Source organism: Electrophorus electricus, chromosome 9 (assembly GCF_041902795.1).
Source record: "Electrophorus electricus isolate QZ-2024a chromosome 9, ASM4190279v1, whole genome shotgun sequence".
NCBI classification, from domain to species: Eukaryota; Metazoa; Chordata; class Actinopteri; order Gymnotiformes; family Gymnotidae; genus Electrophorus; species Electrophorus electricus.
Genome location: NC_137505.1, coordinates 9,525,968 through 9,670,146, shown reverse-complemented (window position 1 = coordinate 9,670,146; position 144,179 = coordinate 9,525,968). Strand labels below are relative to the sequence as shown.

Below are 144,179 nucleotides of genomic sequence, written 5' to 3'. Positions count from 1 at the left end.
AACAATTTGAATTGTGTATTTTATAGATCTTCGAGTAGTGATATATGTTGAACTGAACAGATGTTTAAGAGGATTTTGCCATCCTATTACTCAAGCTTCCTACAGTAAAACACTTGAAAGTCATACCATGGGTACATGAGAAAGTGGATTTCATGAATATTGTGGAGGGATCTGATAACAATTTGACTAGTTTGTTTTCTAGAGTTTCAAAAACTGATTATATAGTGGAACGAATACATGTTTATGAGGATTTTGCCATCCTTTTACTCCAAATTAAAGTAAAAACATTGGAACGTAATAGTATGGATACACAAGAAAGTGTATTTCAAGAATATATTGGAAGGATTTGATAACAATATGAATTGTGTATTTTATAGTGCTTCAACTATTGCATATATGGAACAGAATAGGCATGAACAGGATTTTGCCATCCTATTATTCCAAATTCCTACAGTAAAAATGAGTTATACCATGAGTACATGAGAAAGTGTTTTTCATGAATATAGTGGAGTGTTCTGATAACAATTTGGTTTGTTTATTTCATAGAGCTTCAAATATTGCATTGATGGAACCATATAGACATTTAGGAGGAATTTGCCATACTTGCCATACGTCCTTCGCCATATGCATTCTTGCATTTTTCTCTTTGCTGTATTCTGTTATAGTCATAAATTCTACATATATTTATTGAGAAAATCCTTTAAAGAGGCGCATGTCCATCATCACGTTTTATTTGTTTGGCTTTTTTTTTTTGGTTTTACTATTGGAAACAAAATTACTTTTTTTGCATTTGATGTTGATATCATTATGGCAGGCTTTAGTGGAGGTACTGGTGTCTATATTAGATGATTAAATACACAGCACCAGCAGTTCTGAATCTTTGTGTTAAATAATCTATGCTGATTGTCACGATCAGTCCCTTCCATGTTCCGTGTTTTCCATGTCTTGTGTTTTGTTCCGTTCCACGGTTTCATTTTGTCCTCACACTGATTGCGTACACCTGTCCCTCGTTTCTAGTTCATGTATTTAAACCCTGCTGTGTGCCTTGGTCGTGGCCGCCTGTACACGGGCATCTCGTCGTTCCCGGAAGAAGCAGGCTCACGTTTATTTTGATAACGACGAGATCCCAGGTAAGCGTCTACCCGTCTTGACCAACGCTGCAGGGGGGAGCGGCCTGCAGCGCAAGCCGTGAAACCACGGAAAGAGGGAGTCCAGGAGGGTGGCCAATCTTGACATTATTACACTCAGGAATTAAAAAAAATATATTGTAGCATCCCATGAAATGTGATCTTTCACACATAATGAGAGAGGTTGGCAAAGAACTAAAACTCAATTAAATATATCAACTTCCCCTTAAGCCTCTCATATACTCCACATTTAGGAGCAAGCCTACTCCTACACAATAAGCAGTGCGGTATATGAAAAGAGTAGGCGTATCAAATAAACAGAGCAACATGGTTAAGGTCCAGCCAGATATGTAAATGTTTGCCAGAACATCCAGTGTGTGTCTGCCGTTCGGTCAAAACTGGATCAGTCCAGAGGCCGCCCCGTCAGATCTCTTTTGAACAAAACAGTGGTCGAAATGCTGTTGAGAACAGTTTTACAGTTACAACAACAGAAAAAAGACTCAAATATATGCTGGATGGTTTATTCATTAAGGGAGAAAGCTGTCTCTCTTGTGGAGGATTTGCCACAGAGACCTGGGCATGTGGTATGGTCTCTGCACGGTGCCGTCATTACGCTCCAGACCCTCCACTAGAGGAGACAGAAACATCACAGTGGAAATAAAAACAATATAGTCCTGATGATTGGCATATGTGTAGTAGCTTGAGAGTGAAATGTGTGTGTGAGTGTGTGTGAAGGATTACTCCATATATCCCTTTATGTGCTCGACTGTTTCATTAACGGAAGCGAATCCAGGGAGAGAGAAGTCTGGAGGAACGTCCTGCCAGTCAAAGCTAGGCAGACATCTCCCTAGTTCTGGGTGGAGGGAGAGACAGAAAATAATATGACTAACAATTAAACCTGCTGACTTATCACTGCAGGTATAAGTACTTTCCTGGTGGTTTGGTTATGTTTTGGTACATAGCATAGTCAAACTGTTACAAAACAGAATGGACAAATTAACAGGTAGTTGTGTAATCCTGCTGTCTTTACCTGGTTTACTTGGCGTGTAGAAATATGGACAAAGCTCTTGATTGAGGATGTCTTGGACACTCTGTAGTGGAAATGCATGTGAAAATCTCATTAACATGCAGAATGCTATGTATGCACAAATGCTGTGTATGCGTGAGTGGCTAAGCCAATGCATGAATTACATGTACAAAGAGTTGCATATTGCAAAGACTTTTGATACGACAAATTCTGTTCTGTCAAGAGTGAGGTGAGGGTTTATTTCTCAGAGATGAAGCTGGTTACATTGCTTATTTGCAGTGTGAGGTTTTACCAATGTGGTTTGGGCGAGGTCAAGTCTAGGGTCACAATACTGCTGCTGAAAGAAGTCTTTAGGCAGGGCATTTGGGGCATACGCCTCTGGGGGCAACTTCCAGAACTCTGAAGGGCATTTTTTAACACAGACCTGCAAACCAACGCACAAACACACAGAGTGAAGGAGATCTTATTTGAGTAGCTAAACACAGTGTTGCTTTTTATATTTCTATCTACACTATTTACACATTGTTCATTGCATGATAGAGCAAAAGGCTCCCAAACCAAGCAGCAAAAGGAGACCCAAGCCCCCAGACTTACAAACTGGCATTCACATACTACATGCTAAACTGTTTTGTAATAAATGAGTCTCATGTGCATATTTCTAAAAGGCTACTGACATACGTGTTTGGTTTCTGTACAATGTCAACAGGACATTTGTGTGGAAATCTCACTTGAGTGGTTGGACACTGGAGACCCTCTAGAATGGCGTCCATTTCTGTCGTTGCTCTGGCACACTTCAGAAGGTCAAAGTAGAGGACGTTTGGTTTGTCACTGAAACACGAGAGGATGCAGGAAACAAATGCAGCTTGACACATGAATATTAGCCAATTAAATAAACAATTTTTATTCAATTTTTTGAGTATGTGTATCAGGATTCAGTGCTGGAGAGTCACACCACTACCCAGCTAAGTGTTCTTTCTTCGAGGGTGAATTGGACTGGGGTAACCAATAAACTCTGCAGTGTTGTGACACTCCTAGACCTGAGTTTGGACCCCTTGGTTTAGAGACAATCATTAAACACAAGTGATTTGATTGGTTCCACTTGTTGCTGTGCAGTGCCAATCATGAAAATCTTAAAGCTAAAGTCTAACCCATCTTGTCTTGTTGATGTTTCATGTTTCCACATGATTTGCACCTGCACAGCTCCATTGTAACCCTAGTCCGACTCACTAAAGTCCATTCGAAAGAATACTGACGGTGTTCCTTACATACTGGGTGTGCTGTTTTGGTATTCCTGTGAAGATATAAATACTTATCCAGTATGTGAGGGACTTACACATTGACTCCAGCTCCACAAAACATCCCAGTGGAGTTCTGGGGCAACACGACATGACGAGAGTCTCCAAGCAGCCACGCTGTGTTAGAACCTCCGTTAGAAGGATATCTCACAAGCCATACATGGGTAAAAGACCTTCCGCTTGAGCCCACAATAATAATGATTTTTTTTCCCCCATGAAAGTGTAGTTGGAAATGTTTCTTACCCAGGGAGCGAATAAGAATATAGGTGACAATGGCAGCCACAAAAATAATACAGCAGATAATGTCTGCACATCTCCTGAACAAAAACAAGAAATATTATTACACATTGCATGATTTAAATTATGTATTAAAGTTATTTAGCTAAGTGAAATAACTTTATAGTCTTAGTCTAGATCTATGGCCTTAGTATAGTTCTTGTATAGCGTTAATAACAGACATTCTGTGATCCATGATGTGTAGAGCTTTAAATGGTTTTTTAAAGTCAGCTGATGTGGAGGAGTAAATCGGAGAAGCACTGAGAGATTGCCGGACTCGCCTCTTGTTAACTGGTCGCCTGAAAATGGGCTCATACGGAGGAGGTTCCCCTGAGAAGACAGAAATGAAGAATATATATATTCTATAAATTCTAAGTATATACCATTACATTAGAATGAATTTAAACCTATGAAAAACATATATTCAGTCACGCGTGTCTGAACCTTTGACCGGTACGCTATATTTTGTCTAACACATTTTATATACAGTTGTCATGGAACGCTCCCCTTCACACTAGCCATGTGGTACGGCCCGCCGCGTGCAGTGGGAGTTCATAGTGTTGTTTGTAACCACGCCTGTGTAATTAACGCGCAACTGCACATGGTTTAGTCTTGTAACGTCTGTGTGTTTAAACCGCTGTGGGAGTGTGCATCTTAGTCGGTCAATGCCCATGTTCGTGTTCACATAGTTCGTTATCTGTATTCGTGTTTTATGTTCACTGTTTATGTTGCATATGAGCGCCGGTGTCTTTATCGTGTGTTAATACACGTCTGTCCGTCCTGCTCCTTGTCCAGCGACACTAGGGCCGTTACAACACTTTTCTTTTTTTTTTATGACACCTTCTGCACACATACGCTTTCGATCTGATACACAGTTACAGATCGTACACTATATAAATGTTTTTAATATAAGGTAGACCTACCAAGTACGTAAGAACATTTATTATTTTAACATGAAATGTACAAGCTAGTTTTGTACATTTTTTTTCTTTTTTAACCATTGTATTTGACGTATGGGTTCTCATAAAATCTTTGGCATATGGCTATATCTGGAAAAAACAACAACAACAAAACTCACCGCAATAATCTGGCATGCTGACTACAGTACACTCCCTTGCACTTTCAATAAGCGCCATCACACAGAGTCCGCAATGTGTAATGTTTCAGTAAAAAATAATCTTGCATTCGATAATCTATTCTTATGACGCATCATTCCAGGTTATTGACACATTGTGACGTTGGAAGTCACAGCACGTTCTCGTTCTTAGCTCATCAACAAAGGCAGCTTGGTCACGAGCACCTGCTTTCCATGCTGTGGGATGCTCGCGCTCAATTTTCCATGTCCTGTATCGAATATTTAGGCCTATACGATTAAACTGTCCGTGGTTACTGTGCTTTTAACGTACAAAAAAAGCTACACAAATAATAAAATAATCTTTACATAATAATGTAACCTTAGGCTTATCGCCAAGATGTAACCTGTGAGGCTAAGTGACAACGTCTCCCGTCCCCTACCTAAACTACGTCTACACTGACTATGAGAATAGTAGTATAGTATAGTAGTTCAGGAGTATAGTAGTGATATGTGATAACAATTTGATTTGTTTATTTTAAAGACTTTCTAAAGTTGCATGTATATAACCAAACAGGCAATTTACATGAGTTTGCCATCCCAATACTTTAAATTTTTACAGTAAATATATTCAACATTATATTATGGGTACAAGGAAAAGTGATATGTAGTGAACCAAATAGATATTTAACAGGCTTTTGCCATCCTATTACTCCAAATTCCTACAGTAAAAATGACTGAAAGTCATTCATGAGTACAAGAGAAACTGTATTTCAAGAATTTAATGAAGTGATTTGATAACAATTTGATTTGTGCATTTCACTCAGCTTCATGTAGTGATATATAGTGAACTGAATAGACATTTCACAGGATATTGCCATCCTATTACTCTAAATTCCTACTGTAAAAATGACTGAAAGTCATACCACAGGTACATAAGATAGTGTATATCAAGAATTTAGTGGAGTGATCTGATAACAATTTGATTTGATTTATTTATAGAGCTTCAATTATTACATATATGGAACTGAATAGACATTCGACAGAATTTTGCTACTCCATTATTCCAAATTCCTGCAGTAAAAATGACTGAAAGTCATATCATGGGTACAGGAGGAAGTTTATTTCAAGTACGTAGTGGAGTGATTTTATAACAATTTGAATTGTGTATTTTATAGATCTTCGAGTAGTGATATATGTTGAACTGAACAGATGTTTAAGAGGATTTTGCCATCCTATTACTCAAGCTTCCTACAGTAAAACACTTGAAAGTCATACCATGGGTACATGAGAAAGTGGATTTCATGAATATTGTGGAGGGATCTGATAACAATTTGACTAGTTTGTTTTCTAGAGTTTCAAAAACTGATTATATAGTGGAACGAATACATGTTTATGAGGATTTTGCCATCCTTTTACTCCAAATTAAAGTAAAAACATTGGAACGTAATAGTATGGATACACAAGAAAGTGTATTTCAAGAATATATTGGAAGGATTTGATAACAATATGAATTGTGTATTTTATAGTGCTTCAACTATTGCATATATGGAACAGAATAGGCATGAACAGGATTTTGCCATCCTATTATTCCAAATTCCTACAGTAAAAATGAGTTATACCATGAGTACATGAGAAAGTGTTTTTCATGAATATAGTGGAGTGTTCTGATAACAATTTGGTTTGTTTATTTCATAGAGCTTCAAATATTGCATTGATGGAACCAAATAGACATTTAGGAGGAATTTGCCATACTTGCCATACGTCCTTTGCCATATGCATTCTTGCATTTTTCTCTTTGCTGTTTTCTGTTATAGTCATAAATTCTACATATATTTATTGAGAAAATCCTTTAAAGAGGCGCATGTCCATCATCACGTTTTATTTGTTTGGCATTTTTTTTGGTGTTAGATTCACTATTGGAAACAAAATTACTTTTTTTGCATTTGATGTTGATATCATTATGGCAGGCTTTAGTGGAGGTACTGGTGTCTATATTAGATGATTAAATACACAGCACCAGCAGTTCTGAATCTTTGTGTTAAATAATCTATGCTGATTGTCACGATCAGTCCCTTCCATGTTCCGTGTTTTCCATGTCTTGTGTTTAGTTCCGTTCCACGGTTTCATTTTGTCCTCACACTGATTGCGTACACCTGTCCCTCGTTTCTAGGTCATGTATTTAAACCCTGCTGTGTGCCTTGGTCGTGGCTGCCTGTACACGGGCATCTCATCGTTCCCGGAAGAAGCAGGCTCACGTTTATTTTGATAATGACGAGATCCCAGGTAAGCGTCTACCCGTCTTGACCAACGCTGCAGGGGGGAGCGGCCTGCAGCGCAAGACGTGAAACCACGGAAACAGGGAGTCCAGGAGGGTGGCCAATCGTGACATTATTACACTCATGAATTAAAAAAATATATTGTAGCATCCCATGAAATGTGATCTTTCACACATAATGAGAGCAGTTGGCAAAGAACTAAAACTCAATTAAATATATCAACTTCCCCTTAAGCCTCTCATATACTCCACATTTAGGAACAAGCCTACTCCTACACAATAAGCAGTGCGGTATATGGAAAGAGAGGCGTATCAAATAAACAGAGCAACATGGTTAAGGTCCAGCCAGATATGTAAATGTTTGCCAGAACATCCAGTGTGTGTCTGCCGTTCGGTCAAAACTGGATCAGTCCAGAGGCTGCCCCGTCAGATGTCTTTTGAACAAAACAGTGGTCGAAATGCTGTTGAGAACAGTTTTACAGTTACAACAACAGAAAAAAGACTCAAATATATGCTGGATGGTTTATTCATTAAGGGAGAAAGCTGTCTCTCTTGTGGAGGATTTGCCACAGAGACCTGGGCATGTGGTATGGTCTCTGCACGGTGCCGTCGTTACGCTCCAGACCCTCCACTAGAGGAGACAGAAACATCACAGTGGAAATAAAAACAATATAGTCCTGATGATTGGCATATGTGTAGTAGCTTGAGAGTGAAATGTGTGTGTGAGTGTGTGTGAAGGATTACTCAATATATCCCTTTATGTGCTCGACTGTTTCATAAACGGAAGCGAATCCAGGGAGAGAGAAGTCTGGAGGAACGTCCTGCCAGTCAAAGCTAGGCAGACATCTCCCTAGTTCTGGGTGGAGGGAGAGACAGAAAATAATATGACTAACAATTAAACCTGCTGACTTATCACTGCAGGTGTAAGTACTTTCCTGGTGGTTTGGTTATGTTTTGGTACATAGCATAGTCAAACTGTTACAAAACAGAATGGACAAATAGACAGGTAGTTGTGTAATCCTGCTGTCTGTACCTGGTTTACTTGGGGTGTAGAAATATGGACAAAGCTCTTGATTGAGGATGTCTTGGACACTCTGTAGTGGAAATGCATGTGAAAATGTCATTAACATGCAGAATGCTATGTATGCACAAATGCTATGTATGCGTGAGTGGCTAAGCCAATGCATGAATTACATGTACAAAGAGTTGCATATTGCAAAGACTTTTGATACGACAAATTCTGTTCTGTCAAGAGTGAGGTGAGGGTTTATTTCTCAGAGATGAAGCTGGTTACATTGCTTATTTGCAGTGTGAGGTTTTACCAATGTGGTTTGGGCGAGGTCAAGTCTAGGGTCACAATACTGCTGCTGATAGAAGTCTTTAGGCAGGGCATTTGGGGCATACGCCTCTGGGGGCAACTTCCAGAACTCTGAAGGGCATTTTTTAACACAGACCTGCAAACCAACGCACAAACACACAGAGTGAAGGAGATCTTATTTGAGTAGCTAAACACAGTGTTGCTTTTTATATTTCTATCTACACTATTTACACATTGTTCATTGCATGATACAGCAAAAGGCTCCCAAACCAAGCAGCGAAAAGAGACCCAAGCCCCCAGAATTACAAACTGGCATTCACATACTACATGCTAAACTGTTTTGTAATAAATGAGTCTCATGTGCATATTTCTAAAAGGCTACTGACATACGTGTTTGGTTTCTGTACAATGTCAACAGGACATTTGTGTGGAAATCTCACTTGAGTGGTTGGACACTGGAGACCCTCTAGAGTGGCGTCCATTTCTGTCGTTGCTCTGGCACACTTCAGAAGGTCAAAGTAGAGGACGTTTGGTTTGTCACTGAAACACGAGAGGATGCAGGAAACAAATGCAGCTTGACACATGAATATTAACCAATTAAATAAACAATTTTTATTCAATTTTTTGAGTATGTGTATCAGGATTCAGTGCTGGAGAGTCACACCACTACCCAGCTAAGTGTTCTTTCTTCGAGGGTGAATTTGACTGGGGTAACCAATAAACTCTGCAGTGTTGTGACACTCCTAGACCTGAGTTTGGACCCCTTGGTTTAGAGACAATCATTAAACACAAGTGATTTGATTGGTTCCACTTGTTGCTGTGCAGTGCCAATCATGAAAATCTTAAAGCTAAAGTCTAACCCATCTTGTCTTGTTGATGTTTTATGTTTCCACATAATTTGCACCTGCACAGCTCCATTGTAACCCTAGTCCGACTCACTAAAGTCCATTCGAAAGAATACTGACGGTGTTCCTTACATACTGGGTGTGCTGTTTTGGTATTCCTGTGAAGATATAAATACTAATCCAGTATGTGAGGGACTTACACATTGACTCCAGCTCCACAAAACATCCCAGTGGAGTTCTGGGGCAACACGACATGACGAGAGTCTCCAAGCAGCCACGCTGTGTTAGAACCTCCGTTAGAAGGATATCTCACAAGCCATACATGGGTAAAAGACCTTCCGCTTGAGCCCACAATTATAATGATTTTTTTTCCCCATGAAAGTGTAGTTGGAAATGTTTCTTACCCAGGGAGCGAATAAGAATATAGGTGACAATGGCAGCCACAAAAATAATACAGCAGATAATGTCTGCACATCTCCTGAACAAAAACAAGAAATATTATTACACATTGCATGATTTAAATTATGTATTAAAGTTATTTAGCTAAGTGAAATGACTTTATAGTCTTAGTCTAGATCTATGGCTTTAGTATAGTTCTTGTATAGCGTTAATAACAGACATTCTGTGATCCATGATGTGTAGAGCTTTAAATGTTTTTTTAAAGTCAGCTGATGTGGAGGAGTAAATCGGAGGTATGGTCTCTGCACGGTGCCGTCGTTACGCTCCAGATCCTCCACTAGAGGAGACAGAAACATCATAGTGGAAATAAAACCAATATAGTCCTCATGATTGGCATATGTGTAGTAGCTTGAGAGTGAAATGTGAGCTAATAATGTTTTTTATAATTCTATTCTCCCTGAAGTAAAGGGACGAGACCATACAAGCTTTCGACTGTGTGTGCCCAATGTCATTATGAACTGCTGGAATGAAGAGAGAGAGAGAGAGAGAGAGAGAGAGAGTGTGTGTGTGTGTGTGTGTGTGTGTGTGTGTGTGTGTGTGTGTGTGTGTGTGTGTGTGTAGCTTACAGAAGCATAGGAAAAGGGTGTCCACACACATGCTGTACACTAAATAAGCCCTGCGCGATGAAATAAGCTCCCACAATCACCGTCTAAAAAAACAGCAGTAGTAGATATACATGCTGGGCCTTCAGTATTATGAGAGGAACTGCTGTCCAGAATAAATGTGTAAATCATGGTTATTTACAAACAAAGTGACTTTACAATCACTGTCAATAAGCATTTTGGAATCTAAAAAAGAAAGAACCATTTCTTCAGTGTACTGAATATGCTGATGTTTTGTTCTCACACAGAAGCAAGTGTCACCACTTGAGCTTTTCTGAGGTTACAATACGTACAATAACGGGCAACCAGTAATAATGCAGCAGCTGAAGCTGGAAATTGTCAGATGGCAGCCTGATTCTCCCAGAGAAGAAGAAGAAAGCCAGCAGACCTTACAGGGAATGTAGAAAAACCCTCAGAGTTACCTATTAAAGTGTGTTGCCATGTGCCATCATGGTCAGAATGTGATGAAGTGTAGTATGGGTAATATACACATGACTTCACTCTATATTTCTCACCTACAAATCCGACCACTAGCACCTTGCAGGAAAACAGCAGCGTGTCTGTAACACGGTCCAACACCACCACCCTGTGGACAGAGGGACATGGTCAAGGACAACGTGCTAAATATGAGCTAGAACAACCAGACACAAAAATGACTGATCAAAATAGCTAATGTCAACAAATATGTATACAAATTAAAGTCATATTCATATGAATATGTAATGATAAATTCCAACATTTAATATTTTTGCCTTAAAAAATGGAAATGGAAGTAATTTGTTCCACAACAGTAAGATTACATCATTTATATACACACAAACCCAGATTGTGTTTTAGACTAAAATGTAATTCATGATAAGTAGAATCTTTACATTGCAACTCTCTTCTTTACCTTTAAACACATTGAAACAGCGTTTCAAAGCATTGTAATCGCGCTAAACACTGTTTCAGGGCAAGAGATTGTGTTTTAGACTAAAATGTAATGCATTATAAATGGAATCTTTACATTGCTACTCTGTTCTTTACCTTTTAAACATTGAAACAGCATTTTAATCGCCCTAAACACTGTTTTACGGCAAGAGATTGTGTTTTAGACTAAAATGTAATGCATTATAAATGGAATCTTTACATTGCTACTCTGTTCTTTACCTTTTAAACATTGAAACAGCATTTTAATCGCCCTAAACACTGTTTTACGGCAAGAGATTGTGTTTTAGACTAAAATGTAAAGCATTATAAATGGTATCTTTACATTGCTACTCTGTTCTTTACCTTTTAAACATATTGAAACAGCATTGTAATCGCCCTAAACACTGTTTCAGGGCAAGAGATTGTGTTAAAGACTAAAATGTAATGCATTATAAATGGTATCTTTACATTGCTACTCTGTTCTTTACCTTTTAAACACATTGAAACAGCATTGTAATCGCCCAACAACACTGTTTCAGGGTAAGAGATTTTGTTTTAGACTAAAATGTAATGCATTATAAATGGTATCTTTACATTGCTACTTTGTTCTTTACCTTTTAAACACATTGAAACAGCATTGCAATCGCCCTAAACACTGTTTCAAGGCAAGAGTTTGTGTTTTAGACTAAAATGTAATGCATTATAAATGGAATCTTTACATTGCTACTCTGTTCTTTACCTTTTAAACATATTGAAACAGCATTGTAATCGCCCTAAACACTGTTTCAGGGCAAGAGATTGTGTCAAAGACTAAAATGTAATGCATTATAAATGGTATCTTTACATTGCTACTCTGTTCTTTACCTTTTAAATACATTGAAACATTTTTCATCAGCTTACACTAATGGTCTTTGTAATGATGAGCATTAATGATTAGAGGGGGTATCTCCCTCAATTATAGAGCGGATGAACTCTTGTTATGCAATTGATTAATTGACAGAGGTGCTGCAAGTTCAGGAGCCTCTCAGTTGGAAAGGTGTAGGAAATACTGCAGTCAGCAAGGTATCAGCAAGCACTTAGAGTGCCAGAGAGTCTAAGAATAGAAGCTGTTTTTTTCTTGGCCTTCTGTTTTTCAGTGTGGCAGCATCGCTGAAAGGTCAAGATGTTGTTTTAGCACACAGAACCACCTTTGAGTAACGCAAGACAAAGAACTTGTCTTTTCTGAGAAGCGTGTAAAGAGAAAGCAATCACTTGCTAAAGCCTGCCCAAAAAACAATGGCATCGATCAGGGCTCTGCTCTGCTTCAGACAGAAATATTCAAAATTAAAACTAAAACAGCAGTAGACATTTCTAAGATTAGAAACATGCTCTCCTCACATGATGCAGAAAAGCTAGTCCATGCATTTATTACTTCAAGATTGGACTATTGTAATGCCCTACTATTAGGCTGTACTACAAAGTGGTTAAACAAGCTCCAGCTAGTTCAAAATGCAGCAGGCAGAGTGCTCACTAGAACGACAAAATCTGAATCCATCACGGCTATCTAAGATACTTTACATTGGCTCCCAATAAAATTTCATATTGATTATAAAATACTTCTAATTACCTACAAAGCATTGAATGGTCTTGCTCCACAGTTCCTTAGAGAACTCTTAGTTCATTATAAACCACCATGTCTGCTTAGATCGAAAGGTGCAGGTTCTTTACTTGTACCAAGACACTTTACTTGTTTTTTCATTTTATAATGATATTTTTCTCTTTAAATTGTTATTATTGTGGTGACTGTTGTCAGCCAGAGGAGGATGGGCCCACCGTTTAGTTTTAGTTCCTCTCAAGGTTTCTTCCTCATGCTCTAGTGGGGTTTTTCTTGCCACTGTCAGCCTTGGCTTGCTCACTGGTGGCTTGGACTTGGACATTTGTAAAGGTGCTTTGTGACATCTGTTCTAAAAGCGCTATATAAATAACTTTTGATTTTGATTTTTGATTTGATCTCCTGAGGAAAAGCCAGAGTAGCTCCCACTCTGAGGCAGATGCTTCCTCTGTGAGCCATTTCCCACCACTGGATGAGCCCCAGAGAGAGCGAAGGATCCGCGGCCCACAGGCTGCTGTCAGAGAAGAGCGGCCCCACTTCAGGCAGGTGGCAAAGAGCTATAATTACAGAGCATACCTAAAAATACACAAATGGCATGCTTTGGAAAAATAAATATAAAAATTAGTGAGGGTCACCCTGACAGCGAATACATTTGTTTCTGTGTTTTTAAAAGTTTATTTTATTAATGAAACCTGTTTAGCATTACCGATATCATAACACCAGGTATGTACACCGTGTTCTAACGCTGTTTTAGGGAGAAGAAGAAGGGGAGCTTGACTCTGGTGCAGTCTCTGGCCCAGAACCACACCGACATCCTGCTTCCCAAGCTCCACGATGTGTGCCTGACTGTGGTCCAGAGGGGCCCTCTCAGGGACAAAGATTCTCTAATCAAATCATATAAACAATGGCCCAAAAAGGAGCTTCGCATTTGCTGTCCGAGCTGGAATTGCTCTGTTTTGTGACCAAAATGGTTCTAACTTGATGAAGAGTCAATTTGGAATGTTCTAGCGAGGAATATCTTGTCCTTAAACATGGTAGGTAGTACAAACTGATGCTTTTCCTTCTCTGACACACCAAGTAAATCTGCCACATATCGGATGAGTCCGATCGGCGTGTTTAAACAGGCACATCCCCATGGAGTGCCTGAACACCTGAGCCCCATGTCCACTGTCTCAGTTGAAGAATCTGAGCTCCATGGTGTCGCGTGCTTCCATGACAACACTGGCGCACATGTCCACCGACCTGTGGAGGGCCATGGACGCCAAGGCGGAGTTGGTTGCCTGCATGCTGCCGCACAAGGCGGGCGAAAGCAACCTCTTCATCAGGGAGGACAAGGACCTTGCGCTCGGTGCCATGGTGCAGAGCTGCTCGCCCACTCAGGTCATTCATGCTCTGCTGGCCGGGGAACTCAGGAAGGATCACCTCACCAACACCTCTATAAATTTGTTTTGAAAACGGTCATGCAGCCATTTGACCAAAATAAATTACACTGCCAAAAGAGACTTTTAGTAGAAGACAGAAACACATTTATAGTACAGCAGAGCCCTGCTACTACGAGGCAGTAATAGTGGAATCTAGACGCTATAATAGGTTCATAATAATTACACGCTATAATAGGTTTCCAATGTTGGGCAGTAGTTTAGCTGGGGCCTGGGAATATTGACATACCTATCGATATCTTGGTGCCCTTTTTTTTTTTGGCTCCTCCTACAGGTCCAGCAGTCTGTGATGTCATCCCACGATAGATCAGGAAGCAGCTCCCTTCGTCACCAGCTCCCTGACCAGCCCTACCATTGGCCCGTGGCCTACTCGCTCGGCCAGAGGAAAGCCTGTATCCTTACCTCCTTACCACGGAGAGACATGAGGGATTCGGACATTGAACATCAGCTCGATTATTGAACTTGATTATTGTAGTTTCTGGGCTTATTGTTTGTTTTAATGCCTTCATTTTTAAAAAAATAGTGTTTTTTACAAACAGACTAACAAACTGTATTAAATGTATCTCAAATGCAATGTGTGATTAATGTGTTTAACAAGTTGATTGTTGTATTTTGAATTCCATGGGAGGTATAACTATAAAAAATAGTTCTTTGGAACTTAGTGGCAGTATTTGTTCAAAACACATGTAACATCAAGCTCTTATGTAACCTTTATAGGATCTTCACCTCAGACTTTGAATTTTGGCTTAATTTAAAGGGATATTGTAGGCTAATTGGAGCTAATTCTATAACTATAGTAGTGAACTGTATTACTACAGAGAAATCTTTTTTGGGATTGTGTGTGTTTAAAATAGAAAACAAAAATTGAAACGGGTAATTTATGAGGTTTCAGATTTCCTGTTCTGCTGGACTGAGGGCATGTTGCTATATTGACAAAATCCAAGTAACTGCAAAATCTTTAATTGTACAATATATAAACACAGGCAGTGGTAGTTCAGCAGTTAAGGTACTTGACTTGTTCTCGGAAGGTTGCTGGTTCACTGCCACGTTGCCACTGTTGGGCCCCAGCGCAAAACCCTTAACCCTCAATTGCTCAAATCGTACTCAGTCATAATTGTCGCTTTGAATAAAAGTGTCAGCTAAATGACATAAATGTAATCAGCACAGTCAAAGATTGATTAAACACACTAAGTCCAATACTAAGAGACTGGTACAGTGGATGAGGCACAGAGCAGGAGACAGCACTATTTTTGCTTTCCATCAGCAAGTGCTACCTGGATGCAGTCTTGCTACTTGGGGATTTTGCAGGCTTTGACTCCTTGGGTGTGTGATGAGGATTTTGCTTCAGTTAAACTCCTCATGAACATGTCTGACAAACTTGCACGTATGTTCTACCAGGACCTCATTTAATACTTCTCTTTCAGTAACTTGGAGCCTGTGGTTTTTGTTTGCTATTTCTGACATAACTGGGCAACATTTTACATTGAATGTATATATGGAATCCACAGAATCTATACCATAATACTGTAAAGAAATAGTATACTTTATACATTGTAGCTAGTCCATGCTAGAAGCTCCCAAACAACTCCACATAAACTTCAGCTCAAATAAGCCTCTTCCTTTCCATGATGTCCAAAAGTATTGGCGTTCAAATCATTCTTATAATAAATGGGAAGCTGATTGACAGCACGCGGACCTTTAAACGGTTAAAAGGAGAACTAAATAAGACAAGTGAAGGGTCTACGTTTTCATCTAAACCTCCTCCATTTGTTGAAACACCTGCCAATCACGCCACTTGCCCAGGAAACATATGAAGTAAATAATAGTCACCCACCCCACTTTTTATGTAATTGAATTTTCTTTGACAAAATCTGAAGTTATCTTATACTGGAAGCATGTTTTAAAATGCCATTTAAAATGACAGGCACGATTGTTGTGGAAATTTACCAGAAAAGCACGAAATATTTAGCGTGGGATTCTGGAGAACGGATGCATGTAGACGGCTGAAATCGGTAAGCAGGTAGATGTATTAGTCCTAAGAAATGTTATGTTGATAAATGTAGTACTTAATATTCGATGCTATCAAGTGATTTATATGAGTCTGCCAGTTTGGGCCCGTAGGTGCAGCAGGCGGACAAGCAGACACTAGTTTTGATTATGTCTGGACAAAGAGTAAAATAAATGTGAGCTTTTATCTTGTCTACTGGCGAGGTTCAATACGTGCACTTGAAATTCCATTTTATGACGTTACACCTGTCCATGTCACCTTGTTGCCATGGAACAGAAGAGTCCGTAGAGTAGCGAATTGATATTTGGTGGAAATCTTCTCACTCCGGTCGATATAGCGTGCTAATAATTTCAATTCTTTAAATTAAGAACCACAGCACAACATGGATGATCATGAATTATATCCGTTCGGTTTTCTTGAGCCTTCTTTCCGTAAGGTTAAAGGTGGGAAAATAATCAACACTGAGGGTAAGTTATGAAGTTAACTAGCGGTTAGCGTTAGCGTTAGCTAGCTAGCGTTAGCTAAATCATAGATCGTGTTTTGTTGTTGTTGTTTTTTAATCTGCTGTTTTAGTTTTAATTTTGAATATAGCCCCTAACTAGATCTGCATAGCATTCCTTTGGTTAGTGGCCCTGTTTTCATCTTTCCCTAAAGGAATATTCTCTTCCCCTTCAGATTCCTCCAGTGGGATCGCCAAGAAAGTAAAATTCGAGAGCAATTACTACCTGCGGAGTCCTGGTCCTCGGATTCGGCCGGGGACGCCCTGGCCCTCGGATCCAGGGTTCAGTTCAACCGATGGCTTACCTGCCCTGGTCTTTTCCCCCTCTGGAGCCTCAGACAAGGCTGCGTCGTCGTCCAGCCAGCGGGGAGAAGACGCCCGTCAGAAGCGGTGCAGCCTGAAGAGGAAGAGAGAAGGGGAACACAGCAGCGACAGCGTACAGATCCTGGAGGATCTCTACACCCCTTCATTGTCCAAGCGCGTGGCCAGGAGCGGAACAACCACCTCTTCCACCCAGTCCATTGCGTACTCCGGTTGTACCGCAGATAGCAGCAAATCGATAAGTGATTGCGAATACCAGCTGGTGCAGAATGAAATCCTCTGCTCTGCCTCCAACAGCTACGAGGTTCTGCACTACCTTGGTTGTGGAAGTTTTGGCCAGGTGGCCAAATGCTCCTAGAAGGACACCAATGAAATGGTTGCCATCAAGATACTGAAAAACCATCCATTCTTTGCTCGACAGGGTCAGATCGAGGTGGGAAAGTTTTGCCTGCTTTTTTGGAGCTTTTGATATGGAATCAGCTGTAGCCCCGATTCTGTTTGTTGGTATCAGATGTGCTAACTCACACTGTGGAATCTGTATACAGCCAGGGTAGCACAAAAACACTTGTGTTTGGTATCAGCACACTAGTTCTAATTTTCAAAGCATCAGTAGGAACTAGTTCAGATAACACATCGACAGCTTGAAGCTTACTATAAAAAGAAGGCTTAGCTACAATTGCATAAGCCATACCTGTTTGGATGTGTATTAAAAAAAAAGTGCAGAAAAATTAAATCTGTCTTTCCTCATTTGCTCCTCCTCAGGTGAGCATCCTGAGACGGCTGAGCAGGGAGAACGCAGACGAGTTCAACTTCGTGCGTGCGTATGAGTGCTTCCAGCACAAGAAGCACATGTGCCTGGTGTTCGAGATGCTGGGGCAGAGCCTCTACGACTTCCTGAAGGACAGCATGTTCAGCCCGCTTCTGTTGAAGTGCGTCCGGCCCGTGCTGCAGCAGGTCGCCAAAGCGCTCATGAAGCTGAAGAGCCTGGGCCTGATCCACACCGACCTCAAGCCCGAAAACATCATGCTGGTGGACCCCGTCAGGCAGCCGTACAGGGTCAAAGTCATCGACTTCGGCTCGGCTAGCCACGTCTCCGAGGCCGTGTGCTCCAGCTACCTGCAGACCAGATACTACCGGTGAGAGACACGTGCTGAGGCGTGTTAGAAATAAGTGTGCACTTGTTGCACTCGAGTGTGCTTTAGAGTAGAGCTGCACATTTTGGCAGTTGCGATGACCCTGCTACACATTAAAATCGTGATAAGCATTACAGTTAACTGGAGCACGACTGATTCATATTTGATTTATAAGTGATTTAATTTTAGTGATTCATGTGAGTGCTGTTATTTAGCAAAATACCTGATGAACCCTCTTCAGTGTCTGAGATTAGTTAGGATGCTCCGAGTTGCAGGCTTTGGTAATATTAGTATTGGTCATGTCTATACAAAACTGCTGTTGCATTGTAGCTATACCATTAATTAACAGTGTTGTTTACTGAGTAACAGTGTTTAACTGCATTGATACTCTGTATTTACTTAATGGAAAACAGAACATCATTGTAGTGTCAGTGCATTTTTGCATATAGTTCCATGGTAGAATAGTGGGTGTGTAATGTAAAGTGGTGTGTAGGGGGGAAAAAAACCTGGACTCATCAACAAAATACTATTTAAATCTTTTACATTTTCATGAATGAATTCAGCACCCTTTGTGTTAAAGCAATTGCCGCCGAATCACCACAAACTAGGGAATCAGCCGAGACTGATTTCATGATGGCGATATCTGTGTTTTTGGTCTAGGTCACCTGAGATCATCCTGGGTCTCCCTTTCTGCGAGGCCGTGGATATGTGGTCGCTGGGCTGTGTCATCGCCGAGCTGTTTCTGGGCTCCCCCTGTATCCGGGAGCCTCTGAATATGATCAGGTAAGCACACGGGCCTTTGAGCTGTGCCTAGTCTTTTCACGCATCTTGGGCTTGGATTCACGGAGCTCTGTAGAATTTCGCTGATTTGGGGTCGGTTCTTTCACTTTCTTTTCACACTTTTCTCACTGTGTGATGAAGACGTAAATCTTGTTTGTGAAAAGAGTGGCGTAGTGTTGCTAATGGAAATGGCCGTTCTTCTAACTATGCAGTTTGTTAGGGAGTCCATAATGGCTAGCAAGGAAGAGAGTGAATGTATGGTTTGAGCTTTTAGCTACTGCTTTGGCTAGCTTATTTTTAGGAATAATATAAATAAGAGTTTCTATGGCCTGTTTTTCTTTTCTTTTTTTTTTTTTTCTCCATGCATTTTGAAAATGGAAGGATGAACACAAAATAAAGTCGTAATCCTCTTGCCGTGTGGTGTCTCTGCAGATCCGTTACATCTCCCAGACGCAGGGCCTACCAGCAGAGTACCTGCTGAGCGCAGGGACCAAGAGCAACTATTATTTCCACAGGAGCCCTGACTCCAGCTGCCCCCTGTGGAGACTCAAGGTTTGCCAGTCTTTAAATGCCAAATACCATGTGTTTGTTTCATAAGGGATGTAACTTAATGATGTCATGTAACTTTATGGTGGAGCTGAATGGTTGATTTTTTTCTTTCCTTTCTCCAGACGCCTTCAGAGCATGAGGCAGAGCATGGCATCAAGTCCAAAGAGACACGGAAGTACATTTTCACCTGTCTTGACGACATGATGCAGGTTATTTTGGCTTTTGTGCACATAACTGTACGCATTGCTTTACTGTTGTGATGTGAATTTGAAGAACGTGAGAAACAGCTTCCACGGCTCACGTTGTAGAGCAGGTTGAGCAAGGTGCTAGCTCAAAGGTCGAGCGTTCGTGCCGTTATAATGAGGAACGCACATGAATCGCTCTGGAGAACGGCATCTACGAAGGCAGAGCAATGCATAGTAACTTGCTGCAGAACTTGCTGCGTCTTAGGTGGATCGGTGCCCTCTGCTGGTGTTTAATATGACTCACCCCTGGGTCTCTCACGCAGGTCAATGCGACCAGTCTGGAAGGCGCAGACGTCTCGGCGGAGAAGGCAGACCGGCGGGAGTTCATCGACCTGCTGAACAAGATGCTCACGCTGGACGCTGACAAACGGATCACGCCGATGAAGGCCCTGAAGCACCCGTTTGTCACCATGAGCCACCTCCTCCAGTTCCCTCAAAGTGCCCAGTGAGTTGTTCCAGGCCTTCCAATCTACATGTCACAGTTTTTAAAAAATTAAGGAACACCATCTTAATTTACAAATCCAAATGGTAGTACTGTAACTTGCCCCCGCCCATGTCTCTCTCTCTCTCTCTCTCTCTCTCTCTCGCTGCAGTGTGAAATCTTGCTTCCACAAAATGGCGGTCTGCAATCGGCAGTCCACAGGGTGTGATGGCAGCAAGAGCCTGTTTGGCAGTGGGGGTGGGGCGGGGGCGGGGCCAGCACAGCTGCCAACCTCAATGACACCTTCAGCAGCTGGCTCGCCCAGCACAGCCAGGTGGGACAACCGGCACAGCAGGGCGGGTTCAAGAGGTCAAAAGATCGCCAAGCAGAGAGCCGGGCTAGGTACTCCCTGCTTCTTATTGCACTTTTAATGGTTGGCATTAGCGCTAAAACTCCACACTAATTCAGTGCAAGGGAACCCTAGAACAGGACTCGAGACCTACTGGTCTAGTGTGTGGGTCTGCATAGTGGGTACAACTGTTGTAACAAGTGCTGGATGGCTCTGTGCCATCACACTTTGGTGATAGGTTGTGTGTGTTCACTCGAGTGTGCAGTGTGTGTTGAGAGTGTTGACGTGCTCCTCTGACCCTGTGCCAGACCTGTGTCCTCCCCCGTGCATGGCATGGGCGACGCATCGGAGCCCATTATCATCTCTGACACGCCCAGCCCAGCTATGAGCGTCATCATCATCTCCAGCGACTCGGAGGACGAAGATGACACCAAAGTCCAGCCCACCAGGTGCCCTCGCCTCGTCTTTTTAAAGCCATTATGAAATCCTTCCTAACACTTTCCTTGCCGTCACTCATCTTGTTGTTTAACCCTTCCTTCCCTTCCTTGGCCCCAACTCCCAGCTGCGGCGGGCGAACGTCATGAGCTGCGTGACGGCGCAGCACTCCGACATGTCCACATACATCCCGCTCAGCCCCAAGTGTCTGCCCAAGTTCGTGTAGAGCGCCACCAACCTGCCCAAGTGTTTTTTTGTTTTTGTTTTTTTTTACTTTGAATAAAAAACTTTGAATTGAAGTCGCTGACTGTGCCATGCCTTTCTGTGGGAGGCCCCATTTTTAACATTTTTTTAACAATACCCATATTTTTATACATTTATATTTTGATGTTGATGGTTTTGGTTCTGTGTGAAGTTAAAATATTTTTTTATGCTGCACTTGGCCTCAATTAATGTATTTTAAACATATTGGATGTGAGTCCTTGACCAGCATGTCAATAAAGCTTCATCCAGTTGCTCTTGTCACAATGTGTTCAGTTCTTCTTAAAAGGGTAACATCGCAATTCTAAATTGTATTACAGTAAAGCAAAACATTAAAGGTTATTTGGTTGTACTATTCTATTGATCCTATAGTCAGTGGCTATCAATAAGAAATGATCAAGCACAGTTTTATTGGGTGTGTGTCTGGAAAGAGAACTACAGCTCCCGGCGAGATTTTTGGTTCAAGATTAATCATCATGCAAATTATTGTGATTAACGCTTTGTCTGTTTAATGAAACTATTATACTATAAACCTAATGTTTTAATAGGGCTGGCAACTTTCTAGATCTGATTACTACACGTGTGTGAAGTACAGGTGCTGTAGCTATACAAAATACAAATGTCCACAGTAGCCTAATTATAATATATGCATCCAAAATAAACACCAGAAGCCTGGACTAATGCTAATGTACATAAGTGCATTAAATCTAGGTAGGACTGCTCGATAGGTAGGATAACAAAACATTTGTCCCGCCATACAAAAGAAATGAGAGCGTGATAAGGACTCCAAGTCGCCACCAGATGGCGCCCGAAACCGCTTAAATGTATTCCAGTCGGAGACGCCTTTTACCTTAACATGCCAGGATACACACTCACTGGATGTTTAATCTTTCGAATGGGTCAGCTATGTTTTTATAGTCCGGAAAGATTTTTTATTATTATTAATCAGTTAAGTAATTCAAGCTGTTGCATTTTGCTGAGTTGAGGGAATATTGCATAACCCTGTACTAGCCAAATAATTAGATTTGATGTGCTATTTTGTGGATTAATACCATACCTGGCATGGTTTTAATGGCACATGGTCAATACTTGCTGTCAAAATACAGAGGTTCATAAGAACCTCCTTCCTTCATAAGGAGACTCCTGTTTTTGAAACTGTTTCGCGCTAACACCACTGTTTCTGCATACTAGCTCTTACTGCTTTTTGCAACATGTTTATTCTTCGCCATTAGCGATAGTTTTATCTGTGAGAAGTGTAGATGAATTGCTGTTCTGTGACGTGGGAGACAAGGCAGGATGCAAAGACGAGCCGTGGTTCACATGGGACAGATGTTTATTAACACACAAAACAAAATGAAACCAAACACGAAGAACATTAAGCACTAACATCGGAGGCTCGTCGCTTTCAGAGTCCTCTGACCCGGTCTATAAACCACAGGAAGGATCCTCATGGCGGGCCTCCTCCACCTCCACTGATGGATCCTCAGAGCGGTCGGATTCGGTGTCTGACCTGAGGCCGACGTCAACATACTCCTCACTCCTGCTGTAATCCTCCTGGTAGTCCGTGGGGGGATAGTAGGACCCTGCAGAGTCTGTCCCTGGATATTGGTAGTCGTAATCGTACGGGTCCCGGTAATCCAGTGAAGGTAGGCAGGACTCTGCAGCATCTGATCCTGGACCACCACCAGGGCCCCCCAAAATCCTCCAGAGATACTCTCCCCTGATGTGATGACAGGGAGTGTTCACACAAGTATGGAGGATTCTCCTGCATGGGTTGGGTAGAAGCAGCTACACTGCTTCTTCCCCTTTTTCTTCTTTCCCTTGGCTCGAGGCAACCTTCAACGGTCGGTGTTCCTGTGGACGTGAAGCCGGATGCAAAGATGAGCTGCGGTTCAGATGCCACAGACGTTTATTATCATACAGAACAAGACAAAACCAAACACGAAGAACATTAAGCATTAACACTACTTAGAACATAACAGGCAGTCTTAAAACACAACAAAGCAGCATACATGGGGTCAAACACTGACAAACAACAACAAAACAAGGGTTTAAATATGTGTGCTCACAATTAAAAGAACTATAGACAGATGCTGGTTCACTCCTAACATCTGCAAATTAAAATACAAGTTGGTTATTTCTCAAAAAGGACTGAAGCTCTTCCTCCGTCAGTGAAGCACCCTGGTAGTGTTCTCATATGTGGCGATGGAAGTGACGTCCATGTAAATAGGTGTTTAATCACTGCCATGTGCTACTTGGAAAATAAATTAATCTTTTAGTATGAACAATGTTGGGGATAAAGAAAGGGGACTTGTACATCTCCAATAGCGATTAGAAGACAATAACTGACACTAGGACACCTCATCTAAATATGTTGACTTGACAAGTATAGTATTATTCATGTTATACATCTATGGGTTAAAAATATAGAAAAAGTGTTTTAACAAGAACGTCAGAGGGGACAATTCCTATTTTGTGGAGAATAAAAAATGGCTCATTTTTATGTGTTAAAATTTTTTAAATTCTTTTGCAGAGAGGGAAGGGTGAAAGGACTGAGAAAGAAGGTTAGCACCTGCCAACCGGTGCTGGGAGTAGGCCTCACTCACCTGTCATGCACAAGAGACCTGCAGTCCCAGGGCACAGTAAAGGCTAATTTACTCCCTACATATATAAGCTTGTAAAACTTGTTTCTGTTAGAGTGCTCCTAGACTGAGGTACCTACATTCCTAAGTCTGAAAGGTGAGATTCTACCTGTGCACGTAGAAAATCAGGTAGGCTGTTTTTGTCCTGCTCTTCAGGATGGCTGGCTCAGTGCTTCTTGATACTTTTAAGTCACTGAATGACAACCAGCTCTGTCCTTCTCCCTCAGCTGTGTCACTGATATAGTGGCCTGTCGGAGTAGTCGGTGGTCCTTAGTCATTTAATAGTTTCTACTGCACGTGTATAAATAATGTCAGATTACTCACCATGGTCCATGCTGTCACCTAAATGAGAAACCACCGCCTGGAGTCTGTAGGTGCCAGTGGGTGCACATTCCTGCAACAAACAAATACATCTTTTTTTCATACGATTAACTGAAAACGCATCACGGATCGAACGCCATCTCTGTATTAACAGGCCTCTTTCATTCTCTCTCATTCTGTCTCTGTGTCTCTCTCAGCTTGCATCTCTCTTCTTTTTGGTCTCTCTCTCTCCTCACCGGTAGGCTTACTTGCTGTCCTCTAGCTCCCTGTCCTTCTCCTCTCTCATTTACTACTGATGGGTTAAAAAGAACTTAGTCATTATGGCAGATACTAATACACAGCCATATTATCACTCCACTGTAAGAAAATGGCACAGCTCTACCTGGCTGGGGACTGGAGTTTTCCCCAGTTTATCATTTTGCATTTCTTGCGGTTTGTCCTGGGTTCCCGCTGCTCCACTGAGGACAAACCACAAAGCCATTCAGTCGGCATTTTGTAGCTAAATGGGAATGGGTGGACAGAGAAGTATGTGGGCACGGGTTGATGGTACGAGCTCACCTCGACTGCTGCCTGAGAGAAGCCACCCCAGGAAGGGCAGAGAGATCCAGCTCGGACGGGACGTCCATCACGTCTGAGAGCTTTTGGCCCAGCATGTCAAACCGCTTAAGGTGGAGGACGAAAATACTGTTCCAAGAGGAAAAGTGACTTAAGGACTGGAAGTGTGTGTGAGTGGAGGAGGGTGTGTGTGTTGGACTGGTTTAAAACTCATTCTTTAAGGTCATCTACGTCAGACGAGACTCACCGTGGCAGTGTGAAAAACTCCACCTCTTCAGTTGCCTCGCAGCCTGCTTCACACTCACAAAAACGCTCCAGTAGTGTTGGCTGAAAAAAGAAAGAGGCCCTTTCATTGAGAGTGATAAAATCAAAATGGTAGCATGTCATAACTGTATTCTCTCCTTTACAACAGGGTAATGAAGCCTTATCCAAAGAGGGTGTGTGAGGTGACCGACCTTAAAGTAAGTGTGTAGGCTGTCAGTCGTAGCAGGGCTCAGATTTACAGAGAGGTGGTTGTAAACATCCACTCTGCAGCTCTGCTTTCCACAGCTTTCACAAAATGGAGAACAGAAATGTTACAACATTTGCACAGAAATAATCTCCTGCATCCCTTATACAGTGTGAGTTATCACATGCTAATATGCTCAGTTTTACAAGTAGATAACATCTTATCTAATGTGAAGCATCAGAGCAGAAAACATTTAGAATGCTCAGTCCATGTCTGTTGTTTTCCCAAACTCACACACTCTCTGAGATTTGAAAGCTATGTGATGAATACAAGCTGAACTTGTGAGCATTTTAAATGTTCATATTTAAGTTATGTATGTTATGAAACTTTCATGAATACTTTAAACAGAGATGTCCGGAGAAAGCGCCTACTCTCTGTGAGAAAATGTACTTTAAACAAACACGTTAAGACTGGTTAAGACCAGTCCATTAACACAAAGGAGATATGCAACAGTGATACCTAATTACCTGGTGCATGTGAGCACAGACTTGATATGAAACTCAAAGTTTGCCACAGGGCAGATGTAAGAGAAGAAAGAGGCCCTGAGTCTCTCTCCCTCCTCTTTCAGCTGCAGTAAGCAGAGCATCAGGAACTCATGAGCATCCTGTGGAGGACAGCACAGGAGAACATCAGAGGAGGATTTGCTCCTGGACTTCAACAGCAGCACGGTGAGAAAACAAAGGTGGCCGTGTGCAGTTCCTGCAGGGTACTGCGTGAGGTTCTGATGTGTTCTGAATGGCTGAGGGCCATTTAGCTGGACCTGTTCATAGTCCTCTTCGAATGCAGGGCAGCGGGCTGAAACACACTCAAGCAGGGCTCCCAGGAGCTGCACCTTCTGCTTTGTGCTGCAAGTGGTGAGCCGGGCCTGCTGCAGATCTGAAAAACATCTACACACAGCAACAGGGAGACCAAGTGGTTTATATCTCTGAGCATCACAGCACCTCCTTAAGCACTCATGATTAAACAGTTCATTTAGACCCATGTGAAGCCTCTGGTTCTGAACGGGTACCTGAGCATCTGGCAACTAGAAGGATCCGTCAAGCAGGATGACTGAGCTCTGATGGGTCTCCAGAAGCAGGAGATACTCAGTAGGCACTGCAGAGTGGCGTTCATATAGCAGCTGTTCCCAATGTTGGGAAACCTAACAGGTCATCCATGTTAAAAATAGATTTAGTGCACAAGCTCTGAAACATCCAGGCCACTACATGTCAGTATAATGGCTGTTTCATAATGTGAAGAAGAACTGCTAAATGACTTACTGCTCATTTAATTACAATATGTTTGTATTTGTATAGGAGAAAAAGACTGAGCTTCACCTGTGTAAACTGTAAAATCATCTACTCTTAATAGGCTGTGTAGTAAAACGCGGTGTGTATTCTCGTCTTTACCCGAGCTGCCGAATGTTGAGGTGTTCGACAGCGGAATGGATGGGGGTGTGGCCTTGGCCCTCACCCTGACCAATCTGACGCCTCCTTTTACTCCTGAGGACGTGCAGCAGCTGTCCCAATAAATTCTGCGGCTGAACACGAGTGTCTGCTTGCATCAGAACAGCCGGAAACCTGAGAGACAGAAAAGAAGGGAGAGATGAATACACAGTGGCCAGTTATGCACAAAATGTTCACATAACAACCCTTAGACAGATAAAGGTGTGAAGAATGAAAAATACAATGATGTTTTTTCTCGTTTTATGCCCCAAGGAAGTTACAATGGCAGTGCCATTGGGTAACCACCATGCCACACTTTTCTCTGCCACGAAGATTAATTTTGATAATGTACCCACCTCTCAATGCGCACGGAGTCCACATCTTTATCTGCAGCCTCTGTATAGAGAACAGAAACTTGGAGTAAATGTCCTTAACCAAAAACAGACTATGCATTTGAACAACATGATCAAATCTGCTGAGCTCTAACCAGGAACAATCACTGCTGTAGTCCTGAGCGACTCATATGAGGAGGAGGAGGAGGCTTGACCAGGAAGGCACGACTGGGTAGAAGAGGCATTGTGGGATATGTCCACAGGTGAAAAGGAAGAAGCAGTACTGAAGATCAGGGACCCCTCAGAGGAAGAGGGGCAAGAAGTGGAGGTGGTCACATTCGCGGCGTGACCATCTAATGCCACGCAGGAGTCAGACACTTTGGAGGATGAGATTATGTGTCTCCACCAACTTCTATTCGTTTTCTCCTTCTTCTTTTCTGTAGAAAAGCATTGTAGAAACGTATTGATTTGTATATGAAGTATTATCGCGACTTAGCGATATCTCGGTATTCTTACAAGAATCTCATTTTGATTTAAAAAACAAAACAAAACAAAACTTTTTAATCATCTGCATTTGCGCTAGTTTTTTTAACAGGAAAATGCTAATTAGTTACGCACTGTAACGGCCCGAGTGCCGCTGGTCAAGGAACAGGACGTACAGACTCGCTCCACGGAGACGTTTATTAACGATTATTAACATACGATACAGACACCGGCACTCACGTATAACACAAACTGTGACCGTGAACACGAACATGATCAACGACTGACAATAAGGCACACACTAACAAGGGTTTAAATACATACAAACATGACAAGAGTAAACCGATGCAGGTGTGTGCTGAACAACATAGGCAAGGTTACGCACGAGACAGTCAACGAAGAACTCCCAGTGCACGCGGCGGGCCATACCACGTGACCAGTGGAAGCGTTCCGTGACATGCACAATAAATCTTAATCCTTTTCAGATTATCGTATTTAAAATCGTTCCCAAAGTGTAGGAAAAAACATACATACCTTCATACACGAGCAAACACAGCCCATCCTGTTCGAATCTGTGATCTACTCGATTAGAGAATTAAGTAAAATATCAAATATGGTTTTTACAGGTCCTTTAACTGATATTCGCGATACAGCGCACCTCATTGTTTTGTTTTAAAACGGAGTTTTGACTCTTAGATGTTCTGAATATGTATTATTTTGTCATTACTGATGCAAGTTCTCAGTTCTCATACGTTGTCACCCTCTTGAAAATAAATATTATTTACGTGTGTGTGTGTATGCGTTTCAAACGTAAGATTCTTTAACTTCCGCAGTATAGTTTGGTAAATTCAGGTAGCGTAATGTTTTTCCTAAAATCCTCACTGTCTCGCCCTGTGGTAAGGAGAAATGTTCCAAATATGACAGGTTACGTTTTATCATAGATAACTGGCTACAAAGTTACATTTGCGCCCTAATTTCTCTAGACATACATCTATAAGCATTGTTACTTTAAAACGCAATTAGTCTTGCGCTCTGGCAAACGTGTGCACCTGTAAATAATTACAATTATTTTAATGTACAACTTATTTTATTGTATAACCACACTGTAAATAGAATCCATAAGAATGTATTCAAAGCCAGAGTTGTAACGTTCAGTTATTTTTACAGGTAGAGGATTACTGTGCTTCTACTATCTCTTAGCAACAAGTGATTTTTTTTTTCTTCAGTATGACATGTGGGATAGTTTAGGGAACCTGATTTTTTTGTTAGATAAATATGTGTGGGTTATGACCGTTAAAAAGACCTGAACAAAAAAAATGTTTGGATTTTTATTCGCTGTCACCTTTCATCACGGGCAACATAAAAAATCACACTACTGCAATATCGCTAACATGTTACTGGCATGCGAATAAGACACCTGAGCACAGAGAGAAACCCAGTGTTATGATTACAGTTGACATTGGAACTAGCTAGATAGCTCATATTAAGACACTTCTTTGGAGAACACGTGCTAAAGTGTTTTCCCCACAATCTATATGCATAATTTATTTGCCAACTGTGACCAGAGAGAGAACATAGCTAGCTACCTTACTCACAGCCTAGGACTTGAATGGATTTTGATGAGGACTGCATATGCCTGGGATCAATTCAAACACGTCATGACGATGATATAAAACCTGATGAAACAAGCTTGACAAGCAGCAGTTCCGTTTTTCCGTGAAAGTATCAAGCACAGATGAAGACGTTTCTATGGTTATCTCGGTTTTATAAATATTAGCCTATAGAGTTGGGCTTAGTACGTGAATAAAAGATGGAATTAAACATGCATAAATTACGGTGTCCTGGAAAACCCATCGTGCTGCAAATACACAAAGCATATTCATCAAAGTGGTAACACACTTTAGAAATGCGGTGCAAATTTAGAAAACGCATACAACTTCAGGAACAAATCCTGTCACAACACAACGGAAGTGCTGTTTCCGGAGGACACGGAAAGGGGTGGACTTCTATGAGATTAGCGTGAAGTCTATTGGAAGTAGTGACAACTGAGTAAAAAGGGTTGTTTTTTTTTCCAGTTACCACGGTGTTATCAAGGGTAGGTATGTGATACAGAATGGAAGACCGACCTATTCATGCTCTGCATTCTTGCATATTTATTTATACATAAGGCAGCCTTAAAAACATGGGATGGAAATCCCATTTAACACAATATGCACTGTTTTACAGTCAGAGTGAAATAAGTAACATTCTCCTTTTAATATATATTTTTTAAATGTTAAAATTCTTAACTATGTCAGTTAAGCTGCCAAAAATGCCCCTTTTGAAATTTGTATTTCTAATGTCACAAGAACACTTTATTTACCTATCTCTGCCTATTCAGCCTATAGAGGTTTAGCACACCCACTTAAATTGCCTTTCTCAGGCATTTCAGCTCTGAGTACCTTTTGAAAGCGTTAGGATTGCTCTGCCCTCCACTGCAGACTTTCTCACTTTAGCAAACAAATGTCCTCAATACATTTATCCCTCTCATTGAAATTCATATCTTTAGGTTCCACCTGTAGATATGAGTAGAAATATTGTTGAACAGTATTTAAATACATTTAATTGAAATATGACTTTAATTACATTTTGATACATTTGTAATTTATAATTTGTATTGGACTGGAAAGGAAACAAATACAATTTTTATCGCATAGCCGTTATCACATAGCTGCAGGCCTAATGATGTAAAAATGTGCCCCCAAACATCAAATGTTCAACAGAAATAACAGGACCTGACACACTAAGGTACCGTAGACCCATTCAAATTGTGCTATTGGAATAAAAATTCCAATGCGCTCAGTCATTTTAGCTAGTGTTGATTTTGATTCTCGCCACAATTATACTAATAATCAGTGTTACAACTCAGCATGCAAAGTCACCGAACAGTCGACTGTTAATTCTATAGTAAGGAGAATGTAAAACAAACAAACAAAAAACCCACCAACAGTATTTTTTTTTCCTGTAACTGACAAAGATTGCATATGCTAAATGTATGTGTCCTAAATATATTCTAAATACATTTACATTAGTGTTTTAATTAATTTCTCGAACATTTTGTTGAAATGCATTTGTAATTTATATTCAGAGACATTCAGTGTACTTAAGTACAAGCATTAAATTAGCATCACTGTTCACCATAGCGGTTTTTCCATTTTTTGTGGCTTTGTCCCCTGCCTCAGTTTGGCTTTAAATCATTTGTCTTGGTTCTACTTTACTTACTATGGCTGATTCAGTTCCCTCAGTAGTCAAGTAATTCTTCATTAAATACTTTCTTCTAGTATCTGTTTAAAAGTAACAGAAAATGTCTTATTAGCGTTGTATAGATACTTAGAAACACTTCTACGTAGATCTCTCTCTCTCAGACACACACACACACAGTTCATCCAAGTGGTGGCTGTGGTCAGAACTTACCCTTAAGAAGTCATCCTCTGAGGTCGTGTTCCTTCTCTTAACACCCTTCCGACAACAGCAAGTGAACAATAGCACAAGCTGCGTGAATATTCTGGTAGGGATCTTGTCTTTTCGTTTTTCTTTTTCCCATATTTTACCAAATGTGCTTTTCCTTTTGGTCCAATCTTCCTAGGATATTTTCTCTCAAATTACATGGAGGGACTGACATGTTCTAAACCTGCCTGTTATACCTTTACCCAGGGATGTTCTATAGGATTAAGATCTGGGGACTGTGAAGGCCAGGGAAGCATTGTAAATTTGCTGTCTTGATACTGGAACAAATCCGTGATTATACAACCCTTGCGGCAGGGTTTTCTTGTCTTGTTGAAAGTGTCCTTCTGCCATAGTTTAAGCAGCTGCATGAAGGGATGCACTTGGTCACAATACATAGGTAAGCCCTTCTGTTCAAACATCTACTGATTTCAGAGGACCCATGGTGTGCCTTCAGACCATGTTAGTTGGAGCAACAGCATTGTATCTGGCTGCAATTTGCTTGACCGTGCGCCACTTGATCATCAGAATGATTCTTGATGTCATCCTCTTCTGATCACTTTCAAAATATTGGTCCTGGCTAGTCTGTTCCATGCCTCGTTCGCAGTTGGCTTCGCTCAGACCGCTTGACTTTCCCATTCTAATGTTTACATGGTGTTTTTGCAATTAGTCAAAACTGACCTTTCATGACCTTCATTATAAACTTTTCTAAGCAGTCATGACCTCACCCTGTCATAATATGTACTATTAGATCTTCCCTGTGTCCAAAGTGATCTCATGGCAGGAATTTTCCAGCCAACCATTTCCAAGTCAAGCCAATTCAAGCAGAATGCCAATGAGAGCGTTTCTGATTAACTCCTGTCATTGTACTAAGTCGGTAAGAAAGGGTTAGCTACATAAAAATAAAAGTGAATGACTTAAAAGTTTGATCATTTTAACTGAATCTATATTTTATGGAATGGTGTAATTAACCTTCATTATAAACTTTCCTTAGGCGTCATGGCCTGTCCCTGCCAGAATATTTACTATCAAATCTTCCCTGTGTCCAAAGTGGTATCATGGCAGGAATTTTCCCAAGTGTTTACATTAAAGGAATCTGACTATACTGATTACTCTTCGCCAGCTAACAGCAAATAAAAGATGCTGGATTTTGGATTATGTGAGTATATAACACGTGACTGTGTTTGTGTCAGAGAAGGGAGAGGGAGAGGCTTTGTCTCCAGCCTCCCGCTGCTTGCTGCTGTTCAGCTTCTCACTCCTGAGATCCTTCTCGCTCTCCTTCTCCCATTGCGTCCCACTCCGCAATGCTGCTGCAACTTCAACCGCTGACAAAGTGCACCAGCTCAAAGCGTGGTCTAGAGCCAAATTTCAACACGGGCATCTTCCTCATTGGCTCATCTCCCTCAGAGGGGCAACACATGCACAGTTTCAGCTCCTATCGATACCCACGTAGAACCTTATAAAATCAAACTGACAATGACAAGGAAACCATATTTTCAACACCTCCAGCACAAGTAGTAGTTTTTAGCAATGCACTACTTTTAGTGGTTGTTGAGCATCTGGAAAGAATGCAAGTCACCAGGGTAACATCAAGAAGCCCTTTTAGACTTACTTCCATCAGATGAATTCGGCCTCTTTTTTGCTTCAGTATTTGGGACTAATTCGTAGGAGGGCATTTTGCCAACATGAATCCCCTCTGCCATGTCATGCACTCTCTGCATCAGTTGTGGGCCATACCTGCTAGACCAAACATTTACATTCTGAATACTTTGGCTGAAGTTGTTAAAATGTTAGTATAAAAATCAACACTTTTAGCTGTATCTTAATTTCAGGCTGATTTAACAAGTAGATAAGCTAACGTAGTGAGCGGTTTGTCTTGGCTTGTCCTAATGGCAGTCAGGGGCCAAAACACTTACTGTAACACTTTATACTTATAACGCACTTTCCTTAACTATTACAGATGCCGTTTAACAATGAGTTCTATTTTTAAAATCTGGAAACAGCAACTCAGCACAGAAGGCGTTAGACCCTACCTGCATGCTAAGAAGACATGGTTCACTCAGACCATCGATAGAGACAACAGCTGATCTAAGTCTCTTGCTTCGTAATTTTCAACATGCTTGTTTATGAATAACTTTCGAGCTAACCACTGCTTATCGCTTTCAAAGTTTTGTCAGAATTTATTGATATGAAAGACTCTTGTCATTCTGATAATTGTCTGCTAGGACCAACTGACAATGTTATTGCCCCGACATACGCCCGGTGAGAAAAGCATTGTGGGAATTTCAAATATGGCCTTTGCAATGCTCGGTTTGCCTGCTAGTGCCTGATCTTCGTGCAGAGAACCTCCAGCTTTGGTCACTTTCTATGCAGAATTCGATACGCTTCAAGATTGGTCTAATGGGCCAGTCATTGCTCATCCTCCGCCGCACATGTTCAGTCGACAGAGGGTGGATTTTCGTCCTGCTCTGTCTCTGTCCCATTGTCAAATGCGCTAACATTTGCTGAAATTGAATCTTTTTAATGCTATGGCAGGGGTAACTGCCTGCTACGAGCTGCCATAGCTGCAGGTGTTTGGTGACTAGACCAGTCAGCATGCAGGAGTCTGCCTATGTTCAGTTAGAACAGGCATCAGTAAGACAAGACTCGCTGTACTCACTCATTATCTTAATACTGTTCATTAAATTAAGTCAGCGGCTTATATTGAGTTTAGGTCATTTGGTACGACGACTCTACAGTCTTGAATTGATTTCTGCAGTGTAATATGGATATGAATGTTAAAATGTTCTATTACAGAACACGACACCTGTTGCGTTTTATATTGGTAAATCTCTGATATGACCGCTGTAACATAAAGTTGCGGTTATAAGTACGTGAAACATTTTGATCGGCTGAAATGTAGATGTATGTACATGCAATATATTTGTGATTATGTAAATCAAACAGCTATTCTTATTCTTATGGCTAGCTAAATAGATTGCAATTTCGTCGTCTTCAAGGCATGGCATGGTGTTTATTCATTCTTTGGCATACAAAATGACGCCTTTTCACGTTGTGGAACTACAAATATGGCGGCCTTTTTTCTTTAACGTTTTAATGACGTAAAAGCAGAGTCTCACCGTAAAGTCGGGCAGGAGCGTCTGGACTCAATTATTTCTTCGTATCTTCCCCCATCTAGCGGTCAATAACGGGTAGTCTTAAATTGATTTCTATCGCGTAATACTTTGGATATAAATGTTTAAATTTCCTGTTGCAGAACAGACAAAGTATAGTCAACCAGTTCTAACCTTTTGATAAAAACTTGAACTTCAAAGTAGGTGAATCTATTTCCTTAAACCAATCAGATCACAGTTCATTTACATAACATCAATGCTTTGAGTGCTTTAGATATGAGAACATCACAGTGATCTTTCTGCTCACACATCAGTCAGTCTATAATTCTGTATTATGTGTTTCTATAGCTTCCAACTTTCATGAGTTCCTTGAATCTGTGGAGAAAAGTGCAGACCAATGTAGTTTCTTATTTGTGAACATTTATACATTTATTGTAATTTATTTATCATTTAAATTTTTTATTACTTTTAATTTATAGACATAAGGACACAGAAAACAGTTCATATACTGAATGAATTGTTACAAGGTAATATTTTCTAAACTGTGTTTATCATATGTTTTTTATTTCTAAACGTTAATGCAGTGTGTTAATTTGTCACACCGAGGCAGAAGGGGTGAATCTGATATAGCCCTCTTCCATTGTCAACTATTCAGAGTCCTCCAGTGGAGCTCATACAACTAAAGAAACACATACAGAGGTCACTGGAGGTTCTAAGTTACATCTAAAGTGGTCTAGTTGTGACGTTGCAAGGATAAGCAGGATGCGGGGACGAGGCACGATGAAACGCACTTTTATTTTTGCAAACATGCAAAACATACAACAAAGCTCAAACACTATGCACATCTCAAACACCAACACACGTACTATGACACACGAGACATATATGCACCCAAGCCGATTACACATAACAGAACAGGCGAACGACACGAGAGGGTGTGGCAACACAGACGAACACACACACACCAATATGTTTGAGGAGGGGGCGGGGCCACAACATGACACTAAGCCTGTACACACTGTTCCAACACCACCCTGTAGGGCACCATCTCCATGGAAGTATATTTTTAAAAGCATGTTTGATAACCATATTTATACTGGAACGATTTAATCAAATGTATTGTGTTTTTTGTTCTTCTCTAAGACCTTTCGGACGCCGATATTCAGATTTGAGTCTGAGCAAGTTGCGAAAGCCACTGTGAGGGTTTCTGGGTGCTCTGGAGGAACACCCCGAAGTTGTACACCTGCACCAAGCCTGAGACCCCTCTGCCCCTGACACAATTGCCCAGGAATGCGGGCATGTACCTAGACTATGAGGCTGGGCAGCTGTCTTTCTATTACATACTAACATATCTACATATTTATCGGAAACCTCTGGGAGAAGAAGCTGTATCCCCTCTTTGCACTGCTGGACAGACACACTTATGACACTGTACTCATCAAAAGCAGCACCAGAGATGCACTGAGTCATATCCCACTACAAACCTCTCAGGCCAGCTTGTTTGCACATTTTGTCATAAAACTTAAGATGTCAGTTGTTGCTGTTATATATAAAATTACCAAATTAAAAAATAAATAAATCAAAAAGTACTTGTGGCTAGACGAACACAGTCAATCACATAAACAAGATATAATGTCAGTAATGTTTGCGGCAGGTTTTTCAAATGTGCCCAGACTCATATTAAAAAATTTCCATGTTTCGACAGTTTGAAGGTGGCCATGAAACTAACAGTCTGGTGGAAATTCCACAAGATATCAAACTCCACACTCACACAAACTAGTCATTCTCCCATTTGGAACAATCCAGACTTTACCATGAACAAAAATATTAAACTTTACATCTTGGATAGAAAAGGGCATTACACACCTTAAACATATTTATCATAAGACTTCTTTCATGTCACGCCCACAACTAGCCCCAAAATACGGAATAGAAAGCACCCAGTTCCTACAATACCATCAGCTAAAATAACCTATGTGTTCAAAAATCAATTCCGATACCTACATCCATATCAGAATTTATAAACAAACATTCTTAATACAAAAAACCTATTATCTAAGATATACAAAATAATAGTGAAATCAAATCTCACAGTTACCCTCCCATCGAGACAATGGGAAGAAGATTTATTACCAGCCCCCGACGCTGCAGTTTGGATTAAAATGTGTAATAATAATTACCACGTGACAGCAACACTAACCTACAATGCATTCAGTACAAAATAATACAGAGTACATTATACTACACATTGGATGTTTAAAATTGGTTTCACAAGCTCAGCAATCTGTACATACTTTACTCAAAACACAGCTGACGATTACATTCACGCACAATGGCAGAGCACAACAATCAAGCAATTTTGGCAAGTCGTCATCACCAACATATACCATGCTTTAAATAACCATATCCATCCAACACCATCTTTATGTCTCCTAGGAGACATATCATCAACCAATATGACAGGATACTATGTATAACATTATTATATTGATATAATAAAAATATTATTGCAAAAAAACAGCAAACAAAAAAAAACATACTCATGAACTGGAAAACAAAAAATAATGTTAGTGTCACCCATTAGAAAAATCTATTGATAGACTATATATCTATAGAATAATTCTCAGAATTAATCAATAACAGAACCAATAATCTAGACTGGACACCTTTGATAAAATCCATACAGAGCGAATCAATAAACGATAAATATCACACTCTAATCCAACATACATGTACTCGCACATAACCACACATATATATATATATATATATATATATATATATATATATATATATATATATATATATATATATATACATACATACATACATACATACACACACGCACATCATTCCTGTAATGGTGCAGATGGCGAATGCTTAAAAATATTCTATATACATTTTGCGTTTGTCTGTTCATCTGTCTGTCTTATTTTTAATAATAAAGCTCTAAAGGTCCTCTGATGGGGGGTAATACATTTATATATTTATTTCTCCAGATTTCTATCTCTGAGAGAAATAAAAAAGTCCTTTTACAAATTGCACCTCGTTGTGGACCTCGGCTAGGTTTACATTCCAAGTGATTATTTTAGAATTCAAGGGGAGGAGCTGCAGGAGTTGGAAGAATGAATTAGGAAAAAATAAGTTATCAGAGCAATAGAGGAATGAAACCCACGCAAGAATCCTAGAGCCGATGGTTTACCTGCTGAATTTCATAAGGTGTGCGTTAGTGAAATTGCTGATCTTCTAGCTGATGTTTTTAATGAAGCATTAGATGGGGGGCAATTGCATGATTCATTTTATCATAGTGTGATATCATTAATATATAAAAAAAGGAGATCCTTGTAAGTTGGATAATTGGAGACAGGTCAGCCTATTAAACTTGGAGTACAAAATTTGTGCAAAAATAATTGTTAATAGGATGTCAGAAATATTGAATGATATCATAGAGTTGGAACAGATATGTGTGATAAGAGTAAGATACATGTGGGATAGTTTAGGGGTAATAAGGAGTTTGGTTATTGAAGGGTCTGAGAGGGATTTTTATATAATAGGACTGGATCAGAAAAAGGCCTTTGATTATATTTCTAGAGACTACTTATGGTGTACATTGGAACATTATGGATTTCCAGAGAGGTTTGTAAATATGATTAAATTATTGTATAGTAAATCAAAAGTCCAAATTAATGTTAATGGTGTGTTAACTGAAGATTTTGAAATACATAGAGGGGTTAAACAAGGATGCCCATTGAGTGCTGCATTATATGTCATCACTATTAGCCCACTATTATATAAAATTAAAAATGATCAGCAATTACAAGGTGTTCACATGTTAGGTATGGAAAGATGGAAAATATCTGCGTACGCAGATGATGTGACGGCTTATGTCAAGAATCAAAATGAGTTTCATATAGTTAAGAGGCACTTTGAAATGTATGAAGTTGTGGCTGGAGCAAAATTAAATGAAAGTAAAAGTGAAGGGGTATGGATAGGAGATGGGCAACCTGTACCAATAGATGTAGAAATAAAAACTGAAATAAAAATATTAGGTTTGATGGTAGTAAATGGTAGGTGTAGCGAACGGAATTGGGAGAAAAAGGAGTGTGAAATTAAACTAGAATTGGGAAAATGGAGGGTGTCAAACTATAAGACTAGAATACAGGAGGTTAAGACCTTTATTTTTTCGAAATTGTTGTTTTTGGCTATGGTTTTCCCTCCGGATGAGAAATGTATTAAGAGGCTGAATAAAATGTGTGTTGGTTTTATTTGGGGAAATAACAGAAGTGACAAAAAGGGAAATTATGTACAAGTCAAAAAATAAAGGCGGATTAGGGGGAGTTGAGTTAGCTCAGAAATTAGAAAATGCCTTTTGCAAAAATGTAACGAAAGCTATATTTCGGAAAGAAATTTGGGTAGGAGATGTAAATCAGTGGAAAGAAAAGAGGCAAGTCAAGGAAACATGCTCCTTATTTTAAATTACTATATGGAGATTTTTTGTTTAAATATGGGCAGCTTAATATTGATTGGAATAAGTCCCCAAATAAAATGATAGATAAAACAATACAAGACTGTGATTTTGGGGGAATGTCAATTATAAGGGTCTGACAGTGACAGAATGTGAAACCTGTGTTAAAGATGTGCAGTCTAAAAGTATCTCGGAAAATGTTCGAGATACTGCATGGCTTATATCTGTTGGAAGATTGCCTGTACGATGTAAAATTGCATAGCCGATGAAATGATAGAACATATATTACTGCAGTGCACAAGGACTATTGAAATTTGGGAGAAAATGAAAGGTATTGGGTTTAAATGGGATCGTAACAGGAAAAGTATTATGTATGGAGTGTTTAATGAGAATTTGACTGAGAATGTGAAGGACCTTTGTTGGATGATTGTTTGTGTGCCAAATTCGAAGATTTGGAAAACACGATGTAAGATGATTATTGAGCAATGTATAATACCTGCAGAAATAGTTTTTAAACAGATTGTGTGTGAGTTAAAAAGGTTGAAGACGTTTGATATGAGAGGAAAAATTCCCTGGACTCTTTTGGACATATAAATGGATGTATACCTAATTTACAGATGTAAATTGTATTGTTAATTATTAATGTATAGAGTGAAGGTAGTCTGTGTCCTCTGGTAGATATTGTTTGTGAGGTTTTTGTGATGGAGTGTTTGTATTGAATTGAATTGAATTTTCTTAATAAAGTCAATTTAAAAATGGAGAAAGGCGGTCCTAGAAACATTATTTATTTACATGAGCTTTGAACGAGAGAGTGGGATCCATAACTCCAAGATCTTTAACCGTTAGATAAGATGTGATTGGGAGACCATTGAGGTTCATTGAGTAATTAGACAGTGGGGACCTAGCTAACTCTGGGCCTAATAGAAACACCTCTGAATGTCTCCGAATGTTAGAAATTAATTAAAAATACTAATGTCAATGTATTTACCACACATGCATTTAGGACATGTAATTTTTTCAATTATGCTTGCTACAGAATTAACAGTCAAACGTTCAGTGACTTTGCATGCAGAGTTGTAACTCTGCTTATTACTAGAACTGTGGCTAGAATCAAAATCAACGCTAGTGTCGTTCCTAAAGCCATTAGACTCCTGAACTCTGGCTAACTCCAATTCCAATTCAGATTCCAAAATGGGCACTTTTATACATGCTTATAGACAGTCACACACACACACACACACACACACACACACACACACACACACACACACACACATACACACACACACACATACACACACACACACACACACACACATACATACGTACATACATACATATCTATACACACACTCACACATTGTTTTGCATCGGACTAGTGCTGAAGTCAAACATCACACAAATAAACTATGCACTCCTGTTGCAGTCTTGCACATTATCCTACTTGCTGCTAGAGTACTGTACTAAACCAGCACTGTACTCTGAACTGTTCTGGCTGCTACCGGTGACTGCTATGTTCAGGGTAGCATATCACTGATTGCTATGCACAACTCGCTTTACATATGCCCAGTACTGTGTACTGTACTAAATTGCACTGTCTACTCATTTTGTATTTTGTATTTGTCCTGTCCTGTATTTATTATTGTTTATTTAATGTTTATTTAATGACATTTTGCAGTATATTGGACTGTTTGCACTTGTGTAGCATGTTGTCTGTTGCACTGTTGTTTTTATGTTGCACCATGGTCCTGGAGGAACATTGTCTTGTTTTTTTTGTGTACTTGTATATAGCTGAAATGACAATAAAACCTCTTGAACTTGAACTTTTTAACAAAATGTTTAATTAATAAAATATTTTATTGTTTAATCCTTTAATGAACCATCTTGTTCTTCAGGTCAGTGAAGACCTGCCAAAAATAGTGCGGGTCATTGTTAATCTGCAGCATCTTGCCACTCATGCGGTTAGCAATGTCCAGGGATCGGGCCCAGAAGGCCCCTTTGTTTTTCTCCACCAGGAAAGCTTTGGCTGGGTAGCTGATCTCCTCACACATGTAGGAGCAAGACACATACAAGCATGTGAGCAGCACGGCCTGCAACTCCTCCTTGGTGGCCACCTCAACTGAAATGATGTCACGGCACAGCATGTAGAGAAAGACCACGGTGCTTGGAATGAGGAAGCTTTGCTCCTGCCATTCTGTCAGTGTCACGTAGCAGTCCACAATGCGCAGCCACTGCACAGGCTCGTCAGCAGTCAGGTCCTTCAGCAGGCAGCAACGCCGGCACAAGAACACACCCAGGCATGTGAGCAGCTCGTTGGTGGAGGACTGCATGAGCAGTCTAGGCATGCTTTCAGTGCCGGCCTGGCCCAGCCTTTCAGGCTTACTCGCAGTGGGGGACTGGGTTAAAGAAACATCACAAAAGACAGTTCACAACTGAAACCGGATTATGAGTGATAACAGTGGGCTCCATTTAAACTCAACCCAAATTATCCCAGTGATTCCAGACTAGATCTTTTTTTTTTTTGGTACAATCAAAAAGAATTGTGGTACAGCATTAAACAGATTTAGCCCCAGTATTTATAAATTGCTTCTTTGACACACTTACCATCGCTCGACCCAAGATAAATAGATGGTGTCCTGATAATGGAGGAAGACCCATGGATGGTGTCATCTGAACTGACTGACAGGTAACTTTTTTCTCACCATTGTAAGCAGTCTACAGTGCTTCAATCTCCTATGAAAATGAAAACAAGGAGTTAACCAGGATCTCACAAGTGCACAAAGCCATTCTTTTAAAACATAACATGAAAGTGCTAGCTAGCTGCAATGATAGTGTGTGTGTGTGTGTGTGTGTGTGTGTGTGTGTGTGTGTGTGTTTGAGAGAGAGTGAGTAATATATCCACTTTACCCTAAGCTGATGCAGGTTTTTCATCAGTCCCTCCATTCTTTGAAAGATTCCATCCACATTTTTTATCATGCGCTGCCGTATACTTGCTCGTGATTGGCAGGGCCTCGTTTCATGCCACAGCATCTCCAGGTGTGAACGGCCTTTTGGTGACTGGCAAGGCATCTCCTGCCCTTCTTGCTGTGAGGACAATGATGTCACTTTCTGCTTCTGACTGGCAGCCTCTAAAGGATCCAAGGATCCAAGGATCAACAGTCTTAGTGTCCTGACTGGCAGAACACAAAGGGTGCAAAAAAGTTGGTAAATATCTGAGCCTGCTAAAATTATTTTTATAAAAACACCACCACCACCACCAGAAATATACTGTTTAACTATCAAAGTGCAACAATGACTGTGTAACGGAGTGTAACAAATTCTTACCATCTTGAAGAGCAGCATCAGCCACTTTAGCTTGTCCTCCCACATAACCCTGCCCACCAGTATTCATGTAGGCTTCTGATTGGTCAGTTGGGATAGTAGGTGTGAGAACATTTTCATCATCACTCTGTGAATCTCTCTCTATCGAACCAGACTCTTCTGATAGGGAGCCATCTAGGGACCAAAGGCATCAGCCATAAGTACCACAGAGAGCAAATCCTATGACATTGTATACAAACAAAAACAAACATGGGCTTACCTAGACGACCGACTTGATTACCATGCAACCGTAGAACCGCAGACCTAGAGGAGATGTCAGGAGTCCAATCATTGTAAGTGCATCTTTGAAATTCTGCCTTCTCTTAACAGCATTACAGCAGCATTAGAAAACTTTCAAAATCCTGAGTACTTACGGAGCTGTTGATCCTTGCTCGGTGGCTTCAATGCCTCCAGAGGCCGAGGAGATGGTCTTTTCTAACAGGTTCTTCCATCTGTGGAAACATCGCTAAAGCCATCAGGTCCCAATTTCTACAACAGCACAATGTTGTTAAAATCATCTGAACATATGGGCATAGTATTCAAAGAAATACTTGCCATATTTCTGAGCTGATTTTGCGGGAAATTCAAATGGTTATCCATTCATGCACAATATCTACTTCACTTAAGGCTTGGTTTCTATACTTCTGGGTGCCTGGTTTGTCATTTAAACCATAAATGGCCCGACACCATAAATGTTATCACAATACAGACACAGCAGTGCTGACTGGTTGACCTTGATGAGAAGATGGTGGGTCAGAGAGAGGAAAAAAAACAAACTCACGTGTTTTTCTCAGAGGAAGTCCCAGCCACCAGCTCGTATATCTGTCTCTCTGATGTACTGATCACATACAAGGCCTTGTTATCTGATAGAGAAGAGCAGGTTGTCAAACAATGTATTCAACGTAACCCACATGCAATTTCTAACTGGCTTCTTAATTTTTTTAAAATAAAATAAAGACATAGTTATTCCAGACCCATTCATCTATTCTGGCTATTCATAGCTGTAAGAATAACTACAAATATACCTGTAGCCACAGATCTGACAAGAGATGAATCCAAGCGAACAACGGGGCAAAAGGTGGTTTTGAGGTGCGGGTTCCCACCCCAAACCCCACCCAGTGAGCGCGCTGGACATCGCAAGATCAAACGGTCACCTGGACCCCTTTGGAGTAGCACCAACAGGTCTGAGAGAAGCAGAGCATGAATGTCTGGAACCCACACACACACACACACACAGAGTGAGAATGGACCTGTCAAGTAATCATTTGCAAGAGGAAAAACAAAAATGTATGCAAGCTTGCACACAGATCACTGAAAGCATCCATTCACATTAAAAGTCCTTGAAACATGTGCATACACACATATGAGCATACAGGCAGATGCAGGTGCACACACACACACACACACACACACACACACACACACACACACACACACACACACAGTTATTCAGACCATGTCATGTGTGAGGTAGCAGGGAACCAAATAACTCCAAGTCAGCATAGCACCATGCTCTCAATAGCTGCATTCCCCAGAGTGAACAGTGATTTGTTCAGCTGTGATGATCTCTTACCTATAGCTTTATCTTTACTAACTTTCCAAGTCAACGGTCCTTCGTGGATCATTTTCTTAGTGGTCAGGTCCAGATTCTACATAGAAAAAGAATATAGTTAATAATTCATACTCTGGATCAGGTGCTCCAAGACCAGAGAAGCTGTTTGGAAGGCAGATGGTGGATACATAGTAAGGCCGTACCTTGAACTGAGCAGCGACAGGACTGGCCTGCCTCTCCAGAGGGGACAAGTCTAGCCTGCGCTGATAACGGCTGAGCAGTCGCCGGTGCTCCGTCTCCCTGACGACCTCATTGACAGCTCGTAGTATCCCACGGCAGCACGCCTGTGCCCTCACCAATGTCTGCAGGTCTGGAGAACCAGCTGTTGTGGGGGCACATACTAGTGTTAATCCAGGAGAAAGGGTGTGTGTGCTTGCCTCCTTGGTAAACTGGTATGTGTGTGTATACTGAAGTGTTTTCATGGTTCAATACATTGTGTGTGAGTGTTTCTATACATGCCTTCTGTGTGTCTGATGATGTTATCCAGCAGCAAGGGGTATTTGGTGAGTCTCTGCATCTCAGACACTAGAAGGTCCTTTAATTGTAGTCGGCGGCAGTGAGGGCTGGCTTCACATTCCTAACACACACACACACACGAATGAGCCAAGGACATCTAAGTCCAAATGTGGATTCTGTTGACTGCAACACCAATTTATACCTAAAACAGCATCACTAGAAGTTATGTGCTGCAATAAAAGTCAAATATAAAAGACTGGATAGTCTCCAATTCAAAGTATGGGTCAACCAATTCACAACCCAGCCCACTAACAAATATGGCAGAAGCTCTAGTGTTTGTAGGTTTGTCCAAAGGCTTTATACCTCTAAAAAGTGTTACCTGTATAAGGTGCGCGAAACGCGGGTCTTTGCATTTATTTTTAATGAGCTCCAGTGCCTGACTCTGCTGACTGCACAGGTGAGACACCTGCTCCTGGAACTCCTCTCCTGCAGCGTCTTCAAACTATCACGCACACACACAAACACATGAGCTACTGACATATCAAGTAAAGCAACAAGTATATCCCACACTACACAGAACAACCCCTTCATTTTAGACAGCACCAAAAGATGATGTGAACTAGAAAGGGAGTAACACTAGCCAGCTCTCACTCTAGACACCATGATGTCTCCGATGCCTTGAACTATAGAAGAGTCCCTCAGCCTCTTCATGGACTCACACAGATTCGCTGAAACACAAATGCAACACCACAAAACAGAATCTGTTTAAGCGAGCCAGTGTATATGTGGTTTGTTAGAAAGTTGTGTCAGTGGGCAACAGAACTCTACTTGTGTCATGAAGGCCACCGCAGAAACAACATGTACAGCCTCCAGTCCATACCTGCTCACAGTAATGGCATGGTGCCGATAGCTGATATTGTTCTGTCATTAAATTCTCAGTTTGGGTGGGTTTTACACTTCTTTAATCTTGATTATGATTTAGACACCAAGTAGGCTTCAGAAATTTAGGTTTGAAAACACACTAAGACAAATGGAGCAGATTTACACGCACACACACACGCTCACACACAGAGAGACTGACCATGAAGACTGTAGACCTGGGGCAGGTTGGGGAAGATACAGGAAAGGTCTTCGACGGTCAAAAGGTTCCTCATCTTCTGGAAGAACACCTGATCGAGAACCCTGAGAGTCCGCAAGTGAGATGCTTCCGTTGTGAACAGCTCTGAGGAAGAGGATATAGCAAAGTCACTACAATTTCTTACAAACGTTACACAATTCAGAATTCCACATTTTCATGAGTCAGGATAGAATTATCATATGTGCATAATAAATAGAATACTGTATGTTCAAAAGATTTAGTAGCTATTTAGTTTAAGTTAGATCAGTAAATAATTGTTTTCATTTTACATGTTAACTGTGTACTGGGAGTTGTCTTTTATAGTCAGTTGCTGTGCACCACATTTGCTGTTTTACCATATATGACAGCCTGCCGTTCGATCTCCCGGGAGCCGAGAGAGGCGAGTGTGTGCGGCTCCACTGTCTCCTGCCAGTTCTGACAGTGGACCGTGTCCTCTTCCAAAGGAGGTGCATCAGGCAACAACACCAGTGGTGTATCCACACTCCTACAGGAAGGGAAGGAGGCATGGGGAAAGAGAGAAAGAGAGACAGAGCTTCAGCAGCAACTTACTAAGATAAATCAAGGTGATGGATATGGATGTTAAAGAACTGGACGGCAGGTGTGCATGCGTGCTCATTAGCATCAGACTAATGAGGTGTATATAGTTATAATTACATCTCAGTCATGCTCATGGATCTCTGCGTCCTGGTGCAAGGCGGTGACATACCTGTCCAGAGTAGATGCTGGAGGCCGGACATTCATGGCTCAGGAACCTCAGCAGCTCTTCCACTAGTGTGTCTACTGAAATATCTTGACTGTTGGATGATCTCTTTAGTGTTCGTTTCAGTATCTGTTCATTCAGCTGAAGAACACCTTTTCTGAACGGGTTATCAGACGCAACAATGGTCCTTAAAAATTCCACATTACCTATTATGATGTAATAAACCGAGGTGTGAGAGCTGCAGTAGTGATCTAAGCCAGTTAGCTAGCTAGCTATGTTCTTGTCCAGACACTTTAATGCCTCATGGCTGGTGCAATGACACAATATTCAACATTTCCTTCTGATTCTACTTTTAATTCTGTGACATTAGCTAAGCAACTATAAAGCTACTCTTGTCCAAAAATGCCAGTGTCGTTAGACGTATCAAAACGTATCAAACATAGCTTTAGCTAGGCTAGCTAATCAGACCTTCGATGAAACAATCACAGCTTAGTAAATTCATAGTTGTTAATCACAGTAAAGTGTTTTTTCTTTTTGTTGTTTAAAAAGAGTTACCTTGTTACCTTGCTAGCTAACAGTTAGCTAGTAACAATGCCTTCAAAAGTAGTTCTCCACTGATACAAGATACCTAAGAGAAGTTTGGCTCGGAATGTGACTGATTGAAAAACAAAAATACATCACAAATAGCGTTATGCAATAATACCTAAAGTGCATGCATCAAATACAAACAGTCCCCAATGCAAACCTCTTTTACAAGGCAGCTATTTAGCATCTGCTACTTCTGCAAAACAAACCCAGTCTTGCATGTTAGTGTTAGCTATCCAGCTAGCTAGGCATTGCTCCAGGACAGGTTTTAGTATAGCCAAAATAATTTGATTGCCTGTTAATTTTTTTAAAAAGTTGATGTAGAGATGTGACGTTTTACTAAGCGTGCCCTGATAAAAAGCTAATAAAATAGCTAAGGGCCAGATTCTGTTATATCATTAGTCGTGTCCGTTGATGCAGGAAAGAAGAGACAGGAAACAGTGCGTTACCCTATGGCCTTTTATTAATGCAGAGCTCTGGAGATGTCACTTCACAACACAGTGCGAGTGAGATCTAAAGCATAACTTTGCAACAGACAGACTTATATTTCTCTCGCCTTGTGCCACTTCTGCTTTTGTGTTTTTCCATCTCAGCCGTCACCTCTGTTTGACCGTCTCGTACATATGTCTTCTTGCATAATCACAAATATGCACGTCTAGGGCATTTCCTGTTATGTCTGGACATACAGTAATTATTTTATTTATTCAAGCATTAGTCCTATTCCATTCTGCACATTATTCTCTACTAGTGTAAGCTTAGCATTCATTTAATTTCTGAAACTCCACAATTCCCCCTTTTGATCTCTACAAAGAGATCACCAATCACACTCCTTTATTCTGGCATCTCCTGTCTCTACGTCCCTTTCCCCCTGTATCAGTGGCATCATCGTGGTACCCTCATGCACATCTTTCCTTTCTATCATAGCTGAGATTAGTCTAACCATTAACGCCCTAATACATGGAATACAGCAGCACCCGCATGTCACAGCAATTCCCGTGAATGTGGCTAATGAAACCATCAATGACACAATTAAATCTTTCCACTGACCGAACCGGCTCACCATCCAGGATTCCAACTGGTTGTTTATGCCTGAATTCTCATGCATTTCCTCTGATAGGGTCTTCAAACCATCCAATGCTCTACTAACTGACCCATCCGGAGCGGTATTATTAGGAATGAATGTACAGCACATATCCTCAAGCATAGCGCAGACACCCCCCTTTTCTGCCAACAACATGTCTAATGCCATACGATTTTGCACCGCCATCAGTGAGGTTGGTCCCAGCTGATCTCTAAGTCCTTCCACTGCATCCCTAGTCAGGTTGGCTAGCCTGAGGACATTATAATGTACATAGTTAATCCGATCCACAATTTTATTTGGAGTAATGGGGAATAATGCAGAAAGTATTGGAATATTCTCAGATCCCCCTGCTATCTGGTCTGCTAACTTATATCTGTCCGGAACTCCGCGAGGTATTCCTATTGCATCTATGTATGTGGGGGTATTCCTTGTTAAATCAAAATGGTATGCCTCTCGCTACTGTCTTGCTGCATCAGTTACCGGGTCCCTGTGTAGTTTTTTGCCTATCAGTAATAAAGGAGCTGCTAACCTGACCATGGCGCATGTCCCCTCCGAGTTCTCTGGCATGTTAACAACCAAAGTCATCCTTCCACAATAATCATACAATCCTGCTCGTGCCCATGAACCCACAGACTCGTTCCCAGTGACCGTGCGGTTACACCATTCCGCCGGGATGTGCCCCAAGCGTACTTGAGGTGTGCTTGAACTTCTAACGAAGCACGTGTAGTTCCCCTCCCCCTTTTCGGGTGAAAATAGTCCTGTCCTGGTTCTGTTACTGATGGGGGGGAAAATCACGCTCAAAGTGTCACAATTCTTAGGGTTTCTTTCCTTAGTCAGGCCAATCATGCACGCATAACCCTTGGGGTCTTTTTGTGGGAATAGGGGTGCCGGGGTGGTTATAAGTCTGGGTCTTGCGGCTGCACATGCTACACATCCACCAATCTCTACCCCCATTCTTCTTCACCGTCTTGTTGTTAATGTTTTAATCCTTTCCTACTGCCATGCTATTATTTAACCCAAGCGTGACCAAACTGTAAATGGAAACACACAACACAATACACCAACAAATAATCAAACAACACAATTGTCCAGAAGTCATCACTGGTGTTCTGTTCTTCTTACTTCGGGGTCTAAAGGTGGACTACCTTGACCCTTTTGCTCCCGGGGATTATTCTGCCCCTTCCGGGTCAGGTGAGTTAGGTGATGTTTCAGCAAGGTCCCTCGCTGTCTCTTGCAGACTCCTCTGCGGTGACTCTGCGGCGGCGCACTGGCTCAGATGAAACCACGTTTCCCCTTTACCCTTCAGGCGTACGGCGTGGCTGGTTCTTTCTGTCACCTGGAATGGACCTGTCCACCTCGGCTCACTCCATTTTCTCTTGATGACTCTCAGCAGCCCCCAGTCCGTAACGGGTATCGTCTGGGTTTGTCTGCTCCCCGTCCGGTCCCCCTCCTGCGTGGAGAAAGCTGAAACGATACTTTGCAATTCATTAAAGTATGATGTGTGTGTGAGATGTTTTTCTTTTCTCATTTATTGTTAAGGGTCCCTGGGGTCCTGTAAATCCTCAACCTGTCTGCAATTCAAAAGGGGTAAAACCAGTTGTTGCATTTACTGAACATCTAATTTGCATTAATGCCAAAGGTAAGGCGTCAACCCAATTTAATTTTGTCTGTGCACAGATTTTGGCCACTTTGTTTTTCACATTTAGATTCATCCTTTCCACCTTACCTTGAGACTGAGGATGATACACTGCCCCAAATGAATGTTTCAGACCCAGCATTTTCTCTAACTCCTGCAAATTGCGCGCTGTAAAATGAGTGCCTTATCTGATCTCACCTTTCTCGGAAACCCATGGTGAGGAATGTACTGGTTCACCAGGAACTTTACCACTGAAGCACTGTCTTCCCGTTTTGTTGGCCACGCTTCCGGCCACCCTGTGTAGTTGTCTACGCACATCAATTCGTACGTGTACCCCTGTGCTGAGTCCACCATGTCTGTGTAGTCAATTACTATCTCTTCCCCTGGTGTTAATGGCAACGGATACTTACCGGGTGCCACCTTAATTGTAGGTTTGGGATTGTACTGTTGACATACTCTACATGTCCCCTGCACTCTATGATAGCTGCAAGGCCTTTGCCAGCTCCCTCATTTCTGGCTCATGTTTAATTGGTTTGTTTCCCGCTGTCCTAAACCCTGCTCTCATCCATTGTCTTAGCTCCACATGTGCTGCCCCTACCGTGTAAGCATAGTCAGTATAAATATTCACTTCCTTGCCCTTTGCTAACTTCAAGGCCTCCACTACTGCCATTACCTCAGCTCGCTGTGCTGATTGCTAACCTTTCAGCCTTTCTGCTTTCACCGTCCAAAATTCATCTACTTCTCCCTGTGTTTCTGCCACCACTGCATACCCTGCTTTTATATCCCCATCTGGTCCTCTAAATCCACACCCATCAGTGAACATGTTCCCTGCTCCTGGAATTGGTTCTCCTTCTAGGTCTGGTCTCACCTTCTCCTGCTTTTTGACTTCCTGTTCGCACTGATGAGGCTCTCCTCCTCCCATCATGTCTGCCATGTTGATTCCTTCATGTGTGTACGTGATGTGTGGTGCTTCCAAAATTTTGCTGATCCTCTGTTGCCTTAGTACTGTCAAGGTGAAGGCTTGTGAGTTCACGTATGCTATTACACTGTGTGTGGTTAGTACCATGATTGGATGTCCCATTACCAGATGCGCTGTTTTCTGTATGGCTTTAGCCACTCCTGCTGCATGTTGGGTGTCTTTTTTCCATGTTGTCAAGCTGTGTGCTCACATGCATGAGTACTTGTCTCTCTCCCCCTTTTCTTAGCTCACAATCTGATTTAAGTTTTCCAGTGCAAAATACAATCCTTGCTGTCGCGTAGGAGCCCAAACCAGGCGAAACTCTCTCTCCTGGGGGCTACGTGTCGACATACAAGCCGACAGCAGGGCCCAAACTTCGGGAATTAAACCTTAACAAGCTTGCCTGTTTAGCTAACTCAACCAGCGAGTAGGCTTAGTTAAAATAACAGCTTTAGTGAGCAAGGCTCCGATGAAAAACGCAAGTTATGATGGCCATTCACACTCCAGACACATTTTTTCGTAACTCAACAACGACTCCTAAGTTCTTTCAAACTTCTCAGTAAGGAATTCAAATCTGAAAAAGTACGTTCAAGAATAGTTTTGAGATGTCATTCACCATCAGTTGGTTTTGAAAACTTGACTGGTAGAGAAACATACCATGCTGATGAGGTTACAGTGTCAAGTGTGAAAGTGTGGAAGCTTGACTTGGAAAAAAGACAATGAATCGGCCATCAAGTCTACAACAAAAGCATGCCAGCTAACATGAGTATGAATTTAATGCCAAGAGTTTCATTTTGCATGCTGCTTCTTTTGCACTTGCAAGGCACAACAAGAGAATGGCAAATATGTGCCAATATAACACTTAATAAGCATTTTGAGTGTGTTCAAAAAACACTACTGTGGAAGAAATGCTTTGTATTCAATAGGAAAGTCTGACCCTGCTCATTCACCCTCTCAGGTCAACCCAGTTAGCTACAAACCAGTGCAGCAAAATTCATCCTCACTTAATGCAATACAGAGCTGGTGGTGAGAAGATCAAATAATACTTTACTGGGCCCAGGTGGGACATTTCTGAGGAAGCAGCAGTACAACATTGGTACTCACCCCAACCTGCCTTTGCACTGTGTAATTCCAGCAGTCTTACACATTGTTTTGCATTTCAAACTGTACAAGATGATGCATCTGAAACCTTGACCAAACTCCATGGCACAGTGCTACATCGATGGTTGTTCTCAATATCGGACTACATGATAAAGATTTTCTGGAAACTATCATGCTAGATCATTAAGATATTGTGCTTTTGTCACAAAAATGTGACATCAAAAAGGCAGGCTGTTCCTTATCGGTTGTTTTTATACGCGTGTTGCGTATATGTGTACTGCAAGATTTTAGAGCAAAATCTCTGACACTGCATGAGGAGACATGAGATGCCCAGTCCAACATTTCAGTTAAAAAAAAAAAAAAAGTCAGTCATTCATATTTTGAAGCACTATAGACTTTTTATGGTCTGAAGCTATAGTGGAATGGTTTTCCAGGCTGGACGAGGTATGAAGTGAAAACACAGACTCGATCATCTCCACGTGTGGACTCTGTGTCCAGCAGGGCCTCTCCAGGAGCCTGGATAGTGACCGATTTGTCCCCTCTGCTGTCCCTGCTCTTAGAGCGGTGCCTGTCTCTCCGATCCCTGAAACACCACCACACACGCACGCTCACACAGATGTATATAAACATTTATATACACAGTATACTCCAAGTTGGTACATAAAGCAACATAAAATGGATAATCGTTAAATAACGATACGGTGGTACCCTCAGTGTTTGCAGTAGTGTACATTCACATTTGTATGTTCTAGACAAAACATCAATGCCCACCCACATTTAGGCAAAAGGGAAGAATGTCGGGAAATGGCATACGCACCTGTGCTTGCGAGAGCTACGGGAATGGGAGGACTTGTAGGAGTAGCCTGAGTACTGTGACTCGTTGTCCATGTCTGGGGCCAGTGCCTGGGGTTTGTGGACCCCAGCTCCGCCACTGGAACGTTCTGTTGCTCTGCGCATTTGAGTTTTGCGCTCTGAGATAGATTTAGAGGATAGAGCCAGCGGCAGCTGCAGCAGTTCAACCTTACTCCTGAGAGAATCTATTTTGAAGGCTGAAGAGGAGGAGGACTAACCTGAGGGAGGAAGAGAAATAAGTATACCTTTAAAGCAAATACCATAATCCAGAGCAACACATCTCAGAGTGAACACGCTCCCTGTTAATCAAACCAAAGACTGGTGGTGTCAGCACAAAGCTCTATCTGCTCTTAAAGGTGAGCTACAAGTGCCCACAATTTCATTACAATCTGTTCTCATTCAGAATGAACAAGTGCATATAAAATCAGAGCAACACCATAATATGTAGAGATCTATAAAGATCTCTTTTTATATATTTCAATGAATCCATTAATGTCCCGGAACAGTGATAGTATAAAATTAAGTCACATTTTGAAAATGAACATCTTGAATACACACTGAAAATTCAAACAAAGGTTGTAGTCTTCATCTATTAATTGAACTGTGCAAGAATAATGAACAAACCAGAAAATAGCATTACACACTACTTCACCTTCAAGGTATTAAATGTGTTTCACCCTAAGGAAGCAATTTACAAAAACAGGCCCATCATTCAACAACTTTGTGAATCAGTGCTTTCACAATTCTCACACTCACCACAAGGTCTCATCACACACACACACACACACACACACACACACACACACACACACACACACACACACACACACACACACACATTCCCCAGCCATCTCCCATCATCTCCAGGGTTACCAAGCTTGGCTCTTACCAAGGGAATGAATAAGGGGGTACAGGAGCAGTGAACAGTGTGGGGGCTAGGTTTCTATGGTTACATGACCTTTAACCACACAACCCTATTTCTGGGGAGAGCAAAAATATGTCAGTGAGCTGTTTGTATGTTTACCTGGGTCTTTGTGTGTGTGGTCAGCTCTAAAATAACAGCAGCAACTGTCATTGAAGAAGCTGTTGTGTGGGCCTGAGTAGGTACTAAACACATTCTTAAGAATAGTGACTCTTAATCCAATTCCTTTAATGAAGAACCACAACTTTCCTCACTTTCTATTTCTAAATGTCTGTCCCCTTCTCTCTGATTGGCTGTATATGAAGGGAACGCAAACTTGATTAGGAAGCCAAAAACACAGACCTCCTCTTTCTGCTGTGTCTATGTGCATGCACTTCTCACTCACCCACTAGTCAGGGATTGTTTACAAAACTGATAATACAGTCAAGGATACTATTTGTCGAGGGCAGACTCCCAACACATGCCACTCATCAATCTCAAATAGGGGCTCTTGGATTCTCTCACACACACACACACACACACACACACACACACACACACACACACACACACACACACACACACACGCTTCTCACAGGAATTGTAAAAACAGTAGGCCTACATTTGAACAGAATAGAATGGGACCATAACCCCATACATTTTATGATAAAGTTTAAAATAAAAACTCATATATAAAAACATAACTCTCGAAGAAAATTAAGAGATCAGTCCAAATTAGTATCTCTGCGTTTGGCAATGATTTCAATTCCACAGTCTGTTGAATTCCACCACATGTACAGCTCTTTGTATTTAATGAGATTCTGATTAGGTAATCAAAGCTTATTTAACAAGCAGTGTGAAAGACTGGTGGAGAACACCTCAAGATGCATGAACAAGCTGCAATCAAAATCTGAGATATTCCACCAAATACTGATTTCTTAACTAATCCTAAGTTAAAACATTAGTACCATAATCCTTAGTCCTTAACACTGATCTTAGACTATTTCATTCTTTTTTGAACCATAACATTAGCCATTATACAACAAAGGCCAAACTGGAGTCAGTGTAAAGGAGCCACTTTTACCAACATCTTAACAGATCAAAGTATAAATCCTTTCATATGTGTCAAAAACCAACCCTGGCATCACTGAGCCATTTCAAGAGGTGAGGGACGAGCTTCACAGTATTTACACTACACAGAATGTGCCTCTTCATCGGTAATGACATGATATCAGACAACAAATATGTTCCTTTTTGTCCCCTGCAATGTTGACAGGAGTCAGTCCAGAACAGGGCTGCACAAATAAGTATACAGTAATGAGCAGTGAAGATGATGTCTTGCCACAACACAATGGCAATCCCAGTAAGCCCTGCCTTATCCATTGTGCGTAAAGAGAGGCCAAACCTTTATTTTCTATTCTGTAGAACGCTTAAAGAAATAAAATAAACTCCTTCCACACTCTTTATTCTTTGCTCTCGCATAGTGTTAATTTATAAAATAAAGGATACAACATAGACATATGATGATATTAATGCAAAATACCCTCTTGGAGCCCATGTGTCTTGCAGGGGTCCCAGTGCAAAAGAACCTGAATTTGTTTAAGTCACCCATCCACACATTCCATAAGGCGAAGAGAGATGAAGACCACCATCTTGCCTCAAGTTGACATGGGCACATTATAGGTTCTCGAGCAAAATGGTACCTGTTGGATTGCCAGTTTGTCACTGATGGCGTGAGTGAGTATTAACATACATGTATTGGGCAAAGTGCTTGGGGGGGGGGTCCCTTTAGTGGGCAGATTCATTTCCTCAGCCATACATTTTCAGTCTCATTTTAGTTCCATTTCTTCATCTTCACTGACTAATTTTTTTTTTAAACTGTCACCTCAGTTCCCTTGTTCCAACTTTAGCTTTACCTGATAAAAAAAAACACCTCACATATCTGGACTTTCATTTGAATGCTTTTTATTCCAACTCGGTGCATGTGCTGAAGGTTCGTCTGTCCTGTCTCTCTCTTCTCAGTTGCAGACAATACAATATTTGCAGGTTTCTCCCAGGAGAAAGGCATGCTGGGATTCTAGTAAAGAGCTACACCGGATGTATGAAATGGCAGGAATGCCACACCCTTATTGTGTGTGTTCATGTTTCAAATGTGTAAGTAAAACTCTTTACAATGTCTCGTGTAATACATCAGAATCCTGTAGAATGGATCTCGGGCTGAGCTGGTTCTGTTGGCCCTTCTTCATTACCTAAACAGGTTGGAAAGATGACCATACAATTGTCACAGTCTGCAGGGGTAGTACACCATAAGCAACATAATTACATCAACTCCAAAATCAATACTAAACATTATTCAAATACATACATAAAATTCTTAAAGTTGAAATTAGGAATTGCTACAGGTTTGAAGGCCAGTTTTCAGTCTGGCAATAGCAAGACCCAAGATCTGCGGTGATGTTTTAATATTCAACTGTGTGCTCCATTTAAACTCAACCCCAAATTATCCCAGTGATTCCAGATTAGTTCTTTTTGTTTGGTACAATCAAAAAGAATTGTGCTACAGCATTAAACAGGTTTAGCCCCAGTATTTATAAATTGCTTCTTTGACACACTTACCATCGCTCGACCCAAGATAAATAGATGGTGTCCTGATAATGGAGGAAGACCCATGGATGGTGTCATCTGAACTGACTGACAGGTGACTTTTTTCTCACCATTGTGAGCAGTCTACACTGGTCTGCTTCAATCTCCTATGAAAATGAAAACAAGGAGTTAACCAGGATCTCACAAGTGCACAAAGCCATTCTTTTAAAACATAACATGAAAGTGCTAGCTAGCTGCAATGATAGTGTGTGTGTGTGTGTGTGTTTGAGAGAGAGTGAGTAATATATCCACTTTACCCTAAGCTGATGCAGGTTTTTCATCAGTCCCTCCATTCTTTGAAAGATTCCATCCACATTTTTTATCATGCGCTGCCGTATGCTTGCTCGTGATTGGCAGGGCCTCGTTTCATGCCTCAGCATCTCCAGGTGTGAACGGCCTTTTGGTGACTGGCAAGGCATCTCCTGCCCTTCTTGCTGTGAGGACAATGATGTCACTTTCTGCTTCTGACTGGCAGCCTCTAAAGGATCCAAGGATCCAAGGATCAACAGTCTTAGTGTCCTGACTGGCAGAACACAAAGGGTGCAAAAAAGTTGGTAAATATCTGAGCCTGCTAAAATTCTTTTTATAAAAACACCACCACCACCACCAGAAATATACTGTTTAACTATCATAGTGCAACAATGACTGTGTAACGGAGTGTAACAAATTCTTACCATCTTGAAAAGCAGCATCAGCCACTTTAGCTTGTCCTCCCACATAACCCTGCCCACCAGTATGCATGTAGGCTTCTGATTGGTCAGTTGGGATAGTAGGTGTGAGAACATTTTCATCATCACTCTGTGAATCTCTCTCTATAGAACCAGACTCTTCTGTTAGGGAGCCATCTAGGGACCAAAGGCATCAGCCATAAGTACCAAAGAGAGCAAATCCTATGACATTGTATACAAACAAAAACAAACATGGGCTTACCTAGACGACCGACATGATTACCATGCAACCGTAGAACCGCAGACCTAGAGGAGATGTCAGGAGTCCAATCATTGTAAGTGCATCTTTGAAATTCTGCCTTCTCTTAACAGCATTACAGCAGCATTAGAAAACTTTCAAAAATCCTGAGTACTTACGGAGCTGTTGATCCTTGCTCGGTGGCTTCAATGCCTCCAGAGGCCGAGGAGATGGTCTTTTCTAACAGGTTCTTCCATCTGTGGAAACATCGCTAAAGCCATCAGGTCCCAATTTCTACAACAGCACTTTGTTGTTAAAATCATCTGAACATAAATGGCCCGACACCATAAATGTTATCACAAAACAGACACAGCAGTGCTGACTGGTTGACCTTGATGAGAAGATGGTGGGTCAGAAAGGGACAAAAAAACAAACTCACGTGTTTTTCTCAGAGGAAGTCCCAGCCACCAGCTCGTATATCTGTCTCTCTGATGTACTGATCACATACAAGGCCTTGTTATCTGATAGAGAAGAGCAGGTTGTCAAACAATGTATTCAAACTAACCCAAATGCAATTTGTAACTGGCTTCTTAATTTTTTAAAAATAAAATAAAGACATAGTTATTCCAGACCCATTCATCTATTCTGGCTATTCATAGCTGTAAGAATAACTACAAATATACCTGTAGCCACAGATCTGACAAGAGATGAATCCAAGCGAACAACGGGGCAAAAGGGGGTTTTGAGGTCCGTGTTCCTACCCCAAACCCCACCCAGTGAGCGCGCAGGACATCGCAAGATCAAACGGTCACCTGAACCCCTTTGGAGTAGCACCAACAGGTCTGAGAGAAGCAGAGCATGAATGTCTGAAACACACACACACACACACACACACACACACACACACACACACACACACACACAGAGTGAGAATGGACCTGTCAAGTAATCATTTGCAAGAGGAAAAACAAAAATGTGATTTGTTCAGCTGTGATGATCTCTTACCTATAGCTTTATCTTTACTAACTTTCCAAGTCAACGGTCCTTCGTGGATCATTTTCTTAGTGGTCAGGTCCAGATTCTACATAGAAAAAGAATATAGTTAATAATTCATACTCTGGATCAGGTGCTCCAAGACCAGAGAAGCTGTTTGGAAGGCAGATGGTGGATACATAGTAAGGCCGTACCTTGAACTGAGCAGCGACAGGACTGGCCTGCCTCTCCAGAGGGGACAAGTCTAGCCTGCGCTGATAACGGCTGAGCAGTCGCCGGTGCTCCGTCTCCCTGACGACCTCATTGACAGCTCGTAGTATCCCACGGCAGCACGCCTGTGCCCTCACCAATGTCTGCAGGTCTGGAGAACCAGCTGTTGTGGGGGCACATACTAGTGTTAATCCAGGAGAAAGGGTGTGTGTGCTTGCCTCCTTGGTAAACTGGTATGTGTGTGTATACTGAAGTGTTTTCATGGTTCAATACATTGTGTGTGAGTGTTTCTATACATGCCTTCTGTGTGTCTGATGATGTTATCCAGCAGCAAGGGGTATTTGGTGAGTCTCTGCATCTCAGACACTAGAAGGTCCTTTAATTGTAGTCGGCGGCAGTGAGGGCTGGCTTCACATTCCTAACACACACACACACACACACACACGAATGAGCCAAGGACATCTAAGTCCAAATGTGGATTCTGTTGACTGCAACACCAATTTATACCTAAAACAGCATCACTAGAAGTTATGTGCTGCAATAAAAGTCAAATATAAAAGACTGGATAGTCTCCAATTCAAAGTATGGGTCAACCAATTCACAACCCAGCCCACTAACAAATATGGCAGAAGCTCTAGTGTTTGTAGGTTTGTCCAAAGGCTTTATACCTCTAAAAAGTGTTACCTGTATAAGGTGCGCGAAACGCGGGTCTTTGCATTTATTTTTAATGAGCTCCAGTGCCTGACTCTGCTGACTGCACAGGTGAGACACCTGCTCCTGGAACTCCTCTCCTGCAGCGTCTTCAAACTATCACGCACACACACAAACACATGAGCTACTGACATATCAAGTAAAGCAACAAGTATATCCCACACTACACAGAACAACCCCTTCATTTTAGACAGCACCAAAAGATGATGTGAACTAGAAAGGGAGTAACACTAGCCAGCTCTCACTCTAGACACCATGATGTCTCCGATGCCTTGAACTATAGAAGAGTCCCTCAGCCTCTTCATCGACTCACACAGATTCGCTGAAACACAAATGCAACACCACAAAACAGAATCTGTTTAAGCGAGCCAGTGTATATGTGGTTTGTTAGAAAGTTGTGTCAGTGGGCAACAGAACTCTACTTGTGTCATGAAGGCCACCGCAGAAACAACATGTACAGCCTCCAGTCCATACCTGCTCACAGTAATGGCATGGTGCCGATAGCTGATATTGTTCTGTCATTAAATTCTCAGTTTGGGTGGGTTTTACACTTCTTTAATCTTGATTATGATTTAGACACCAAGTAGGCTTCAGAAATTTAGGTTTGAAAACACACTAAGACAAATGGAGCAGATTTACACGCACACACACACGCTCACACACAGAGAGACTGACCATGAAGACTGTAGACCTGGGGCAGGTTGGGGAAGATACAGGAAAGTTCTTCGACGGTCAAAAGGTTCCTCATCTTCTGGAAGAACACCTGATCGAGAACCCTGAGAGTCCGCAAGTGAGATGCTTCCGTTGTGAACAGCTCTGAGGAAGAGGATATAGCAAAGTCACTACAATTTCTTACAAACGTTACACAATTCAGAATTCCACATTTTCATGAGTCAGGATAGAATTATCATATGTGCATAATAAATAGAATACTGTATGTTCAAAAGATTTAGTAGCTATTTAGTTTAAGTTAGATCAGTAAATAATTGTTTTCATTTTACATGTTAACTGTGTACTGGGAGTTGTCTTTTATAGTCAGTTGCTGTGCACCACATTTGCTGTTTTACCATATATGACAGCCTGCCGTTCGATCTCCCGGGAGCCGAGAGAGGCGAGTGTGTGCGGCTCCACTGTCTCCTGCCAGTTCTGACAGTGGACCGTGTCCTCTTCCAAAGGAGGTGCATCAGGCAACAATGCCAGTGGTGTATCCACACTCCTACAGGAAGGGAAGGAGGCATGGGGAAAGAGAGAAAGAGAGACAGAGCTTCAGCAGCAACTTACTAAGATAAATCAAGGTGATGGATATGGATGTTAAAGAACTGGACGGCAGGTGTGCATGCGTGCTCATTAGCATCAGACTAATGAGGTGTATATAGTTATAATTACATCTCAGTCATGCTCATGGATCTCTGCGTCCTGGTGCAAGGCGGTGACATACCTGTCCAGAGTAGATGCTGGAGGCCGGACATTCATGGCTCAGGAACCTCAGCAGCTCTTCCACTAGTGTGTCTACTGAAATATCTTGACTGTTGGATGATCTCTTTAGTGTTCGTTTCAGTATCTGTTCATTCAGCTGAAGAACACCTTTTCTGAACGGGTTATCAGACGCAACAATGGTCCTTAAAAATTCCACATTACCTATTATGATGTAATAAACCGAGGTGTGAGAGCTGCAGTAGTGATCTAAGCCAGTTAGCTAGCTAGCTATGTTCTTGTCCAGACACTTTAATGCCTCCTGGCTGGTGCAATGACACAATATTCAACATTTCCTTCTGATTCTACTTTTAATTCTGTGACATTAGCTAAGCAACTATAAAGCTACTCTTGTCCAAAAATGCCAGTGTCGTTAGACATATCAAAACGTATCAAACATAGCTTTAGCTAGGCTAGCTAATCAGACCTTCTATGAAACAATCACAACTTAGTAAATTCATAGTTGTTAATCACAGTAAAGTGTTTTTTCTTTTTGTTGTTTAAAAAGAGTTACCTTGTTACCTTGCTAGCTAACAGTTAGCTAGTAACAATGCCTTCAAAAGTAGTTCTCCACTGATACAAGATACCTAAGAGAAATTTGGCTCGAATGTGACTGATTGAAAAACAAAAATACATCACAAATAGCGTTATGCAATAATACCTAAAGTGCATGCATCAAATACAAACAGTCCCCAATGCAAACCTCTTTTACAAGGCAGCTATTTAGCATCTGCTACTTCTGCAAAACAAACCCAGTCTTGCATGTTAGTGTTAGCTATCCAGCTAGCTAGGCATTGCTCCAGGACAGGTTTTAGTATAGCCAAAATAATTTGATTGCCTGTTAATTTTTTTAAAAAGTTGATGTAGAGATGTGACATTTTACTAAGCGTGCCCTGATAAAAAGCTAATAAAATAGCTAAGGGCCAGATTCTGTTATATCATTAGTTAGTGTCATGTCCGTTGATGCAGGAAAGAAGAGACAGGAAACAGTGCGTTATCCTGTGGCCTTTTATTAATGCAGAGCTCTTGAGATGTCACTTCACAACACAGTGCGAGTGAGATCTAAAGCATAACTTTGCAACAGACAGACATATTTCTCTCGCCTTGTGCCACTTCTGCTTTTGTGTTTTTCCATCTCAGCCGTCACCTCTGTTTGACCGTCTCGTACACGTCTTCTTGCATAATCACACATATGCACGTTTAATTGGTTTGTTTCCCGCTGTCCTAAACCCTGCTCTCATCCATTGTCTTAGCTCCACATGTGCTGCCCCTACCGTGTAAGCAGAGTCAGTATAAATATTCACTTCCTTGCCCTTTGCTAACTTCAAGGCCTCCACTACTGCCATTACCTCAGCTCGCTGTGCTGATTGCTAACCTTTCAGCCTTTCTGCTTTCACCGTCCAAAATTCATCTACTTCTCCCTGTGTTTCTGCCACCACTGCATACCCTGCTTTTATATCCCCATCTGGTCCTCTAAATCCACACCCATCAGTGAACATGTTCCCTGCTCCTGGAATTGGTTCTCCTTCTAGGTCTGGTCTCACCTTCTCCTGCTTTTTGACTTCCTGTTCGCACTGATGAGGCTCTCCTCCTCCCATCATGTCTGCCATGTTGATTCCTTCATGTGTGTACGTGATGTGTGGTGCTTCCAAAATTTTGCTGATCCTCTGTTGCCTTAGTGCTGTCAAGGTGAAGGCTTGTGAGTTCACGTATGCTATTACACTGTGTGTGGTTAGTACCATGATTGGATGTCCCATTACCAGATGCGCTGTTTTCTGTATGGCTTTAGCCACTCCTGCTGCATGTTGGGTGTCTTTTTTCCATGTTGTCAAGCTGTGTGCTCACATGCATGAGTACTTGTCTCTCTCCCCCTTTTCTTAGCTCACAATCTGATTTAAGTTTTCCAGTGCAAAATACAATCCTTGCTGTCACGTAGGAGCCCAAACCAGGCGAAACTCTCTCTCCTGGGGGCTACGTGTCGACATACAAGCCGACAGCAGGGCCCAAACTTCGGGAATTAAACCTTAACAAGCTTGCCTGTTTAGCTAACTCAACCAGCGAGTAGGCTTAGTTAAAATAACAGCTTTAGTGAGCAAGGCTCCGATGAAAAACGCAAGTTATGATGGCCATTCACACTCCAGACACATTTTTTCGTAACTCAACAACGACTCCTAAGTTCTTTCAAACTTCTCAGTAAGGAATTCAAATCTGAAAAAGTACGTTCAAGAATAGTTTTGAGATGTCATTCACCATCAGTTGGTTTTGAAAACTTGACTGGTAGAGAAACATACCATGCTGATGAGGTTACAGTGTCAAGTGTGAAAGTGTGGAAGCTTGACTTGGAAAAAAGACAATGAATCGGCCATCAAGTCTACAACAAAAGCATGCCAGCTAACATGAGTATGAATTTAATGCCAAGAGTTTCATTTTGCATGCTGCTTCTTTTGCACTTGCAAGGCACAACAAGAGAATGGCAAATATGTGCCAATATAACACTTAATAAGCATTTTGAGTGTGTTCAAAAAACACACTTCCACTACTGTGGAAGAAATGCTTTGTATTCAATAGGAAAGTCTGACCCTGCTCATTCACCCTCTCAGGTCAACCCAGTTAGCTACAAACCAGTGCAGCAAAATTCATCCTCACTTGATGCAATACAGAGCTGGTGGTGAGAAGATCAAATAATACTTTACTGGGCCCAGGTGGGACATTTCTGAGGAAGCAGCAGTACAACATTGGTACTCACCCCAACCTGCCTTTGCACTGTGTAATTCCAGCAGTCTTACACATTGTTTTGCATTTCAAACTGTACAAGATGATGCATCTGAAACCTTGACCAAACTCCATGGCACAGTGCTACATCGATGGTTGTTCTCAATATCAGACTACATGATAAAGATTTTCTGGAAACTATCATGCTAGATCATTAAGATATTGTGCTTTTGTCACAAAAATGTGACATCAAAAAGGCAGGCTGTTCCTTATCGGTTGTTTTTATACGCGTGTTGCGTATATGTGTACTGCAAGATTTTAGAGCAAAATCTCTGACACTGCATGAGGAGACATGAGATGCCCAGTCCAACATTTCAGTAAAAAAAAAAAAACAAAAGTCAGTCAATCATATTTTGAAGCACTATAGACTTTTTATGGTCTGAAGCTATAGTGGAATGGTTTTCCAGGCTGGACGAGGTATGAAGTGAAAACACGGACTCGATCATCTCCACGTGTGGACTCTGTGTCCAGCAGGGCCTCTCCAGGAGCCTGGATAGTGACCGATTTGTCCCCTCTGCTGTCCCTGCTCTTAGAACGGTGCCTGTCTCTCCGATCCCTGAAACACCACCACATACGCACGCGCACACAGATGTATATAAACATTTATATACACAGTATACTCCAAGTTGGTACATAAAGCAACATAAAATGGATAATCGTTAAATAACGATACGGTGGTACCCTCAGTGTTTGCAGTAGTGTACATTCACATTTGTATGTTCTAGACAAAACATCAATGCCCGCCCACATTTAGGCAAAATGGAAGAATGTCGGGAAATGGCATACGCACCTGTGCTTGCGAGAGCTACGGGAATGGGAGGACTTGTAGGAGTAGCCTGAGTACTGTGACTCGTTGTCCATGTCTGGGGCCAGTGCCTGGGGTTTGTGGACCCCAGCTCCGCCACTGGAACGTTCTGTTGCTCTGCGCATTTGAGTTTTGCGCTCTGAGATAGATTTAGAGGATAGAGCCAGCGGCAGCTGCAGCAGTTCAACCTTACTCCTGAGAGAATCTATTTTGAAGGCTGAAGAGGAGGAGGACTAACCTGAGGGAGGAAGAGAAATAAGTATACCTTTAAAGCAAATACCATAATCCAGAGCAACACATCTCAGAGTGAACACGCTCCCTGTTAATCAAACCAAAGACTGGTGGTGTCAGCACAAAGCTCTATCTGCTCTTAAAGGTGAGCTACAAGTGCCCACAATTTCATTACAATCTGTTCTCATTCAGAATTAACAAGTGCATATAAAATCAGAGCAACACCATAATATGTAGAGATCTATAAAGATCTCTTTTTATATATTTCAATGAATCCATTAATGTCCCGGAACAGTGATAGTATAAAATTAAGTCACATTTTGAAAATGAACATCTTGAATACACACTGAAAATTCAAACAAAGGTTGTAGTCTTCATCTATTAATTGAACTGTGCAAGAATAATGAACAAACCAGAAAATAGCATTACACACTACTTCACCTTCAAGGTATTAAATGTGTTTCAACCTAAGGAAGCAATTTACAAAAACAGGCCCATCATTCAACAACTTTGTGAATCAGTGCTTTCACAATTCTCACACTCACCACAAGGTCTCATCACACACACACACACACACACACACACACACACACACACACACACACACACACACACACACACACATACACACACACACACACACATTCCCCAGCCATCTCCCATCATCTCTAGGGTTACCAAGCTTGGCTCTTACCAAGGGAATGAATAAGGGGGTACAGGAGCAGTGAACAGTGTGGGGGCTAGGTTTCTATGGTTACATGACCTTTAACCACACAACCCTATTTCTGGGGAGAGCAAAAATATGTCAGTGAGCTGTTTGTATGTTTACCTGGGTCTTTGTGTGTGTGGTCAGCTCTAAAATAACAGCAGCAACTGTCATTGAAGAAGCTGTTGTGTGTGCCTGAGTAGGTACTAAACACATTCTTAAGAATAGTGACTCTTAATCCAATTCCTTTAATGAAGAACCACAACTTTCCTCACTTTCTATTTCTAAATGTCTGTCCCCTTCTCTCTGATTGGCTGTATATGAAGGGAACGCAAACTTGATTAGGAAGCCAAAAACACAGACCTCCTCTTTCTGCTGTGTCTATGTGCATGCACTACTCACTCACCCACTTGTCAGGGTTTGTTTACAAAACTGATAATACAGTCAAGGATACTATTTGTCGAGGGCAGACTCCCAACACATGCCACTCATCAATCTCAAATAGGGGCTCTTGGATTCTCTCTCACACACACACACACACACACACACACACACACACACACACACACACACACACGCTTCTCACAGGAATTGTAAAAACAGTAGGCCTACATTTGAACAGAATAGAATGGGACCATAACCCCATACATTTTATGATAAAGTTTAAAATAAAAACTCATATATAAAAACATAACTCTCGAAGAAAATTAAGAGATCAGTCCAAATTAGTATCTCTGCGTTTGGCAATGATTTCAATTCCACAGTCTGTTGAATTCCACCACATGTACAGCTCTTTGTATTTAATGAGATTCTGATTAGGTAATCAAAGCTTATTTAACAAGCAGTGTGAAAGACTGGTGGAGAACACCTCAAGATGCATGAACAAGCTGCAATCAAAATCTGAGATATTCCACCAAATACTGATTTCTTAACTAATCCTAAATTAAAACATTAGTACCATAATCCTTAGTCCTTAACACTGATCTTAGACGATTTCATTCTTTTTTGAACCATAACATTAGCCATTATACAACAAAGGCCAAACTGGAGTCAGTGTAAAGGAGCCACTTCTACCAACATCTTAACAGATCAAAGTATAAATCCTTTCATATGTGTCAAAAACCAACCCTGGCATCACTGAGCCATTTCAAGAGGTGAGGGACGAGCTTCACAGTATTTACACTACACAGAATGTGCCTCTTCATCGGTAATGACATGATATCAGACAACAAATATGTTCCTTTATGTCCCCTGCAATGTTGACAGGAGTCAGTCCAGAACAGGGCTGCACAAATAAGTATACAGTAATGAGCAGTGAAGATGATGTCTTGCCACAACACAATGGCAATCCCAGTAAGCCCTGCCTTATCCATTGTGCGCAAAGAGAGGCCAAACCTTTATTTTCTATTCTGTAGAACGCTTAAAGAAATAAAATAAACTCCTTCCACACTCTTTATTCTTTGCTCTCGCATAGTGTTAATTTATAAAATAAAGGATACAACATAGACATATGATGATATTAATGCAAAATACCCTCTTGGAGCCCATGTGTCTTGCAGGGGTCCCAGTGCAAAAGAACCTGAATTTGTTTAAGTCACCCATCCACACATTCCATAAGGCGAAGAGAGATGAAGACCACCATCTTGCCTCAAGTTGACATGGGCACATTATGGGTTCTCGAGCAAAATGGCACCTGTTGGATTGCCAGTTTGTCACTGATGGCGTGAGTGAGTATTAACATACATGTATTGGGCAAAGTGCTTGGGGGGGGGGGTCCCTTTAGTGGGCAGATTCATTTCCTCAGCCATACATTTTCAGTCTCATTTTAGTTCCACTTCTTCATCTTCACTGACTAATTTTTTTTTTAAACTGTCACCTCAGTTCCCTTGTTCCAACTTTAGCTTTACCTGATAAAAAAAAACACCTCACATATCTGGACTTTCATTTGAATGCTTTTTATTCCAACTCGGTGCATGTGCTGAAGGTTCGTCTGTCCTGTCTCTCTCTTCTCAGTTGCAGACAATACAATATTTGCAGGTTTCTCCCAGGAGAAAGGCATGCTGGGATTCTAGTAAAGAGCTACACCGGATGTATGAAATGGCAGGAATGCCACACCCTTATTGTGTGTGTTCATGTTTCAAATGTGTAAGTAAAACTCTTTACAATGTCTCGTGTAATAAATCAGAATCCTGTAGAATGGATCTCGGGCTGAGCTGGTTCTGTTGGCCCTTCTTCGTTACCTAAACAGGTTGGAAAGATGACCATACAATTGTCACAGTCTGCAGGGGTAGTACACCATAAGCAACATAATTACATCAACTCCAAAATCAATACTAAACATTATTCAAATACATACATAAAATTCTTAAAGTTGAAATTAGGAATTGCTACAGGTTTGAAGGCCAGTTTTCAGTCTGGCAATAGCAAGACCCAAGATCTGCGGTAATGTTTTAATATTCAACTGTGTGCTCCATTTAAACTCAACCCCAAATTATCCCAGTGATTCCAGATTAGTTCTTTTTGTTTGGTACAATCAAAAAGAATTGTGCTACAGCATTAAACAGGTTTAGCCCCAGTATTTATAAATTGCTTCTTTGACACACTTACCATCGCTCAACCCAAGATAAATAGATGGTGTCCTGATAATGGAGGAAGACCCATGGATGGTGTCATCTGAACTGACTGACAGGTGACTTTTTTCTCACCATTGTGAGCAGTCTACACTGGTCTGCTTCAATCTCCTATGAAAATGAAAACAAGGAGTTAACCAGGATCTCACAAGTGCACAAAGCCATTCTTTTAAAACATAACATGAAAGTGCTAGCTAGCTGCAATGATAGTGTGTGTGTGTGTGTGTGTGTGTGTGTGTGTGTGTGTGTTTGAGAGAGAGTGAGTAATATATCCACTTTACCCTAAGCTGATGCAGGTTTTTCATCAGTCCCTCCATTCTTTGAAAGATTCCATCCACATTTTTTATCATGCGCTGCCGTATGCTTGCTCGTGATTGGCAGGGCCTCGTTTCATGCCTCAGCATCTCCAGGTGTGAACGGCCTTTTGGTGACTGGCAAGGCATCTCCTGCCCTTCTTGCTGTGAGGACAATGATGTCACTTTCTGCTTCTGACTGGCAGCCTCTAAAGGATCCAAGGATCCAAGGATCAACAGTCTTAGTGTCCTGACTGGCAGAACACAAAGGGTGCAAAAAAGTTGGTAAATATCTGAGCCTGCTAAAATTCTATTTATAAAAACACCACCACCACCAGAAATATACTGTTTAACTATCATAGTGCAACAATGACTGTGTAACGGAGTGTAACAAATTCTTACCATCTTGAAAAGCAGCATCAGCCACTTTAGCTTGTCCTCCCACATAACCCTGCCCACCAGTATGCATGTAGGCTTCTGATTGGTCAGTTGGGATAGTAGGTGTGAGAACATTTTCATCATCACTCTGTGAATCTCTCTCTATCGAACCAGACTCTTCTGATAGGGAGCCATCTAGGGACCAAAGGCATCAGCCATAAGTACCACAGAGAGCAAATCCTATGACATTGTATACAAACAAAAACAAACATGGGCTTACCTAGACGACCGACTTGATTACCATGCAACCGTAGAACCGCAGACCTAGAGGAGATGTCAGGAGTCCAATCATTGTAAGTGCATCTTTGAAATTCTGCCTTCTCTTAACAGCATTACAGCAGCATTAGAAAACTTTAAAAATCCTGAGTACTTACGGAGCTGTTGATCCTTGCTCGGTGGCTTCAATGCCTCCAGAGGCCGAGGAGATGGTCTTTTCTAACAGATTCTTCCATCTGTGGAAACATCGCTAAAGCCATCAGGTCCCAATTTCTACAACAGCACAATGTTGTTAAAATCATCTGAACATAAATGGCCTGACACCATAAATGTTATCACAAAACAGACACAGCAGTGCTGACTGGTTGACCTTGATGAGAAGATGGTGGGTCAGAGAGAGACAAAAAAACAAACTCACGTGTTTTTCTCAGAGGAAGTCCCAGCCACCAGCTCGTATATCTGTCTCTCTGATGTACTGATCACATACAAGGCCTTGTTATCTGATAGAGAAGAGCAGGCTGTCAAACAATGTATTCAAACTAACCCAAATGCAATTTGTAACTGGCTTCTTAATTTTTTAAAAATAAAATAAAGACATAGTTATTCCAGACCCATTCATCTATTCTGGCTATTCATAGCTGTAAGAATAACTACAAATATACCTGTAGCCACAGATCTGACAAGAGATGAATCCAAGCGAACAACGGGGCAAAAGGGGGTTTTGAGGTCCGTGTTCCTACCCCAAACCCCACCCAGTGAGCGCGCAGGACATCGCAAGATCAAACGGTCACCTGAACCCCTTTGGAGTAGCACCAACAGGTCTGAGAGAAGCAGAGCATGAATGTCTGAAACACACACACACACACACACACACACACACACACACACACACACACACACACACACACAGAGTGAGAATGGACCTGTCAAGTAATCATTTGCAAGAGGAAAAACAAAAATGTGATTTGTTCAGCTGTGATGATCTCTTACCTATAGCTTTATCTTTACTAACTTTCCAAGTCAACGGTCCTTCGTGGATCATTTTCTTAGTGGTCAGGTCCAGATTCTACATAGAAAAAGAATATAGTTAATAATTCATACTCTGGATCAGGTGCTCCAAGACCAGAGAAGCTGTTTGGAAGGCAGATGGTGGATACATAGTAAGGCCGTACCTTGAACTGAGCAGCGACAGGACTGGCCTGCCTCTCCAGAGGGGACAAGTCTAGCCTGCGCTGATAACGGCTGAGCAGTCGCCGGTGCTCCGTCTCCCTGACGACCTCATTGACAGCTCGTAGTATCCCACGGCAGCACGCCTGTGCCCTCACCAATGTCTGCAGGTCTGGAGAACCAGCTGTTGTGGGGGCACATACTAGTGTTAATCCAGGAGAAAGGGTGTGTGTGCTTGCCTCCTTGGTAAACTGGTATGTGTGTGTATACTGAAGTGTTTTCATGGTTCAATACATTGTGTGTGAGTGTTTCTATACATGCCTTCTGTGTGTCTGATGATGTTATCCAGCAGCAAGGGGTATTTGGTGAGTCTCTGCATCTCAGACACTAGAAGGTCCTTTAATTGCAGTCGGCGGCAGTGAGGGCTGGCTTCACATTCCTAACACACACACACACACACACACACGAATGAGCCAAGGACATCTAAGTCCAAATGTGGATTCTGTTGACTGCAACACCAATTTATACCTAAAACAGCATCACTAGAAGTTATGTGCTGCAATAAAAGTCAAATATAAAAGACTGGATAGTCTCCAATTCAAAGTATGGGTCAACCAATTCACAACCCAGCCCACTAACAAATATGGCAGAAGCTCTAGTGTTTGTAGGTTTGTCCAAAGGCTTTATACCTCTAAAAAGTGTTACCTGTATAAGGTGCGCGAAACGCAGGTCTTTGCATTTATTTTTAATGAGCTCCAGTGCCTGACTCTGCTGACTGCACAGGTGAGACACCTGCTCCTGGAACTCCTCTCCTGCAGCGTCTTCAAACTATCATGCACACACACAAACACATGAGCTACTGACATATCAAGTAAAGCAACAAGTATATCCCACACTACACAGAACAACCCCTTCATTTTAGACAGCACCAAAAGATGATGTGAACTAGAAAGGGAGTAACACTAGCCAGCTCTCACTCTAGACACCATGATGTCTCCGATGCCTTGAACTATAGAAGAGTCCCTCAGCCTCTTCATGGACTCACACAGATTCGCTGAAACACAAATGCAACACCACAAAACAGAATCTGTTTAAGCGAGCCAGTGTATATGTGGTTTGTTAGAAAGTTGTGTCAGTGGGCAACAGAACTCTACTTGTGTCATGAAGGCCACCGCAGAAACAACATGTACAGCCTCCAGTCCATACCTGCTCACAGTAATGGCATGGTGCCGATAGCTGATATTGTTCTGTCATTAAATTCTCAGTTTGGGTGGGTTTTACACTTCTTTAATCTTGATTATGATTTAGACACCAAGTAGGCTTCAGAAATGTAGGTTTGAAAACACACTAAGACAAATGGAGCAGATTTGCACGCACACACACACGCTCGCACACAGAGAGACTGACCATGAAGACTGTAGACCTGGGGCAGGTTGGGGAAGATACAGGAAAGTTCTTCGACGGTCAAAAGGTTCCTCATCTTCTGGAAGAACACCTGATCGAGAACCCTGAGAGTCCGCAAGTGAGATGCTTCCGTTGTGAACAGCTCTGAGGAAGAGGATATAGCAAAGTCACTACAATTTCTTACAAACGTTACACAATTCAGAATTCCACATTTTCATGAGTCAGGATAGAATTATCATATGTGCATAATAAATAGAATACTGTATGTTCAAAAGATTTAGTAGCTATTTAGTTTAAGTTAGATCAGTAAATAATTTTTTTCATTTTACATGTTAACTGTGTACTGGGAGTTGTCTTTTATAGTCAGTTGCTGTGCACCACATTTGCTGTTTTACCATATATGACAGCCTGCCGTTCGATCTCCCGGGAGCCGAGAGAGGCGAGTGTGTGCGGCTCCACTGTCTCCTGCCAGTTCTGACAGTGGACCGTGTCCTCTTCCAAAGGAGGTGCATCAGGCAACAACGCCAGTGGTGTATCCACACTCCTACAGGAAGGGAAGGAGGCATGGGGAAAGAGAGAAAGAGAGACAGAGCTTCAGCAGCAACTTACTAAGATAAATCAAGGTGACGGATATGGATGTTAAAGAACTGGACGGCAGGTGTGCATGTGTGCTCATTAGCATCAGACTAATGAGGTGTATATAGTTATAATTACATCTCAGTCATGCTCATGGATCTCTGCGTCCTGGTGCAAGGCGGTGACATACCTGTCCAGAGTAGATGCTGGAGGCCGGACATTCATGGCTCAGGAACCTCAGCAGCTCTTCCACTAGTGTGTCTACTGAAATATCTTGAATGTTGGATGATCTCTTTAGTGTTCGTTTCAGTATCTGTTCATTCAGCTGAAGAACACCTTTTCTGAACGGGTTATCGGACGCAACAATGGTCTTTAAAAATTCCACATTACCTATTATGATGTAATAAACCGAGGTGTGAGAGCTGCAGTAGTGATCTAAGCCAGTTAGCTAGCTAGCTATGTTCTTGTCCAGACACTTTAATGCCTCATGGCTGGTGCAATGACACAATATTCAACATTTCCTTCTGATTCTACTTTTAATTCTGTGACATTAGCTAAGCAACTATAAAGCTACTCTTGTCCAAAAATGCCAGTGTCGTTAGACGTATCAAAACGTATCAAACATAGCTTTAGCTAGGCTAGCTAATCAGACCTTCTATGAAACAATCACAACTTAGTAAATTCATAGTTGTTAATCACAGTAAAGTGTTTTTTCTTTTTGTTGTTTAAAAAGAGTTACCTTGTTACCTTGCTAGCTAACAGTTAGCTAGTAACAATGCCTTCAAAAGTAGTTCTCCACTGATACAAGATACCTAAGAGAAGTTTGGCTCGGAATGTGACTGATTGAAAAACAAAAATACATCACAAATAGCGTTATGCAATAATACCTAAAGTGCATACATCAAATACAAACAGTCCCCAATGCAAACCTCTTTTACAAGGCAGCTATTTAGCGTCTGCTACTTCTGCAAAACAAACCCAGTCTTGCATGTTAGTGTTAGCTATCCAGCTAGCTAGGCATTGCTCCAGGACAGGTTTTAGTATAGCCAAAATAATTTGATTGCCTGTTAATTTTTTTAAAAAAGTTGATGTAGAGATGTGACGTTTTACTAAGCGTGCCCTGATAAAAAGCTAATAAAATATCTAAGGGCCAGATTCTGTTATATCATTAGTTAGTGTCGTGTCCGTTGATGCAGGAAAGAAGAGACAGGAAACAGTGCGTTACCCTGTGGCCTTTTATTAATGCAGAGCTCTGGAGATGTCACTTCACAACACAGTGCGAGTGAGATCTAAAGCATAACTTTGCAACAGACAGACTTATATTTCTCTCGCCTTGTGCCACTTCTGCTTTTGTGTTTTTCCATCTCAGCCGTCACCTCTGTTTGACCGTCTCGTACACACGTCTTCTTGCATAATCACACATATGCACGTCTAGGGCATTTCCTGTTATGTCTGGACATACAGTAATTATTTTATTTATTCAAGCATTAGTCCTATTCCATTCTGCACATTATTCTCTACTAGTGTAAGCTTAGCATTCATTTAATTTTTGAAACTCCACAATTCCCCCTTCTGATCTCTACAAAGAGATCACCAATCACACTCCTTTATTCTGGCATCTCCTGTCTCTACGTCCCTTTCCCCCTGTATCAGTGGCATCATCGTCGTACCCTCATGCACATCTTTCCTTTCTATCATAGCTGAGATTAGTCTAACCATTAACGCCCTAATACATGGAATACAGCAGCACCCGCATGTCACAGCAATTCCCGTGAATGTGGCTAATGAAACCATCAATGACACAATTAAGTCTTTCCACTGACCGAACCGGCTCACCATCCAGGATTCCAACTGGTTGTTTATGCCTGAATTCTCATGCATTTCCTCTGATAGGGTCTTCAAACCATCCAATGCTCTACTAACTGACCCATCCGGAGCGGTATTATTAGGAATGAATGTACAACACACATCCTCAAGCATAGCGCAGACACCCCCCTTTTCCGCCAACAACATGTCTAATGCCATACGATTTTGCACCGCCATCAGTGAGGTTGGTCCCAGCTGATCTCTAAGTCCTTCCACTGCATCCCTAGTCAGGTTGGCTAGCCTGAGGACATTATAATGTACATAGTTAATCCGATCCACATTTTTATTTGGAGTAATGGGGAATAATGCAGAAAGTATCGGAATATTCTCAAATCCCCCTGCTATCTGGTCTGCTAACTTATATCTGTCCGCAACTCCGCGAGGTATTCCTATTGCATCTATGTATGTGGGGGTATTCCTTGTTAAATCAAAACGGTATGCCTCTCGCTACTGTCTTGCTGCATCAGTTACCGGGTCCCTGTGTAGTTTTTTGCCTATCAGTAATAAAGGAGCTGCTAACCTGACCATGGCGCATGTCGCCTCCGAATTCTCTGGCATGTTAACAACCAAAGTCATCCTTCCACAATAATCATACAATCCTGCTCGTGCCCATGAACCCACAGACTCGTTCCCAGTGACCGTGCGGTTACACCATTCCGCCGGGATGTGCAGCAAGCGTACTTGAGGTGTGCTTGAACTTCTAACGAAGCACGTGTAGTTCCCCTCCCCCTTTTCGGGTGAAAATAGTCCTGTCCTGGTTCTGTTACTGATGGGGGGGAAAATAACGCTCAAAGTGTCACAATTCTTAGGGTTTCTTTCCTTAGTCAGGCCAATCATGCACGCATAACCCTTGGGGTCTTTTTGTGGGAATAGGGGTGCCGGGGTGGTTATAAGTCTGGGTCTTGCGGCTGCACATGCTACACATCCACCAATCTCTACCCCCATTCTTCTTCACCGTCTTGTTGTTAATGTTTTAATCCTTTCCTACTGCCATGCTATTATTTAACCCAAGCGTGACCAAACTGTAAATGGAAACACACAACACAATACACCAACAAATAATCAAACAACACAATTGTCCAGAAGTCATCACTGGTGTTCTGTTCTTCTTACTTCGGGGTCTAAGGGTGGACTACCTTGACCCTTTTGCTCCCGGGGATTATTCTGCCCCTTCCGGGTCAGGTGAGTTAGGTGATGTTTCAGCAAGGTCCCTCGCTGTCTCTTGCAGACTCCTCTGCGGTGACTCTGCGGCGGCGCACTGGCTCAGATGAAACCACGTTTCCCCTTTACCCTTCAGGCGTACGGCGTGGCTGGTTCTTTCTGTCACCTGGAATGGACCTGTCCACCTCGGCTCACTCCATTTTCTCTTGATGACTCTCAGCAGCCCCGAGTCCGTAATGGGTATCGTCTGGGTTTGTCTGCTCCCCATCCGGTCCCCCTCCTGCGTGGAGAAAGCTGAAACGATACTTTGCAATTCATTAAAGTATGATGTGTGTGTGAGATGTTTTTCTTTTCTCATTTATTGTTAAGGGTCCCTGGGGTCCTGGAAATCCTCAACCTGTCTGCAATTCAAAAGGGGTAAAACCAGTTGTTGCATTCACTGAACATCTAATTTGCATTAATGCCAAAGGTAAGGCATCAACCCAATTTAATTTTGTCTGTGCACAGATTTTGGCCACTTTGTTTTTCGCATTTAGATTCATCCTTTCCACCTTACCTTGAGACTGAGGATGATACACTGCCCCAAATGAATGTTTCAGACCCAGCATTTTCTCTAACTCCTGCAAATTGCGCGCTGTAAAATGAGTGCCATTATCTGATCTCACCTTTCTCTGAAACCCATGGTGAGGAATGTACTGGTTCACCAGGAACTTTACCACTGAAGCACTGTCTTCCCGTTTTGTTGGCCACGCTTCCGGCCACCCTGTGTAGTTGTCTACGCACATCAATTCGTACCTGTCACTGTTAAAGCTGGAGACTATGTACTGGTGAAGGTGAGCTCTTACTTCAGTTTGCTACTCCTACATGTATATCTGTCTGTGTTGAGACTAAAACAGGAGCATGTTTTTACACACACACACACACACACACACACACACACACACACAGATATATATGAGCTGTATGTGTGGAATATTTATTCTGGTAAGCCTGTCTGTGATATGTAATATACATGGCTGTGAAATATACTGTACAGTTGTGGCTACATTTCCATAATTATTGGTGACTACTCTCTCCTTTAGAGATTACCTCAGCCAGCTCTCAGAGTCTGCAAGGCCACGCCTTCAGCCACGCCTCCCTGAGTGATGGACACCCCAGACGCCTATTGATGCACAAGCAGCTGCATATTAGCCTGTAGGTTCCACCTTCTTAGTATCAGGACTGGGTGGGAGTGTGTGTCACAGACCTATAGGTCTTCCCAGCTCCAGCTCTTGGAAGCCAGTATGCTCAGTGAGGAGTGTTCACTGCCTCAGTCACCCTGTCTCCTCATTATCAAGCTCATTATGAGGTGATTCAGGCATGGTGAGGCAGAAAACCCCTGAAAATATGCAGGGAAGTTTCCTCAGAACTTGAGCTCAGTGTTCCTGAAGTGCAGTTTGAAATGAAATAAGGCTTTTCATTTTTTCATTCATTCATTTATTCAGAATCATGTCTGACTCATGTATGACTCGGTGTTAAAGGAAAGTTTTAACACAGATTTTGTCTGGGTACACACTTTGCAAACTTCAAACTGCATGATTAGCAGACAGTATTGTAGCTATTCAAGTTTATGATCAATAATGTAAGGTAAGTGTGTGTCAACTCTGGGTGGGTCAGGGTGTGTTCTCCCCTAAACATACTTCTGACATAATGATTTGTTTAAACACTACAATTCTCTATATCCTAATAATTACTGCCACATTTTAATAACCTGTAATACACTGTAAATACAGCATTTGTAAGCTTTAAATTTACAAACATGAACAATCATACTATAGCAAATACATGATACTCATACCTGTGACATAGTGTTTTGAACAGACATTTGCTGCCACACCTGCTATTTTAGCAGGCTAAATAATCTACCTTCAGAAATGCTAATATGCTTAATTTCATGCAAGTGCTAGTGTTCCTATTTGCTTGCTGATGTGCATGGAAGCACCATATTATTATTATTATTACTATTATTATTATTACTATTATTGTTATTACTATTATTATTATTATTATTATTATTATTATTATTATTATTACTATTATTTTTATTATTTTTATTATTATTGAGTCAAACTGCTATCAAGTTAGCTGGTTGCTCTTAACTAGTAGTGCGAACAGGACAGGGGACTTGGGGAAGACCCAAAGGGTGAGGTTTGTGTGTGTACATTCACAAGTCCTGGTGCACAGCCACTGACATACATAAACACTGCTATCTGGATCTGGAATTTTTAACATTAATGTACAGACTATTCTTTCTCCTTAAAAAATTCATTATGGTAATAATTATGGCAGTATATGTTCCCCTGCAAACAAATGCTAGGCTGCAGGCTGCACGATGCTGCAATCAACCAGCTGATGGCAAATCCAGACAGTGTTGTTATTGTGGCAAGAGACTTATTGTAAATGCATTGCCATTAATTGAGAGTCATTTTAAAATATTTTTACTCTCCCACTGCGCATACTCCCGTTTTCATAAATTGGTAAATATACATGTTGCTGCTTGTCACACAAACTTTTGTTGTACACAAGTAATAATGAGAAAAGGACTCATCATATGTTTTATGATATAGCTAAAGCTATGCATTTATCAAGAGGATTTAACACATTACAGAACACATCTAGTTAATCCTTTCCATGATTGACCCAAGGGCAGATAGCAATTATTTAAGTGTTACTATGTTTTAATTTAATAATAAAAATGACCATATGAACCTTTTTGCTTTATATTTGTTTATATTCAGCTGCCTTTATAATGACAATTATTTATGACAATTTATGACAATGACAATTTACAATACATTTTCAGTGAGTGGTATAATTAAAGTAAAATCATTGTTAAATAAGTCTCATTCTTGTCTCAGATTCAAACACTACAAAATCTTGGTCTTTGCTTGAATGATTTTTTAATGGTCCTGACTACAACACTATCCTTTGATAAGCTTGGAAGTTGTACACTACTGTGAGAGGAAGTTACATTCAGCTAGGAAAGAACCAACAATCAAATAATATACACAGATTAAGATGGCCATTAAAGATCCCAAACTAAGATTAATGCACTAATTAATAAACTACAACTTGTTTGCAGGAGTTCATCAGTGTTTTATCATTGGCATAGGTAAAGGGGTTTTCAGGCACAAGTTAAAAAAGGCACAAGTTGTCAAAGCATAAGAATAATGACCATAATGATCATAAGAAAGCCTTTCTGAGCCAAAGATCTGAATTAACAGGGAATAACAGGAGCACTTGCAAAACTGTGCCTAAGTGTATCCAGAAAGCACTGTTGGGCTTTTGTAGGAAAAAAAGGTTACACAAAGGTTACACTGATAAAACAGTTTAATCTGAACGAAGAATCAAGACCCAGGAGCTGTAAAAGAATAAGTTAATCTCTGCATTGCTCTCTATATAGGGGGAGTTTTACAACATTGGAGTGCACAAGAAACCCGCTTTTGCCCCGACACCATTTTCACTGCCACCTGATGAAAGCAACATGCTGTATATGGGCATCTCTGCCTTCACTGTCAACTCAGCAGGCTTTGTGTAGAAAAATGCAGGAGCACTCACACTCAGAATCACAGACGACATGGTGAGTTTAAACCACTCCTTGCCATCACTGAGGGAAAGGTGTGGATGTGGTTACCTTACAAGACCAGGCTATTTAGTTAGAAGACTGATGAAGAAGACTGATAACTTTATACTGTTCTCCCAGTGCACATTAATAATCCCTTAATAGTGTAATAAATGAATGGACAAATAAATGATCAACAGTCCCTGAAAATGAAACAAACGTTTATCCTTCCAGATTCCCAGAGCCTCTCCATATCGTCTGAACACCAAGACATTTGAAGCCTTAATTCCGCAGGTATAAGAGATCACTTTCTGTATTCATCACACAAGCATGCAGAAACTGCGGATTTTATATTCTCACATAGGTTTCCTAACACAGTAGACTGAATCTTAAAGGAATAATAAGGTTTAAAGAGTAACAAATAATATGATCTCATTAGCAACACAACCATATTTAGATGAAGAATTTCCGAAAAGAACAACATTTCACATGATGATGCTTGGATGAAATGTGTTGAAAACACTGAGTTCTTTTGCTTTTGGTGCTAAAGGCACTTGCAAGTACACCTTACACAGATTGATGGTGGTAGTATGGTTGGCATTCAGTTAAATCAATTAAACTTTGGACAGGGGTAGATTTGTCCTTCATACTGTTATTCAGCACAGGTAATAGCCATTTTGGGACTTTGTATCACTTTTGGGAGGCTGCCGTGTTCTCCTTAAAGTACCCAGGTTGAAGAGTGCTGGGCCCAGGAGTATTATCACCTGCTCCTGCATTTCTGCCGATGAAATAGTGAGACGGATCCACATCCTGCCTGCTTATTGGGGACGTACTGTTCTAGCAGCTCTTCCTCATCTGTCCATGCTCATACCATGGGTTGCTGTACTGTTTCCATGCTTATGTGGTACTCTTTCCGCAGGATGCTATGGAACTTTTGGTGCTCCCTGCTCCTCTCTGGCATTTGTAGCTTGACCTTCCTGGTGATTTTTTTGCAGTCCACGTCACTTTGCCAGGAGCTTCCTTTTGCTGATTAGCAGAAGCAGGAATACCTCCTGTCCTGCCAGGCTTTTGCAGTCATATTAGGCACATTGACTGCTCCGCTCTTACCTGCTTTCTATATCTTATGTTTGGGCTACTTGTGGAAGTGACATGAAAGCAGTGTTATGTTTATGTTAGTGTGGAGTTTGATATCTTGTGGAATTTCCACCACGCTGTTAGTATCATGGCCACCCACAAATTGTTGATCATGAATGTTCTTTAATTGATTTGACTGATAAATGGTAAGTCTGACTTTTAGATCTTTGCATAATGTTTGCTCTATGTCTATCCATATTCTGTCTGATATACTAGGTTTTATCCATTTTATTCCATATTGTAGTTGATTTGCAATAATCAACTACAGTTCTGTAATGTTGTGAGTTTGATTTTATGTGATTTATTTTTCCAGTAGAATCAAGTTATGATGTTGTCCAAAGATTTTAGACAGGTTGGTGGCGCTGGAATAATTGAAAACAAACAATTTCGTTTAGGTTATATTCTCATTTTAATTATTGCAGTTTGTCCAAAGAGTATAAGGTGCAACTTTGTCCATCAATGAAGTTCGTCGCTTATTGTTTTAATAATTGGATGACTATTTATTCTGAATAACAGACAACTGGGAAGTGAATTTAATACCCAGATATGTAATATGATTGGTATTCAGGGGGATGGGGAATGTTTTTAATTGCATCATAAAGATATGCTGCTAATATATAGTATAATACACAAATATACTACTGGAGATACAATTTGACCAGTTATGTGTGATGTTCTGTGATGATCATATAGAACACCACAGACAACTGTGTGGCACATCACTGTTAAACCTCCTGATTGCAACCCGGGGCATCGTGAACTGTACAACATGACCCTCAGACAATGATCTCTGAGTGAAAACGATAAACATAATCATCTTCATATCATCACTTTCTCTTCAAGTTCAGTGGAAGAGAGGTCAGTGAAAGGGAGTTTTAATACCCTTTCCATTTTTAACTTTAATAAAAACACAGATGGAAAAATTCCAGAAAGTGAGACAGAGAAAGGAAACTAGACTTTAAAATGGTGCTGCCCTCTTGACTTACAACTGTAGATTATTGAAATTATTACAAATGTCTGACGCCAAAAGGGATTGTGTCAGTGTTTCACTACTCAGTATTGCATTTGGTAGACAGTATAAACAAGCAGACTATGGTTAAAAAAATCACAGAAATAAAGCAAACACCAATATAATCTTGAACCACCTAGTGCCAGGAAACATTAGATTACTGGAACAAAATCAGACAACTAGCAGAACAACTTTTTAACCAATGATGCAGATGCACTTTTAGTGGATTTATTTATCTGTATTTCAATCCACTAAAGTTTTTCACTTGATCTAACATTACATTTAAGACCGAAATCCTGTTACGTCTCACAGAAGATTCCACTGATCAAGCTGCTACTTACCCATCCTGGTCCTGGAGTACCTTTGCTCTGTACACTTTAGTGATGTCTTGGCTACCAACAAGCCTATTTTAATCCATCAGATAGTAACCAAACGCTCCTTTGCTGCAGAGCACAGAAATCATTCAAATTTGCAGTCAACAGATACATCTGGGCCAGATTTTGGATCAATGGACTAGGCTGGAACTGCACATATACTGTATATGCAAAATTCAAAATACGGGGAGTGGTTGGTCTCTTTTGCAATCAAATCTGAATACTATGGAATTCGTTTCACATTTGTTTAATTTGACAGATTTTAAATGGATAATGGACATCACTAGACAAAAAGGAATAAACAACTATATGAAAAGGAACAAAACCAAAAACAAAGGAAGACTTTAACACACTTGCCCAAACAAGCACTAAATCTGACAAAAATAGATCAACCAATGACATAGCTGTGAAGGAACATATTAGCCATTGTTTTCTTGTCATCAACAGTAATTTTAACTGATTGTTAACATACTGTTCAAGTCTTCAACTGATTTGCTCCCAACATACGAATGGGTACAAATATGGTTCATTACCCAGCTGCACAAATTGCTTCTGACATACTGGGCAGCTACAGGGTTCTTCTCCCGTGTGGATTCTGACATACTGGGCAGCTATGGGCTTCTTCAGTTGTGTGGATTGTCTTCTGCTCCTCCATGTGGCCTGTTTCACCAAAGCCCTTCCTGCAGTATTTGCAGCACTATGGCAAGCGGACACCCTTGTGTGAGCGTTTAGGTGCTTCTCAAGAGTCTGGGCAAGTTTGAAACACCTGCCCTAAACATCACTGACATTATTTCTTGTAGGTGATTAGCCACGTGTTTCTCTAGTCACAAGTACTTTTTGATTTATTTGGTTTTTTAAATAGGTAATTTTATATATAATGGCAACAAATGACATTTTAAGTTTTATGACAAAACGTGCAAACAAGCTGGCCTGAGAGGTGTGTAGCGGGATATGACTCAGTGCATCTCTGGTGCTGCTTTTGATGAGTACAGTGTCATGAGTGTGTCTGTCCAGCGGTGCAAAGAGGGGATACAGCAAGGCATGGCATGGTGTTTATTCATTCGTTTGCATAGAAAATGACGCCTTTTCACATTGTGGAACTACAAATATGGCGGTCTTTTTTGTGCGGCGTAGTAAAGACATATGTTGTGGAATTTTGAACAAACAGCAAGTCAGACGTGATTAAGAGAGTAATTTAATAAGAAAAAGAATAAAATAAATGTTTGGCTCTCCTCAGGTAGGGAGCCCCGAGTATACAAAACCGTGGCTAGTTATACTACTCCTGTGCTGTCTTTAACCAATCATCTTTTCTTAAGCAGCTCTTCTTTCCTTTGTTGCTGTGGCTATAAGCCAATCAGCTCTCAGCTTGTTTTTTTCCACAAACCAACCCAAACTGTCTCCAAACAGTGTGGGTTGTGTGTCAAGTTGACCTTGATGTTAACAGTTCCTGATACATGTTCAACTTAATCAGCAACAGGCGGATATAAATGTGCAAACAGCATTATTAATTTAAGAACACAAGGATCAGTGTGATTTTATATGAATCACATAATACATAGTTTCGTATCATTTTCCATCACACGTAAAAACAGAGTCTCACCGTATTGTCGGGCAGGAGGATCTGGACTCATTTATTACTTAATATCTTACCCCATCTAGCGGTCATTAGAGGTTAGTCTTGAATTGATTTCTGTCGTGCAATATTTTAGATATAAATGTTTACATTTTCTATTACAGAACACGGCAAAGTATAGTCAACCAGTTCTAACCTTTTGAGAAAAACTTTAACTTCAAAGTAGGTGAATCTATTTACTTAGATTGAACCAATCGGATCACAGTTTATTTACATAGCATCAATGCTTTGAGTGCTTTAGATATAAGGACATCATGGCGATCTTTCTGCTCACACCTCAGTCAGTCTAGAATTCTGTACTATGTGTTTCTATAGCTTCCAACTTTCACGAGTTTCTTGAATCTGTGGAGAAAAGTGCAGACTCAGGTACTTTCTTATTTGTGAACATTTATACATTTTATGTAATTTTTTTATCATCTATAATGTTTCATTACTTTTCATTTATAGATATAAGGACACAAAAACAGTTCATATACTCAATGAATTGTTACAAGATAATCTTTTCTAGAGAATGTTTACCATTTGTTAAAAGACTGATTTATTTCTAAAGGTTTATGCAGTTTGTTAATTTGTCACATGGAGGCAGAAGGGGTGAATCTGATATACCCCTCTTCCATCATCAACTATTCATCGAGTCCTCCAGTGGAGCTTGTACAACCAAAGAAACGCATACAGCGGTCACCGGCGGTTCTAAGTTACATCTAAAGAGGTCTAGGCCTATACACACTGTTCCACCTGAGGTAATAAAATGTTTTGGGGTAAAGGTATTTTCATGAGGCGATCTGTGATCTAATTATAATAGGCTTTGAAGCTCTCTGCAACAGGTGCAGAGTGGTGCAAGACTGTGTTTGAAAGCATAAAGAGGAATAATGTTTCTGGGGTATCTCAAGGCCTTTTTGGGTCTGTAAGTGCAGAGCAGAGGCTCTGATGCAGGTGGTTTCAAGGCCTCTGTGGAAGTCTACGGCAGATGACTCTGGACTGTTCCCGTGAGAAATAGCTTCCTAAGTATTGGGAAAGATCCCGGCTTTTAAAAGACGTGAAAGCCTCTTCGAGAGTTCTGTGGCTAAGCAAGGTTCATTATCTTACCATAAGAGCAGGGTGATACTGACCTGCAACATCATCTTGCAGGTGTTTGATGGTATGAGTTGAGATCATCTTTGTTAAAAACAAAAAAAACAACAACAAAAAAAAAAAACAGGAAAATCTTCCAATAGGATATACTGGGGTCAAGCTTCAATTTGTACAATGATAGATCTCAATTTGCATATATTGAATAATGTATGGTTGAACACAGTGGTGGAGATTTCAAACACCAGTATGTAGAGAAGGTGTGGCAATCACATAATCAGTTGTGAAAACTGGATAAAAATGTGTGTTCCTTGTGTGATTATTAGACATATTCTGGACTATGCCTCGTTTGTATGTAACGCTGAGCTCAAAATAAATAATGGACCTACTACTCTCTTCAATTAATTCTTGAGTCTGCATCTTTATTTTCTGTTTAAAGAGGACTTAATAAAATTACTGGAATGTGGGCAATATCTAGTAACACAGTGCCGAGTCTGCTAAACGTAGATCCCAGCCTTTTATATGGCCTCTTCCCTTTAATTCTACTGACTATAATTAATGTAAACCTTGTCGATTCTGGTGTTTGCTGTATAGAGGTAGCGAAAACTTTGCTAAAACAATGAAAAATATGCATCCTGTGAAAAGTTTATTGAACAATATAACATTGTTCCTTACCCAGAGCCATAACACGTCATTGATGGAAATCACACTGATGTGAGGGCGGTATGGGCCAACTCAACTGTATTTCCTGATTGTTTTATTCTGCAGGAGGATGTGGTCCAAATATTTAAAAAATCACAGGTTTGTTTAAGAGGACATAGTCGAACAGTTTGGGCTTACTGTTATTTTAATACTAGTGGTAACTATTAGTAAATACAACAATCTGACCATCCTCATACTGCATTGAGTGCTGTGCAGCTAACAAAGATGATAAAGGGTAGAAACCGAAAGGTATGAGAAGGGATGAAAAGTAGTAATGAAGTTTGGAAAGTAATGTCGTTCCTAAATACCCAGTCAGTTAGTTTTAAAGTTAAACATTCAAACATAACATGAAGAGTCAGCCTTCAGAATTAGTTAAAGAGAATAGCTGGTCCCATCCTTTATTGCCGGTTAACCTTAACAAACATTATTGAGGCACCCTTCGTGAAGGTCTAACTGTCAAACAGAGAACCCATATTTTTATACACTTTTCAGAAGTGGTTATGTATTCACCCCACCTTCCTTTACATATTAGTGTTTGCATTCACCACCATTACATCTGAACCACACAGTAGTCAATATATGCAAACTGCTATTCAATACCCACACCAGTTGGAAGCCATTACCACTACATTCCAAGAGAAGATTTGTATTAGCCTTGTCCTAAAGAAGATTGTTTTTCTATATGGTCCTGAGCCTGGTGGAGAGTTCATATATCTTACCCTGAGGTCCACCAAAAGCCTACGCAGGATCCTTTACTGAAGCCTGAAGCCCTGTATGTAAGTCATTCTGAAAGGACACAGAATCTCTAAACTCCCTTATGTTTTATGTTATTAATCTGTCCAATGCACTGTTAGGCCTCTTTTCCCTGTAAACACGCATGTTATTACCTCAGTAATAACAGGGACCACCTCTTGTAAAGAATTTATTGCATTTGAAAGTATGGAAATGTGGTCAAAGGTGATGCTAGAAACATCTCCCTTTAAAGGTTAGAAAAGGATATGGAAAGGTGGCTACATGCTTAAAAGCTAAAATGTTACATGTAACTAAACTGTGAGAGATGCCTTTATAAAGAACAGTGTGTGAATCTACAGGGGATGCAGTGGCTGATGTGATCGTGCGTCTGCTATGATAGCGAGGCGAGGTTATTATATTGTGGCTTGTATGTAGTTCAAATGAAATTAAGGAATGGTCTGAGATGGCATCCGACTGGGGTAGTCTGACTATGTTCTCCGTGTCCACCGTATGTCAATAGTAAGTCAAGCGCATGTCCATCAGAGTGTGTGGGTTCTCTTATACATTGGATGAAACCAATTGATTCTGATATACAGCTAAAGGCCAATCTCAAAGGGTCTTGGGCATTATCAAGGTGAATATTGAAATCACAAAAAATAATGGCTCTTTCTACAAAAGTGACTAGATTAGAAAGGAAATCTGAAAATTCCTTAATAAATTCTGAGTAGGGCCGTGGTGGCCTATAGATACCAAATAGTGAAACAGGCTGGGTGGGCTTCATATCGCTGGCTACATCATTCATTTTAGAAAAAAAAACAAAATTTCCCCTTTTTTCCTCAATTATCCTGTTATCTTCAATTCCCTGCTCTAAAGCGATTACTCACGTAATACTAGTCAGAGTTTTAGGGTGCCCCAAAAGGGTGCATTAGGTGCATTAAAGTTACTAATAAAGACATCAGAATATTCCCTGTCTTTCAAGTAGAAAATAAATCAGAATACCACAGAAATGTATTTGCTATTAAGTAACCTAGAGCCTTAAAGATTATTTTGGACTTCAGTGGACGTAAGAACAATAGCAGGTAAATAAACTTTATTTATTTATTTATTCCTTAATATGGCATTCTCTAAAATGATGTAAATACATTGAAAATATGCAGTACAAGTGCAGTAAAATAATTCAATGTTGTACTTCTTCTTCTTCAAAGCAGAGCATTGGGTACTTAATACCATTGAACTGTGTCAAATCAATGTGCCCTATTACCATTGAATTTTTACTATTACTATTACAACAGTAATGTAAATAATGTGATACAAATAGTTAATGAAGTACAAATTCATGAAACTCACATGCTGCTAGTATGTTAAAAGTTATAAATGTAAATGACAATTAATTATTCATACTGTTGTTGGTGGGGAATTCAGTAGATTGACTGATTTAAACAACTCCCAAAGTATTTGCATAACCTGAAACACACATTATGAAGACTTCCATTAAAATTACATTTATTTCAAGATTAGACTAGGAATGGAAAGAAGTACAATGTAAGAAAAAATCAAATAGGTCCTCTGAAAAAGCTGAAATTGTCAGTCATGTAAAGCTTTTACAAGATGAAGCATAATGTCATGGAATGTTAGCCTCCCTCGAGTCATGTGGTTTGGCCTGCCACGTTCAGTGGGAGGGCTGTGTTTGCAACCACACCTGCACCTTGTTCGTCTCAATGTATATAAACCCGTGTTAAAGTGTACAGGGTGTTGGTCATTGTCGGTGTAATGTCTGAATGTAACATGTTTATGTTAGATGTATTCTTGTGTATCATGTTTGTTTAACTTCATTTGTTTCAGGTCCATGTTTATTGTTTCTAATACGTGAGTGCCACTGTCATTTATGTTAATAAATGTTCGTCCCAGTCGGTGGAGTCTGTGCGTCCTGCCCCTCGCCCTATGGCACTCGGGCCGCCACACGTAATCACAGTGCATTATTTCTTTATTATATTAAACTTTTGTACTGGTGTTAAAGCAGGCCAAATATTATACATTGATTCATATACTAAGTACTAAAAGTGTTATACATTGATTGATGCGGAGAAAACTATACATCAACTTTTTTATGGCTACTAAATAAAGGTACAATACTGAGCCTGATAAGTATAAACATTTTAAACAGCTTTTTATCGTTTAGGGTTTTTTTTTCCTTTTGTGCAAGTCTAAATTAGTCCACTGGGACAATGACACACAAACACTAACACCAACACATCAATGGTCCCTCAATTTAGAGTATTTTTTATTTGAAATGGAGCCGAACTGAGCATGACAACACTGGGATGGAGCAGCGGGTAGGAGAGCCTCATCTTCAGCGTTGCTTGGAGGTGCTCTCCATGGAAGTGATGGCCCAGGGGTGGAAGAATGCCATTCTGGTGGAGAAGGTGGGGTGCCAATGAGACAGGTGTGTCATGCCTGCAGAAGACACTGTCAGAGGCAGATAAGCAGAAGGACAAGGTGAAGTAACATAGCTCAAGGTCCCTACTTAACTGCACCATTTAGAAAGCATGCATAACTTAAAGATAGTTGTGAAAGCCTGAAGGTCTACAACAGGCAGTAATGAACTTTTCTAAACTGGATTTATGGGTTTTACATTGCGCAGAGGCTGAACGATTTTTAATTTCGACCTTTTGTCAGTGTGTTTACAGTATTTACTTACTGTAGCCCAGTCCTTGAATGAAGTATTTCAAGGCTTCTGCCAGCTTGCCAGGCTATAAGGTAAGAACAGGACACAATAGATTACACAGTGCATCACTCAGTTTGAATGCAAGAGCATTATTTTAATGGGTAACGACAGACCTGATCAAGCTGTGGTAGACCTCCACAGTCAGCCATCTTCATGAGGGACAACATGAAGGACAATGTTATTCACCACAAGTTCATCACAAAGTTCTAGATTTATAAGCCCCCAGTGACATATAATGACTTCTGCATTTATAATGAGAGTCAAATAAAAAAAGCAAAACATAACATTTTAAGTATCGCTTTGCTGAGGTTTGAAGGTCACTAACTTTGAGGAGGGTTGTCTTTGAGGGATTCATTTTGGAATTGCAGTCAACCTACGACGGAAAACACAAACATTTGCACGCAGGCTCCCAGGTACATATAGAAGTTTGATTTGAATGCTGGGTTGGATTTTGAATGTTGTTTTTAAACTTCTGCATGTAAAACAAGCTGTACATACCACAGCATCCACCACAGGAGAGTCATCTCCTACCACCAGAAGAGTGTGACACCTACAGCAACAAAACCTTTCAGGCATGTGGTGGCACAGGGGCATTTTACATCAAAAAATAACATGGAATAAGGATAAAAGAGAAACAGTTTCTCACTTACTTTAGAGTCTTTCTACCCAGAGAAGTTCTCTTAATGTTCAGTTTACTTCGGCTGAAAATTGATCAGATCTAATAAGACTGGGAGCTGTTCATATGACAAACAAGTCTAGAAGCAGAGAGCTCAGAAGATTCCATAGAATGCAGATGTCAGTCATACCTGTTGTAGGACTTCATAAAATGCAGAAGGTTGGTCTGGTTAATCCTTTTGCTGATGTTGTGACGGAAGGTCTTTACAAATTCTGCCTTCTTCTTAATCTCCTCCTGCCACGGTGCCATAAAGGAGTCAGTCCAAGACACAATCAGTCACAAAACATTAAAACTTGATGTGAATATGAATTTAAATGTCTCTTCCTCTATATGCACAGTCTGCACAGGCACTCGAGACAGAAATGTATAATAAAAGGAATATGTAAAAAAAAAAAAAAACATTGTTGACCTTTTGATGGACAATAATGTAGGCATCTGGTTCTTTAGTTACGAAAAGGACACAGTCTAAATTCAGGACAGCTCATTTGGAACACTCATCTTTAGTAATAAGGCATTTAACTTTTAAATATTCTAGTTCAGTGTTTAGTGACCCAGTCCACAGTACACATGAAATGGCCCACATGTTTATTCTAACCCAGCCCAGTACAACTGTACCAGGTGTTCATTTTCCTAATGGCTTGGTTTAGGAGCTAGGATGATGTTGTCAGGAGCTGGGATAGAGGGAAAATGTGGGATGTCAGATGTATCACAAGGACTGGGTTGACAAGTACTGCTCAATAATACATACAATATACATTTCATTTTAGGCGTTATTTCGTACCTGACCGAACAGGTGGGAGATGACAACACTGGGGGGACCAAGGGCCCAGCTGGAAATCTGTGGAAAGTGTGGGTTGATCTTTAGTGGCTGGAGTACACATAAGCTTTGATCAAATACATTACTTTATTAAAAGAGGCTTGACACTGTTCTAAGGATCCTAAAAGAATAAAAATATAGGGTCGATTGTCACCATATGATTGGCATGAAAGGTTAACTGGAAACTGCAGAAAACTAAGAGTAATATGCTGAGAACTATTTGTTATCACATTGAAAGTTATATGGATTCAGTGAACAGCCAAGACACAGGGAACAAGACAGTTTAAATACATGAAGTAATAAGAGTTAAACAAGACAGGTGCAAATAATAAGGAGCGGAGAAAATGAAGCTAAGGAACGGAACCACAACAAGGAAGTAAAGCAAAACAAAAGACATGAGACAGGGAAACCATAGACATGGACGCTAGGTGGGACCAGCTAAACGACATAATTGTAGAGATACAGGGATCGTGATGATTAAGCAGGGTGTTAACAGAATGATAATTACTATTGCATTAGACTGTGATACCTTGGATGCTGCCCGGTCTGCCCAGCCCTCTACCTGAGCATTAATGTTCATCAGGACAAGGCCCTCAACCAAGTCTGGGTACTTCAACTGCAAGACATTTATGCATGAGCAGTCAAAGGGAGATGAACCTTCAGGGCAAAATTACTTACTATATGTCAAACTGTTGTAGTTAAATGAGCAATTAAGAGTCTCCATATTTGGCATTCTTGCACTTTACATTGCACTTAGAAAAAGGTTTGTTTACATGTGCAAGCAGAGGAACAATAGTGAAGTGTCAGTATTCTGGAGAGTTGATGTCTAGCTAGCTTGACAGTGTAATGATTAGGATTATGCTGCAAGTATCAACACTTTGTTACAAAGCAAGAATTTCACCAAGGAGTAATCCTTGTTTGATCATTGTGTTAAAATCTATTGGGAAGAAAGACAGTGCTACAACTCACAGCGAACCGTGTGAGGATGTTTGCTCCTGCTCCAACACCCATTCCAATAACACTCTTAATTCTGTGGAGAGAAAAAAATGTACATAACTTTAAACCATTAAAGCGCAAGGTTTCAGATTAGAACAAGGATTGACAGTTTAATCTCAGAGTAAATGGCTAATCTGGTTCACTCACTTAAAATGCTTGAGCACAATTGGGAGGGTCTCGGAGAGCTTGTCCATTGAGGGATATGTGAATCTACAGGAAAAAATTGCCCTGAGTGAGTTATAATTCTAAGGGACGCCACTGATTCTTCAGGATTTGAACCTGCTAAACCTAGCTATGATGTACTGGGAGCCACAGCCATCAATGTAGCATATGAACGCTAAGAAAAAAGTTCATGAAAGAAACCCTGGTGCATGACAAGCCGGTGCCAGCTAGACATGCTGACAGTCAGGGCCTCCAGATGTTAGTTTAGGTGGGCACCAACACCATGGCATAGAGTCGTCCTGTCTGACTGCCAGGAAGGAGTGGTCTGAGGGCAGACGGAGGGCTATGGAGTAGGTTCTGATAAATATACATTCTGGAAAAAATTGTATGGGGTAGCTGAAGGTCACATTTTAGATTAGATTTAACCTTGGAATGTCTTTCAGCCCCTGAAAGAACATTGTGGCATATGGTGCACTCACGCTCACCCTGCAGGGAAGGTGCTGGCACCCTCATGTTGCCCAGGAGCGTTGACCTGACACACGGCAAAGTGTCGCATGATTTCCTGCATGTCCTCATCATAGAAAAGAACGTCGAAGCAAGTTTTGTCTGCAGACATGCATTCCAGGGTCATTACAACACAATAAATGATGCTTATGCTAAGTTTTAGACTTTAGAGCAATCAGCTACGTGCCACAAGCAACAGTATCAGAGTCTTACGGTTCATTCCGATGTCATGGTAGGTGAGGATGACCGGTCGGTTATCCCTGGGGATACCTGCCATGGTGCAGCATACAGTGCCAAAGGGGGTCTCCACATTGTCCTCCTATAAGACCCAGGTGGAGTATAAAGGTCTAGGTCTAGATGTATAAGAAAAACCTCTAAAAAGAGGTCTGATTCCACTGCAGTGGTTTTGTGTGTCAGGACATTACTCTGTCACACTTAGAACTACTTCTGTGGAATGAGCCTCTTATCACGAGGAATGTCAATCATTTATTTATTATTTATCATTAACCAAGTTAATTTGTTTACAAAAGATCATGTTTGACTCAGAAGACACATGACAGTGCTTGAAAACATGCTTTATGGGTAAAAGCTTTAGCCTATTGAAACATCTGTGAAAAGGTAGTGCTACTTACCACAACTTGACCCCAAAATGCCCCCTTAAAATCCTTCAGACAAAACACAGAGAAAAATAGATTTTGGAGTGGTAACATTTCATTCTGGATGTGAAAAGATCCATCCCATAGACTTTATTCTATTAACAGTACTCAATGTCTGAAAATACAGCCTTATTTTACCGGACACAACGGGTCCATACAAAAGGCATCATCAGATGTTTCTTCATCATCCTCCAATAGAGGGTTATAGAGGGCCTGGGGGTTAAGAAGCAAAAATTCTCAGTACAAAGTTAGATAAAACTTGGTTGTAAGGTAGTATTAAACAAGTATTCTCTTTTTAAAACATTTGCCCAACCTACCCTTTTTGCCATTATCCCAAAAGTTGACGAGCAAATATTCCTCGCTAAATCGATTCCCTGTCTGAATACCGTCTGCATTGCTGGTGCCACTGTAAGGGTCGTTTCCTTTTGGTCACAGAGATTCAGTACAGACTTATTTGGATATTAGGCTGTGCAGTTCCAATTTAGAATATTTGCAGCTCTCCTGTAATAGTAATATTATGACATCACTAAAATACTTTTGAGCAGTTTAATGACAGATTCCCTAAAATCTATATGACAAGAACACCATGCCACTTTTTAATGCTTGATGAAGTATGTTTTGGATGTTACAGCTGTTTTTCTGACAGACCTTCTCTGTTTGAAATGCATCAAAATGATCCCTAAGAGACTAAAGATTCCACTGTACCTTGTTCTGTAAAATTCAGTAGTAATCCACCACCTATGGTTAGGTTTAATTCACCCTATTGTCTCCCAACCTTTGAACTGCTGAAGTGTGTCAAGTGAAATAACATATAGATGCTTGCGCTCACCTTTAAAATAGATGTAGTGATGTCATAGCCATTGTGACGTCATAGACATTGTGATGTTACTACAGGGTTGCGCTGACATTTTGGTCATTGGGAAAATAAGTCAAAAGTTTAAAAAATATGTGAAATCCCTATTTTTAGCGGCAGCTGAGTACGTAGCTGAAAGATGGGTACAGTTATATAGACATTTATTACAGTTTTCCAATACAACACGAAGTCCCTCCATGCAGGCACTACATGGGTTTTTGATAAAGATCAAGACATTAACTGTAATACAGAGAGAGGTCGGTAGAGTAGGCAAAACTGTCATCAAGTAAAATTACTGTTACTTTAAAATAATAACTACTGAAGTAGAAGTAAAAGTAGTCATTTAAATTATTACTTAAGTAAAAGTAAGAAAGTATCTGTTACAAGAATACTCAAGTAGCAAGTTACTTCACTGGAACTCATTTAATAGCAGTTTAATGCCATTGAACTGTGTCAAATCAATGTGCCCTATTACCATTGAATTTTTACTATTACTATTACAACAGTAATGTAAATAATGTGATACAAATAGTTAATGAAGTACAAATTCATGAAACTCACATGCTACTAGTATGTTAAAAGTTATAAATGTAAATGACAATTAATTATTCATACTGTTGTTGGTGGGGAATTCAGTGGATTGACTGATTTAAACAACTCCCAAAGTATTTGCATAACCTGAAACACACATTATGAAGACTTCCATTAAAATTAAATTTATTTCAAGATTAGACTAGGAATGGAAAGAAGTACAATGTAAGAAAGAATTAAATAGGTCCTCTGAAAAAGCTGAAATTGTCAGTCATGTAAAGCTTTTACAAGATGAAGCATAATGTCATGGAATGTTAGCCTCCCCCGAGTCATGTGGTTTGGCCTGCCACGTTCAGTGGGAGGGCTGTGTTTGTAACCACACCTGCACCTTGTTCGTCTCAATGTATATAAACCCGTGTTAAAGTGTACAGGGTGTTGGTCATTGTCGGTGTAATGTCTGAATGTAACGTGTTTATGTTAGATGTATTCTTGTGTATTATGTTTGTTTAACTTCATTTGTTTCAGGTCCATGTTTATTGTTTCTAATACATGAGTGCCGCTGTCATTTATGTTAATAAATGTTCGTCCCAGTCAGTGGAGTCTGTGCGTCCTGCCCCTCGCCCTACGGCACTCGTGCCGCCACACGTAATCACAGTGCATTATTTCTTTATTATATTAAACTTTTGTACTGGTGTTAAAGCAGTCCAAATATTATACATTGATTCATATACTAAGTACTAAAAGTGTTATACATTGATTGATGTACTATACATATATGAACTGTTTTCTGTATCCTTATGTCTATAAATTAAAAGAATTAAAACATTTAAATGATAAATAAATTACAATAAATGTATAAATGTTCACAAATAAGAAACTACATTGGTCTGCACTTTTCTCCACAGATTCAAGGAACTCATGAAAGTTGGAAGCTATAGAAACACATAATACAGAATTATAGACTGACTGATGTGTGAGCAGAAAGATCACTGTGATGTTCTCATATCTAAAGCACTCAAAGCATTGATGTTATGTAAATGAACTGTGATCTCATTGGTTTAAGGAAATAGATTCACCTACTTTGAAGTTCAAGTTTTTATCAAAAGGTTAGAACTGGTTGACTATACTTTGTCTGTTCTGCAACAGGAAATTTAAACATTTATATCCGAAGTATTACGCGATAGAAATCAGTTCAAGACTACCCGTTATTGACCGCTAGATGGGGGAAGATACGAAGAAATAAATGAGTCCAGATCCTCCTGCCCGACTTTACGGTGAGACTCTGCTTTTACGTCATTAAAACGCTAAAGAAAAAAGGCCGCCATATTTGTAGTTCCAAAACGTGAAAAGGTGTCATTTTGTATGCCAAAGAATGAATAAACACCATGCCATGCCTTGAAGACGACGAAATTGCAATCAATTTAGCTAGCCATAAGAATAAGAATAGCTGTTTGATTTACATAATCACAAATATATTGCATGTACATACATCTACATTTCAGTCGATCAAAATGTTTCACGTACTTATAACCGCAACTTTATGTTACAGCGGTCATATCAGATATTTACCAATATAAAACGCAACAGGTGTCGTGTTCTGTAATAGAACATTTTAACATTTATATCCATATTACACTGCATAAATCAATTCAAGACTGTAGAGTCGTCGTACCAAATGACGTAAACTCAATATAAACCGCTGACTTAATTTAATGAACAGTATTAAGATAATGAGTGAGTACAGCGAGTCTTGTCTTACTGATGCCTGTTCTAACTGAACATAGGCAGACTCCTGCATGCTGACTGGTCTAGTCACCAAACACCTGCAGCTATGGCAGCTCGTAGCAGGCAAACAGAACAGTCATTTATTCAAATGATCTACACTGACAACAGTTCTGGAATGTTACCCCTGCCATAGAATTAAAAAGATTCAAGTTCAGCAAATGTTAGCGCATTTGACAATGGGACAGAGACAGAGCAGGACGAAAATCCACCCTCTGCCGACTGAACAAGAGCGGCGGAGGATGAGCAATGACTGGCCCATTAGACCAATCTTGAAGCGGATAGATTTCTGGGCAGAACGTGACCAAAGCTGGAGGTTCCCTGCTCGAAGATCAGGCACTAGCAGGCAAACCGAGCATTGCACAGGCCATATTTGAAATTCCCACAATGCTTTTCTCACCGGGCGTATGTCGGGGCAATAACGTTGTCAGTTGGTCCTACCAGACAATTATCAGCATGACGAGAGCCTTTCATATCAATAAATTCTGACAACACTTTGAAAGTGATAAGCAGTGGTTAGCTCGAAAGTTATTCATAAACAAGCACGTTGAAAATTACGAAGCAAGAGACTTAGATCAGCTGTTGTCTCTATCGATGGTCTGAGTGAACCATGTGTTCTTAGCATGCAGGTATGGTCTAACGCCTTATGTGCTGAGTTGCTGTTTCCATATTTTAAAAATAGAACATTGTTAAACGGCATCTGTAATAGTTAAGGAAAGTGTGTTATAAGTATAAAGTGTTACAGTAAGTGTTTTGGCCCCTGACTGCCATTAGGACAAGCCAAGACAACCGCTCACTACGTTAGCTTATCTACTTGTTAAATCAGCCTGAAATTAAGATACAGATAAAAGTGTTGATTTTTATACTAAGATTTTAACAACTTGAGCCAAAGTATTCAGAATGTAAATGTTTGGTCTAGCAGGTATGGCCCACAACTGATGCAGAGAGTGCATGACATGGCAGAGGGGATTCATGTTGGCAAAATGCCCTCCTACGAATTAGTCCCAAATACTGAAGCAAAAAAGAGGCCGAATTCATCTGATGGAAGTAAGTCTAAAAGGGCTTCTTGATGATGTTACCCTGGTGACTTGCATTCTTTCCAGATGCTCAACAACCACTAAAAGTAGTGCATTGCTAAAAACTACTACTTGTGCTGGAGGTGTTGAAAATATGGTTTCCTTGTCATTGTCAGTTTGATTTTATAAGGTTCTACGTGGGCATCGATAGGAGCTGAAACTGTGCATGTGTTGCCCCTCTGAGGAGATGAGCCAATGAGGAAGATGCCCGTGTTGAAATTTGGCTCTAGACCACGCTTTGAGCTGGTGCACTTTGTCAGCGGTTGAAGTTGCAGCAGCATTGGCGGAGTGGGACGCAATGGGGAGAAGGAGAACGAGAAGGATCTCAGGAGTGAGAAGCTGAACAGCGGCAAGCAGCGGGAGGCTGGAGACAAAGCCTCTCCTCTCCCTTCTCTGACACAAACACAGTCACGCGTTATATACTCACATAATCCAAAATCCAGCATCTTTTATTTGCTGTTAGCTGGCAAAGAGTAATCAGTATAGTCAGATTCCTTTAATGTAAACACTTGGGAAAATTCCTGCCATGATATCACTTTGGACACAGGGAAAATCTGATAGTAAATATTCTGGCAGGGACAGGCCATGACGACTAAGGAAAGTTTATAATGAAGGTTAATTACACCATTCCATAAAATATAGATTCAGTTAAAATGATCAAACTTTTAAGTCATTCACTTTTATTTTTATGTAGTTAACCCTTTCTTACCGACTTAGTACAATGACAGGAGTTCATCAGAAACACTCTCAGTGGCATTTCTGCTTGAATTGGCTTGACTTAGAAATGGTTGGCTAGAAAATTCCTGCCATGAGATCACTTTGGACACAGGGAAGATATGATAGTAAATATTATGACAGGGTGAGGTCATGACTGCTTAGAAAAGTTTATAATGAAGGTCATGAAAGGTCAGTTTTGACTAATTGCAAAAAACGCCATGTAAACATTAGAATGGGAAAGTCAAGTGGTCTGAGCGAAGCGAACTGCGAACGAGGCATGGACCAGACTAACCAGGACCAATATTTTGAAAGGGATCAAAGGAGGATGACATCAAGAATAATTCTGATGATCAAGTGGTGCACGGTCAAGCAAATTGCAGCCAGATACAATGCTGTTGCTCCAACTAACATGTCTGAATGCACAGGTCATCACCTTAGCACATTTGGATGACCTGTTCAGATGATCTGTTCGAGTGTCATTGCTGTCTGAGGCAAACAGAACGGCAAGACTCCAGTGGGCAGAAGAGCAGAAAACTAAACAGTGGAACATCATCTTGTCAGATGTATCCAAAATTCTGTTGCACTATGATGATGGGAGGGTAAGAATTTGGCATAAGCAGCATGAATTAAAGAGTCCTTCCTGTCAGGTGTCAACAGTTCAAGCTGGTAGAGGTGGCATAAAGGTGTGAGGAATGTTTTCTTGGCACACCATGGGTCCTCTGAAATCAGTAGATGTTTGAACAGAAGGGCTTACCTATGTATTGCGACCGAGTGCATCCCTTCATGCAGCTGCTTAAACTATGGCAGAAGGACACTTTCAACAAGACAAGAAACCCTGCCGCAAGGGTTGTATAATCACGGATTTGTTCCAGTATCAAGACAGCAAATTTTCAATGTTTTCCTGGCCTTCACAGTCCCCAGATCTTAATCCTATAGAACATCCCTGGGTAAAGGTATAACAGGCAGTTTAGAACATGTCAGTCCCTCTATGTAATTTGAGAGAAAATATCCTATGAAGATTGGACCAAGATTCCTGCAGAGTATTTTCAGCATATAGTGGAAACTATGCCAGAAAGAATTGCTGCAGTTCTGGAGGCCAAAGAAGGTCCAACATGCTATTAAATGGGTGTACTTAAGCCAGATACACTGTGTCCTATAATAGGATGTTGCTGGAATGTATGTGGATGTTGTTGGAATGGCCGCAGAGTTGCAGCAGCAGTACAGGTAGTCTGTGATCCTTTCCCCGATCCGAGTGAGTTTGCCCTATTACACGGTGTCGAGTTATGATGTGAATGTTTAATTACACAGGATGGATTGTGGGCGACGGAACCGAACAGCCTTCAGGATTCAAATAGAGAAAGGTGAAACTTCTCCAGCCTTTGAGTTAATCACAGGACTATTGCATAGCAATTAGGGATAACAGAACAGCTTTCGGGGGTTTGGGTGGGGTGCCTTATCCGCCCCTTTAACAGAGTAGTCACAGTTCAAATTTCCCTTCTTCCATTGTTTACAAGGCATTATACATGTGGTTTATTTATAGTGCACAGAGTAATATGCAGCGAGTCTGGTCTGTCTGCTTTGGAAGAGAAACATTTGGCCAAAAGAGCAAGACACAGCCAGGAGGATGATTGGTAAGAGCACATCATAATATGCACCTTAAAGCTGTGCTCTACAGCTAGGTCCTGTTCCATGACTGCATATATAAATTTACTACTGACATTGCCATTTATATCTGGCCATTTACAGTGCACTCTTGCTCAATGCAGCACTTGAAGCTGATTTTCCATTGTGTAGTTATTATGTTCAAGAGATGTTTGACCCGGTCAGGTTGACACACTTTAGTGAGGGCAGAAGTATCCTAGAGGACACTACAGACAGTGACGAAGACATCTCAGAGCGCGAGGTGAGAGGTTGAGTTTTTTGTTACTCTTTCTACGACATACTTTTCATGCCAGGTACTATTGTCCAGTTCAGCCAAATTTAATTTACTGCCTTGTATTATCATATATAAATTGCTGAACATCTTATCACTCAGTTTCAAACATCCCCTCAGCTGTTTTAAGCCATTTCGGTTATTCAGAAGTACTGCTAAATGGATGTGGTGGGAAAATGAGAGCACATCAAACACAGACAGCTTTATGCATTGAGTAGTAAAGAGTAAAAGTTTATTGAGTTCTGTCCCCTGTATAACAGAGTAAGAGGACTGACCCGCAGTACGGTCCCCCTCCCCTTATACACAGAACAGAAGAAAGAGAAAAAAAAGAAAAACGACTCCTACAGAGTATTGGCTAATTCATGTTTTGGTTAGCCTGAGCGCTGAAGGCTTCTTCTATCTCTATGGTTAGAACGGTATGTGAGCAGCTGGTGTACCTGACTCACACGCTTATCTGCAGACTGTTATGCTGTGACTATAGAAACATAAAGCAAAGTAAAATAAAGCAAAGTAAATTTCCACAAAATGAAGTAAGGGTAAATTTCCACAAACATTTCCCCCCTTTATTCTATATCACACATTATCACACATTTATTCAGCAAATAGCACTACGATGTCTTCATGTGGATCACCAGCACCGCCCATCTTGGGGAGCAGAATGTCTTCACTGAGCCTGCGGTTGGTCATTGGCATGGCCGCTGAGCGCTGGCATGGTGAACACACTAGAAAGACGTCTGACACGCAATGACAAAAAAGGAGGTAAACACAGAAGAAGAAGAAAAAGAAGAAGAATGGGTAGCAGAATGGGCAACGCTACAGCCGCTACTGGAACTGTAGGCTGCGGAGTGAAGGCAGATCACATATGATTCATATAATCAGTAATATTAGCGCTGAGATCTGGAATGTAAAAACAGCAGGAAGTGTTAATCATTTTGCACACTCCTCCTTCCTTCATGGTTAGGAGATTTAATACCATTCTATGTTGAAGCACTACTGCCCTTATCGCTTGTTGTTCTATCTTTACGGCACCTATTGCTGCTAAGGTGTCATTAACTACTTGCAGTAACTGATAAGCTAAGCCACTGATCTTTTGCAGGGCTGCTACTGTGCCACCGCCCCAGGAAAAGGGACCAACCAATGGTTTCACCCGGAGTGGTCCATGGGTCCCTCAGAATTCTACCACAAGAGTCTATGCTGGTTATGTCTCTCCTCACCCTGTGCTGCTTGGCATGGGGAAGTGTATACACCTGTGTCCTTGGGCGCACTACAGCTGGATAACAACATCCAGTTCCAGTTCTGTGGCAATTCACCATAGGCCCACCGAACCACCGACCCGCATTACATTCCAATACCCCTGCAGGGTTGTCATGGAGCAATTCCACAGGGAACTGCTATTGGAGTCACTGCAAGTGCCGTTGCTGTGCACCTGCACATAGTCGACGCATCTGGACCAGCCTTCCGGCACCTGCTGCTTCATCTGCTATACAAATATCTCACCCTTACTAGCTGCCACATGCAGCATCATTTTCGGTGGTGCGGGGGTTAGTGGGACTGGGACAGTTTGAGGTCTGGTTAATAACCTGGGCACATAGAGATTGTCATATTCACTTCTCCTACGTCTGCGTTTTTCAGAGGGATTACAGTCCATGGAACACTGGTATGCTGGCACACCAGGCACTCTTGCTCGATATGTTGGGCATGCACAATGACTGACATACACGCTGTATTTTGCTGGCATTTAGCTGCTAATCGTTCTGCCTCAGTGGCGTTGGGACCCTGAAATGGCAACAAGTCTTCTGATAAGTCGTGGGATTCTTCATCCATGTTAATATGCAGTCTATGTTCTGACTGTGTTAGCTGTGTCTGATTTTCTCTATGTGGGCAGTGCTACATGTGTCAGAGGCACACAAATGTCAGCCCCCACCCTTTCCTATACAGCACAGATAGCTACCATCGGCATTGGTCCAGTTTCCTCGTAACTTTACCTGAATGGCATTTGCATCCCCGGGCGCACTGGCAACAGTAAGATTGACTGTTTAACTTCACTATCAGTTCTGATGTCCCATACATAGTTTCTGTTTGCAGAATAATCATAAGAACCAGACGGAACCCTAATGATTTGACTCTGCTTTGTGGTGTTTTCTGTTAGGTGACCTGTAATTGTCTGCCTGCACTGGCTTATTGAAGGCTTGATACCATGGGATTTGTTCCTTGTTAGAGGTGCTAAAATAGCCGTTGTTTAACCTGGTCCAATAACCGGAGGAGGAGGTATCCCAGGTTATACGTTCGGATGTACTCAAGTGGACACTATGCCAGACCCCAAGTATCACAAGCACCAACACACCCATCTTATGGGTTTCTTGACGGTTCCGAGTGTTGAAAGGGTAGGCCTTGCCTTTAACACCCTACTCAACACAGTTCCAACTCAACCAGTACTTTAAATATGCTGTCCACGATTCCCCCTTTGCTCATATGGCTACGCCCATGAGCAATTCTGATTAGGCCCTGCACGTATGATTTGGGTAGGCAAGGTTTGCCCGTAGGTGTGTGTGTCCAAGCACCATTGTACACTGTGCAGTCTAGTTATCTCCACCTGGTGCGCTCGGTGGCGGTAGCCCATGACTGAATCTCCCGTAATGTGGCCTGCGGGGTAGCAGCGGTTTCCTGTATTGCTTGCACAGCGGTTTTAGTTGCAGCTGCCTTTGCTACTCTATCTGCAAAATTATTCCCCTTGCTGATTTGGTCTTCTGTAGTCTTGTGAGCTGCACACTTAACAACTGCAATTGTCTTTGGCAGCAAAATGGCTTCTAGCAAGATGGCGATGTCTAATATATTTCCCCGAGCTTGTCAGGAATTGCCTATGTTTCCATATGGCTCCAAAATCATTAACAGTTTTGTCTGCAGCTAGTTTGCATGCTTCCGTCAGTGCTATTAGTTCAGCAGCCTGCGCTGAATAGGAGGATGGTAATACTTCTGTTTTAAGTATTTCATGATCTGTTACTACCGCGTATGCTTCCCTATTGACCCCTGTGTCGTCCCTGCTTGCTGACCCATCCACATAGAGGCATAGGTCTGGGTTACTTATGGCTTCTTCCAAGAGATCAACCCGCGGTATATATACTTCAGCTAAGATTGCTGTGCAGTCTTGTGGATCTCCATCCTCCTCCGTAGGAAGGAGTGTAGCTGGGTTCAGTGTTATACCACCTTTTGACAGTTATATTAGGCATAATCTAAGAGGGTGGTGTGGTATCTCAGCTACCACTGGGCTGAGAAGTGTGACACTCTTTGGTCCTGCAGTATTCGGTGTACTGCGTGTGGGACTAAAAGAGTAAGATGGGAGTATGCCACTATGGTTTAGGTAGCGAAATTAGGGCTTGTGGTCGGTTTTTGAGACAGCTTGTGTGTATTTCCCTTAATGATATGCCCCAAGAACGTCACTTCCTCCTTAAAATTCTGTAATTTTGCTCTACTAGGTCAGTTAGATGTATGTTACATCTGAAATATTTCCATCAGCTTTTACGCAACATACTAAACAAAGGTTAGGAACAGGCTAACTCAAATCAGGCTAACTCTCAGCAGGTCAAAAGTACTTCAGACTGCAAACTATGATCTTGTATTTTATCAAATTTTATCATAATTGTAACGCAGGGAGGATTGGCAGGATACAAAAGAGGAGCCATGATGCATACAACGATGTTTATTTAGAGACATGGAAGACAACGTAGCAATAAGGCTATCGTGGGATCAAACACTGACAACGTTAACGTTTAACACAAAGGACTTTTATACGCAAACAATAACAACACAACGAAGGGCAGGCGTGAAACACAAGTGAGCGCGGCCACACGGATGAACACACACACACACACACACAAGCAAACGCACACGGGGAGACGTTTGGGGGGAGGGGCCGTACCGTGACAAGAATATGTTCACACATGCTCTCTCTCTCTCTCTCTCTCTTTCTCTCTCTCTCTCTCTCTCTCTCTCTCTCTCTCTCTCTCTCTCTCTCTCTCCCCCCATCCTTTCAGCCTTTGGGGTTTCAATAATACCCCCCAGGCAGACAGAGCCACTATTCAAGCAATGTATATTCTGTAATATTCTGCTCTGGCTCCTCCTACCTCTGCAATGACATCCTCAGCTTTTATTCAGTGGGTGTTGCATAGCCACTCATAAATATAAGTATGCCCCTGCCTGAGCTCCTGAAATTACTACAGCCTATTAAAAAAAAAACCCTAATGATGTGAGCTTTTACGTAACATACTAAAACAAAGGTTAAGAACAAGCTAAATCAAATCAGGCTAACTCTCAGCAGGTCAGAAATACTTCAGACTGCAAACCATGACCTAGTATTTTGTCAAACATGTTTGTTATTACATTATCAGTGACTTAGCCTTGTTAAAGTAGATGAGGGCTTGTGGTCGTGAGAGAGTGACAATAAGCAGCAGCATAACCTTGTAGAGGCAGCACCTGCTCCGAGTTACGCATACGCACACAACGGGTCCGTGCATTCTCTGACTACAGGTGAACAAACCGGTACAGTGTGCTGGCGTTAAGTGCCATTAACCACTCTAAACTGGAGTTTTGAGTGTATATACGTGGAGGAAGGACAAGTAGTTAAAGAGCATTTCGTCTCCACATGTGTTGTGGTTGCTGGCGGTACTGGTCAGCGCAGGGCACGTGTGTCAAAGCTGGACATACTCCTGTCCAGTGATCTGGCAATGCAAAACAGAGACACTGAGCTGCAACAGAGTCCAGAGTTTTAACAAGAATTTTGACTTATTGACAACTCGCATATAAGAACAAAGTGAAAGATTTAAGATCATGCTTTTATGTTTCCAGAAGATTAACTCACCTGCCTTTTCAGAGACGTGCAGAGCGGCACTTTCAAAAAGCTTATCAACGTGATGAGAATGTGAGGTTTAGGTTCATCTATAGTGTTACAGTAACAATGTGAAATATGGATATGAGGTTCAGCATCACTTAAGAGTGTATGTGTGAAACATCCTTGTCACCATAAATGTTGTGTTGTTACAAAATTAAGCAGTCCATCAGTTTCATTTACCTGATTTATTAGCAGCCTGTGCCCACGGTCTGACTCAAGTATTTTTATTTTTATTTCCTCCATGTTGTTTATAATAGGCCTACAGTAAGAAATCCTTTTAAAGGTGATCGCCATTTCTCCCATTGTATACTGTTGAAGCATACGAGTTTTTATTCACTGAGAGATATGTCATTTATGGGGATTAGGTACAGCGCGTTTTGTTCAGGACATTCACGACGATATATGGGCTAAATGGGAATTGTAAAATAACTAGCTAGCTAGCCATGTATTTAGACAGAACCTGAATTGTGTTACATGGGGATTTTTATCCCATGTTTTTAAGCTGCGTTATGTACAGCCTAGCATAAATAAATACGCAAGAATGCAGAGCACAAATAGTCCCATAGTTTATTTTCCCTTCTATATAAGCCCGCAGGTTCATAGGTGACTAGCTTTTATAATTTCATGTGTAATTTGAGCATAATGGTGGAAACTTCAAAGAACAATATGGAAAAAAGGAGGGTTGTTTACATAATTGCCGTTGAAAAAGTTTATAAGAATTAAACTCTTGTGTCCCCCACCGACATTCTCCGGAGGGTCCCTCAAAAGCATGTTTATATTTAAGTTGCAATAAAGGACGGGACCAGAAATTCTCTTCAACTAATTCTGATATCAAGTGGAAACAAGTTGTCAGGTTCTGGTCCGCACCGAACCAGGAACGCAGACACAGACACGTACACACATATCCGCACAAATCACCCACGACGACCACTGCTCGGTTCACAATCACACACTTATCAACCATCACGATCACCTGCTTCTAATTAACTCTCTCCCTATTTAAACCCCTCATGTACCATCCTCCAGTGTTTCCCATTTAGCATACTGTGGACTAAAGCTGAGCCTGTCTTCATGAGCTTCCACACATCTGTGTTTTTAAAACTTTTTGGCAGTGCTTTGTGTGACTAATATCCTGCCTTTTTATCCCTCACTCATGTCTTGCTCAGGTGTCAATATGTCACATAACTAAATTAGTGTTCTATTATTTTCTTAATTTGTACAAGAAGTACAAATATGTAGCTATCTAACATTTATAATGTGTATTGTTTCTTATTTTGTTAACATTAAAATGTAAAACCAAGTGAAAACATTTAAATGTAAAAACAGGTTTGACACTGCTTTGGATCTAGTGAAAATACTAGAAGCTGTCAACACCATGACCTGAGCAGTCTGCATTTAACACAGAGAGAGCCAGAGACAATGTACGACAACAACCAAAGGTATTCAGATCTTAAGGGAATCCTTTTACTTAGTCTTCAATTATGCACTCCATAGATGTCATGAGGGACAGCCTCACAAGAAAGGAGGCCTGGTGCATGGCATGCAGTGGTGCCTATCATGCGAACACAGAGAGAGACAGAGACAAGGTAGCAGACAACAACCAATGGTGTTCAACTGCTGTCAGGTCTTTCTCAGTAAACTTCAGAGAATGAAGTACAGGGCAAGCACTTGAACATGCACATGTTCTTCCCTGGATACAGACACTTTGCCTCAAAGACAGTTGCCTCACAGGTTTGTTCCAAAATGACTTCCCTTGTCACTTATTCCCTTATGCAACAGGAATCGAAAAGAAAGGTGTGAGCAAGTACACCCTCCACTGACAAGCTCCTGTTGTTTAAGTGTAAATGGATTCTGTGACTTGAACAAGTCTGCTCCTTCTCTCATCCAATATAGAAATTGCTCACCGAACTACAATGAGTGAACAAGGTCTAATGAACTTGCTGTGAGAATGATCTCAGTAATTAACTCAAAAAGGATACGCTCAGAAGTGATGATTTTTTTTAAAGTAGGAAGGATTTTGATATTTCAAGCTTGCCAGCAGAACTAGCTAGCCTAACCTGGGATGACAGCCAATGCACAGCATCACAGCTGGGGGAAACGGATGTGAAATGTCAGTTTAATCGGCAAGGCTCAAGGCAACAGGGTCCTGTCCCTTGACTTAGGTTGATCTAGAGGTATTTCAAGAAACTTCTCAAGCGCACTTTAGTGGCAAAGAACAATATTTTCACTTGAACAGGGACCACAGATTAAAAGTCTGATGCTCTACTGACTGAGCTATTCAGGAGAGAAGCAATATCAGAAACATTACAAGTGCAATGTACATGTATGCAAAGAAAATTGAGTTCATGTGTATCGCATTAAGATGTCAATCTGCCTATGGAACATAACACCTCTTACGAGGCTCGATTTTTGCTCTCAAGCTGCTATGGTTTTGTCATGTTGTCTAAGAGAAGAGGCTTTGGTCGGTGGAGTGAGTCTTTGATAACTAAGATTGTAACTAAGATTGAAACTGCTCACCGCACTACATCGAGTACACAAGGTGTAATGAACTTGCTATGAGAATGATCTCAGTAAGTAACTCAAAAAGGATAGGCTCATCATGATGCATTAGCTAACATTCGGCACTCATACACAAGTGTGAATGTTCAACATTCATTCAAGCATCTCGAGGTCACAGTCTGTAGTGTGTACAAAAGGAATCTAAAGAAAAGGTTTGAGCAAGTGCATCCTCCACTGATAAGAGATATAACTTTAGACTCCAATTGTAACATTAGAAAAAAAGATGTACATACAGTCCATTTGTTTAAAATGTTCTTTGATGTGAAGCTCATATTATTTTGCCCCCACTTACGCAGAACTTGATTGTTGGAAGAATACAACAGGGGAACTTTCAGTTGTACTTCACATGACTGACACTGTGTAGACTTTAACTAATGTACAGTTGTGTAGCTTTAGAGTTGTGTACAATTAGAGCAAGTGACCTAAGCAACATGTTTTGCATACACAGTTTGCCTTAACAAATCTATCACTTCATCATGGTCAGAATATTTGTTATAGATACATGTAATGCTTCAGCATTGCTACTAGTTCTAATACACTCAAACTAGTGCACCAGAGTGGGTGATGGTAATGGTACTGTTTGAAGCAAACCTATATGACTGGGGTTGGGCTTCCACACACTGTCCCTTTCTCCCAATTCACAGAACGGAAACGACTCGTTTTCAGCCTGTTTTTTTTTTTTACACAACCAATTTCCAACCTCTATAGATATCGCTTGGAATTCAACAGGCACCTGTTGCTACTGCACCTTTAAGACGGATGTAAGATAAATGAGCTCCTTTATGATTGGCTGCCCTGTATTGTGCTTCATTCAAAAGGTACTCAGAGCTGAAATGCCTGAGAAAGGCAATTTAAGTGGGTGTGCTAAACCTCTATAGGCTGACTAGGCAGAGATAGGTCAATAAAGTGTTCTTGTGACATTAGAAATACAAATTTCAATATGGGGGCATTTTTGCAGCTAACTAAAACACTGACCTAGTTAAGAATTTTAACATTTAAAATAAATAAATATATAATATATATTAAAAGGTGAATGTTACTTATTTCACTCTGAATGTAAAACAGTCCATATTGTGTTAAATGGGATTTCCATCCCATGTTTTTAAGGCTGCCTTATGTATAAAATAAGCAAGAATGCAGAGCATGAATAGGTCAGTCTTCCATTCTGTATCACATACCTACCCTTGATAACACTGTGGTAACTGGAAAAAAAACAACCCTTTTTACTCAGTTGTCACTACTTCCAATAGACTTCACGCTAATCTCATAGAAGTCCACCCCTTTCCGTGTCCTCCGGAAACAGCACTTCCGTTGTGTTGTGACAGGATTTGTTCCTGAAGTTGTATGCGTTTTCTAAATTTGCACCGCATTTCTAAAGTGTGTTACCACTTTGATGAATATGCTTTGTGTATTTGCAGCACGATGGGTTTTCCAGGACACCGTAATTTATGCATGTTTAATTCCATCTTTTATTCACGTACTAAGCCCAACTCTATAGGCTAATATTTATAAAACCGAGATAACCATAGAAACGTCTTCATCTGTGCTTGATACTTTCACGGAAAAACGGAACTGCTGCTTGTCAAGCTTGTTTCATCAGGTTTTATATCATCGTCATGACGTGTTTGAATTGATCCCAGGCATATGCAGTCCTCATCAAAATCCATGCATGTCCTAGGCTGTGAGTAAGCTATGTTCTCTCTCTGGTCACAGTTGGCAAATAAATTGTGCATATAGATTGTGGGGAAAACACTTTAGCACGTGTTCTCCAAAGAAGTGTCTTAATATGAGCTATCTAGCTAGTTCCAATGTCAACTGTAATCATAACACTGGGTTTCTCTCTGTGCTCAGGTGTCTTATTCGCATGCCAGTAACATGTTAGCGATATTGCAGTAGTGTGAATTTTTATGTTGCCCGTGATGAAAGGTGACAGCGAATAAAAATCCAAACATTTTTTTTGTTCAGGTCTTTTTAACGGTCATAACCCACACATATTTATCTAACAAAAAAATCAGGTTCCCTAAACTATCCCACATGTCATACTGAAGAAAAAAAAATCACTTGTTGCTAAGAGATAGTAGAAGCACAGTAATCCTCTACCTGTAAAAATAACTGAACGTTACAACTCTGGCTTTGAATACATTCTTATGGATTCTATTTACAGTGTGGTTATACAATAAAATAAGTTGTACATTAAAATAATTGTAATTATTTACAGGTGCACACGTTTGCCAGAGCGCAAGACTAATTGCGTCTTAAAGTAACAATGCTTATAGATGTATGTCTAGAGAAATTAGGGCGCAAATGTAAATTTGTAGCCAGTTATCTATGATAAAACGTAACCTGTCATATTTGGAACATTTCTCCTTACCACAGGGCGAGACAGTGAGGATTTTAGGAAAAAACATTACGCTACCTGAATTTACCAAACTATACTGCGGAAGTTAAAGAATCTTAACGTTTGAAACGCTTACACACACACACACACACACACACGTAAATAATATTTATTTTCAAGAGGGTGACAACGTATGAGAACTGAGAACTTGCATCAGTAATGACAAAATAATACATATTCAGAACATCTAAGAGTCAAAACTCCGTTTTAAAACAAAACAATGAGGTGCGCTGTATCGCGAATATCAGTTAAAGGACCTGTAAAAACCATATTTGATATTTTACTTAATTCTCTAATCGAGTAGATCACAGATTCGAACAGGATGGGCTGTGTTTGCTCGTGTATGAAGGTATGTATGTTTTTTCCTACACTTTGGGAACGATTTTAAATACGATAATCTGAAAAGGATTAAGATTTATTGTGCATGTCACGGAACGCTTCCACTGGTCACGTGGTATGGCCCGCCGCGTGCACTGGGAGTTCTTCGTTGACTGTCTCGTGCGTAACCTTGCCTATGTTGTTCAGCACACACCTGCATCGGTTTACTCTTGTCATGTTTGTATGTATTTAAACCCTTGTTAGTGTGTGCCTTATTGTCAGTCGTTGATCATGTTCACGGTCACAGTTTGTGTTATACGTGAGTGCCGGTGTCTGTATCGTATGTTAATAATCGTTAATAAACGTCTCCGTGGAGCGAGTCTGTACGTCCTGTTCCTTGACCAGCGGCACTCGGGCCGTTACAGTGCGTAACTAATTAGCATTTTCCTGTAAAAAAAACTAGCGCAAATGCAGATGATTAAAAAGTTTTGTTTTGTTTTTTTTAAATCAAAATGAGATTCTTGTAAGAATACCGAGATATCGCTAAGTCGCGATAATACTGCATATACAAATCAATACGTTTCTACAATGCTTTTCTACAGAAAAAGAAGAAGGAGAAAACGAATAGAAGTTGGTGGAGACACATAATCTCATCCTCCAAAGTGTCTGACTCCTGCGTGGCATTAGACGGTCACGCCGCGAATGTGACCACCTCCACTTCTTGCCCCTCTTCCTCTGAGGGGTCCCTGATCTTCAGTACTGCTTCTTCCTTTTCACCTGTGGACATATCCCACAATGCCTCTTCTACCCAGTCGTGCCTTCCTGGTCAAGCCTCCTCCTCCTCCTCATATGAGTCGCTCAGGACTACAGCAGTGATTGTTCCTGGTTAGAGCTCAGCAGATTTGATCATGTTGTTCAAATGCATAGTCTGTTTTTGGTTAAGGACATTTACTCCAAGTTTCTGTTCTCTATACAGAGGCTGCAGATAAAGATGTGGACTCCGTGCGCATTGAGAGGTGGGTACATTATCAAAATTCATCTTCGTGGCAGAGAAAAGTGTGGCATGGTGGTTACCCAATGGCACTGCCATTGTAACTTCCTTAGGGCATAAAACGAGAAAAAACATCATTGTATTTTTCATTCTTCACACCTTTATCTGTCTAAGGGTTGTTATGTGAACATTTTGTGCATAACTGGCCACTCTGTATTCATCTCTCCCTTCTTTTCTCTCTCTCAGGTTTCCGGCTGTTCTGATGCAGGCAGACACTCGTGTTCAGCCGCGGAATTTATTGCGACAGCTGCTGCACGTCCTCAGGAGTAAAAGGATGCGTCAGATTGGTCAGGGTGAGGGCCAAGGCCACACCCCCATCCATTCCGCTGTCGAACACCTCAACATTCGGCAGCTCGGGTAAAGACGAGAATACACACCGCGTTTTACTACACAGCCTATTAAGAGTAGATGATTTTACAGTTTACACAGGTGAAGCTCAGTCTTTTTCTCCTATACAAATACAAACATATTGTAATTAAATGAGCAGTAAGTCATTTAGCAGTTCTTCTTCACATTATGAAACAGCCATTATACTGACATGTAGTGGCCTGGATGTTTCAGAGCTTGTGCACTAAATCTATTTTTAACATGGATGACCTGTTAGGTTTCCCAACATTGGGAACAGCTGCTATATGAACGCCACTCTGCAGTGCCTACTGAGTATCTCCTGCTTCTGGAGACCCATCAGAGCTCAGTCATCCTGCTTGACGGATCCTTCTAGTTGCCAGATGCTCAGGTACCCGTTCAGAACCAGAGGCTTCACATGGGTCTAAATGAACTGTTTAATCATGAGTGCTTAAGGAGGTGCTGTGATGCTCAGAGATATAAACCACTTGGTCTCCCTGTTGCTGTGTGTAGATGTTTTTCAGATCTGCAGCAGGCCCAGCTCACCACTCGCAGCACAAAGCAGAAGGTGCAGCTCCTGGGAGCCCTGCTTGAGTGTGTTTCAGCCCGCTGCCCTGCATTCGAAGAGGACTATGAACAGGTCCAGCTAAATAGCCCCCTCAGCCATTCAGAACACATCAGAACCTCACGCAGTACCCTGCAGGAACTGCACACGGCCACCTTTGTTTTCTCACCGTGCTGCTGTTGAAGTCCAGGAGCAAATCCTCCTCTGATGTTCTCCTGTGCTGTCCTCCACAGGATGCTCATGAGTTCCTGATGCTCTGCTTACTGCAGCTGAAAGAGGAGGGAGAGAGACTCAGGGCCTCTTTCTTCTCTTACATCTGCCCTGTGGCAAACTTTGAGTTTCATATCAAGTCTGTGCTCACATGTACCAGGTAATTAGGTATCACTGTTGCATATCTCCTTTGTGTTAATGGACTGGTCTTAACCAGTCTTAACATGTTTGTTTAAAGTACATTTTCTCACGGAGAGTAGGCGCTTTCTCCGGACATCTCTGTTTAAAGTATTCATGAAAGTTTCATAACATACATAACTTAAATATGAACATTTAAAATGCTCACAAGTTCAGCTTGTATTCATCACATAGCTTTCAAATCTCAGAGTGTGTGTGAGTTTGGGAAAACATAACAGACATGGACTGAGCATTCTAAATGTTTTCTGCTCTGATGCTTCACATTAGATAAGATGTTATCTACTTGTAAAACTGAGCAAATTAGCATGTGATAACTCACACACTGTATAAGGGATGCAGGAGATTATTTCTGTGCAAATGTTGTAACATTTCTGTTCTCCATTTTGTGAAAGCTGTGGAAAGCAGAGCTGCAGAGTGGATGTCTACAACCACCTCTCTGTAAATCTGAGCCCTGCTACGACCGACAGCCTACACACTTACTTTAAGGTTGGTCACCTCACACACCCTCTTTGGATAAGGCTTCATTACTGTGTTGTAAAGGAGAGAATACAGTTATGACATGCTACCATTTTGATTTTATCACTCTCAATGAAAGGGTCTCTTTCTTTTTTCAGCCAACACTACTGGAGCGTTTTTGTGAGTGTGAAGCAGGCTGCGAGGCAACTGAAGAGGTGGAGTTTTTCACACTGCCACGGTGAGTCTCGTCTGACGTAGATGACCTTAAAGAATGAGTTTTAAACCAGTCCAACACACACACCCTCCTCCACTCACACACACTTCCAGTCCTTAAGTCACTTTTCCTCTTGGAACAGTATTTTCGTCCTCCACCTTAAGCGGTTTGACATGCTGGGCCAAAAGCTCTCAGACGTGATGGACGTCCCGTCCGAGCTGGATCTCTCTGCCCTTCCTGGGGTGGCTTCTCTCAGGCAGCAGTCGAGGTGAGCTCGTACCATCAACCCATGCCCACATACTTCTCTGTCCACCCATTCCCATTTAGCTACAAAATGCCGACTGAATGGCTTTGTGGTTTGTCCTCAGTGGAGCAGCGGGAACCCAGGACAAACCGCAAGAAATGCAAAATGATAAACTGGGGGAAAACTCCAGTCCCCAGCCAGGTAGAGTTGTGCCATTTTCTTACAGTGGAGTGATAATACGGCTGTGTATAAGTATCTGCCATAATGACTAAGTTCTTTTAACCCATCAGTAGTAAATGAGAGAGGAGAAGGACAGGGAGCTAGAGGACAGCAAGTAAGCCTACCGGTGAGGAGAGAGAGAGACCAAAAAGAAGAGAGATACAGGCTGAGAGAGACACAGAGACAGAATGAGAGAGAATGAAAGAGGCCTGTTAATACAGAGATGGCGTTCGATCCGTGATGCGTTTTCAGTTAATCGTATGAAAAAAAAGATGTATTTGTTTGTTGCAGGAATGTGCACCCACTGGCACCTACAGACTCCAGGCGGTGGTTTCTCATTTAGGTGACAGCATGGACCATGGTGAGTAATCTGACATTATTTATACACGTGCAGTAGAAACTATTAAATGACTAAGGACCACCGACTACTCCGACAGGCCACTATATCAGTGACACAGCTGAGGGAGAAGGACAGAGCTGGTTGTCATTCAGTGACTTAAAAGTATCAAGAAGCACTGAGCCAGCCATCCTGAAGAGCAGGACAAAAACAGCCTACCTGATTTTCTACGTGCACAGGTAGAATCTCACCTTTCAGACTTGGGAATGTAGGTACCTCAGTCTAGGAGCACTCTAACAGAAACAAGTTTTACAAGCTTTTATATGTAGGGAGTAAATTAGCCTTTACTGTGCCCTGGGACTGCAGGTCTCTTGTGCATGACAGGTGAGTGAGGCCTACTCCCAGCACCGGTTGGCAGGTGCTAACCTTCTTTCTCAGTCCTTTCACCCTTCCCTCTCTGCAAAAGAATTTAAAAAATTTTAACACATTAAAATGAGCCATTTTTTATTCTCCACAAAATAGTAAATGCCCCCTCTGGCGTTCTTGTTAAAACACTTTTTCCATATTTTTAACCCATAGATGTATAACATGAATAATACTATACTTGTCAAGTCAACATATTTAGATGAGGTGTCCTAGTGTCAGTTATTGTCTTCTAATCGCTATTGGAGATGTACAAGTCCCCTTTCTTTATCCCCAACATTGTTCATACTAAAAGATTAATTTATTTTCCAAGTAGCACATGGCAGTGATTAAACACCTATTTACATGGACGTCACTTCCATCGCCACATATGAGAACACTACCAGGGTGCTTCACTGACGGAGGAAGAGCTTCAGTCCTTTTTGAGAAATAACCAACTTGTATTTTAATTTGCAGATGTTAGGAGTGAACCAGCATCTGTCTATAGTTCTTTTAATTGTGAGCACACATATTTAAACCCTTGTTTTGTTGTTGTTTGTCAGTGTTTGACCCCATGTATGCTGCTTTGTTGTGTTTTAAGACTGCCTGTTATGTTCTAAGTAGTGTTAATGCTTAATGTTCTTCGTGTTTGGTTTTGTCTTGTTCTGTATGATAATAAACGTCTGTGGCATCTGAACCGCAGCTCATCTTTGCATCCGGCTTCACGTCACAGGAACACCGACCGTTGAAGGTTGCCTCGAGCCAAGGGAAAGAAGAAAAAGGGGAAGAAGCAGTGTAGCTGCTTCTACCCAACCCATGCAGGAGAATCCTCCATACTTGTGGGAACACTCCCTGTCATCACATCAGGGGAGAGTATCTCTGGAGGATTTTGGGGGGGCCCTGGTGGTGGTCCAGGATCAGATGCTGCAGAGTCCTGCCTACCTTCACTGGATTACCGGGACCCGTACGATTACGACTACCAATATCCAGGGACAGACTCTGCAGGGTCCTACTATCCCCTCACGGACTACCAGGAGGATTACAGCAGGAGTGAGGAGTATGTTGACGTCGGCCTCAGGTCAGACACCGAATCCGACCGCTCTGAGGATCCATCAGTGGAGGTGGAGGAGGCCCGCCATGAGGATCCTTCCTGTGGTTTATAGACCGGGTCAGAGGACTCTGAAAGCGACGAGCCTCCGATGTTAGTGCTTAATGTTCTTCGTGTTTGGTTTCATTTTGTTTTGTGTGTTAATAAACATCTGTCCCATGTGAACCACGGCTCGTCTTTGCATCCTGCCTTGTCTCCCACGTCACAGAACAGCAATTCATCTACACTTCTCACAGATAAAACTATCGCTAATGGCGAAGAATAAACATGTTGCAAAAAAGCAGTAAGAGCTAGTATGCAGAAACAGTGGTGTTAGCGCGAAACAGTTTCAAAAACAGGAGTCTCCTTATGAAGGAAGGAGGTTCTTATGAACCTCTGTATTTTGACAGCAAGTATTGACCATGTGCCATTAAAACCATGCCAGGTATGGTATTAATCCACAAAATAGCACATCAAATCTAATTATTTGGCTAGTACAGGGTTATGCAATATTCCCTCAACTCAGCAAAATGCAACAGCTTGAATTACTTAACTGATTAATAATAATAAAAAATCTTTCCGGACTATAAAAACATAGCTGACCCATTCGAAAGATTAAACATCCAGTGAGTGTGTATCCTGGCATGTTAAGGTAAAAGGCGTCTCCGACTGGAATACATTTAAGCGGTTTCGGGCGCCATCTGGTGGCGACTTGGAGTCCTTATCACGCTCTCATTTCTTTTGTATGGCGGGACAAATGTTTTGTTATCCTACCTATCGAGCAGTCCTACCTAGATTTAATGCACTTATGTACATTAGCATTAGTCCAGGCTTCTGGTGTTTATTTTGGATGCATATATTATAATTAGGCTACTGTGGACATTTGTATTTTGTATAGCTACAGCACCTGTACTTCACACACGTGTAGTAATCAGATCTAGAAAGTTGCCAGCCCTATTAAAACATTAGGTTTATAGTATAATAGTTTCATTAAACAGACAAAGCGTTAATCACAATAATTTGCATGATGATTAATCTTGAACCAAAAATCTCGCCAGGAGCTGTAGTTCTCTTTCCAGACACACACCCAATAAAACTGTGCTTGATCATTTCTTATTGATAGCCACTGACTATAGGATCAATAGAATAGTACAACCAAATAACCTTTAATGTTTTGCTTTACTGTAATACAATTTAGAATTGCGATGTTACCCTTTTAAGAAGAACTGAACACATTGTGACAAGAGCAACTGGATGAAGCTTTATTGACATGCTGGTCAAGGACTCACATCCAATATGTTTAAAATACATTAATTGAGGCCAAGTGCAGCATAAAAAAATATTTTAACTTCACACAGAACCAAAACCATCAACATCAAAATATAAATGTATAAAAATATGGGTATTGTTAAAAAAAATGTTAAAAATGGGGCCTCCCACAGAAAGGCATGGCACAGTCAGCGACTTCAATTCAAAGTTTTTTATTCAAAGTAAAAAAAAACAAAAACAAAAAAACACTTGGGCAGGTTGGTGGCGCTCTACACGAACTTGGGCAGACACTTGGGGCTGAGCGGGATGTATGTGGACATGTCGGAGTGCTGCGCCGTCACGCAGCTCATGACGTTCGCCCGCCGCAGCTGGGAGTTGGGGCCAAGGAAGGGAAGGAAGGGTTAAACAACAAGATGAGTGACGGCAAGGAAAGTGTTAGGAAGGATTTCATAATGGCTTTAAAAAGACGAGGCGAGGGCACCTGGTGGGCTGGACTTTGGTGTCATCTTCGTCCTCCGAGTCGCTGGAGATGATGATGACGCTCATAGCTGGGCTGGGCGTGTCAGAGATGATAATGGGCTCCGATGCGTCGCCCATGCCATGCACGGGGGAGGACACAGGTCTGGCACAGGGTCAGAGGAGCACGTCAACACTCTCAACACACACTGCACACTCGAGTGAACACACACAACCTATCACCAAAGTGTGATGGCACAGAGCCATCCAGCACTTGTTACAACAGTTGTACCCACTATGCAGACCCACACACTAGACCAGTAGGTCTCGAGTCCTGTTCTAGGGTTCCCTTGCACTGAATTAGTGTGGAGTTTTAGCGCTAATGCCAACCATTAAAAAGTGCAATAAGAAGCAGGGAGTACCTAGCCCGGCTCTCTGCTTGGCGATCTTTTGACCTCTTGAACCCGCCCTGCTGTGCCGGTTGTCCCACCTGGCTGTGCTGGGCGAGCCAGCTGCTGAAGGTGTCATTGAGGTTGGCAGCTGTGCTGGCCCCGCCCCCCGCCCCACCCCCACTGCCAAACAGGCTCTTGCTGCCATCACACCCTGTGCACTGCCGATTGCAGATCTCCATTTTCTGGAAGCAAGATTTCACACTGCAGCGAGAGAGAGAGAGAAAGAGAGACACGGGCGGGGGGCAAGTTACAGTACTACCATTTGGATTTGTAAATTAAGATGGTGTTCCTTAATTTTTTTTAAAAACTGTGACATGTAGATTGGAAGGCCTGGAACAACTCACTGGGCACTTTGAGGGAACTGGAGGAGGTGGCTCATGGTGACAAACGGGTGCTTCAGGGCCTTCATCGGCGTGATCCGTTTGTCAGCGTCCAGCGTGAGCATCTTGTTCAGCAGGTCGATGAACTCCCGCCGGTCTGCCTTCTCCGCCGAGACGTCTGCGCCTTCCAGACTGGTCGCATTGACCTGCGTGAGAGACCCAGGGGTGAGTCATATTAAACACCAGCAGAGGGCACCGATCCACCTAAGACGCAGCAAGTTCTGCAGCAAGTTACTATGCATTGCTCTGCCTTTCGTAGATGCCGTTCTCCAGAGCGATTCATGTGCGTTCCTCATTATAACGGCACGAACGCTCGACCTTTGAGCTAGCACCTTGCTCAACCTGCTCTACAACGTGAGCCGTGGAAGCTGTTTCTCACGTTCTTCAAATTCACATCACAACAGTAAAGCAATGCGTACAGTTATGTGCACAAAAGCCAAAATAACCTGCATCATGTCGTCAAGACAGGTGAAAATGTACTTCCGTGTCTCTTTGGACTTGATGCCATGCTCTGCCTCATGCTCTGAAGGCGTCTGGAGAAAGGAAAGAAAAAAAATCAACCATTCAGCTCCACCATAAAGTTACATGACATCATTAAGTTACATCCCTTATGAAACAAACACATGGTATTTGGCATTTAAAGACTGGCAAACCTTGAGTCTCCACAGGGGGCAGCTGGAGTCAGGGCTCCTGTGGAAATAATAGTTGCTCTTGGTCCCTGCGCTCAGCAGGTACTCTGCTGGTAGGCCCTGCGTCTGGGAGATGTAACGGATCTGCAGAGACACCACACGGCAAGAGGATTACGACTTTATTTTGTGTTCATCCTTCCATTTTCAAAATGCATGTATAAAAAAAAAAAGAAAAGAAAAACAGGCCATAGAAACTCTTATTTATATTATTCCTAAAAATAAGCTAGCCAAAGCAGCAGCTAAAAGCTCAAACCATACATTCACTCTCTTCCTTGCTAGCCATTATGGACTCCCTAACAAACTGCATAGTTAGAAGAACGGCCATTTCCATTAGCAACACTACGCCACTCTTTTCACAAACAAGATTTACGTCTTCATCACACAGTGAGAAAAGTGTGAAAAGAAAGTGAAAGAACCGACCCCAAATCAGCGAAATTCTACAGAGCTCCGTGAATCCAAGCCCAAGATGCGTGAAAAAGACTAGGCACAGCTCAAAGGCCCGTGTGCTTACCTGATCATATTCAGAGGCTCCCGGATACAGGGGGGAGCCCAGAAACAGCTCGGCGATGACACAGCCCAGCGACCACATATCCACGGCCTCGCAGAAAGGGAGACCCAGGATGATCTCAGGTGACCTAGACCAAAAACACAGATATCGCCATCATGAAATCAGTCTCGGCTGATTCCGTAGTTTGTGGTGATTCGGCGGCAATTGCTTTAACACAAACGGTGCTGAATTCATTCATGAAAATGTAAAAGGTTTAAATAGTATTTTGTTGATGAGTCCAGGTTTTTTTTTCCCCCCTACACACCACTTTACATTACACACCCACTATTCTAACATGGAACTATATGCAAAAATGCACTGACACTACAATGATGTTCTGTTTTCCATTAAGTAAATACAGAGTATCAATGCAGTTAAACACTGTTACTCGGTAAACAACACGGTTAATTAACGGTATAGCTACAATGCAACAGCAGTTTTGTACAGACATGACCAATACTAATATTACCAAAGCCTGCAACTCGGAGCATCTTAACTAATCTCAGACATTGAAGAGGGTTCATCAGGTATTTTGCTAAATAACAGCACTCACATGAATCACTAAAATTAAACCACTTATAAATCAAATATGAATCAGTCGTGCTCCAGTTAACTGTAATGCTTATCACGATTTTAATGTGTAGCAGGGTCATCGCAACTGCCAAAATGTGCAGCTCTACTCTAAAGCACACTCGAGTGCAACAAGTGCACACTTATTTCTAACACGCCTCAGCACGTGTCCCTCACCGGTAGTATCTGGTCTGCAGGTAGCTGGAGCACACGGCCTCGGAGACGTGGCTAGCCGAGCCGAAGTCGATGACTTTGACCCTGTACGGCTGCCTGACGGGGTCCACCAGCATGATGTTTTCGGGCTTGAGGTCGGTGTGGATCAGGCCCAGGCTCTTCAGCTTCATGAGCGCTTTGGCGACCTGCTGCAGCACGGGCCGGACGCACTTCAACAGAAGCGGGCTGAACATGCTGTCCTTCAGGAAGTCGTAGAGGCTCTGCCCCAGCATCTCGAACACCAGGCACATGTGCTTCTTGTGCTGGAAGCACTCATACGCACGCACGAAGTTGAACTCGTCTGCGTTCTCCCTGCTCAGCCGTCTCAGGATGCTCACCTGAGGAGGAGCAAATGAGGAAAGACAGATTTAATTTTTCTGCACTTTTTTTTTTAATACACATCCAAACAGGTATGGCTTATGCAATTGTAGCTAAGCCTTCTTTTTATAGTAAGCTTCAAGCTGTCGATGTGTTATCTGAACTAGTTCCTACTGATGCTTTGAAAATTAGAACTAGTGTGCTGATACCAAACACAAGTGTTTTTGTGCTACCCTGGCTGTATACAGATTCCACAGTGTGAGTTAGCACATCTGATACCAACAAACAGAATCGGGGCTACAGCTGATTCCATATCAAAAGCTCCAAAAAAGCAGGCAAAACTTTCCCACCTCGATCTGACCCTGTCGAGCAAAGAATGGATGGTTTTTCAGGATCTTGATGGCAACCATTTCATTGGTGTCCTTCTTGGAGCATTTGGCCACCTGGCCAAAACTTCCACAACCAAGGTAGTGCAGAACCTCGTAGCTGTTGGAGGCAGAGCAGAGGATTTCATTCTGCACCAGCTGGTATTCGCAATCACTTATCGATTTGCTGCTATCTGCGGTACAACCGGAGTACGCAATGGACTGGGTGGAAGAGGTGGTTGTTCCGCTCCTGGCCACGCGCTTGGACAATGAAGGGGTGTAGAGATCCTCCAGGATCTGTACGCTGTCGCTGCTGTGTTCCCCTTCTCTCTTCCTCTTCAGGCTGCACCGCTTCTGACGGGCGTCTTCTCCCCGCTGGCTGGACGACGACGCAGCCTTGTCTGAGGCTCCAGAGGGGGAAAAGACCAGGGCAGGTAAGCCATCGGTTGAACTGAACCCTGGATCCGAGGGCCAGGGCGTCCCCGGCCGAATCCGAGGACCAGGACTCCGCAGGTAGTAATTGCTCTCGAATTTTACTTTCTTGGCGATCCCACTGGAGGAATCTGAAGGGGAAGAGAATATTCCTTTAGGGAAAGATGAAAACAGGGCCACTAACCAAAGGAATGCTATGCAGATCTAGTTAGGGGCTATATTCAAAATTAAAACTAAAACAGCAGATTTAAAAAAAAACAACAACAACAACAAAACACGATCTATGATTTAGCTAACGCTAGCTAGCTAACGCTAACGCTAACCGCTAGTTAACTTCATAACTTACCCTCAGTGTTGATTATTTTCCCACCTTTAACCTTACGGAAAGAAGGCTCAAGAAAACCGAACGGATATAATTCATGATCATCCATGTTGTTCTGTGGTTCTTAATTTAAAGAATTGAAATTATTAGCACTATATCGACCGGAGTGAGAAGATTTCCACCAAATATCAATTCGCTACTCTACGGACTCTTCGTTCCATGGCAACAAGGTGACATGGACAGGTGTAACGTCATAAACTGCTGCACCTACGGGCCCAAACTGGCAGACTCATATAAATCACTTGATAGCATCGAATATTAAATACTACATTTATCAACATAACATTTCTTAGGACTAATACATGTACCTGCTTACCGATTTCAGCCGTCTACATGCATCCGTTCTCCAGAATCCCACGCTAAATATTTTGTGCTTTTCTGGTAAATTTCCACAACAATCGTGGCTGTCATTTTAAATGGCATTTTAAAACATGCTTCCAGTATAAGATAACTTCAGATTTTGTCAAAGAAAATTCAATTACATAAAAAGTGGGGTGGGTGACTTCATATGTTTCCTGGGCAAGTGGCGTGATTGGCAGGTGTTTCAACAAATGGAGGAGGTGTAGATGAAAACGTAGACCCTTCACTTGTCTTATTTAGTTCTCCTTTTAACCGTTTAAAGGTCCGCGTGCTGTCAATCAGCTTCCCATTTATTATAAGAATGATTTGAACGCCAATACTTTTGGACATCATGGAAAGGAAGAGGCTTATTTGAGCTGAAGTTTATGTGGAGTTGTTTGGGAGCTTCTAGCATGGACTAGCTACAATGTATAAAGTATACTATTTCTTTACAGTATTATGGTATAGATTCTGTGGATTCCATATATACATTAAATGTAAAATGTTGCCCAGTTATGTCAGAAATAGCAAACAAAAACCACAGGCTCCAAGTTACTGAAAGAGAAGTATTAAATGAGGTCCTGGTAGAGCATACGTGCAGGTTTGTCAGACATGTTCATGAGGAGTTTAACTGAAGCAAAATCCTCATCACACACCCAAGGAGTCAAAGCCTGCAAAATCCCCAAGTAGCAAGACTGCATCCAGGTAGCACTTGCTGATGGAAAGCAAAAAATAGTGCTGTATCCTGCTCTGTGCCTCATCCACTGTACCAGTCTCTTAGTATTGGACTTAGTGTGGTTAATCAATCTTTGACTGTGCTGATTACATTTATGTCATTTAGCTGACACTTTTATTCAAAGCGACAATTATGACTGAGTACGATTTGAGCAATTGAGGGTTAAGGGTTTTGCGCGGGGGCCCAACAGTGGCAACGTGGCAGTGAACCAGCAATCTTCCGAGAACAAGTCAAGTACCTTAACCGTTGAACTACCACTGCCTGTGTTTATATATTGTACTATTTAAAGATTTTGCAGTTACTTGGATTTTGTCAATATAGCAACATGCCCTCAGTCCAGCAGAACAGGAAATCTGAAACCTGATAAATTACCTGTTTCAATTTTTGTTTTCTATTTTAAACACACACAATCCCAAAAAGATTTCTCTGTAGTAATACAGTTCACTACTATAGTTATAGAATTAGCTCCAATTACCCCACAATATCCCTTTAAATTAAGCCAAAATTCAAAGTCTGAGGTGAAGATCCTATAAAGGTTACATAAGAGCTTGATGTTACATGTGTTTTGAACAAATACTGCCACTAAGTGCCAAAGAACTATTTTTTATAGTTACACCTCCCATGGAATTCAAAATACAACAATCAACTTGTTAAACACATTAATCACACATTGCATTTGAGATACATTTAATACAGTTTGTTAGTCTGTTTGTAAAAAACACTATTTTTTTTTAAAAATGAAGGCATTAAAACAAACAATAAGCCCAGAAACTACAATAATCAAGTTCAATAATCGAGCTGATGTTCAATGTCCGAATCCCTCATGTCTCTCCGTGTTCCTCTTCCTCTCACAGGCAAGGATACAGGCTTTCCTCTGGCCAAGCGAGTAGGCCACGGGCCAATGGTAGGGCTGGTCAGGGAGCTGGTGACGAAGGGAGCTGCTTCCTGATCTATCGTGGGATGACATCACAGACTGCTGGACCTGTAGGAGGAGCCAAAAAAAAAAAAGGGCACCAAGATATCGATAGGTATGTCAATATTCCCAGGCCCCAGCTAAACTACTGCCCAACATTGGAAACCTATTATAGCGTGTAATTATTATGAACCTATTATAGCGTCTAGATTCCACTATTACTGCCTCGTAGTAGCAGGGCTCTGCTGTACTATAAATGTGTTTCTGTCTTCTACTAAAAGTCTCTTTTGGCAGTGTAATTTATTTTGGTCAAATGGCTGCATGACCGTTTTCAAAACAAATTTATAGAGGTGTTGGTGAGGTGATCCTTCCTGAGTTCCCCGGCCAGCAGAGCATGAATGACCTGAGTGGGCGAGCAGCTCTGCACCATGGCACCGAGCGCAAGGTCCTTGTCCTCCCTGATGAAGAGGTTGCTTTCGCCCGCCTTGTGCGGCAGCATGCAGGCAACCAACTCCGCCTTGGCGTCCATGGCCCTCCACAGGTCGGTGGACATGTGCGCCAGTGTTGTCATGGAAGCACGCGACACCATGGAGCTCAGATTCTTCAACTGAGACAGTGGACATGGGGCTCAGGTGTTCAGGCACGCCATGGGGATGTGCCTGTTTAAACACGCCGATCGGACTCATCCGATATGTGGCAGATTTACTTGGTGTGTCAGAGAAGGAAAAGCATCAGTTTGTACTACCTACCATGTTTAAGGACAAGATATTCCTCGCTAGAACATTCCAAATTGACTCTTCATCAGGTTAGAACCATTTTGGTCACAAAACAGAGCAATTCCAGCTCGGACAGCAAAATGCGAAGATCCTTTTTGGGCCATTGTTTATATGATTTGATTAGAGAATCTTTTGTCCCTGAGAGGGCCCCTCTGGACCACAGTCAGGCACACATCGTGGAGCTTGGGAAGCAGGATGTCGGTGTGGTTCTGGGCCAGAGACTGCACCAGAGTCAAGCTCCCCTTCTTCTTCTCCCTAAAACAGCGTTAGAACACGGTGTACATACCTGGTGTTATGATATCGGTAATGCTAAACAGGTTTCATTAATAAAATCAACTTTTAAAAACACAGAAACAAATGTATTCGCTGTCAGGGTGACCCTCACTAATTTTTATATTTATTTTTCCAAAGCATGCCATTTGTGTATTTTTAGGTATGCTCTGTAATTATAGCTCTTTGCCACCTGCCTGAAGTGGGGCCGCTCTTCTCTGACAGCAGCCTGTGGGCCGCGGATCCTTCGCTCTCTCTGGGGCTCATCCAGTGGTGGGAAATGGCTCACAGAGGAAGCATCTGCCTCAGAGTGGGAGCTACTCTGGCTTTTCCTCAGGGGATCAAATCAAAAATCAAAATCAAAAGTTATTTATATAGCGCTTTTTAGAACAGATGTCACAAAGCACCTTTACAAATGTCCAAGTCCAAGCCACCAGTGAGCAAGCCAAGGCTGACAGTGGCAAGAAAAAACCCCACTAGAGCATGAGGAAGAAACCTTGAGAGGAACTAAAACTAAACGGTGGGCCCATCCTCCTCTGGCCGACAACAGTCACCACAATAATAACAATTACCGAGAAAAATATAATTATAAAATGAAAAAACAAGTAAAGTGTCTTGGTACAGGTAAAGAACCTGCACCTTTCGATCTAAGCAGACATGGTGGTTTATAATGAACTAAGAGTTCTCTAAGGAACTGTGGGGCAAGACCATTCAATGCTTTGTAGGTAATTAGAAGTATTTTATAATCAATATGAAATTTTATTGGGAGCCAATGTAAAGTATCTTAGATAGCCGTGATGGATTCAGATTTTGTCGTTCTAATGAGCACTCTGCCTGCTGCATTTTGAACTAGCTGGAGCTTGTTTAACCACTTAGTAGTACAGCCTAATAGTAGGGCATTACAATAGTCCAATCTTGAAGTAATAAATGCATGGACTAGCTTTTCTGCATCATGTGAGGAGAGCATGTTTCTAATATTAGAAATGTTCCTAAGGTGGAGAAAGGCCTTCCTAGAAATATTATTTACATGAGCTTCGAACGAGAGACTGGGATCCATGATACCGCCAAGATCTTTATCTGTGAGGGAAGATGTGACTGTGATTTCATTGAGGTTCTTTGAGTAATTAGAGGATCTAGCTGTCTCTGTGTCTAATAGAAGCACCTCTGTTTTGTCAGGATTAAGTGAGAGAAAGTTTCTCAACATCCTTTATGCATTCGGTTCTGATTCAGATATGCGCTTAGCTGCTGAACTACAGCTTTTTCTAGGATCTTGGAAATAAATGGTAGGTTTGAGATCGGTCTGTAGTTTGACAGCTGACATGGGTTGAGGTTAGATTTTTTGAGAAGTGGTCTGATTACTGCAAATTTGAATGATTTAGTAACGTAGCCAATATTTAAGGATTAGTTTATTAAATTTAGTAAAGGTTCAATTACTTCAGGTAGAATTTCTTTAAGAAAGTGTGTGGGCAGTGAATCTAGTAAGCACTGGAGGACTTTGAGCGCAACATCAGATATGCAATTTCTGGCTCTTGGATAGGTGTAAAAGATTCAAAAGTCATTTTTGGCTTGGTTGTTCTTGGTTGTACCTAAGTAGTTGCCCGATGTCATATTAATGCTCTTAACGTTATCTCTAATGTGCTTTATTTTCTCATTGTAGAAATTCATGAACTCTTTACTACTATGGTGGTGATGTAATCTGAGCATTGGTGTCAATCTTATTCTTAGTTAGATGGGCAATTGTACTAAAAAGAAATCTAGGATTATTTTTTTCTTTTTCTATTAGGTTTGAGAGATAAGCTGTTCGAGCGGTAATAAGTGCTTTTCTAAACTTGAGAAGGTTCTCCTTCCATGCAAGCCGGAAGACTACAAGCTTAGTGTGGCGCCATTTACGTTCAATTTTTTATTTAAAATGTGAAAGTGTTTTGATTTAAATTGCAAATGTGGTCATTATACCAAGGTACCAATTTTTTGTCCCTAATTTTTTTATTCTTAAGTGGGGCAACATCATTAAGTGTGCAGCAGAATACTGATTCTAAGCATTCAGTTATTTGATGAAGTTCTGTGGCGTTTGAGGGCATCCTAGTCACAAATAGTATGTCTGGGAGACTGCCAATGTCATGTTATGGCCCCACCCCCTCCTCAAACGTCTTGGTTTGTGTGTTCATCCGTGTTGCCATGTCCTCTCGTGTTGTCCACCTGTTCTGCATTATGTGTAATCGTCTTTAATGTATATACATCCCCTGTGTCGTAGTGTGTTTGTTGATGTTTAAGGTGTACAGAGCATGTGGGTTGTTTTATGTATCATTCGTGTGTGTAATAAACGTCTGGTTAATCGTGCCTCTTCCCCGCATCCTGTTTACCTCGAGACGTTACAGAAACACCAACCGAAGAAGGATGCCTGGGAAGGGTAGGAAGAAGGGGAGGAAGGGGAGTAGACACACTTCCCCAGCTCGTGCATGCAATTCCCCCGTGTTCTTGGCTACCCTGCTGACTCCCACAATACGGGAATGTGGTCCTGGGACGGAAGTGGAGGAGTCACAAGGGACTGCGTCCGACTACCATGACTGGTATAATGATTTCCAGTCCTCGGAGTTGTGTGCAGCAGAATACTGATTCTAAGCATTCAGTTATTTGACCAAGTTCTGTAGGGTCTGAGGGCATCCTAGTCGCAAATGATATGTCTGGTAGATTGCCAATAAAACCAGGTGCAGTGGCTGATGTGATTGTGCGTACATAGTTCAAATGAAATTAAGGAATGGTCTGAGATGGAGTAGTATAACTACATCTACACCATACCTCAGTACTAAGTCAGGCATATGTCCACCAGAGTGTATGGGTTCTGTTATACATTGGGTAAAACGAACTGATTCTAATATAGAACTAAAGGCCCATCAGAGGGTCTTGGCCACTATCAAAGTGAATATTGTTGAAATCACCAACAAAAGTGTAAAGGGAAATCTGCAAATTCCTTAATAAATTCTGAGTAGCGTCCTGGTGGCCTGTAGATGCCAATTACTGGAAGAGGCTGGGTGGGCTTTTTATCACTGGCTACATGATTTATGCTAGTAAAAATCATTTCAAAGGCTTTCTGGTTTATGCTTAATGTATCAATAGAAATAACTGCAATGTCACCTCCACGGCTAGTTAGACGAGGGTGGTGTACATAGCTGTAGCCAGAAGGACACGCTGCATTTAAAGCTATGTACTCGTTTGGCTTGATCCAGGTTTCTGTTAGGAAAAGTACATTACATCTATGATCTGTTAGTATTTCAGTTATCATGAGCATTTTAGATGCTGATGATCTAACAGTTAGTAAACCCAGCTTTAGATAAAAGGAGTTTTCTGTGAATCAGTTACTTTAATACTAATTATGTTATTAAGAGCATACTACAGCATCGGACATCGCCTTCGCTAATTGACACACCTCTTCAATATTATTTTCAGTAATCTCTGACTGACGAAGGCGTATATCGTTAGCTCCTACGTGAATAACTATCTTAGAAAACCCATGCTTGCCTAAAACCTTAACACTACCTGCAACATCCGGCGCCCTGGCACCTGCTATACAGCTAACTGTTGCTGCTGGTCTCCCTAAAGGCCTGCTAATTTCACGTGTCGCAAAATAAAGTCCCCTATAACCAGAGCACTTCTAGCGCTTGAGTCTTCTCCGTCAGACTAGCAATTCAACTACACTTCTCACAGATAAAACTATCGCTAACGACGAAGAATAAACATGTTGCAAAAAGCAAAATGTTAACGTTACTTACGTTTCTGGTAGTTCCTTAGATGTAGTTTGTGATGATAAAGTAGTTTTCGATGGAAGTTGCCACCATACCTGGTATGGTATTAATCCACAAAATAGCACATCAAATCGAATTATTTGGCTAGTACAGGGTTATGCAATATTCCCTCAACTCAGCAAAATGCAACAGCTTGAATTCCTTAACTGATTAATAATTTAAAAAAAAATCTTTCCTAACTATAAAAATATAGCTTACCCATTAGAAAGATTAAACATCCAGTGTGTGTACCCTGGCAGTTTAATGTAAAAGGCAGCTCCGACTGGAATACGTTTAAGCGGTCTCGGGCGCCATCTGGTGGCGACTTGGAGTCATTATCACGCTCTCATTTCTTTTATATGGCGGGACAAGTGTTTTGTTATCCTACCTATCGAGCAGTCCTACCTAGATTTAATGCACTTATGTACATTAGTATTCGTCCAGGCTTCTGGTGTTTATTTTGGATGTATATATTATAATTAGGCTACTGTGGACATTTTCTATTTTGTAAAGCTACAGCACCTGTACTTCACACACGTGTAATAATCGGATCTAGAAAGTTGCCAGCCCTGTTAAAATATTAGGTTTATAGTATAATAGTTTAATTAAACAGACAAAGCGTTAATCACAATCATTTGCATGATGATTAATCTTGAACCAAAAATCTCACCGGGAGCTGTAGTTCTCTTTCCAGACACACACCCAATAAAACTGTGCTTGATCATTTCTTGTTGATAGCCACTGACTATAGGATCAATAGAATAGTACAACCAAATAATCTTTATTGTTTTGCTTTACTGTAATACAATTTAGAATTGCGATGTTACCCTTTTAAGAAGAACTGAACACACTGTGATAAGAGCAACTGGATGTAGCTTTATTGACATGCTGGTCAAGGACTCACATCTAATATGTTTAAAATACATTAATTGAGGCCAAATGCAGCATAAAAACTTTTTTAATTTATACAGAACCAAAACAATCAACATTAAAATATATAAAATATATAATGTATAAAAATATGGGTATTGTTAAAAAAAAATTAAAAAAAAAACTAATCCTAACCCTAAACCAGTAGCACAGACGTGTGTCCCAATTTGTCTGGGACAGCAAGAGAGAGGGAGAAAGATAGATAGATAGATAGATAGATAGATAGATAGATAGATAGATAGATAGATAGATAGATAGATAGATAGATAGATAGATAGATAGATAGATAGATAGATAGATAGATAGATAGATAGATAGATAGAGAGAGAGAGAGAGAGAGAGAGAGAGAGAGCTACTTGAAAAGAAATGTGAGCTATGTCCTATTTTCCTTTCTTTACTGCAACAGTCATGGGACCCAATGTTAATGCCTTTCTTTTGTTCCACTTTCCCACTGTTCACTTTACTATGTTATGAGATGCTATGAAAGGAAAAATAAAACATGCCACAACTACTGTACGCATAATAAAGCACAAATAGAACATGAAAGTCCAAGCTATTGTGATCTTTGGCGTCCAAGAGCTCGTCTGCGACTGCCTCTTGCCGTAGTTGTGACAAGTCACCACAAGAGGTCTCTGTTAAAGCAAACATACAAAAAAGACAGGTCTTCTGTGACCTACGGCATTAATTCTGCTTACTCCAGATACAAAAACAAGTATACAATTTTGCAAAAGGTGCAGTCTTGTATGTGAGATTTGTTTATAGATCTGGGAAATGTCAAAGTATATGTATCCATACCCTGCCTGTTCAGACACAGAACAAATGTGTAAATATAATAGATAAATGCATTTGTTATAATAATTTTAACAGAATTCAATACATATATTTTGCATAATTGATGAGAGAAACATTATCAAATAAAACCAAGACAAACAGCTGGAAAAGAATCGCGAGGATCCCTTTTTTAAGTGCACACTGTTCAAGTTCAAGTTTGGTTTATTCGTCACATACATAGTCATACACAGTATAACTGTTTGCACAGACAGCAGTGCGAGCCACTGCTAACCAGACTGGATCTGCTTCTCCAGAAAATTGGTTATTTCAGTGATCAGTAACATATAATTTTCTAATTTAAGGCATATGTTTTGAACAGTTTGCATACTTTTAGGGCACGCACACTGGCTTTGAAAATTACGTGAACTGGCTTTGATGTGGTATGAATGAACAAACAGAAATAAAATGGATCATTAACAATGCATTGGTCAAGGAATGTGCAGTCATGCAACCCGCAGTCCCTCGCTCGCCCTTGGCCAAAACTAGTCGAGGAATAGCAAACCCATTCCTGATACGGTAGGCTTGGACAAAACTCCAGTTGTTTCTGCACAGTCCGAGTTCGCTACGTCTCAGCGCCACCGAACCAGAGACAGTAAATCCCCTGGCACTGCAGGTACACGGGCATCTCGTCGTTCACGGAAAAAGCAGGATGTGGTTACTTTACAAGTTTTATCACACTAGGTTCTTGTCCGTTATCACACTTTGGGCTCTTAACACTTCTTTTTATGCTCACGGTTTATCTGAAAACCATTTCCTTTTTTCCCACCTACACTTCTTTCTTAAAGCCGTGTTTTACGGTACTTCACTCCTTTAGTTCACAGTCGTAATTGTAAGCGATACATCTAAAAACTTTTGTCAAGACCTCTGAACGAACATGGACATGGCTCATCCGTTTTGAACAGGTAAGCAATTCAGTAATGCTTAACTAATTCATGCTATACTTTATATTAGTATAAGTTACTAAAAAGGCTGACGTGTATCTAGTTATTTATTTAGCTAATGGTTGAAATAATTTATCATGCACTGTATGATTTAACTCGGTAGGCCTTAGCGTCATAATTAATTTTTAGGTCTAGATAAAACATACATCTTAACAAATGATCATTACATATTATGTACATTATGTACGTATCTATTCTTTTTGCGAGCTAGGAAAGGATATTATCTTTATTCTGATTATTTTTGATCAATATCAAATATGACCATTGTGTTTTAGAGTACGTGAAACATTTTGATTGACTGAAACTCGATGGCTATTCTTATTCTCATGGCTAGCTATACAGAAAAACTTGAACTTCGAAGTAGGTAATTCTATTTCCTTAAATGAATCATTAAATGATGTAACATCTATTTGTTCTGGTAAAGAAGATACCATCATGATGATCTTTTTATGCTCACGGTTTATAATTCTATTTTATGTATCTCCGTAGGTTCACACGATCACGAGTTCCTTGTTCCTGATAACATTGTATGGTGTTATACATGTTGGCAACCTCTGTATGATGAGCTGATGAACAAAATAAACCCGAGTTACAATTTTTTTTCAGTTTTAAAGGCCACTAAAGTCTTTTGCAGCTCCTCTTCATAAAAGATCCCATCTATATTTTCCCCATCAAAATCCCGTAATTTGTATACAGGAGGGTCTCTCCTTAGACATTCAGAAACAGTAAAATATTCATCCATAAAGTGATTCATCCTGCTCGTGCCCTTTCTCAAAATGTCTTTTTAATCGTGACATTCTGATGGTATCACCGACTTTAAACTTCAATCTTAGTTTTTCCACCTTTTTCAGTTGAAACAACTTCACGGTTTTAAACACCGTGAAGGAATTTCCTTCGTTCACTTCAACGGCTTTCATTTGAATGCTTCTGTGAAAGCTGTTGTTATAAGCATGAACCAAGTCTTGTACCACATCGATGTATTTTCTCGTATTGATGGCTGTGAAGTATCTCCACATTCTGGTTTTCAACATCCTGTTGAACCGTTCACACACTGATGCTTTTTGTCCCGTCCCAGTAGCAAATTGATTGACGTTGTTTTTTTCATTAATGTTTTGAATCCTTTATTAAAAAATTCTTTCCCTTCATCAGCCTGAAGTTTTTTAGGAACTCTGCCTTCTTTTAGAATTGAAACAAAGGCTTTGGTAACCTCAGCACCTGTCTTGTTTTTCATCATGCATACCCAAGCATACTTGGAAAGTATATCTATACACGTTAGCATAAATTTCATGTTCCCGTTATGTTGGTCATGTCCACCAAATCGGCCTGCCATTGTTCATCTGTGTTTTTTTTACAATGACTCTGTTTCTTTTAAATTTCACAGAGATTGGTTTATGTAGCATGTATGCATCCTGAGCTGCTAACCAGTTTTTGATTTCCTTATCATCAATCCGTTTACCGATTTCATCCACCACGGACCTTTGCAGACTCTTGACCCCTCCATAGGATCCTGGGTTTGAAGGAGTGTAGTAAATATTTTTCAGCAGACGTTCAGTCATGGCGAAATGATTGAAACACAATGAAAAGAGTGCTAGATTGGATTATGGTTTTATTAGCATCTTTTTGGCAAAAGAGGTTATGTTTACGTTACATTCAATTAAAAATGAAAGCATGCAATCAAAGGTTTTATATACATCAACCTTTTCATCGTTACTTAGTTTCAAAACACATACATCTATTACATATGTGAATATATATATAATATATGCCCGTTTTTACATTCATCGGGTTTTCAAACATATGTGAAATAACATGACATATATATATATATACATATACATATGTGTAAAGGATAACATGTATTATTGGCTTCCGATACTAGAGAACTCCACTGACTAGACTCACATACTACACACATCAGCTTTTCCAAATTATATGCGGATTTGATATTATCGATTTACGGTTCTGACTCTATTTTCAAGGGTTTTACAGAACAGCGTGATCAACTTCGTCCTCAGCACTCTTTTTTTTTTCTCGGTTAAAGGACCAGCGCTGGTGTCCATGCAGATTCCCATTTGGCTCAAGCACCAGGGTTCAGGCTTGTGTGCAGCTTCCAGTAGTATTCGACATCGCCGTGTACCTGCTCCCCGCACGCTATCGTTTTCATTGTTCAGGTTTTCATGCAGCTTCCAGTAGTCCATGACGTCGTCATGTACCTGCTCCATGCACATGCTATCGTTTTTTTCATTCAGGTTTTCGTGCAGCTTCCAGTAGTCCACAACGGCGTCTTGTACCTGCTCCCCGCACACGTTATTGTTTTTTACTATGAACTCTTTGAGAGTGGATTTGATATTCTGTTCTTCCTGCAGGTCGGTTACCACTACCTCAGCGATTGCCTGAATCTTGCTAGAGGATGGAGGTATCTGAATGCCGCACAGCTTCAAAGCTCTGGCTAGAGTATGTATGAACCACGGCTTGAACAGTTTATTGTATCAGCTTAGGTGTGTTGAGGCTGAAATAGGATTCATCCGGATCGTACAGGCATGTGTGCTGACGCTGACTAGGATGGTCAATAGCACAGCCGTGACAGTTTTCTCTCATATCTTCATCAATATTTCTATACAACAGATTCCTGATCACAGCTCGAACGACAACTGCTAGCACCGGTGGGTTGATGCACCCATCGGTTTCGTTGTTATTCATGTTTTCACTAAAGCTTGTTTCAGAGGGTCCGCTCTCACTGTCATTCACACCTGCAAGAGCCACTTTATTGTCATGAGTTCATTGTTGGAGTATAAAATATCGGACCTGTTTCTAGACTCATCGTTTCAAGCTGTAATATTTCGGCGGGTCCATGCCCCCCCTATGCATATTAGATGGGCGGGGGTGTGTGAGGTGGGGGTAGGAAATGTTTCTCTTTGTCTGTTGTTCGTAGGTAGTTGGCTAGGCAGAAGGAATCGTGGGTCTGACCAGGTGGGACCACAGACAAGTTCAAGTTCAAGTTCGGTTTATTCGTCACATACATAGTCATACACAGTATAACACGCAGTGAAATGGTGGAGAGTGCTCTGTCCAAACTGAGGAAGAGAACCAGGGGTGCATAGAGAAAAAAATATATATACAGATAAATATATATATTCTATGTATGTACAAAAATATATTAACAATGTATGTACAATATATGTATATTATGATTATATACACAATGTACAATGTACAATGACAGCACAAGGGACCTTGCATCAATAGATTAAAAATTGCTTCACCAGAGCACTAAAGAATCAAGTTCATTTGCGTTTTTATTACATTTTGCTGTTACTTCAACCCAACCCTGCTGGAAGCAGCTTTTGTGCATTGCCAATGGGGGGAGCCTTGCAATGCCATCCATGGTTGAGCACTTGTTCACCAACCTCTGACATTCAGAACTCTAAGGATTGGAGACACCATTCTTTTACTTTGGGAGGAGAAATTTTGAATGAATGCAATTTTAAATATAATCAGTAAATTAGTCAGCCTGTGATATTGCTGTTTCTGTCCTTTTCTATCCACCTGTTTCCTGTAGGATGACTAAAGAAAGTTTCGTTCCTAGAGCTTCCTAAGTTCAACACTGTTTAGTCAATACACAATTCAATTCAATAGAAATAAAGATCCAGACTTTGAAATAATTGAAGAGAACTGCTGGTCCTGTCTTTATTCTGAGCTCAATGTTACAAATGAGGCATTGACAGGAGAATGTCTAATAGTCTCAGGTGGGCACATCTTTTATACATTTTCTTCAAGGACCCTTACATAACCATTTTTATTTTTTCATAATACTTGTCCAGGTTCCAATATTGTTCTCCAAACCATACATTATTCAGTGTTTGCAAATTGATATTCAATACTTACACCAACCGGTTCTTGGTACCATTATGTTCTACCTGAACTACTTTTTTTTTTTTTTAAAGGCGATCCTATTCTATATCACCGGATGCCCATATTGGTTCTTCCAGTGATGTCCATATTGTTTCTACCAGTGTATTTTTCCGCTTAAGATATCTTTATTACCTCATTTCCCCTCTTTCATGACTTTTGTCATGAACCCATTATAGTCAGCGTTTTTGTTTGCAATCTATCGATATATTTTTTTGATAGTGTTTTAATAGTTTGTTTATATACTTAATATAACTCAATTGGTTAATTGACTATCCCCAACCTTTCATTCCTTCTTACCTATACGTTGTGTCCAAGGCGGCTATCTCTGCCAGCAGAGACCCTATCTAATCATCATCAGGCATGGGGCAGGATAGTTGAGTTGTTCCTTCTACTAAGATATTACACTTCATAATTTTACTAATACTGTGAGTAACTGTAACCTATTGATATGAACTACTGTATGTGAGCTCACTAATACATTCCTAACCATCTAGGAAGTCAGGAAGGTTCTCTTGCTGTGCTGATTCGGTACACTGGATGATTAGACATAATGTATAAAGCAAAGTAAAAGAAAACAACAAAAGTAACTGGGAAATGCGAGATAAGTAGGAACAAAAAACAAAATTGGATAAAATAAAATAAAAACATAAACCGCCATCAAGTAGGAGCTGAATTTATATCCTTACCCAGCAAGACAAGACAGTATTACCATCGCTCTAATTTAGAACGAAATCTACTGCATCACCATGAATGGTCATGCTAAACATTTTATCCAGCCTCTACCTTAAACAAAAATGACCTAATGTCAATCAAATAGAAGAAGACTAAAACAAAGAAAGTCATCATGTAGTCAAACAGTAAAGAAATGATAACAAAACAAAAAACAAGAAAAAATAAATAAAACCATAAAAGCGAAAAAGCCATCATGTAGCCTCCATGCTCCTCCTCATTTCCCCGAATATCAAATACACAAATTTAAAGACATAATTTATGCTGAGGCCTAGAGAGGTCTTTCCTCTATGAAACCAGTTTATTCCGGACCATCCACACTTTTCTGATACAATATCATTTTATTACCTCAAGAGGGCCCCCAGTACAAATGTAGAAATGTGTCTACATATTTGATCTTTTTATTAACCACTGCTCCTCTAACACACATAGACACATATTTCTTATTGTTTAATTTCTTTCTACTGGACAAATTTGTAACTTGCTATGTTTTTCTCAGAACGACGACTGGTTTCCAAAGTTCTGTCCAGGCAACGAGCAGCTTTTACCTTCTCCTTACCGTCATTACTTGGTCTTAACCATCAATATTTGCTCCTTTTCTCACTCACATCCATATCACCCACTCTCCCTGACCTGTCAACATCCTCATACTTTCTGAATGAACCAGAGTGAACAGGAAATAAAAAGTATAGAACGAAATCTAAAAACATTAACGTTGTCTGAATATGACCGAGACCATTGATGAACACTGCATGAATGTGTGACTATTTAACTTTCCAGGAAACTTAGACATGATAAGCTAAAGTCAGTAGTAATGGTTGATTGATTTCGCATTTACAAACTGACCCATTCTCACCAAAAATGTCTGTTTCCACTTAACACAATTACTGACACTTTTAAGTAAAATATTTATTTCTACAACTACAGTTTCAGCGCGAAAGGCCGTATTGACGTTAAGGTTGCCTTTTCCTGCAAATCAAGCGTTAGATAGTCAGTAGTAGTGAGTGTTATAATAAAAAGTGAATCATTAGCAGATGAGAACACTGATGCATCCTAACACAGCTGGTGAGTGGAATATTTAAATGTATTACCTCGATATTGTGACTACAGTCTTGCCTAACATTCATTTTTGCAGACTTGCCCCTCAATTAAACGATACACAAAATCAGCTAGCTAGCAAGATATAGAGTTAACCTAGCTAGCTAATTCTGGTTCATACTGGGTCATTTGACATACAGCTGGTCATAACGACATAGCTACAAGTTTATCCTTCGGTCATACAGTTTGATGCATTAATGACATTTACCATCTCCAGTTAACATTTTACTTCACGTTTTGGCATTTTTACCACAGGTTTTTACCATAGCGTTTGTGTACTCAAAGTTTCGTTGAATAGTTAGCTAGCTGGCTAGCCTAGCTAGCGCTAGACCAAAGGCAGTGATCTAACAGAAAGAAACAAAGCAGAACAAAAATGGATTTTCACATGAATCATTGAAAAATAATTAATCATATTGGTGACCCTTGTTAATAAAAGGGGACAGAATAGCCTCGCCATTACTGGAATTTTCTATGTTTACATTGTGTTTTAGTGCCATTTCTGACGATTTTGTATCATGGCAAGTTTTAGCCACCTACCGTTAGCTAACTGAAGGCTAATCGGTTAATGTAGTTATAACAGGAGGAAAGCAGCATAGGCTACGGTGAAATTTAGGTTACCTTCACATTACGATATATTAATTAGTTAACGTTAGTTTAGTTTGTTTAAGATCAATAAATAATACGATTAGTTTAATTTTAAGTAATTAACATGTCACTGGCCAAATGAACACAGAAGTATCAAGAAGACGTGGGCGAAGTAATGTTATAGCTTTATTACTGGCTTGGCCCACAATGTGAGGAGGGTCGAACTGCTGGCGTGTGGTTCAGTTTAACATCAATATTAACGAAAAGGTAACCAGTATTCTGGTTATTCGATGTATCCTGTTTTGTCGAAATGTCATTTTACTTTTTATGTTATGGTTAAGCACAACATCGAAAAGAACTACGCGGGTCCACCAGAAACCTGACCTGATGGTGATTGATGTACCTGTGTGTTAACGCGTGGTTGCACCGCTCCGTAGGTAATAGAAATCGACCGAACACTGGCGCTTTATGTGGACATAATTTAAGCCCTGCCCTTGAGAGAAAGCAAGATATTTATAACTTGGCTATAGAGCAAAACATCCGTAACCCAGTCCCGTAAGTAGCATATTTTAATCACGATAAAACGAGACAGTCGTGTGTATATTTATGGCATTTGGCGGAGGCTATTATCGAGAACGACTTACAAAAGTACTGTTGTCGTTTACTCATAGAATGAAAACATTCTAGCCAGTATAGTAGGTTAGATACCAATGAACTAGAATACAGTATATTAGCATACAGTAGAATACAGTATATTAATGTGATGCCTAGAAGTGCAAAATACATATAATCTCTCTCAGACAACAATCGGTGCAATAAACAATAAGCACTAGAGCTTCCTTTAGTCAGCATCAGTGCAAAAAACAATACCCTATAATAAGTACTAGAGTTTCAGTTAGTCAGCATAGGAGCATGGAAAGTGTTCATTTAAATATTCCACAAATAGATGGGTCTTCAGTCTGCGTTTGAAGATTGCAAGGGACTCTGCTGTCCAGAGAGCAAGCGGACATTTGTTCCACCATCTAGGATACAGGACAGAGAATAGTCTCCATGCTTCTCTTCCATGAGACTTGAAGCATGGTGTTTCAAGGCGAGCCGTACTTGAGGTTCGAAGTACTCGAGGTACAGATCAGGCTTTTACCATTGACATCATGTATTGAGGGACTGGTCCATTTTTGGCTTTGTAGGTTAACATTAAGTTTGTAAATCTGATGCAGGCAGCTACTGGAAGCCAGTGAAGGGAGCGCAGCAATGGAGTAATGTGTGAACCTTTGAAGACTGAAGACCAGTCATGCTGCTGCATTCTGGACAAGTTGTAGAGGTCTGATGGCTCTTAGAGCAAGACCACCTAAATGCTGTCACCTAAATGAGAAACCACAGCCAGGAGTCTCTAGGTGGGTGCACATTCCTGCAACCAACAACTACATCTGTTTTTTTTTCATACGATTAACTGAAAATGCATCATGGATCGTTGAAACCCCATCTCTGTATTAACAGGCCTCTTTCATTCTCTCTCATTCTGTCTCTGTGTCTCTCTCAGCCTGTATCTCTCTTCTTTTTGGTCTCTCTCTCTCCTCACCGGTGGGCTTACGTGCTGTCTTCTAGCTCCCTGTCCTTCTCCTCTGTCATTTACTACTGATGGATTAAAAGAACTTAGTCATTATGGCAGATACTTATACACAGCCATATTATCACTCCACTGAAAGAAAATGGCACAACTCTACCTGGCTGGGGACTGGAGTTTGCCCCCAGTTTATCATTTTGCTTTTCTTGGGGTTTTTCCTGGGTTCCCGCTGCTCCACTGAGGACAAACCACAAAGCCATTCAGTCAGCATTTTGTAGCTAAATGGGAATGGGTGGACAGAGAAGTATGTGGGCACGGGTTGATGGTACGAGCTCACCTCGACTGCTGTCTGAGAGAAGCCACCCCAGGAAGGGCAGAGAGATCCAGCTCGGACGGGACGTCCATCACGTCTGAGAGCTTTTGGCCCAGCATGTCAAACCGCTTAATGTGGAGGATCAGAATACTGTTCCAAGAGGAAAAGTGACTTAAGGACTGGAAGTGTGTGTGAGTGGAGGAGGGTGTGTGTGTTGGACTGGTTTAAAACTCATTCTTTAAGGTCATCTACGTCAGACGAGACTCACTGTGGCAGTGTGAAAAACTCCACCTCTTCAGTTGCCTTGCAGCCTACTTCACACACAAAAACGCTCAAGTAGTGTTGGCTGAAAAAAGAAAGAGACCCTTTCATTGAGAGTGATAAAATCAAAATGGCAGCATGTCATAACTGTATTCTCTCCTTTACAACACAGTAATGAAGCGTTATCCAAAGAGGGTGTGTGACGTGACAGACCTTAAAGTAAGTGTGTAGACTGTCGGTCATAGTAGGGCTCAGATTAACAGAGAGGTAGTTGTAGACATCCACTCTGCAGCTCTGCTGTCCACAGCTTTCACAAAATGGAGAACAGAAATATTAAAACATTTGCACAGAAATAACTTGCTGCATCCCTTATACAGTGTGTGAGTTATCACATGCTAATATGCTTGTGTATGTTTTACTAGTAGATAACAGCTTATCTAATGTGGAGCATCAAAACAGTAAACATGTACACTAATGGAAAGCCAGCAGAGCACGTAGAATGCTCAGTCCATGTCAGTTATGTTTTCCCAAACTCACACACTCTGGGATTTGAAAGTTATGTGATGAATAGAAGCTGAACTGGTGAGCATTTTAAATGTTCACATTTAAGTTATGTATGTTATGAAACTTTCATGAACACTTTAAACAGATGTCCGGAGAAAGCGCCTGCTCTCGGTGAGAAAATGTACACTTTAAACAAGCACGTTAAGACTGGTTAAGACCAGTCCATTAACACAAATGAGATATGGAACAGTGATACATAATTACCTGGTGCATGTGAGCACAGACTTGATATGAAACTCAAAAGTTTTCCACAGGGCAGATGTAAGAGAAGAAAGAGGCCCCGAGCCTCTCTTCCTCCTCTTTCAGCTGCAGTAACTCAGGAACTCATGGGCATCCTTTGGAGGACAGCACAGGAGAACATCAGAGGAGGCTTTGCTCCTGGACTTCAACAGCAGTGAAAAAACAAAGGTGCCTGTGTTCAGTTCCTGCAGGGTACTGCGTGAGGTTCTGAGGTGTTCTGAATGGCTGAGGGGGCCGTTTAACTGGACATGATCATAATCTTCTTCAAATGCAGGGCAGCGGGCTGAAACACACTCAAGCAGGGCTCCCAGGAGCTGAACCTTCTGCTTTGTGCTCCGACTGGTGAGGCGGGCCTGCTGCAGATCTGCAAAACATCTACACCCAGCAACAGGGAGACCAAGTGGTTTATATCTCTGAGCTTCACAGCACCTCCTTAAGCACTCATGATTAAACTGTTCATTTAGACCCATCTGAAGCCTCTGGTTCTGAACGGACATGTGTGCTGGTGTGTGTAGACATGCCTGGAAGAGCAGGATGTTCAAATATATGGCACAGAAATCCAACCGGAGGGCTCTCGATTGGAAGAATGTGGTTGGACCAAATCCATATAAGAGTCTGAAAGTGTGTGAGTAAAGCGCACTTTTGCGGCAATTAAAGTGTGTAAGGCTCACTCTAGCAATGATGAAAGTGTGTAAAGTGCACTCTAGTGACGATGGTGCGCATAGCTTTAGCAGGCCCGTCCAGAGCGCTCTGTATTTGTCCATGACGTCTGCAGTGTGGATCAGCGCTCAAGGAACAGCTCACATCACACCTAACCTCAGCAGAAAACACCAGACTCCACATGCTGATTGCCTTGCGAAAGCACAGACTGCCTGCATGATCCCAGCAATGTTCCTCTTTAGGACTTTGGGAGCAAGTCCCTCCTACCACACAGTAAGTCCAGTGCTCCCAAATTATATAATCATTTCTGCATTAACCTTTGAGTTTTAATTGGGTTTTTCAGCAAAACATATTTACTGAGCTTTTGCTGAAATTTAGGATATTCTATTAGTCATATAATGCTAATGTTCTTCTTGCTGTCCTGGTTGCCATGCTGGTTGCCATGCTGGTTGCTGTTCTTCTTGCTGTCCTGGGTGCCATGCTGGTTGCCATGCTGGTTGCTCTTCTTGTTGCCATGCTGTTGGCCGTTCTTGTTGCCATGCTGGTTGCTTTTCTTGTTGCCATGCTTGGCGCTGTTCTTGTTGCTGTGCTGGTTGCTGTGCTGGTCGATGTGCTGGTTGCCATTCCTGTTGCCGTGCTGGTTGCCGTTGTTGCTGCTGTCCTGGTTGGAGTGCTGGTTGCCGTGCTGGTTGTGGTTCTGCAGAACTGAGTCTTTGCTCCTCCATTTCCTGTACCATGTAGGTATGCTCAGAGATTGCCCTGTATGCACTCTCAACATCATTTGGTCTTTGCAGCCTTACAGCTACTTCCAATTCATTCCTCATGATTGGTGTTGTGTATTTTGAATACACTATGTCTGCTTTTTCCCTGGCAATTTTCTTCATTTCCTGCAACAAAATGCTGTTGGTTGTCTCAGAGAGGAGTGTATCGTAGTGCTGCTTGTAGCTGTTCCATTCACAATTGCATTTAAAGCAAACCTAAAGGGAAAATGAGTCGTGAGTAACACCACAGCTGCTTAAGAGGTACCATAGAAACAATCCACCAGCCATGAGGATCAAGCCATACGTCTACATTTTCTCTTTCATGAGCATCATTTCTTTCTCTGTTTATAAACAGTATAATTACAGGAGGTAAAAGCAGATACAGTACTCCATTTACATGTACACCAGGTTTGCAGGAGCAATGAAATTCCATTTCAAAGATGCTCTGGAGGATGTAGAAACTATGAAGATGAGAAAAGCGTTGGCAGCCGTTGAGAGGAGGCTGAATAGTTTCTGTGGTACATGAGGTTACTTCACTCAATTCACTCAGTTCAACTTCAGATGAAGAAAAATTGTGAGAAAAAGTTGATGTCCAGCTGCCCAAAAGCCCTGCATCCCGTCTTTAACTTGTGTGATCGCTTTAGAGGTGTCAGCAGTCCAAACAGAATCTGATTCCAAAGGCGAATCCCTCGGAATGCTTCAATTATGGAATGTATCATGAGGAGGACATTGGGTATCCACAGGTTCCTCTTGGAAATATTTCCAACCACATTAGCAAGTTTCAGTATAAGTAACATATGTTAGAGACTTATTGTTAATTTCATATTGATGTGTAAAATTTCTTTTTGTTTTCAGTACCTATGAAAGATTTTGTCTGTTTTCTTGCTTTTTTTTTTACCAAGTTTATTTTTTTGTATGTGATGTTGTTATTAATTCCATTCTTTTCTAGGCTTATTTACATTTCCATTCACGATATTTAGCAGATGTTTTTATCCAGAGTGACTTACAAAAGTGCTTTATCATTTACTCAAGGAATGAATACATCCTAGCCAGTGCAGTACGTTAGAGTCCAAGATACCATTGAACTAGAATACTGTTGAAATACAGGGATCAGTGCTGATGCCTAGAAGTGCAAAATACTCTATAACAGATATCGATAAGTTCGGAAAACAATACTCTAGAATAAGTACCAGGGGTTCAGTTACTCAACATAGGTGTAGGATCAGTGCTCATTTAAATATTCCACAAATAGATGGGTCTTCAGTCTGCGTTTGAAGACCACAAGGGACTCTGTTGTCCAGACAGTAAGCAGACATTTGTTCCACCATCTAGGATCCAAGATAGAGAATACTCTCGATACTTGTCTTCCATGAGACTTGAAGCATGGTGTTTCAAGCCAAGCCATACTTGAGGTTCGACGTACTCAAGGTACAGATCGGGCTTTTAACATTGACATCAAATATTGAGGGACATTTTTGGCTTTGTAGGCAAACATTCAGGTTTTAATCTGATGTGTGCAGCTATTGGAAGCCAATAAAGGGAGACCAGTCGAGACCAGTCTTGCTGATGTGTTTTGGACAAATTGTAGAGGTCTGATGTCTCGGAGGAAGACCAGCAAGTAGCGAGTTGCAGTAGTCTAGCCTTGAGATTACAAGAGACTGCACAAGCACCTGGGTAGCTTCCTGTGAGAGAACGGGCCGAATCCTTCGTATGTTACAAAGGAGAAATCTGCAAGACCGTGTTAGATTAGAGAAGAATGTCAAAGGCTGGTGAAAGGACTAGAAGAATCAAAACACATGACAGTTTGGCAGCTTTAGCAGCAAATTTTTCCGTCACTGCTATGAGGGCCGTTTCTGTAGAATGTGCCGGTTTGTAGCCAGACCGATTGATCACTTTATGCAAGTGCATGTACAACCAATGTTTCAGGAACTGCTTAAATATTAGGTTTCATACCTCAAATGTTAATCAAAATGAAGATTTTGAGGAAAATAAGTTTAATATGTAACTTTTCTCTGAAATATACCACCACTTTACTGGATATTATTGTTACTGACTTGTTCACAAACAGTAAATGTCATTCTTTGCAGTACAAATCTTTGTAAACTTTGCAGAGAATTAATTTATTATGATTATTCTTTATGTCTTTGGTTTGGCCTTTTTTGGGGCAAATATTGTTTGAAACTGGATGTTTGACAAATCACATTTTTTTTTTTTACACACAAAAGGGTCTCTATACGAAAAAAAAGTTGATAGTCATATAAGGGTTCTTTTGAAGAAAGATGTACCCATCCACCAGTACCCATCTATCAGCTACTTACTCGGCTGCTGCTAAAAATAGGGATTTCAAATATTTTTTGAACTATTGACTTATTTTCCCAATAACCAAAATGTCAGTGCAGCATTCTAGAAATGTCACAATTGTCACAATGTCACAATGATTATTCTTTATGTCTTTGGTTTGGCCTTTTTTGGGGCAAATATTGTTTGAAACTGGATGTTTGACAAATCACATTATTTTTTGTTACACACAAAAGGGTCTCTATACGAAAAAAAAGTTGAAAGTCATATAAGGGTTCTTTTGAAGAAAGATGCACCCATCTACCAGTACCCATCTATCAGCTACTTACTCGGCTGCTGCTAAAAATAGGGATTTCAAATATTTTTTGAACTATTGACTTATTTTCCCAATAACCAAAATGTCAGTGCAGCATTCTAGAAATGTCACAATGCATATGACATCACAACAGCTTTGACGTCACTACAAGTATATAAAGGTGAGCGCAAGCATTTATATGTCATTTCACTTGACAGATTTCAGCAGTTATAAAGTTGGAAGACAATAGAGTGAATTAAACCTAATCGTAGGTCAACTTTCCAGAACAAGGTACGGTTGAATAAGTCAATTTTGTAATTACAGAAGGCTATTTTCCATCTAATTGTATGTGTATGTATCTGTCTGTCTGTCTAAATGTCCGCTTAGCTACTATAGCTAGAGCTTTTCTAATTTTATGATGAACGGTCTGTCTGCTGTAGTTTTATATAGTTATGGAATGCATTGACGTTCCACCTGTTTTCTCACACAAGGCTTTATGTCAAGCATAAGCGACTGCTTTTTATGCTATTTAGATTTTGCTGTTTTAAAGGTACAAGACAAGTAATATAAGTGATTAAACCAAATTTCATCACCATACCCGCCCTTTCTCGTCTGCCCACAATTGGTGACGTATTTCGATGTGGTACGTCCACGCTGCAGGTGCGTATAACGTTCCTAAGTGCGGGCAGTTTGAGACGAACAGCTCTACTTAGCAGAGAAGAGTCGATCCACAGTAGCGCCCCTCTCTCTGCGTCTACCTCTGTTCACTCACTAGAGAGAATCTGCTTAATATAAACAATTTAATTTGATAATTTTGACCATTAACACTTTGTGCGCTGTGTGAGCAAAAACAATGTATGTATTCTGTGCTTTCTAACTTTCACAGCAGTTGTCGGTTATGTGTTGATTCTGTCAGATGCCCTCACGGTTATAAAATCATTTTAGCGGTGCCGAGCCACAGGTTGAATATTTGGAAGTGACTGTTGGTTAACACGTAAGCTAGTGTTAATGGGTGCGTTTCAGTCGCTGTCATACTCGTCCCGTTGTCTGAAACGGAAAAAAATATATGTAATAGAATTATCAAAAAAAAAGACTTATTGCTTGAAGCAGTGAAGCGAAAACGGGTTTTATGTTATGAGCAAATTTTTTGGCCCTTAACTCAAAAGAGAGTTCCATTTGAGAGTTCCAAAGTCTAGAGTTTAAAAGTACCTTGTTAATGGCTATAAATGAACAGTTTAAATGCGTAAAAAGAGCAGCTGACCTGTTGCTTGCCATATGGGCTAGTTAGCTCACCTTCATATGTACTGCTAACCTGACTGGTTACTTATCTTAGTTGGCCTTCTCCAACAGTCACCATTACGTGGGGTCAGATATTTGTTAGCTAATAAGTTACTTCCATATACCCACCAACACATTCTACAGGTCAACACATTCCTGCTGCCCCTTTTGTGTATGTGTCATGACTGTTTACTTAATGATGTTTAAGTTGTTTGTGACCTAATTATTAACCACTAATAAAATCAGTTTAAACCATTCATAAACTTTTTGTATTCAATGCAGTAAGATTTAGCCTTTGGAACTAATGGTTTAGGGATATGCATACCCAGCTGCTTGCCTGTTGAAATTTGCCTGTAAAGGTGTGCTGCCATTCTGATTGCTTTCTTGCCTGTTTTCTGTCCTCCATGAGTGTTGGTCTGCATACTGACAGTCTTTCTGAACTGACTGCCATTCACATGTATAACTGTCTGCCTTCTGATCCTCAAGCCTGCCTGCTTACATGTTAGATTGCTGTCTGTCCACCAAACTGTAAAAATGATTTATGCTTTTGACTTCATATTGCCTTTTCAGAACAAAGTATTCCAGGAGAGTCCTAAGAAAACTTGGACCAGGACAAATGGAGAAACAGAAGCGTCTTTTTGGCAGGAAGATGTAAGGCCTTTGCACTACAATGTTAAAAAATCTTAGAATAACAATATTAATTTAAAATGATTCTTAT

General features: G+C 41.0%; 3 protein-coding genes, 1 long non-coding RNA gene and 1 pseudogene across 4 annotated transcripts; 1 reads left to right on the top strand and 4 right to left on the bottom strand.

Annotated features, from left to right (window-relative positions):
• The first annotated feature begins 14,029 nt into the window (after window positions 1-14,029).
• LOC145659171 (homeodomain-interacting protein kinase 1-like) lies at window positions 14,030-21,204 on the top strand (annotated as a pseudogene).
• Window positions 21,205-24,756: 3,552 nt separating this feature from the next.
• LOC145659170 (ubiquitin carboxyl-terminal hydrolase 29-like) lies at window positions 24,757-83,869 on the bottom strand. Its single transcript, XM_081720315.1, has 10 exons — window positions 83,854-83,869; window positions 27,177-27,374; window positions 27,046-27,085; window positions 26,654-26,824; window positions 26,275-26,406; window positions 26,026-26,152; window positions 25,733-25,869; window positions 25,213-25,306; window positions 25,005-25,084; window positions 24,757-24,886 (listed from the first exon to the last, which is right to left on the bottom strand). The coding sequence occupies exons 1-10, from the start codon at window positions 83,867-83,869 to the stop codon at window positions 24,757-24,759; spliced, it is 1,125 nt and encodes a 374-aa protein (XP_081576441.1).
• Window positions 83,870-87,656: 3,787 nt separating this feature from the next.
• Window positions 87,657-88,640, bottom strand: LOC145659250 (uncharacterized). The gene is made up of 3 exons (XR_014125250.1): window positions 88,582-88,640; window positions 87,931-88,034; window positions 87,657-87,825 (listed from the first exon to the last, which is right to left on the bottom strand). It is a non-coding gene; the product is annotated as an uncharacterized LOC145659250 (long non-coding RNA).
• Window positions 88,641-88,729: 89 nt separating this feature from the next.
• LOC145659169 (protein NDRG1-like) lies at window positions 88,730-90,718 on the bottom strand. The gene is made up of 6 exons (XM_081720314.1): window positions 90,493-90,718; window positions 90,261-90,381; window positions 89,761-89,823; window positions 89,587-89,647; window positions 89,147-89,233; window positions 88,730-88,738 (listed from the first exon to the last, which is right to left on the bottom strand). Exons 1-6 carry the CDS (start codon window positions 90,554-90,556, stop codon window positions 88,730-88,732), a joined length of 405 nt encoding a protein of 134 aa, XP_081576440.1. The 5' UTR covers window positions 90,557-90,718.
• Window positions 90,719-114,853: 24,135 nt separating this feature from the next.
• LOC145659168 (homeodomain-interacting protein kinase 1-like) lies at window positions 114,854-121,929 on the bottom strand. The gene is made up of 10 exons (XM_081720313.1): window positions 121,812-121,929; window positions 118,560-118,975; window positions 117,856-118,229; window positions 117,073-117,196; window positions 116,526-116,645; window positions 116,319-116,405; window positions 115,837-116,018; window positions 115,463-115,693; window positions 115,080-115,206; window positions 114,854-114,952 (listed from the first exon to the last, which is right to left on the bottom strand). Exons 1-10 carry the CDS (start codon window positions 121,927-121,929, stop codon window positions 114,854-114,856), a joined length of 1,878 nt encoding a protein of 625 aa, XP_081576439.1.
• Between the last annotated feature and the right edge of the window lie 22,250 nt (window positions 121,930-144,179).

Coding starts and splice junctions, on each gene's coding strand:
- LOC145659168 (XM_081720313.1), bottom strand. CDS start 121,929: ATGTCCACCGACCTGTGGAGGGCCATGGACGCCAAGGCGGAGTTGGTT. Junction 116,019..116,318: donor GTCTTGACGACATGATGCAG/GTTATTTTGGCT, acceptor TCTCTCACGCAG/GTCAATGCGACCAGTCTGGA. Junction 115,694..115,836: donor CAGTTCCCTCAAAGTGCCCA/GTGAGTTGTTCC, acceptor CTCTCGCTGCAG/TGTGAAATCTTGCTTCCAGA.
- LOC145659170 (XM_081720315.1), bottom strand. Junction 26,153..26,274: donor TCTAGTTGCCAGATGCTCAG/GTACCCGTTCAG, acceptor TGCTGTGTGTAG/ATGTTTTTCAGATCTGCAGC. Junction 25,085..25,212: donor GCCTACACACTTACTTTAAG/GTCGGTCACCTC, acceptor TTCTTTTTTCAG/CCAACACTACTGGAGCGTTT.
- LOC145659169 (XM_081720314.1), bottom strand. CDS start 90,556: ATGGCAGGTATCCCCAGGGATAACCGACCGGTCATCCTCACCTACCAT. Junction 90,382..90,492: donor CCATGACATCGGAATGAACC/GTAAGACTCTGA, acceptor GCATGTCTGCAG/ACAAAACTTGCTTCGACGTT. Junction 89,234..89,586: donor ACATCCTCACACGGTTCGCT/GTGAGTTGTAGC, acceptor AATGTCTTGCAG/TTGAAGTACCCAGACTTGGT.